Source organism: Haemaphysalis longicornis, unplaced genomic scaffold, assembly GCF_048455015.1.
Source record: "Haemaphysalis longicornis isolate Haplotype H1 unplaced genomic scaffold, Haemaphysalis longicornis Haplotype H1 scaffold_14, whole genome shotgun sequence".
Taxonomy (NCBI): domain Eukaryota; kingdom Metazoa; phylum Arthropoda; class Arachnida; order Ixodida; family Ixodidae; genus Haemaphysalis; species Haemaphysalis longicornis.
In genome coordinates, this window is record NW_027526245.1 from 53,236,796 (window position 1) to 53,380,974 (window position 144,179).

At 48.4% G+C, this 144,179-nt stretch overlaps 1 long non-coding RNA gene across 1 annotated transcript; it reads right to left on the minus strand.

Annotated features, from left to right (window-relative positions):
• Positions 1–36,564: 36,564 nt before the first annotated feature.
• Positions 36,565–112,870, minus strand: LOC144165276 (uncharacterized). Its single transcript, XR_013321432.1, has 2 exons — positions 112,550–112,870; positions 36,565–42,588 (listed from the first exon to the last, which is right to left on the minus strand). It is a non-coding gene; the product is annotated as an uncharacterized LOC144165276 (long non-coding RNA).
• Positions 112,871–144,179: the final 31,309 nt, after the last annotated feature.

Genomic DNA, 144,179 nt, shown 5'->3' on the forward strand with positions numbered 1-144,179 from the left:
ACAAAGGGGGAGGGAGGAATAACCGGGTGTTTTAAGGTGCACAGTAAAAATAGCGCAGTTAAAAGGAACGAGCCAAAGATGGAACTAGCGTTACTCCGCTTTGTTCACTAATTAAAACGCCCAATTTTTTTTAATTCCTCAAATTAAGGTACTTCCTGTCTCGTCGGCTGACGAGTGACGATGAAAGCGACCACACCGACCGGTTGCTGGAACTCAAGTGCCTTTATTAAGCGAAGAGAAATAAACCCCCCCGGTCCCCCATGGCGCGGCGGCGCAGGCGTGGAACACGATAGCTCACGCGTCACACATCCGGCGGGTTTGATCCGCGGAGCTTTCAACCGTCACTGCTGGTGTTTCGTCTGTGCTTGAATAACTGTCAGACGCAAGGCCATCAGGCATGCCTGCACCGTTGAACGGCACCAAATGCCGACGGTTGCGCTGAATGATGCCTGTCGGTGTTTCCACCACATATGAGTGTGGTCTTCTTGCTGGGCTGAGCACCTTTGCTGCGCATGACATATCCTGCACCCACACATCCTCCCCGTCAGCGAGTGGGCGGAGTTGGTGGGCGGCGTGACGACGGTTGAAGTCTTGACTTTGTTTTGTTCGGTTAGCTTTATCCTTAGCTGCAACTTCGTCGTGTGGTGGTCACTCCGGTTGCAGGGTGTCTGGCATCTTCGGCACTGTCGTTTGCAGACGTCGGCCCATTAGGAGCTGCGACGGGCTGTATCCGCTCGCTCCTGGCGTGTCGCGGTACACCAGACAGAAGCGCCATGTGTGGGTCCTTGGATTTTGTGAAAAGATCCTTCATGGTCCGCACCATGTGTTCTGCCTCGCCGTTTGACTGTGGGTAGCCCGGGCTGCTCGTGATGTGATGAAATCCGTAGGTCTGCGCGAACTCGGCGAACACCCGTGACGAAAATTGCGGGCCGTTGTCGGACACGAACACATCAGGTATTCCATGTCGCGCGAACGTGCTCTTGACAGCCGCAATGACAGCTGTGGAGGTGGTCGACGACAAGCTGATTACTTCCGGAAAACGAGAGTAGTAGTCCACCACGATTATGTAGCGAGTTCCATCAAGTTCAAACAAGTCGGCGCCTACACGCTGCCATGGCCGATTTGGAGTCGGTGTTGCGATTAGTGGCTCCGAACGCTGAACTCTCGTCTGAGCGCATTTCTCACACGATGTTACGAGCTGCTCAATTTCGCTGTTAAGGGTAGGCCACCATACTGCGTCCCTTGCCCTTGCCTTGCACCGTCCAATGCCCTGGTGGCATTCGTGGATTTGCTGAAGTACCTCACGGCGCATCAGGCTTGGAATAATGATGCGGCGATCTTTGAGCAAGAAGCCATCACACACTGTGATGTTGCCTCTTTCCTTCCAGTACTCCCTTAGATGAACTGGAACCTTTCAGACGTTTTCTGGCCATCCTTTCTCACAGAAGCGGAGTAGCCCAGAACAGATGCCGTCTTCCGCTTGTTGCTTGCGTAAGGCATCCATGCGGGAGGACATGAGGTTGGCAGCTGCTGTAACGACTTCCCCGATGAATAACTCGATGGAGTCTGTCTGCCATTGACTTCGCTCAGGATCGTGTCCCTGAATAGGAGCCCTTGACAGCGTGTCTGCCGTGGCAATCAGCTTGCCAGGGACGTAGAGAACAGTGAACTGATAGCGCATAAGACGGATTCGCAAGCGCTGGATTCTGGGCGGAATCATGTCGAGTTCTGCTGATCCCAGGAGCGTGACTAAAGGACGATGATCCGTTTCGACTTGAAATGCGATGCCCCTCAGAAACTAGTCGAACCTCTTGACAGCCCACGTCACAGCCAAAGCTTCTTTTTCTGTTTGACTGTAGCGGCTTTCAGTGTCCGTTAGGGATCGTGAGGCGTAAGCAACCGCTCGTCGTTCTCCCGATGGTTGATCTTGAAGCAATACGGCTCCGAGACCGTATGAGCTTGCGTCAGCTGACACAACCGTGGGGTACGATGGGTCATATTTAGCCATGCAGACCTCTGAACTGAGCAAGCTTTTGAGCTTGTCGAAAGCAGCTTGCTGGCACGGTCCCCAAAGCCATGAGTTTCTCTTTTGAAGCAATGCCCTGATCGGTGCGGTGATGTTGGAAAGATGAGGAATGAAGCGGCCCACATGGTTCACCATTCCCAGCAGTCTTCGGACACCGCTGACATCCGATGGGGTTGGTAGCTTGGCCAAGGCCTCGACCTTTTCTGGATCGGGACTGATTCCTTGTGCGCTAACCACGACTACAAGAAACTTGACTTGGTTTGCAGAGAACGTGCATTTCTTGCGGTTCAGCTTGATTCCCGCTTCTTCCAAGCGCTATAACACCTGCTTGAGACGTTGGTCATGCTCTTGCTGCGGTGCTCCGAAGACAAGAATGTCGTCAATCATGCTCACAACTCCTTCGAGGCCTTCCAGAATTCTGCTCATCTGTCGCTCAAAATATTCTGGCGCTGAGCAGATTCCAAAAGGTAGCCTTTGGAAACAGAATCTTCCCATTGGTGTTATGAACGTAGTGAGTTCTTGACTTTCTTCTGAAAGCTTCACCTGGTGAAAGCTAGCGGTAGCATCGAGCTTAGAGAATACCTTTGCTGATCCGAGGCGTCCCAGGATGTTCTCGACTGAGGGTAGTATGTCACGCTCCCGAAGCACGACTTCGTTGAGTCGGGTGAGGTCAACGCATATTCGGTAGCCTCCTCCTGCTTTTGGAACAGCCACCATACCGGAACACCATGGTGTGGGACGGTCCACCCGTTGGATGACTCCCTGGGATTCGAGCTTGGTGAGTTCCTCTCGAACTGGTTTGTGAAGCGGAATCGGTACTCTTCTCGGCACGCTGAGTGAGAACGGTTTGGCGCCTGGTTGGAGACGTATCACGTATTCGTCTTGCAGCTCGCCCAAGCCATCGAAGAGACTGTCCTTCAAAGTGACAGTAGAATCCGTTACACTGTCCACGAACCGTATAACTCCGAGAGCCTGTATCGCAGGGAATCCAAGAAGCGGCAGGTCTTGCGAAGGCACAACATACACTGTTTGCACTGTAGACCTGCCTTTCCAGCTCAGTTTCGCTTGGAATGTTCCGAGAACAGTGAGGGAGTAATTTCCTGGGCCCGTAAGCTCACCTTCTGGCTTTTGCAGCTGTTTCGGTATGCCTGGAAACGAGTCCGGTACCACTGTCACCTCCGCACCCGAGTCGACCTTGAAGTTAGCGTAGTCCGTTGACGGCCACTTTTACGAACTTGGCTCTGGTGATGGCTGCTATGGAGTGCAGTGTGAGAGCTCCCATGTTCTTCTTGCTTTTCTTTTCGCAGACTGCTTCGAAGTGTCCAATCCGATTACACCCTTTGCACTTGGCTTGACTAGCTGGGCAATCTGCTCGAGGATGCGTTGGTCGACCGCAGTATCTGCAGCTCGTGGTAGCGTCGCTTGTGTTGGACTTCGTAACACGCTTGCCGGAGCTCCCTTGAGAATTCGAGCCATGTCGCGGCTTTTGGAAGCGCTTTTGAACTTTGGCCTCGGCCACAACGTGAGCAGGATTCGGCTCTTTTTGGAACACTGCTGCACGGGCTTTCACGGCATCTTCGTTGATGCGAGCCTGTAGTCTTGCTTCTTCAAGGGTAAGCTTTTGTGTTCGGCACAGTTTGTCCACAAGGTTAGAGTCCCGGAGACCCACGACGAACCTGTCTCGAACGAGTCGTTCTTCCACTTCCGCTGAGGCGTAGTTGCACTTTTTGACAAGTGTACGCAGCGCAGTGTAGAACTCGTCTACGGTCTCGCCTTCGCCCTGGGTTCGACGGTGGAAGCGGACACTTTCGTAGACCTCATTGACCGGGTGGATGAAGTGATCGGTGAACTTCTTCTAGCGAGCTCCAGTCTTCGCTGGACAATGCTAGAGTGTCGAGAACGCGGCAGGCGTCTTGGGAGCCCATGTCGTAAAGAAGCGTTCTGACCTGTACTTCTCCCGGCGCTTGGTAGAGCCCAGATGCATAGCAATAGTCGTCGAACTGGTAGACCCATTCTTTCCAAGAGCTTGGGTTCCCAAAATCGAATTTCGGTGGCGGTTAAAGCCCGGTGCCGCTGAACTGGATTGAAGGATCTCCATCCGCCATAGCGTGTTTTGCAGGCTACGCACCTTAGACTGATTGCTATTAATAATTGATCGATGTGTCGCTAACTTTATCCCACTTCTGACACCATGTCTCGTCGGCTGACGAGCGACGATGAAAGCGACCACACCGACCGGTTGCTGGAACTCAAGTGCCTTATTAAGCGAAGAGAAATAAACCCCCCCGGTCCCCGATGGCGCGGCGGCGCAGGCGTGGAACACGATAGCTCACGCGTCACACATCCGGCGGGTCCGGTAACGCGAACCGCCGCCCGAGCGAGCGTGAGAAACGCACCTTCAGCGCGCCGTGAAATGCGCGTCCACTACACTTCCGAAATCTGGGTCCTAGTAATTTTTCTGCGTCAAGACTTGCGCATTGAATCTACACGGCACCAGCGGAACGGGTTGATCACTGCAACAGCAGATTTTCTCTGGAATTGGAGTCTGAAGAAAATCTCAGTGATTGTCAGTGTCAGTGATTGCCGCGATTTAAATAAAAAACAAGAGCGCGCCTGTTTTTTATCCCTCGTACGAACAACCGACAAGGCATCCAGCGTGCGACCGCGACTGGTGACTGCGAAGCTGATGGTGGCGCATTGCTGCCTGCCTAAGTTTTCATTCCAATTTATTTGAAAACACGTTGGCACACGGGGGCGTGCACGAGTAGGTAGAGCGATAAAAACGTTAGAGCCCACGTATGCGTGCGACTGCGTCGCGATAAGTCACGCGTATGCTCGCGAAAAAGCGATCGCCCGAAGGCGTATGCAGAAAATGTTGCCGTACGGAAGCCAAACTCGAGGGATTTGTTCAAAGGGCGCTTGCGATCCGTCAGCGCTCGGGTTACAGCACGGCTCGGGAAGCGGCCTCGCATTCGCTACCATCGCTAAATCGGCGTACGCGTGCAACAGCTCTCCAAAGAAATTAATCGGTTTTTGTAATCAACCATGTATTAGAGGGAACTTACCAGACAAAATCGTGGATACGGTGCGGGTGCACTTGCGTCGGCATCCACGGCGGCAGCCAACTGCAGTGTCGGACTTTTGCGCGCCGTTCCGGCCGTTCGCTGCCGCGGTTTCCTCCTCCGGTGATGCGAAGTTATCGATGGCAGGTAGAGCGCCACCACGTAATGTGAATGCGATTAATAATATATCTCTGGACGCCACTACCGATAATTGGGTTGAAACGCGGCAGACGACAAACGGGACACCGGTGTTTTTTTTTTTTCTCGAGATGTGGGCGCACAGCGCATGCGCTAGCACAGTGGCCACAGACATGGCGGCTTTCAGTGTGGCCAAGCGAAGAAAATCGCCCGCTAAACTTTTGAATGAATACCGTCTATACGACGTGGTTGCGCACTATGTTTGTACGCAGATATAATCCAGCAATTATTTGTCAATAGTGCGGTTATTGTGTTGCAAGTTTTTTCTCGCTGCATTTTGTTGATGTGAACATGCTTTCTCGGCAGTGTATGCAGGTTAATGCCCGGGTTAACGCTTTCTTTAAATGTTTGCGTTAACTGGCCCAAAAGGCAGGCCTTGAAGCATACGTGTGCGTGCTTTCTTTTAATTTAGAGGTTCCCGATTACTGTGTCTCTGAACTGAAACGAATTTCTTGAATCTCTAAGAATATTCCTGTCTCGAGGCGATCCCAAGAAATAAGTATAGTCATTGACCTGTAAATTTCTTTTCTCCCGCCGAGGTGTGTGCGAAACAAAATCTGTCTAGTGACAAACTTCCGAAGTTCTTCTTGCGTAATCAATTATTGTGTACCTAAATGTGTATCTCGCACATTTTTTTTCCTATTGTGCAATGTTGTATGTCTAAATTTGCATGTCATAATTTTGCTTAGAGTCCAATAGTGTGTTCATAACATGTACGTGCCATATATGAGTGTAGTGCATGTTTTTTTATGACTTCGAATCAAAGATGTCCTCATGTAAATTTTGAATAAAATAAAACCGAAAAGAATGTTTGTGTAACGCTCCAATTAATATCGCCACAAAGACAATAATTCGACACCAGAAAACGCACTATTACCTACATGTTTTCTTCGTTCAATTATTAAACGCGTTACTGCACACACATACCAAACGACGGGCGGCGGCCATTCCGAGGCATCGCCGCCGCTCGCCCAACTTTCGCACCTGGTGCCATTGCCGAGCGGCCCATGAGCAGCGGCCGGAGCGAAAGTTGGGCGAGCGTCGGGCCGGCGCGGCTGCCGCGGAAAAAATGACGTCAGCAGCGTCCGCAACGTCACCAACCTCCTTTCCTCCCTCTTCACTCGTTGCCATGACGATAAATGCAACGTTTTTCAGACGCCACGTACCACTAGGTGACGATTTGGCGCTGTTGGCGCGAATTACGCGGGACCACGGTGGATGCTACAGAGGCCGCCCCGTGGTTAAGCTGCGAGACTTTCTTGGCCACGACGAATGGTCCGACACATTTGGGCGCGAGACTGGCCGCGAAGCCTGCGTTTGCGTCGCTGAGTGCGTGGTCCCTTCTCAGCACTGTGTCGCCCGTTTGGTACTCCACAATGGAAACTGAAAGCGCAAAATAGACATGGACAAAGAAAGGGGACAACAGGACGAGCGCTCGTCCTGTTGTCCCCTTTCTTTGTCCGTGTCTATTTTGCGCTTTCAGTTTCCATTATGCATCACCAACAGGCCCAAACCATGACCCTTTTGGTACTCCACGTTTTGGTGGGCGCGGTCATAGGTGACCATTTGCACTGCCAGAGCTTTCTCCCTGTTCTGGTTTGCGGTTGTGATGGCGGTTGCCTCCGCCCCCCGGCGAGCCGCGTCGGCGTACCTCCCCAGGGGGAAAGAGGCGAACCTCTTTCGCGCCTCTGGGAAGGTGATGTTTTCTGTCACTTTTAGATTGATTATTTTCTTTCCACTTGAAATTTCTCGCACTTCCTGGAGTAGGCTGCATGAGGGCCCCTGCAGTTTGCATATGTGAGGTTGTCAGAATTGCAATTGTCAGTGGGGTGGTCCTGCGCTGCACATTTCGCACAGGTTGTTTTGCCGCGGCAAGAGGTTGTGCTGTGCCCGAACCGCTGGCACTTAAAGCAGCGGCGCGGGTTCGGTATGTACGGGCGAATAGGGCATCGGATGTAGCCTGCATTTATATATTGCGGTAGTGTCGATCGGTCGAAGGTCAGGATAATGTGTTTGGTGGGGATTATCTTATCGTCCCTGCGCATCGCGATGCGGCGCACGGCTGTGACGCCCTGGTCCTTTAACCCTTCAAGAAGGTCGGAATCTGTTTCTGTAAGAAGATCCGACTCTGAAATCACACCCTGGGAGCTGTTCAGGCTCCGGTGGGGCGTGATCCTGATGTCCAGATCATGGATGCGAGTTTGGGCAAGAAGTGTGCGGCATTGTTTTTCATTGTTGAGTTCGACAAGGATTTCTCCTGTCCTGAGCTTTTTGGCTTCATACTTTTCACTTAATGTGCTTTTCAGAAATTTCGAGACAAGGAATACCGACAGTGAAGCGACGGGTCTTGTTGGGTCAGCTGATTCGATCACAAGAAAACGAGAATAGTTATTCCCGTCTGTTGAAGAGACAGTTGTTGACAGAAGTGGGAATGAAACTTCGGTGCGGCCCCTTTTCGGGGGCCGATCGCGTCTGGGGGGGGTTTAGAAAATGCCATATATCATAGTATAGAGGCAGGGGACGGGGGTACTTTCTTCTTTGACTTTACCCTGATGGTCAAAGAGGTCCCAGAGCTCCCTGCCTGGTGAACAGACAGGGAGCCCATCCGCCGGAGCTTGACCTGGGCTCCGACGGCCACCGTTCGTGGTTTCTAACCCTCCACCTATAAACACATCGTCACGGTTGGATCCAGCTTATGTTTGGGGGCTCGGGGTCCGCGGTATCGCCAGTACCGTCACCAAGATTGCTCAAGGTACCCCGTGCGGGGGATTGCTCAAGGTGCCCCGTGCGGGGAACTCGACTAGTATAAGTACCCCCTGCTATTTCTACAGCCCAGACCATAGTTACCAACTGGCTTGTCTCCAGCCTGATTCTTACCTACTTTTGCATTGAAGTCTCCCATAATTACGGTATACTGTGTTTTTACTTTAGACATTGCCGCTTCCGCATCTTCATAGAAGCGTTCAACTACCTGGTCATCGTGGCTGGATGTAGGCGTGTAGCCCTGTACCACCTTGAGTTTGTACCTCTTATTAAGCCTAATTACAAGTCCGGCTACCCTTTCGTTAATGCTATAGTATTCGTCTATGTTGGCCGCTGTGCTTTTATTGACTAGAAATCCCACTCCCAGTTCTGTTTTGTCCGCTAGACCACGGTAACATAGGACGTGTCCATTTGTCAGCACCATAAGAGCTTCACCCGCCCTCCTAGCCTCACTAATAATAATAACAATAATAATATTAATAATAGTTTTTATTGGTCGTAGAGGTAGAGAGTACATGACGGGTCAGCCTAAGCCGAACAGGCTTGTCGGGCTGTACCCGGCAGCCAGTGTCAGGACACTATAAATACCAGCAGGAAAAAAAAGGAAAGAAACGAAAGGTGAAGGTGAAGAGAAATGAGAACAGAGAAAAGCAACAACAAAAAAGCAAAAATAACACAAGAGAAACACGATCAGAAGCCGTAATGCAGTGTGTAATGCATACATACAAAAGAGAAAACGCAGAATTACTCAACTTCAGAAAAGTTTTTCCTTAAAAATACAGTTTGAGAGCATGTTTCGATCAAATGGAGCAGATATCAGTGGGCGTAGAATTGAATATATCGGGAACATAATAACTGCGCGCAAAACGTCCAAATCGCCCTTAACATCGGGGTACGCGAAACAAAGAATGACGTCTCAGGGGTCTTGAAGGCAGAAAACGAAACAAAAAATCACTATTCCATAAATGGCGGCAGATAAGAGTGTGCAAAAATAATGCGTCAAAAGAAGGCAATTGTAAAGCCGAAAACAAGCTGTTGCCATCGGGAATGTTGATATTGTAAGCCACATTTCGTAGCAACGATTTCAGAATACAGTTTATTTTGGAACGCCAAGTGAATGAACAATAAAAAAATACCATGATTCCATATCTCAGAATGCTGTAACCAAGTGCATATACGATAATCTTACGTACGGGTAAAAGGAGGATGAAACGGCTGTTATACATAGTACATGACAAGCCCCGAAGTTTATTGCAGAGCATAGATAGGTGACTGTTCCATGTCATATCAGAGTCAAAGATAATTCCTAAATACTTTACATTCGGCGATGGTAGAAGAGGAGAGCATTGACAATTATTAGGTCGCGAACCATGAAGAAAAAGAGGTAGATTATCATCAATTTGCTTGTGTGGATTGTGGAAACAAACAAGATTTGTTTTTTGCTTAGTTATAGAGTTTCGGGAAAACCAATCCATGACAGATTGAGTATCACCTTGTAACATTGCAACAGAATATTTACCCCATTTAATGCCCTATTAACCCCATTAATGCCCTATTAACCCCGTTAATGCCCTATTAACCCCATTACAGCCCTATGAACCCCCTTTAATGTCCTCTAGTTCCTCGAACAACACCACTAGACTCGCTTCGCTAGATAAAGTTCACGCGTTAAACGTTGCCAGGTTCAAATTCCATTCGCGGCCTGTCCGGATCCAAGGATTCTTAGCACCCTCTCCTGCATCAGATGTCTGACCACCACCGTGGTCAGTTGCTTCGCAGCCAGTGGAGACTGGGGGCCGTGGGTTAATTGGTGCATTCATGGGAGGTTGCGGCCATTACTACATCAGGGTGGCCAATCCTGCTCTGATGAGGGAGTGCACTACCGGCGATGGTCTTCTGGGTAACGCCGCACCCCAAGCCTCATTCTGCAATTCCATCAAGACGTAGACTTCGTTTTTTTGGGGGGGGGGGGAGCAGTCCTACTTCGTGAGGCACTAGGCTTCGCAGTTGATAGAAGCACTAACTGGTGAGCAGAAGGTATTAGTAAGCAGCGGCTAGAGTATTGGAGGAAAAAAGGCAGGGAAGTCGATAAAGTGTCATCCCAGCCAGGGGTAGCGGCAGGGCAGAATTAAAAAGAAAGACGAGTTGATGGTTAACTAAACTTAAATTTATAAGATAGGCTAGATGGCACATGTCCTCACCCCAATTCAAAGGGGAGGCCTTTAATCATCATCATCATCATCATCGTGGCACGGGCGGTGCGGCGGCAGTGGGAGCCGATGCGGGGCCCCGGTGTTCGCTTTCCCGACTGTCGACAACAAGCCTTTAAACCGTAGGATTGGCAATCCCACCGAGCCTTAATGATTGGCTTTATCAAGCCGTTCCAATCAGAGCGAAGAACGGCGCCTGTTTGCCGCTCTACGAAACTTCCTCGAGAACTCTGGCCTTCACCATTTCCTTTAATTCCACGCCCAACTGGATGTACCATTGGATGTATCCTACTTTTTCCCGAACTCCCATTACCTGATCCCTCTCCCCTAGACACCAAAATTGGCCTTTGGCGCTCTTTGCCCTAGTTGGCCTTGCGCCATTAACATCCAACCATCATCATCATCACCAAAATTGGCCAACGCGTCACATGGCGTTTTTGTATCCCTTGTACATAAAATAAATGCGTGTTACCACATATATTGGAAGACAGGGAGGCTGGGGTAGGAGCGGCATCGGTCCCGACGGAGACGGTTGGAACCACAACCGCTGCTGCCTCAGCAACCGGTGTGGTAATGGGTTGGGCTGCCTGATGCAACCAACCTAGGGGGGGGGGGCAGTGGGACAAGGACCGACTCGCGGTACTGAGTCCCTGCCGAAACCAAACTCCGCCGCCCCCCGCCCCCCCCCCCCTCCCCCCCGGGAGCTGCGTCTGCGTACTTGCCCAGAGGGAGAGGCGAACCTCTTTCGCGCCTCTGGGAAGGAAATGTTTTCGGTGACTTCGACATTAAGTATTTTCTCTTCTTGCTAAAACTTCACGCATTTCCTGGACTAGGCCGCATGTGGGCCCCTGCAGTTCACACGTGTTCGGTTGGCAGAATTGCAGTTGTCCTGTGCAGAGCATTTCGCACCGGTTGTTTTGCCGCGGCAAGAGGTTGTACTGTGCCCGAACAACTGGCACTTAAAAACATTTGGTGGGGGCTTTCAGTTTTCTTTAGAACTAGTACTTCTCCGTGTGATGCATATTTGACGGAAAGTTGAGGTGTGGTTGGCCTTCGGGTGTAATACCAGAGTCCTTCAGTGCTTTACTGGTCACGAAACTGCTCCGTAACTCAAAGGGAGAGCTTCATATGCTGCGTTTGGCGGCCGCGCGGTGGCGCCACCATCTCACTGAGGTCACTCCTCGGGCGGCGTTGTGCTGGCTCGAGCGGCGGAGACACGGGAAGTTGTGTTTGTTTTGTGCGGGAAAAAAATGTAACGTGCACCTCACGCTGTTGTGATGCGGCTTAAGTAGTGCAACGACGATGCCGAACACGTGTTGCGCCCCGGGATGTCGTTCCTTGTACAACGATACAACAGAAAATGCTTCCTTGTTCTGATAACCGAGCGACGGCGAGCTGCGTGAGAAATGGAGGCGCGCCATTCCAAGGCAAGAAACGGGAGATTTCAGCTTCGATTATAAGTGTGTGGCAGTGTGTGGGAATGCACTGTGTCTGAGAACGAAAAAAGCAATGTACTTTTTTGAGAGCATCCTGGACGTACCATTGTACAAGGCTAACTTAAAGCCGGATTTTTGTCAGATCAGTCAGGTAGCAGCGGTGCTTCATTACCTGTTTTCAAGCTTGCGTTACCTTGCGCTCAGGCTCGCATGTTAAAAAAACTTTGGGACGTCTTTGTGCTTTTAATTTTCACATTTCCGCGAATTATCCCTTAGGGTTCGTTTTGTTTGTTTTGTAACCGCGCGTGGCCGCTTCCGGTTTTCTTATCTGGCGTTTTAACCGGAGCGCCCATTTGCTCTTTTTGTCATGCGTCCCGTCGGGCAATATTGTTTGATATGAAAAGGGTGTCACCTTGTCGCTAACTTGATTTTTTGTTTCTTCGACAATGTTCACGATGCTATTTTCATGGATATGAAATTAATAACGTTCCGATGGTAATGCATGCATAGCAAACGCCCCGCAAATCATTTTATCGACGTTCTTCTGTGCGGACTGCTTCTTCGACGTTTGTGTTTCATTCTAGTCTTTGAGGTCGCTTTAATAAACTTCGTTCAGAAAAGCTTTGCTTTGTTCTTGGCTACGTGGCAATATTCTGTTTCATCCGTGTGCTACATATCGTAGCGCAAAGAAATAAAATTGTGTACGCTAGACCACGCTCTTTTGTCTCCCTTCGTAATATTAAAAAATTTTTTGCGTGTAATAAAATCAGTTTTATTGTTTTTTTTCGCTTCCTTTTTTTGCAAGGACTGCAAACCGTGGAAGCGGAAAGACACACGGTGCCACATATATCTCTTCGTGTTTTGATCCCTCGCGTTTCTGCAGCGTTTTTAGATGTTCTCAAGTATTTACCCACTCATCGAAACGACAATACTATTGCGCTATCTTTTTAGCGTTCTGTGCATTCCAGAGCAGTAAACGGGTTCATTAAGCATAGTCTGAACGACGCGTACTTGGTTTCTTTCAGTTTTTTTTATTCTATTATCGATAGGCCCGCACCAGTCCGTGACTACGGAGCTACCGTATGTGTGGTATTTACACCATTTGCTTTAAGAAAAGAAGCAATAGAGATTTTAAAATCCGTAAACACGACGGCTCAGCACTTGTGCCAGAGGACGCAGAAGCCGTTGCCGTTCGCGGCCGAAGTCTAGCGTAATTTACTTAGAAAAATAAAAACCCCTTGTAAGCAGGGGATATACACAATGACTGGACTAATCGTCGCTAACTACTACGAAAAAAAAACACAGTTAATCAGCGCGCAGACACCAGAAGCAGGGAGCGTTTGCACGCCAAGAGCTGGCCAATATGCCGCACGCGCGGCAGCTGGATGCCCTTCGTGGGTCCGTGGCGCCTGTAGTGGCCCCTATATGAAACCAGCGCCGAAGTTTCGTGACCAGTAAAGCATTGAAAGACTCTGGTAATACTTTCTGATTTGATGTGCGATGATGAGAAGATCTCTTAACAATGTTTCTTTGTTCCTTCTCCAAATGCCCTCATCTAGTTATTGGCACTGGGGAAAGTCCCAGTTGCCACTGAATCCCTAAAAAGAACCTGCGAGGGGGTTTCCTCTCAACACCTTTTTTCATAGAGACCTTGAAAGTGTTGTGTGGAAGCTCCTTCCGAAGTTCATGAGGGCTTCAGTGATAACCCTAATAACTACAATGCGCTTGATGAAGTAGATATCTTCCTCAAATGTCTACAAAAACTGAGTGATATGAGAGCAAGCGCGAAGGATGCATTTTAATTCAGAATGGAATGTAAACTATTTCTGGCAGCTGTGACCAAGAAAACACTGAAACGAAGTCCTATGAAGTCACCAATGGTTCGAAACTGGTCTTCCCCTGACCTGCGGCTCGTGTGCTGGAAGCCAGATCAGTGCCTGGTGGGCCTGAGGAAGGTGTTGGACGTCTTGATCGTGGCAGGAAGACTGAGTGCCAACAAGAATGTGTACTGGCAGGATACACTCAACTACTGCAAAAGTTTAGGCACAAGCATCGCCTGTTTGAGGGAGCATTAGCAGGCTGGATGGGTTTATTCGTGACCTCTTGGTCTCCAATCCCTCATACATAAAAAGAGGTGTGGAAAGGAGTCAGGCTGTTGCTTGCTTTGAGCTATGGGAAGCCAGTGTCGAATGGGGGTTCAGCGTCAACCGCCAGATCTCTGTAGAGAATCTGAGAAGCTTCTCATACATTTCACAGCGTATCGTAGGTGACACAGTGTAGAGGGCAGGTGGAATTTTGAACGTTCCTAACTGTGTACATGGCGAGACAGCAGTACGGTGCAACCGTGAGATCGCAATACACACAGTGCCAGGAAAACTCACAGCAGAGAAAAAGGCACAGAATCACGAAGAAGTTGAAGGCCTGACGATGAAGAAAAGCTTGAGGCAGTTGTTTCTGATTACTGGCCTCTGTGGATGAACATGCACAAAGGTGATGATGATGATGTTTGAGTGTTAATGGCGTCAAGAAAACAAGGACAGAGAGTGCCAAGAAAGTGTTTTGATTAATAGATTACAACTAAAATTGGTTAGAGGGAGCACAAATAAAATCAATTAAAAGACTATGAGTATGGCTAGAGTACAGGGACAGGGTGAATACCAAGATTGGCTGGTGTATAGGACCAGAGCTAAAACTATGGGTAGTATGAGATGAGCTGTAAGAAATGAACTTCTGACAGAAACTTAAGGTGCGCTGAACAGAAAGCATGGCATCGTCTCCTAAAAAGTATGACGGATGTACTTGAATATGTTGTCTGTAGAGTTCTCTGAAGTGTTTACGTCGTGTAATGTCGAGTGCTTGCATATAATCAGGATGTCTATCACGGATAGGCCCTCCCCACACCTGCTACACAAGGGTCTTGGAGATCCCGTGAGCAGGTGCGAGTGTGTCACATGTCTATGGCCTATCCGTAGTCTATCTAAGTGTTGTGTCTGAGATTCCAAAGTGGACAGGTGCCGCCGCGTATTAAAATTCGCGCAACTACACGCGTGAGTTCCCCAGTGCTACGATGGGTGGCGCCACGTCCCCGGTGGGCACCTTTCGGGAGACAATCACGTGACCGTGTTTTTCCCCGCCAACTCTCTCGGCACGGTCTCCATCTTGTGCACCGCAAGTCATGTAAACCTCGGACGAATAAAGTAATTTGCAGTACTCAACAAAGTACTTAACACTAAGGTAACTTCCATGTGCCTGTTGTGTGAGTGAGTAGTGTATTGTCCCAAGTGTAGTTTTATTACGTGTAATTTGTTTTGTCTGTTCGCTCCAGTCTGCTTTCCATGTTTTACGGATTTTTTTGTCGGGTGTGTGGCTTCAGGTCTATGTAAGGTAGTGGTGTTATGTTTACTTTGTTTCGGAGTGCAGCATTGGCGGCCATTTCATCCGCCCCTCCGATTACGCCAATGCCAGAGTGGCCTGGCACCCAACACACTATCACCCCAAGGTATGAAGAATAAGCTATTATTGTTGTAACTTCATCTTTGTCATCCTTTGTAGCAGATGACGCTAATGAATCATCACCATTTCATTACGCTCGTCACGAGCTGCCGCATGCTCACGTGGCTGCGTAGGCTCCCGCAACTTTTTTCTAGATTCCATTAAAGCCTCATCCTCTTCCGACGTGTCGCTCCCCTTCCTGAGCATCGCGCCGCAGCTGGAGGACCTCGATGTCCATCACATGTATGCCGAGAACCCGGGACTTCTGGCCGACGCCAAGCACATCGACGCGCGGAGCCGGAAAAGCAAAAAAAACTACGCGGCGTCCGCGATCTTGCAAGGGTTCCAAGCTGCGTGCGACCAAATGGAACAGCAACTTCGACGTAGCGGAAGCGGAAGGCCACATATGACGAAATCGAGAGGCGACACCATCTGCAGTAAGTGCACCGCTCGAGTGAATCAGCGCATTTCATGCACATATTGAGAAAATGTACGCGTGATTTTTCAGGAGACACCAGACGACTTGGTAGATAGTGAGACGCTAGACGCCGGACGGTACCGCGACAAGGTTGTCACCTTGACGGCTAGTGTACGTTTCAAGATGCAGAAATGCCAGTGTTCGACGCCACGCCCGGCCATCGAGTACTAACAGACAAGCGCACGTCCCCACAAGCAGACTATCCACTACAGGACTTAGACACATGTAAAATAACTCGGGTTCCCTATGGAGCTACTGTAATTTTAACGGCTACTTTGAACCACCAGATTCAATCTGTGGTAAACTGGCACCCAACGACAGCCCCCCTGCCGCAAGAATCTCTAGATTATCCCCTCATTGGAGCAGAGTCTAGTACCCAAGAAGCCATCGAGATGCCCAATAATGAGATCTTCCAAGAAGCTTCAACGACCGCATGTAAATTGGCCAGCAACAACCCTGTTGTATCTGACGCACCAGAACAAGGATTGGCTTCACCGAAAAAATCATTTTGTTCGCCTTCTGGAACCTCAATAATGGTAGGACCTAATTTCAACAAAGACTCGGACATCTTTCCCTTCAAGCCCCCGATAATACAGTAATACAGGGAAGAGGCTTCAAAGGATGCAAGAAACATTTGTGAGGAAACGTATGTAAAGCAGACCGAGTCGAAAAGACGCCAACGCCAAAAAAACACGAGCCAGAAGACGCCATTCTGAGCACAAAGTGAGATGTCAAGGAAAAATCGACGCGTTGCAGACAAGGAACAAAACAGAAGTCAAGACGCGAAGTCTTCCATGGAGGGAAACACAAACAAAGGCAGCAAAAGCACGCCCTCATCAAATGTCCGACACCTGCAAGAAACGTTTTCCGTTCACAGCAACATTCCCTGGTTTAGGAACCGTTCCTGCTCATACCCTCACAAATCGGCTCTGGCTTGCAAACAACCGTGGACCAATTGTAAGAATTGTAAGGATGCATTTGAATTGTAAGAATTCTAATTAATTTTCATGATTGAATTTATGATTCAAATCATAATTGATTTGAAGAGAAGATTAATGGCATGGTTTTTCGATGAGTTTGCGGATGATAATGCACGGACGACGCTTAGCGAATCTGTATAGATGATAGACTTAGGAATATAATGTTCAACTATGTGGCTTACAACCAGATGATGATGATGATGGTTGGTGTTTCATGGCGCAAGGCCAACTAGGGCAAAGAGCGCCAAAGAAAAAGTTCTATGATGAAGCGAAGTGATTACCACAAAAAGGAAGCTATAAAAACATGTAAATCGGACATAGTAAAATCAATTAAAGGTAATGCTGACGGCTGGTGTATAGGGCCAGATTTGATTATGCGTGATATGAGATAAGGTTTAAAAACTTAACATCTGACAAATATTCAAACACACGTTTCATAGAAACACTGGCATCGTCACCTAGAAATAGCGATGGATGTAGTGGGATATGTTGTCTGTAGAGTTCTCTGAAGTGTTTGTGTCGTGTTGTGTGAAGTGCCTTGCATGTTATTAGTATGTGTACCACGGATCGGCCCTCCCCGCACCTGCTACACAGGGGTCTTGGAGATCCCGTGAGCGGGTGGGAATGTGTTGCATGCGTGTGGCCTATCCGTAATCGAGCCAGGGTAACTTCGTTGTGTCTGTTGTGACTATCAGTGGTGTATGCTCCCAAAAATGGCTTTATAATGTGTAGTTTGTTGCCAGTCTGTTGATTCCAGTGCGCTTGCCATGTTGTGCGAAGGTGTTGTCTGATGTGTGGTTTCACGTCGGTGTAGGGTAATGTGGTTATGTCTACTCCATTCGAGAGTGTAGCAGCAGCAGCCATTCGATCCGCTGCTTCGTTCCCGGCTATACCACAGTGGCCAGGGACCCAGCAAAGAACAAGTTCAAATTTGCGTACATACACAGACATAACACCCTTGACTATTAAATTTATAACGTGATTTTTTGAAGACTTTGTTGACGACAACGCCCGCACAACACTGAGAGAATCTGTATATATAATGGATTGTGGGATGTGGCTTTGAAGGATATGATTAACAACCAGAAGTACACCATAAGCCTCTGCCGTAAAGATACTTGTATTACTGTTAAGAGTTCTAGTGACACTAAGCCCGGGCCCATGCGCCGCGCAGGACACCGAGGTGGAAGTTTTAGAGGCGTCCGTATAAAATTCAGAATAATGATACTTCTCCTGCAAATACAAGAAGTGCTGCAGAATTACACATGTGGGAGCTCGGTTTTTATCTACATGTGTAAATGATGTGTCGCATGAGACAGGGCGGAGATGCCATGGTGCTATGAAATCTGTTACAGAACTTTGGATGGCATCTAAAAAGGAGACAGCAAGCTCTGACGCTTCCTCTCTAACTCTGTAAGAGAAGGGCGCAGAGAACGATGGTCGATTTAAAAGGAGTTCAGTCATGGAGGTATCATGAAAAACTGATTTAAAAGGATGGTGAGGCATGGATGAAATTTTAAAAGCATAAAGGAGGTCTGTGTATGCTCGCTGACGTTGTAGGTTCCATTTGTTGCACTCAACATACAGGCTTTCGACCGGACTAGTTCGGAAGGCACCACATGACAAGCGGAGCCCTAGATGAAGCACTGGGTCCAGCATTTTGAGGGATGTTTTACTTGCTGACCCATAAACAACGCTACCATAGTCCAATCGTGAACCTATCAAGCTGGTAAAAACACGTAAAAGAAGTTGTTTGTCAGCACCAAAAGAGATGTGCGACAGAACCTTCAAGATATTCATTGTTTTTAAGCATTTATGTTTTAGTTGTTTTAGGTGTGGGATGAATGTCAGCTTTTCGTCAAAGATTATACCTAAAAACTTGTGTTCTTTCTTGACAGGAATCGAGACACCATTGAGATGAATGTCTGGATCCGGCCGGATGCCACGCCTCTTGGAAAACAAGACACAAGTGCACTTCCCCGGATTAAATTTAAAACCGTTGCTGTCTGCCCAACCAGCTAGCTTGTTAACACCAAGCTGGACTTGGCGCTCGCAGACAGACAGGTAACAAGACCTAAAGGATAATTGAACGTCGTCTACATAAATGGAGGAGGAAATCGATGGTGGTAGCGCCTTACGAAGAGAATTCATTTTTACAATAAAAAGGGTGCAACTTAAAACTCCACCTTGCGGCACGCCGTTTTCCTGCACATGAACCCTAGAAAGTGCAGTTCCAACTCGCACGCGAAACGTTCTTTCAGACAGGTAACTGGCAAGCGTGTTCATCATGTTACCCGACATGCCAAAGGACTTCAAGTCGCTAAGGATGCCGTACCGCCAAGCAGTATCGTACGCCTTTTCAAGATCAAAGAAGACCGTCATGCAGTACTGCTTGTGGAGGAAAGCATCTTTGATATAAGACTCTAACGCAACGAGTTGATCGTTGGTAGATCGCCCCGCCCTGAAGCCCGCCTGGCAGCTCTCGAGAAGACCATTGTACTCTAAGAAGTACACAAGTCTCCTGTTTATCATCTTCTCGAAGAGCTTACACAGGCAGCTTGTCAGGGCAATGGGGCGATAACTGGCAGGAGAGGAAGGGTCCTTCCCTTCCTTTAGGACAGCCACTACTATGGCCTCCCTCCAAGAGCGAGGAATGTGCCCCGAAAGCCATATTTTATTGTACAGGTGTAAGAGTGTTTCAACAGTGTCTGGGTGTAGGTGTTGTATCATGGTGTATGTGATTTTGTCGCCACCTGGAACTGATGTCTTACATGTGCTCAGAGCAACCTTCAGCTCATGAATTGAAAAACAAGAATTGTAAGAAGTGTGCGACTTGTTGTTATCACGCAGGGACTTCTTTTCTACAGATGTTTTGTGTTTCGTGAAAGTGTTTGTGTAGTGTGCTGAACTGGACACGTGTTCGAAGTGTTGTGCAAGTGTGTTAGCCTGGTCTTCCAGTGTGTCCCCTGTTGTACTAACCAGGGGCAGGCTGTGTGTCTGTTGTCCTTTTAGTTTTCGTATTCGTGTCCAGACTTTGTGTGTATCAGTGTATGAATTGATGGAAGTGAGGAAGGTGCGCCAACTCTCCCTTTTCGCCTCACGACGCACTCGCTTCCCAAAAGCCTTTGCCCGTTTAAAAGAAATGAGGTTGTCTAACGTGGGGTACCGGCGAAGGACACCCCACGCCTTGTTCTGGGCCTCTCGCGCCCGCCTGCAGTCCTCGTTCCACCAGGCCTCCTTGGGCTGCGGGACCCACTGGAGGCCTGGGGAATGGACTTTTCGGCGGCGTCGAGGATGTGCGCCGTGACGAGTTGGGCGGCTTCCTCCATGTGTAGGTGTTTTATGGATGTGTGGTGTAGTTGAGATGTTTGTGTGAATGCGCTCCAGTTTGCTTGTGATTCATTAAACCTTTTACGGGAAGATGGACTGCTCGGGCCTATACCTATATACGTTAATGAAGTGGGGAAATGGTCACTACCATATGGGTCTGTGCCCACACCCCAATCAAGACATGGAAAGAGAACTGCGGAACTAATAGCCAAGTCAAGATGCGAGTATGTATTGTGTCTTAAGTTATGGTATGTAGGCTGTTTTTTGTTGAAAAGGCATGCTCCGGAGGATGTAAGGAACTTCTCTATCAGGCGACCTCGGGCATCCGTTCTGGTGGAGCCCCAAAGAGAGTTGTGCGCATTAAGGTCGCCTGTTAGTATGTATGGTTCGGGCAGCTGGTCAACCAGTGCCTCGAAATCAGAGCTCAGAAGTGCAAAATCAGGAGAGATGTAAATGGAGCATACCGTTATCAACCTATTAAATATAATGGTACGGATCGCTACAGCCTCGAGGACAGTGTTTAAAGTGACAGGGTGGCATGCTAATGATTTCCGGGCGATAATGGCCACACCTCCTGAAGAGTGGGTGCAGCCAACCCTGTCCTTTCTGAATACCATGTACCTATTTAAGAAATTTGTTTGTTTAGAGTTGAGTGGGTTTCCTGGAGACACATAATACTTGGCTGACTGGCATGCAGAATCTCATGCACATCGTCAAGATTTTTAAGGAGGCCTCTGCAGTTGCATTGGATGATATTTTCTGTTCCCATTATTTAAATTTAAGAATGACTGGAATGTGTGTGTTCGTGTGTGTTCATGTGTCGTCTTTCGGGGCTGTTGCTCTTGGATTGGGCTTTTTGGGCCTTTCTGTAGGCTTGGAAGTCGGTGGCCGCTCCTTGCGCTGCGTTGCAGGCAGGAACGGCCCAACATCCATCTCGTCGTCGGATATCCGAGGGGTGCCCGACGAACCGGGCCCCCCGGACTTGGCCCCCCTTTGGGAGCCCTTCGTTTGAGCCGCCACCGTCGGGGGCGCCAGAGGTGGCACGGGCGGTGCGGTGGCGGTGGGAACCGGTGCGGGGCCCGTGGTGTCCATCACCTCGGTACCCTCCAATGCACTGGAGGACGGGGAGACAGAGGCGGGAGCGGCACCGGTCCCGATGGAAGAGGTTGCCACCACAACCGCTGCTGCCTCAGCAAGCGGCGTGGTGGTGGCTTGGGCTGCCAGAGGCAACCCAGGGGGGGGGCGGGGGAGGGACCAGGTCAGACTCGCTGAACTGGGTCCCTGTGGAAACGAGACGCCGCTCCGCCCCCCGGCGAGCTGCGTCGGCGTACCTCCCCAGGGGGAAAGAGGCGAACCTCTTTCGCGCCTCTGGGAAGGTAAGGTTCTCGGTTACCTTGATGTTGATTATCTTTTTCTCCAGTTGAAACTTTTCGCACTTGCGGGAGTACGCTGCATGCGGCCCGCCGAAGTTCACACAAGACAGGGTATCTGTCTTGTAACCTGCATTTATGTATTGTGGAAGAACTGCGCGGTCGAAAGTCAAGATGATGTGTTTGGTGGGAATCTCCTTGTCGTCGCTGCGGATAGTGATGCGTCTCACGGCAGTGACGCCCTGATCCTTCAAGCCGGCAAGGAGATCTGCATCGGTTTCGTTCAGGAGGTGTGTCTCGGATATCACACCCTGCGAGCTGTTGAGGCTCCGATGGGGTGTGACCCGGATGTCAAGATCAGCCAGTCTAGTCTGAGCTAGAAGCTTTGCAGACTGCTGCTTGTCATTTATTTCAATTAAGAGTTCACCAGACCTTTGTTTTTTGCATTTATACGATTTTCCTACTATGGCTTCAAGATACTTGGCGATCAAGAAGACTGACTGAGATGCAAGAGGGTGGGTTGGATTGAGGGATTCCATCACAAGAAATCGAGAAAAATGGTCCGGTTCAGGAAAGGTTAACGACGGCAACGGAGGAAAGGATACTTCGGTGCGGCCCCTTTTCAGGGACCGATCACGGTTGGGGGGGGTTTTAGACAATACCATAAAGCATAGTATAAAAGCAGGCAGACGGGGGTACTTTCTCCTTTGACCTTACCCTGGTAGTCAAAGAGGTCCCGGAGCTCCCTGCCTGGTAGACAGGCAGGGAGCCCATCGGCCGGAGCTTGACCAAGGCTCCGACGGCCACCGTTTACGGCTTCTACCCTTCACCTTTAAACACATCGCCACGGTTGGACACGGCTTATGTTGGGAGCTCGGGGTCCGCGGTGTCGCTGCTCACCGTCACCATGAATACTCAAGGTGCCCCGTGCGGGGGGCTTCCAACCAGAGAAATACCACATGCATCTGCCGTCAAAATGCTTACAATTACATTTGTACCAGCTCAGCCGCGGCAGCGGAGCTCGCGCCGCCGGAGCAGTGCATCGCGTGACCTGAGATCATGTCCCGAGCCGGGAGCCACGAGGCACGAGGCACGCGGCCGGCAGTTGGAATTCAGACACCGAGCCGACAGCACCGAGTTCGACTCTGCCACGCAGGATCAGCACCGGCGCCATGGCTCGCCAGTCTCCGCCGCTGTTCGCCTTCTGCTAACCTCTCGGCCCTCAATAAATGAAGGCGGAACGTCCCCTCACGTCCCCTTCACATTCATGGTTCTACCTGCTTTAAAACTGGGTCCATGCGCAGCACAAGACACCACAGTGAACGTATTAGACGCATCACTGAAAAACTCTGCAGCCCTGTATTTATCCTGCAGATACATGAAATACTGCGAAATCCCACTTTTTGGTGTCCTATTCTTATTGTATTGTAAGAAAGACAAGTCACATGACACAGGACGAAGATGCGATGGTGCTACAAGATCAGTGTGAGATTATTTGAATGGGTCTAAAAAGGAGACCTCATGAATATTCAACTCGTCCCTCACTCTCTGCAAGAAGGGAATAGAAATTGGTGGGCGGTTTAAAAAGAGTTGAGTTGATGATGATGGTTGGGCTTTTTTTTTTGGCGCAAGGCCGACTATGGGCAAACAGCGCCAAAGAAGAAGTTCATTTATTGGTTGATGAGACTAAATACTAAAACCTGTGAGTAGAAGTAAGAGTCATGCAATACAAAACACAATGGACTTGGCTGGTGTATAGGGCCAGGATGATTACACGTGATATGATAAGAGCTGCAGAAAGTTTACTTCCGCTAAAAACTTAAGAACACTTTGAGTAGAAAACATTGGCTCGTCGGCTAAAACGTATTATGGGTGAAGTGCCTTGCATGTGATTAGTATGTGGACTACGGGTAGGTCCCTTCCACACCTGCTACACATGGGTCGCGAAGATTTATTGATTGATTGTGGGGTTTAACGCGCCGACGCAACGCAGGCGATGAGGCGCGCCGTAGTGGAGGGCTCCGGATTAATTTCGACCACCTGTGGATCTTTATCGTGCGCCGAAATCTCGTACACACGGGCGTTTTTGCTTTTCGCCTCCATCAGAAAAGCGGCCGCCGCGGCCGGGAATCGAACCCGCGACCTTGTGCTCAGCAGCGCAACGCCTTAGCCACTGAGCCACCGCGGCGGGTGGGTCGCGAAGATCCAGTTGGAGTGGGTTATATATGTGTGACCTATATCCGCAGCCTAGCCAGAGCCAAAGAGTTCAGTTCTCGATGCACCATTAAAAACGGGTTTAAAGGGATGCTTATTTATTGATATTTTGGGGGCATATAAAAGGTCAACATAGGTTCACTGGTACGCTAAGTACTCTGTCTTAAAACTGTGGACAGGCCCAGTACGAAATGCGCCACAAGACAGGCGAAGCCCCAAGTGAAGAACTGGGCTTTTAAGTGTGATTTCGTGGCTGACCCACACACAACACTTTCGTAGTCCAACCGTGATCCTGCCAACGCGGCAGAGAGGTGAACCAGGAGTTATTTGTCTGCACGGTATAACTCTTCAGATAGGACTTCCAGAATATTCACTGTTTTTAGGCGTTTTTGTTTAAAAGAGAGAGAGAGAAAAAAGAGAGAGAGCTATCAGGGTAAGGCTGACGAAGAAAGTACCCCCGTCCCCTGCTTTTATACATGCTCTATGGTTTTCATAAATTTCCTCAAACCCAATGATCGACCCCCTAAAAGGGGCCGCACCAAAGTATCCTATCCACCCCTTCCGACAATGAGAATCCCAAAACCTGATTACCCACACTCCTTGGTAATTGAATCTCTTGAAGAAACCAGGCCTATTGCTTCACAGTCTGTGTTCTTGATTTCGAAGTTCTTAGAAAGTGTTATGGGAGAAAATTCCAAAGCTAAGAAGCAGAGAACCGGCGAGATCTTGGTAGAGGTACACAATCAACAGCAGGCCACAAAACTCTTGAAGCAGACACGAATTGCCGATCTCGATGTCAAGGTCAAGGCACACCGCAGCCTAAACAGATCGCAGGGCGTGATGGCTCCATCTAGCAAACAAGACCGAGGCCGATATTCTTGAAGGCCTGAAAAGTCAAGGAGTGACGGCTGTCAGGCGCATAACCATAAGAGACGATAAGGTAATTCCCACAAAACATATCATTCTCACATTTGATCAATCTGTCCTTCCAGACCATATAAATGCTGGTTTCATCCGGTGCTCCCTCCGAGCATACATACCAAACCCGCGGCGCTTTTTCACGTGCAAGCGGTTCGGGCACGGTGCTAACTCGTGTCGGGGCCAAATAACCTGTGCCAAGTGCGCCCAACATGACCATCCCACAGATAACTCTAGTTCTCAACAACTACTCTGCATTAACTGTCAGGGCCCACACGCGGCGTACTCCAGAAAATGCGATAAGTTCCAGCTACAAAAGAAAATAGTCAACATCAAGCTCACAGAGAACATCACCTTCCCAGAGGCGCGAAAGAGGTTCACCTCTTTCCCCGTGGAAAGGTACGCCGACGCAGCTCGCCGGGGGGCGAAGCGGCGTCTGGTTTCGGCAGGGACCCAGTACCGCGAGTCGGACCTGGTCCCTTCCTGCCCCCTGGGTTGCCTCCAGCGGCCCAACTCGCCTCCGCACCGCTCACTGACGTAGCAGCGGCTGTGATGGCAACCACGTCTGGTGGGGATGCTGCTGCACCCACTGTCTCATACTCTCCACCGGCCCGAAGCACGCGCGAGGGCCCGGCGGAGATGGAGGTGGAGGAACCGCGGCAGTCCCCACCATCGCCGCACCGCCTGTGCCACCTGGGGAGCTCCTGACGCCCTCGGCGGTCACGGCTCGAACGAACGGCACCGAAAAAGGTGCCAAGTGCGGGCGGTCTGGTCCGCCGAGTACCCCTACCAAATCTGATGACGACATGGATGTGGGACGTTGTCTGTCGGCCTTGCAGCGGAAGGAGCGGGTCCCATCATCCAAACCTCCAGAGAAGGTTAAAAAACCCCTTCCAAGAGTCCAAGCCCCGAAAGACCCTACATAAATAGTCACACTCCAGTAGCTCTAACACATCATAATGGGAAGACAACATATCGCTCAATGGAACTGCAGAGGCCTTCTGAATAATCTTGACGACGTGTATGACATTCTGCATGCTAATCAGCCAAGTGTAATGTGTGTCCAAGAAACACATTTGAATTCCAAACACAAAAACTTTTTGAATAGTTACCTGGTATACAGAAAGGACAGGGATGGCTGCACACACTGTTCTGGTGGTGTGGCCATAATCGCCCGGAAATCCTTAGCATGCCACCCTGTCAATTTGAACACTGTCCTTGAGGCTGTAGCAATACGCTTAATAATATAATGTTGATAACGGTATGCTCCATATACATTCCTCCTGATGTTGCACTTTCGAGCTCTGACTTCGAGGCGCTGGTTGACCAGCTGCCCAAACCATACATTCTTACAGGCGACCTTAATGCTCACAACTCTCTTTGGGGCTCTTCTCGCACGGATGCCCGAGGTCGCCTGATAGAGAAATTCCTTACGTGTTCAGGAGCATGCATTTTCAACAATAAACAGCCGACATACCATAACAAAGGACACAACACATACTCACATCTTGACTTGGCTATTGGTTCTGCAGTTCTTTTTCTATGTCTTGAGTGGGGTGTGGGCACGGACCCATATGGTAGTGACCATTTCCCCACTTCATTAACGTATATAGGTACAGGCCCGAGCAGTCCATCTTCCCATAAAAGGTTTAATGAATCACAAGCAAACTGGAGCTCATTCACAGAAACATCTGAACTACACCACACATCAATAAAACAGAAAAGCGGCCGCCGCGGCCGGGAATCGAACCCGCGACCTCATGCTCAGCAGCGCAACGCCTTAGCCACTGAGCCATCACGGCGGGTCGCACGTCTAATTATTTTTGAAGCACCACCAAGTGTGCATTGTTCTGCAGTTCTTGTGTTTAATGGAAAATACCACCATCTTAGTGAGCGTGCCACGTAATGGTAAATATGGTAACCCAGTTCCTAAGTGTCCTTGCTCCTCCACAGTGAAACACAACTTGCTGAGCTATTGCATGCTCACAGCACGTGGTCTCTTAGTGGTCAGGATTAGTGGTAGTAATAGATTGTTTTTTTTTGTGTGGGCAAATTAAAATTTCCTAAACAAATTTTGTGTGGTACATGATAGTTTGTGCTTCTCCACTTAAGTAGGGGGGGCTCCTGCACCCAGGACTTTTTGTTGTGAACTGCAGATTGCAAGCTTCGGAATGTTTTCTGTCCCTGTTATATGTACATACTTACATTGTTCTCACCCCTTTCTTTCCAGGTACAATCAAATGCTTATTTTATCAGAGCTGTGACTTTTATTTTATCAGCTGTGACTTCGGCTAGAGAGACGGGGGTGCTAAGGCTGCCAGAAGACTGCCCTGCATTGCTAGTGTAAACCGCCTGAGGAATTGTTTGTACTGGACGAGTACTTGTCTTCGGAGGGCAAAATGGAGAAGCTTGTAAGCTCCGCTTTTACTGTCCCCAAGTGCTAACTACCATGTTTCATATATGTTTCGTCTCAAGCTAACAAAATTTGCTTGCAGCTGTCTATCTGTTGTCGATGTAGACTTAAAAATTTGTAGCCTTCCACTAGAGCTCAACCTCATAAGCTGTGTGTAGTTTTGCTACCTAGGTTCTGAACTTCTTAATAAGTCTTGCTCATTTTTGTGTTTCCAGCATTTGCCGTTACAGTGTGAATGCATTCCATGTTCTGCAGGTCCACTACTATTCAAGATACGGAGGTACAGATGTTCAAGATTCCACAAGAACCCTTCTGCACAACCTGCTAACAAAAGCTGTGGCATTGCAGTTTAGTTGGAAGGGGTCGAAGGACACAAAGCTTGCCTTTGCCGAGCTTAGGCACATCCTTGACTTTATTTTCAGCAAGTATATTTTTATTATTTTGTGCTGTGGTAATGTCATCAAGTACCGGCTTTTTGGTGAACTATAGGCTTGTTCAACTAATTATGAATGTAAAGCAACCTGTAAACCGCGAAGAAACATTTTAATTTTCGGCCGAACTACTGTTGTGTGCTTAAACAAACTACAAAACTTTTAAGGCCAGTAAGGGATTATTGTAGCTATGAGTTGCTGCACCTGTATAGCAGTCGTAAGTAATGCATGTTCGCCAGCAGTCTCCTAAAGCTTGCAGCACAGGAACAGGCATATTAGCTAAGCATTGCCTTGACACATTGCCGTTATCCATGCTTCACTTCAAGGAAATTGTAAGGGTGACTGTTGCTTCATTCAGATGGCTTCATTTAAGTTGGAGTTGACAGACAGAATAATTGCTGTTGGCCATTAGTACATGTAAAGCCAAATATTTTTTTTTCTTTTTCCTTTGTTCTTTTTCCTTGTGTTCATATTTTCTGCGCTGCATCTGGAGATGATAAATTGCGAGTACCCACTTGCCCAAATATCGATATTTTTGGTGGAGGAAGCTAGTTTCTGATTATGTCTAACTTCTTGCAAAAGGTGGGGTGCACAGAATATTTTTGCCCGTCACAGTAAAGAAAAATGTTTGCTGTGAAATGTCTTGAATTTGCAGGTTGCTTGAGGGCCAACCACCATGAGGGTTCACACCATGCGACCGACTGTGTAATAAAACGATGGCTCATTGGGGCTCAAGACCGGGATGGAGGCCGCAGCCAGAGGTGCGTACAGAAAAAGGTGCAAGAAAAAGAGAGATCGGCTGCGCCTTCGTAAAGTGCCAGCATGGCGGGCGGGGGCCCATTCGTTCCCAAGTTACTCAAATAAACATGCTGAATGAAAAGTTTTGTTTATCATTTATTTGGGGTCACTCCATGGTTACATTCACAAGCTACCAGCCTGGCCTGGCTTTGTAAAAAAATTATCGGTAGTATAGTAAAAAGTATAGGTGGTATAGGAAAAAGAACTGCGATGGTGGTGCCAATAAAGAACCGACGGCCATCCGCCATCGGAACAATTGCGGCCCTGCTGTAGCACGAGTTTGGCTAGGTTGGCCAATGAGGTAGGCCCAACGTATAGGTAGTATATGAAAAAGAACTGCCATGGTGGTGCCAACAAAGAACCGACGGACATCCGCCATCGGAACAATTGCGGCCCTGCTGTGGCCCGAGGTTGGCTAGGTTGGCCAATGAGGTAGGCCCAACGTGGCCATAGGTTGGCCAACCACAAGGATGTCAATCCTTGTGGTTGGCCCAACCTATTTTGCCGACCCCGGGACGTCGGCCAGGTTGGCCAACGCCTGACGGGCCATGGTTGGGCAAAGCAAATTTGGTTGGTTGGGTTCAGCTCATGAAGTGTAAAGGGGGAGTTATAGGAGGTGTTTGAATTATTATTATCCAATAAGGACTTCTTTTCGGCAGATGTTTTCTATTTCAGGAAAGTATTTGTGTAGTGCGTAGAGCTGGACACGTGTTGGAAGTGTTGTGCAAGTGTGTTGGCCTGATCTTTGAGTGTGTCCCCTGTAGTGCTCACCAAGGCAGGCTTTGTGGCTGTTGTCCCTTGATATTACGTATACGCGTCCATAGTTTGCGTGTGTCTGTGTATGAATTTATGGATGTGAGGAAGGCATGCCAACTCTCCCTTTTTCCATCATGACGCACGCGCTTAGCGAGTGCGTTTGCCCGTTTGAACGCTACAAGGTTATCAAACGTTGGGTACCGGCGAAGGACACACTACGCCTTGTTCTGGGCCACTCGCGCTCGCCTGCAGTCCTCGTTCCAACAGGGCCTTCTTGGGTTGCGCGGGGCACCTGAGGCCTGGGGAATAGACATGTCGGCGGCGTCGAGGTCGTGCGCCGCGAGCAGTTGGGTCGTCTTTTCTGCTTGTAGGTGCTTTATGGATGTGTAGTGCAGTTTAGATGTTTCTGTGAATGTACTCCAGTTTCCTCTTCCCTCACTGAACCTTTTATGAGAGGGGGAATTGTTTGTGCATTTGCCTATGTATGTCAATTTGGTGAGGAAGTGGTCACTCCACATGCCACTCAAGAAATGGGAAAACTGCAGAGCCCTGATTTCTACTATGCTACAATATGTAGCTTGGTTTTTGTTAAAAGGCATGGTCCCGATTCCAATGAGGCGATCCCGGGAACCTGTGCGGGAAGAGACCCAGAGTGAAATATGTGCATTGAGGTCGCCTAGAACTAAGTATGGTTAAGGTAGTTCATCTATCAGGGCCTCTAAATGAATGTTTGATAGTTGGTAATCCGGAGGAATGTAGAGGGAGCATACCGTTATTAACCTATCATAAATTGTTCGAATCGCGACAGCTTCTAGCATGGTGTCCACGTGAATGGTGTGACACGCTGAGGATTTCCGGGATACTATGGCCACACCATCTGACGAATAAGTGCAAGTGTGCCTGTCTTTTCGAAATACCGAGTATGTATTGAAGAAGTCAGTATATTTACTATTAGGTGTTTTCACACATGAGACTTTGCTGATGTGAATTAAGTATCTCGTACACATCATCTAAATTGTTGATAGGGCCTCTACAGTTCCATTGAATGGTGTTTTCTGTTCCCATTATTTATATTTAAGAATAACTGGTGTGTGTGTGTGTGTGTGTGTGTGTGTGTGTGTGTGTGTGTGTGTGTGCGTGTGCGTGTGCGTGTGCGTGTGCGTGCGCGCGCGCGCGCGCGCGCGCGTGCATTGCCTTTCGGGACTGTTGCTCTGGGATTGGGCTTTTTGGGCTTTTCTGTAGGCTTGGACGTCGGAGGCCGCTGTTGAGAAATAAAAGCGCAGGCAGGGGGCGACAGTAGGTGAAGAGGAAGAGGAGGATCGGGGGTGCGCACTGTCTCGCTAATCGACTCGATCACCACATCGGAAGCCAGACGCTGGTCCTTTTTCGCTACACATTCTCTGGTGCCGTGACACCCAAAAACCGGCGCACGAGCGAATCTACCTACGTTCGACGGCGCAGCGGCTCCGAGGCACGTGAGGCTTGGATACCTTCGTACTGCTTTATCCTGGAAGCCTTGCCATCGGCCGCCGCCCCTTTCGGCTCGTGCCCAAGCCAGCCCTTGTCCCTTTGGTATTCGCAACCCCAGCGTCTTGCTTCATCGACTGGTGCCATGGACGCTCTTCGTATTCGCAGAGATGTCCTGCGAGCGACCGTCTCCGGGACCATGACAGTCCTCGACGCCTTGCTGCGGAGCCAGGCAGCAATGGCCCTTGATAGACAAAATGTCCTCGACCTCATCTTGTGTGACCAGGTGAGCCTTCACCAACTCGACGCTCAAGTTCAGGACAACCTGAAGGATGAAGAATTTGATGCTGACGTTTTGGAAGCGATCGATTTCGACCAGCGTATCTGCGCCCTGCGAACGCGCGTACGCTTCTCCGCGAGCGAAGACTCTTCCGCAAGCCCCGTCCTTCAACCTAAGGCGAGGGTGCGATGCGGGTGGTGAACAGGGCCTGTTCACCACCCGCATCGCACCCTCGTCTATTTGCTCGCTCCCCAAGGAGGCCCGGCGCACATTGGTCCCGGGTGACGTGCCGCCTGTCCGGGAAATGACTGGTGCGCGGGTAGAAGAACAAGACAACGACGACGGAGGCGCTGCGGCCTTTCAGGACGACAAGCAGGACACCGAGGTGCTCAGCCAGAGAGAGAGGCTCCAGCAACTCCTCAGTCCTGCTGGTTAAGTGACTGCCCTTTCGGGGAAGTCTCAAGGATACTCCAGGGACATCGGCATCGCTGACGCGGCTATCGTTTTTGAGAGAGCCCAGCGGCCCTGCCGTGAATCTAGCCTAGCCAACGAGACTTCTGCTTTGGAGATGTCTAAGTGGCCCCAGACGGATGCTGGCATCACAGACGCGATTCCAACTGCGGAGACGTCACTACAGCCCTTTCGCAACCCTCACTTCGATGATGATGATGGTTGGATGTTTATGGCGCAAGGCCAACTGGGGCAAAGAGCGCCAAAACAATAGTCATATTATGAGGGGTGAAACCTTAAACCATAACTAAGTCAGCAAAAACAAAGTAAAATCACAAGACGACAATGAGCATGGCTGGTGTAGAGGGCCAGATTTCATGATGCGTGATAGGAAATGAGGTTTAAAAACTTGACTTCTGACAAATACTCAAACACACGTTTCACGGAAACAATGGCTTCGTCACCTAGAAAAAACGATGGATGTAGGGGAATATGTTGTCTGTAGAGTTCTCTGAAGTGTTTGTGTCGTGTTGTGTGAAGTGCCTTGCATGTGATTAGTATGTGCACTACGGATAGGGCCTCTCCGCACCTGCTGCACTGGGGTCTAGAAGATCCCGTCAGCAGATACGAGTGCGTCACATGGGTGTGCCCTATCCGCAGCCTACACAAGGCGACTTCCGTGTGTCTGTTGTGTGAGTCAACTGTGTACCGTCCCAAGTGTGGCTTTAATACATGTAGTTTGTTGTCTGTCTGTTCATCCCAGTGTGTTTGCCATGTTCTCCGCAGGTGTTGTCTCATGTGTGGCTTGAGGTCTGTGTAGGGTACGGTTGTTATGTCTACAGTGTTCCTGAGTGCAGCAGCAGCAGCCCTCTCGTCTGCCAACTCATTCCCAGCGATCCCAGCGTGTCCTGGAACCCAGCAGAGGAGCAGCTGATGCTTCTTTGCATACACAGACATGATAGTGTTAAATACAAGATTAACTATGTGGTTTTTGGGGGGTGTATGCGATGACAGTGCGCGAACAACACTCAAGGAATCTGTGTAGATGATAGACTTTGGAATTTGATTTTCAAGTATGTGCCGTACAATCAGCAAAATCCAATACGCCTCTGCTGAAAAAATTGTCGTGTGGACGCTCACAGTTCTGGCTGCACAGAAATTCGGACCATGAGCAGCGCAGGAGACCATAGTGGAGGTTTTAGACGCGTCACTGTAAAATTCTGCAAGTGGGTATTTAAACTGCAGAGACAGAAAGTGCTGCAGTATTGCAGCCTGCGGTACCCGATTTTTGTCAAGTTTCATAAAAGAAAGGTCGCACGACACAGGACGAACTTGCCAAGGCGGTAAACTGTTTGAAAGGGATGACCTGTACACATCCAAAAACAAAGCACTGAGATCCGAGGCTCGCTCTTTCACTCTAAGTGAAAAGGGCAGAGGAACGGATGGGCGATTTACAAAGAGCAGAGATGTGGATGTGTCGTTAAAGACAGGATAAAAAGGATGATTATTCAGCGATGAAATTTTAAAAGCATAAAGCAAGTCCATGTATGTTCGTTGGTTCTCAAGGCTCCACTTATTACACTCAACATAAAGACTCTCAGCAGGGGTAGTGCGAAAAGCACCCGACGAAAGACGAAGGCCCAGGTGTAGAACTGGGTCAAGAATTCGCAAGGCTGTCTTAGTCGCCGACCCATACACCACACTGCCATAGTCCAAACGAGACCCAACCAAAGCAGTATACAAGCGAAGCAAGAGTTCTTTGTCGGAACCATAGGATTGGTGGGAGAGAACCTTAAGTATATTCATTGTTTTGAGACATTTATTTTTAAGTTCCTTGATGTGGGGAATGAATGTGAGTTTGTGATCAAACACCACACCTAAGAACTTGTGCTCCTTGTTCACAGGAAGCGACACGCCATTGAGGGTAATGTCTGGGTACGGATGGACCCCGCTCTTCCTGGAGAACACAACGCGGGAGCTTTTTGCAGGATTCAATTTCAACCCATTCTTGTCTGCCCAGCCGGCAAGCTTCTTGACGCCGAGCTGGACTTGACGTTCGCAGATGGACATATTACATGATTTAAAAGATATCTGTACGTCATCTACATACATGGAGTAAGAAATTGTAGGCGGCAGTGCCTTCCCAAGGGAGTTCATTTTTACTATGAAGAGAGTGCAGCTTAGAACTCCGCCTTGCGCCACGCCATTTTCTTGCACGTGTACCTTTGACAGTGCAGAACCAACTCTGACGCGAAAGGTTCTCTCAGACAAATAGCTAGCAAGGGTGTTAAACATATTATCAGAAACACCGAATGACTTCAGGTCAGTAAGGATCCCATAACGCCAAGCGGTGTCATAGGCCTTTTCTAGGTCGAAAAACACAGTTAAGCAGAACTGTTTATGAATGAAGGCATCCTTAATATATGACTCTAGTGCCACAAGTTGATCATTCGTGGATCGCCCCGCCCTAAAGCCTGCCTGGCAGCTCTCGAGAAGGCCGTTATACTCCAAAAAGTACACGAGCCTCCGGTTTATCATCTTCTCGAGAAGCTTACACAGGCAGCTGGTCAGGGCAATGGGTCGATAGCTAGCGGGAGAAGAAGGGTCCTTCCCTTCTTTCAAGAATGCTACAACTATGGCATCCCTCCAAGACTTTGGAATGTGCCCCGAAAGCCATATCTTGTTGAAAAGGTGAAGAAGTGTTACAAGAGTGTCTGTGTGTAAGTTCTGTATCATTGTATATGTAATGTTGTCTGGGCCTGGAGCTGAGGGTTTACACGTGCTCAGAGCACCCCTCAGCTCATGAAGCGTGAACTCGGAGTTATAAGAGGTGGCTGACCTGTCATTGTCATGTAAAGGTTTCTTTTCGGCCACGAGTTTGTGTTTCATGAAGGTGTTTGTGTAGTGTGCTGAACTAGAAACGTGTTGGAAGTGTTGTGCGAGTGTGTCAGCCTGGTCTTCGAGTGTGTCCCCTGTTGTACTGACCAGAGGCAGGCTGTGTGTTTGATGTCCCTTGAGTTTGCGTATTCGTGTCCATACTTTCCGTGTGTCTGTGTAGGAGTTAATTGATGTTATGAATGTACGCCAACTCTCTCGTTTTGCCTCACGGCGCACACGTTTTCCTAACGCCTTGGCCCGTTTGAACAAGAGGAGGTTACTCGACGTGGGGTACCGGCGAAGGATACCCCACGCCTTGTTCTGGGCCTGTCGCGCCCGCCTACAGTCCTCATTCCACCACGGCCTCCGCTGGTTGCGCGGGGCAACAGAGGCGTGGGGAATGGACTTTTCGGCGGCGTCGAGGATGTGCGCCGTGAGGAGTTGGCTAGCTTTTTCAACGACCCGCCGCGGTGGCTCAGTGGCTAAGGCGTTGCGCTGCTGAGCACGAGGTCGCGGGTTCGATTCCCGGCCGCGGCGGCCGCTTTTCTGATGGAGGCGAAAAGCAAAAACGCCCGTGTGTACGAGATTTCGGCGCACGATAAAGATCCCCAGGTGGTCAAAATTAATCCGGAGCCCTCCACTACGGCGCGCCTCATCGCCTGCGTTGCGTCGGCGCGTTAAACCCTACAATCAATCAATCAAATCAGCTTCTTCAACGTGTAGGTGTCCTATGGATGTGTGGTGTAGTTTGGATGTCTCTGTAAATGTGTTCCAGTTAGCTCGTGCTTCATTGAACCTATTATGGGAAGATGGACTGCTCGGGCCTTTACCTGTATACGTTAACAAAGTGGGGAAATGGTCACTGCCATATAAGTCCGTGCCCACACCCCCTTCAAGACATGGAAAGAGAATTGCAGAACCAATAGCCAAGTCAAGATGTGGGTATGTGTTGTGACCTGTTTTATGGTAATGTAGGCTGTTTCTTGTTGAAAAAGCATGCTCCAGAGGATGTTAAAAACTTCTCTATCAGGCGACATCGGGCATCCGTGCGAGAAGAGCCCCAAAGAGAGTTGTGAGCATTAAGGTCGCCTGTAACGATGTATGGTTCGGGCAGCTGGTCAACCAGCGCCTCGAAGTCAGAGCTCGTAAGTGCTACATCAGGAGGAATGTATATGGAGCATACCGTTATCATCATCATCATCACCAGCTATCTACGCCCACTGCAGGGCAAAGGCCTCTTCCATTATTCTCCAATTATCTCGGTCCTGTGCCAACTGTGACCAATTTAACCCCGCGAACTTCTTGATCTCACCTGCCCATCTAACTTTCGGCCGCCCCCTACAACGCTTGCTTTCTCTAGGGATCCACTCTGTTACCCTTAATGACCAGCGGGTATCTTGCCTTCGCATTACATGCCCTGCCCACGTCCATTTCTTCTTAATTTCTACTAATATGTCTTTAACACCAGTTTGCTCCCTGACCCACTCCGCTCTCCTCTTGTCTCTTAATGTTACAACTACCATTTTCCGCTCCATTGCCCACTGAGTCGTTCTCAATTTAAGTTGAACCCTCTTAGTGAGCCTCCAAGTTTCTGCCCCGTAGGTGAATACCGGTAAGATGCAGCTGTCATACACTTTCTTCTTCAGCGACAATGGTAGGCTGCTAGTCATTATCTGAGAATGTCTGCCATATGCACCCCACCCCATTCTGATCCTTCTAATTATCTCTGCCTCATGGTTGGGATCTGGGGTCACAACTTGGCCTAAGTAGATATATTCGCTTACCACTTCCACTGCCTCGCCACCTATCTCAAACTGTTGTGCTGTCCCGAGGTTATTGATCATTATTTTAGTTCTCTGCATATTAATTTTCAGGCCCACGGTTCTACTCTGTTCGTCCAGTGCGGAAAGCATGCTCTGCAATTCGTCCCCCGAGTTACTTAGCAAGGCAACGTCATCAGCAAATCTGAGGTTACTGAGGTATTCTCCATTAACCCTTACTCCCACCTGTTCCCAATCCAACGTTCTGAATACTTCTTGTAAGCATGCTGTGAATAACATTGGAGAGATTGTGTCTCCTTGTCTGACACCCTTCCTTATAGGTATTTTACTGCTCTCCCTATGGAGGATGATGGTAGCTGTAGACCCAGTGTAGGTATCCTCTAGTATTCTTACATAATGCTCATCTACCCCCTGGTTCCGTAATGCCTGAATGACTGCTAGGGTTTCGACCGAGTCAAATGCTTTCTCATAATCTATGAAGGCTATACATAGGGGTTCAGAATACTCAGCGCACTTCTCTACCACCTGATTGATCGTGTGAATATGGTCCATTGTTGAATAACCTTTACGGAACCCTGCTTGTTCTTTAGGTTGACTGAAATCTAAGGTTGCAGAGATTCGGTTAGCGATTACCTTGGTAAATACCTTGTAGACGACTGACAGTAAGCTGATCGGCCTGTAATTTTTCAAGTCCTTCATGTCGCCTTTCTTATGGATTAGGATGATGTTCGCGTTCTTCCAAGATTCCGGTACCAAGTCCCACCAGTGTATTTGTCATGTAAACAGATGGGAAGGTTGTCTTGACCAGCTCAGAGATGGACGCAGGAAAGCCACTGACGGGTTTAACAAAACACATTTATTGTACACTCTTGAAAAACCCTAACGCAAAGCACTCAGGAATCACACACAACTGAGCAACAATCACGCCCTTAACTAAATACCCCAAAATACAATCCAAATGTCTCTACAATAAAGTCCAACACCATTAGTAAAAATCTACTCAATCCATCACCTTCTAGGTGATGGTCTCTGCCTTCACAACTCCCTAGTTGTGTCCTACGACTGCGCATCTATTGGACTTGCCTACCCCGCTCGTCGTCGCCGACTTGTCACACCCTTGCGTGCCCGCGACTCGGTGGTAGCCGTCGTCGTCTTTTCTTGACGCCTGCGTTCGATGCACGCGGTCGTTCATCAGATGGCGTGGGCTGTACACGTCCTGACGTGTTTCCTCGGTGGCAACCCCCTGGTAGCCGCTGCCGCTGGAGGTCCCAGGTAGGTCTTGGCACGAACGTAGCCTTTCAGGGCCGTCGAAGAGAAGGTCGACGGAGCGTGGACATCGGCCGCAGGTGCCTGACCGCTGCCGCTGGGGCCACGAAGACACAAGATTGTGGTGCGCCGAGGATGCCGCAGCCAATGCAAAGTCGGCCGCTCCCGCTTAGGCTTGGTTGGCATAGTCAGTGGCCCCCTGGCCTGTTCCTTGAAGCTCACGTGCTCCTTCCGCCTCCTGGTCTTTTCCAATCTCATTGTGCGCGCCGCTTTTAACCCCTCTGGGCTTGATGGTAGCACACTCTGATTGGCTGTTTGCCTTTTCGCGTCCATATTTGGTCATCACGACACTTGCCTCCTGTGCGGTGTTCTCTGATTGGCTGATCAGTGCGCTACCATATTTGGGCATGATGCCTTAGTGTTTAGGCACGGTGCTCGTTCATTGGTGCGTTCCTGGCGCGCAGTTCAAATTGCTGTTTCTTTGTTCTTTTTTTCATTTTCGGGGTTTTTTGATGCTTCCCCTCTCAGGCGGTGCCTTGACACGACAGTATCTCCTCGACTGTTGCAACTGCGCAATCCGAAGTTTCCCACTGACCTTGCTTGCATTTGCTTCTTGCTGACCTTTGCATTAAAGTCTCCCATCACGATCACGAACTGCATTGTTGCCTTTTTCATTGCTGATTCCACATCCTTGTAGAAGCTATCTACAGCTTCATCATAGCTGGTTGTTGGCGCATTGGCTTGCACAATCTTTAACCTGCACCGCTTGCATACCTTGATCACGATAGCCCAAACTCTCTTGCTAATGCCAAAAAAACTCTTCCGGGTTTCCCGCTATTTCACTGTGGATTAAAAATCCAACCCTGTGTTCTTTCTTCTCTTGGGGTCCTCTGTAACTCAGGATATGCCCGCTAGTGAGCTCCATGAATCCTTCTCTTCACCTTCTAACTTTGTTTAACCCTATGATATCCCACTTAATGTCTGAGAGCTCCTGTAGTAGAACAGCTAAGCTTCCCTTCCTACACAGAGTGTGCGTTGAACGTTGCCAGGGTCAAGTTCAAATGGCGGCCTGTCCGGACCCAGGGATTCTTAGCAGCCTCTGCTGTATCCCTGTTCTGACCGCCGCTGCGGACAGGCGCTCCCAGCTTCCAGGAACTGAGGGTTAAGAGTTGAGTTTATTAGTCATTTGAGGTGGCGGCCAACTACTACACCAGGGTGGCCAGATCCTTCTCTGGTGAGAGAGTGCTGCTTGTGTCCCTAAGAGCGTTCGTAGCATGGTTGAACCTTCTTAGTGTAGCCCCTAGGTATCCGGGATGGTGGTTACTTCCAGAGCAGGCAGCACTCCGTACCTGCATGGGTTGGGCACAGAGAGACAGATGAAAAAGAGCGAGAGAGCGATGGGAGCTTCCTGCTGCCGACGTCGTGCAACCCCGTAGTGATACTGAGCCAGTGTTTGTCGATTTTGCTTTTTTTACATGCGCATTTCTGAAGGAGGAAGCTGACAAGCAGGCTTGCTGATGAGATTCACTGACGTGTGGCCGTTGGAAAGATAAGCTACTGCCATGCCAAGTGCATAGCTACAAAAGAATGGCTAGTTGGAAGCTCCACTAGCCAAAGAGAAGCTGGGCTTCTCAGCTGACATTCAGCTGGCTAGTTTGAAGCTCAGTTCACGTAGCTCCGTATAAGCATAGCCGCCATTAATGGAAGATTTTCAAACGTATGGTTCGTGTTTGTTTACATTCTGACATATAACATTACCAAAAAATCACCTTGTGAGCTGATTTCACTACTCAAATTATGTCAACAGCAACGCGATAACGCGAGTACAGGTTTAAAGAGTCAAGTTGTCACGGATGTCAGATTAGTTTTCTTTGCCTGTGCTTCAAATGCGCACTCCTCCGCAGCTCTGACGGAAAAGAAAAACGTTTATAACTGTCAAACTATTGCTGCTCAGAGCCCCTAAGTCAGAGCCCCCCAAGCTCAAGCCACCCATGACATTCGTGGCCGGCGAGTCCCCCTTTGCCACTGTGGCTGGATGGGGAGGCGTCTACGATGAAGGAGCTCACCCGTGCAGGCATGACCGCGACCACCCGCACGTGTACTGCGCCCCGAATGTGATCCACGGCTCCACTGAAGTGTGCCCCCATGGCACCGTCCTCGCCTTGGCCAAAGTGTTGTGGCGGCCAGAGGCGTACAAATTGCCGGCCATATCACGAGAGGCTATCGGCTACCTGGCGCACATTGGCGACGCGAAGCCTAAGGTGGACGACCCCAAGAACAAGACCTCAACTGGCGCCGACTCCCTCCCCGATGAAGATGAAGTGATGCCGCTGTACACGGTCGACACGAGCAATACGTTCGAGGAGCTGGATGGACTGGTGGAAACATATAAAGGCCTTGACGAGGCTAACGCAGCCCAAGTGCTAACCCGAAACGTGCCTCAGACCCAATCGGCAGCTCCCGCGTACCAAGACTGCCGCCGACAACAGCCGTCAAACACAAGGAGTGAAGAAAGAGACAGCACCCATGAGCGCGTGTCCAAGGCAGCCTCCAAACGACAGAGCCCAGCGATGCACGCCCACAACATCAAGCAAGCAACTGAGAGAATCCGCTGCAAGATCCAACAGCTAGCCATCGACCACAAGGTCGTGAGCCGGTATGCCATGACCCATGCCCTGGGCAAGTACACCCACAGCTTCCTGGCTGGCCAGCCCTGTAGAGGCCAGCGAGTTGGGCGCCCCCCTTGGCTTGCCAGCTACGCATTGAATGACATCTCAGCCTACTGCACTTTCATGGGTTTCACATCGTACGTCCCGCCCCTGGGGCGCTTCTCGCACAATTCAATGGACACCACCTATGTCCGAGACCATTGCAAGGATGGCAACGTGGAAGTGAACCGTAGGCCCATCTCCGCAGCCCAGCATAAACGTGACCATATCATGTTTGCCAACTATCTGGTTTTAGGACACATCTGGCAGCCATGCATCAAAATGAAAAGGCCAACCACCCCCATGCTGCTACGAAGGCTGGGAACAACAAATGGAAGTGGAAAAACCCCAAGGCCCAGCCAGGCAGCATCTTGCACGAACAAGACGCCACCAATATTCATATGGTTGGCACACTATTTTTGAGCAAACATCTTCAAATAGAAGTTTCCTGCAGAGGGCATGTTTGCACGCTGATGTGTGAAATGCTGGATGTGTGTGAGGCAACCCTATCATTCAAGCAAGTCTAATGGAGCGAACCACCTCACAACAACATTTGTGCACCTATGAAAACCTGCACAGACCAAGACAAGCAACTGCGGATCTCGTTTCAGCATACACCTCCCGTTTTTCTAGGCCGATACCAAACCTTCATGTTGGTGAAACAAGTGATGGGTGATGACGTGTGCAGGGTGATTGAACGATGGCTGTGGGGTGCAGCGGGACAAAACGACTAGTGATGCGAGGTGATCAATGTGTGCCTCTTCATGAATACTCTTTTCAACCTCAGCATCCCAAATTCCCTATGTCAAGCCATGTAAAGTGGTTGTGCAGCGTGATGAAGTGACCAGAGTGTGCCTTTCTGGGAATACTTTCGTTCTCAACTTGGGCATTGCAGTTGACTACTCCAGGCATAGTGCTGTGTTGTGACATTTCTGGGCCATTCTTATCTCATTCGAGTAATCAAGAGCTCTGTAAAATTTTGGTCTTCAGGTAAAATGATTAGTTGCCTTGTGTGGTAGCTAGAAACAGCATGGCCTCGGTCTCAGTCAACATTCCGGTCCTAGAGACAAGAGTTCCTTGTCAAATGTACCAACTGCCAAATGCATTGCAAGTCTTCAGCAGAAGGCTTTGCAGTGTACCCGGATTATTAGTCTGACCTCGCATACTCATGTCTGCTATAGCTGTATCATATGCACCTTCAAGTGTTGCATCAGCTCTACGGGAAATGCCGCAACCACGTAACTTTAAGTTGCTTTCAAAAGGGACCTTTACTGCTACACTATAATGTGAGTGCGAGCCCTTTCACCTTGCCTTCTATAGTTGCACAAGTGCACACCGTAGGCGCGCCAGAGAAAGGCACAGAAACAGTAACAGGAGAAACCATTTGCGGGCCCAGGGTAACTGCGACTAGGAGTGGGTAAATAAAAATTAACAAGTAGCATTGGCCTGCCGCAACCGGGATCAAACCCACGTCTTTGGGCTCAACATCCCGCCTTATTTACTTAGCATCAATCTGGCTCTTCACTGTTTTAAACACACTTAAAATTACTTTTTCTCAGCCATGTATTTACATGTCAAAATGATCTTTGAGCAGTGTATACCTTGAAAATGAAATTGGCTCAAATATTGTACTGTGCAGCGAGAATGTGGAGGTGAATCTATGCTGGAAAAAGTATGCGAGGATACAACTGCATAAATTTATTTGTCCTTATTGTAGTCAATTGTGCTAGCATTTGTGTGAAGGGAGAGAGTGGCAAGGAAACAAAGCTACAATCATACTCCTCTTTTTTTTTCAGCCCTTCAACCTTACAGTTATGCATATTTGAAACCTGTACAAGATTCCGATGGAAACATTTTCCAAATCATCCACACAGCACAAGATGGTATGACCTTCCTTTCGCCTTTCCCGAGTTGTTTCCAAATCCGTCGTGTAAATTTCTGGTAAGCAACGCAGCAATACTTCTTGAAAGAAAAGAAAAAGAATTACTGTTCTACAAGTTATTATGATCGGCAGCATCATCATTTAAAGGGGCCCTGAAAGGCGTCTTGAGCACACTAACTGAACTAGCGCAATTTTTAGGCTGGGTGGTCAATGTTAGCTATTACTCTGAAGAGCGGCGGAAAGCTCACAGTTTTGTTGCAAACTTTACCACCCTTTTCCCATTCTTTCCTGCGTTTTTGAATGCTGGCATCTTCCCGTATGTACATCATCAATTCTCCCATGGGTGTCCAGAAGCAGAGGTCCTTCTGTTAAGCAGCTTTTTCACACTGTTGCAGCAAAGAGATGCGTTGTGTGCTCAGCGTGAGCAGGTTATGGCTGCACCTTGCTTCCTGCATCACGCTAACATGTTACCGTGTTAGTCTATATTTACCTTTTTTACTCCATTACCATGCTTCACAAGACACGGGTGCACCGCTGGTCTGCTCTGTGCCTTCCCGTTCATCCCCACTACATTTGCACTGGTTGCAGACGTGACATAAAATGAGTGCAGCTTGCTTGATAGTTGCTACGCATCTAAACCCAGTGAAACATGTAGTCATGAAGTGATGCTATAGCCTACCTTACAAAACTGAAAAAATATCAAGGAAACTAAAAGCAGCTACTTTGAAAGGCATTTTATAAGAACACGTCCTTGCAAAGCTGCATCTTGAACAAAGCAGTCCTTAAAAAAAGCACAGCAAACAAATTAGCAAACACTAACAGTAGTACATCTGTCTTTCCAGTGACATTCTCACATGCCCACACTCGTTTTGAAGGGCCTCCTCACAGGGATGGGTGCACTCTTTCAATCAGCTTTCATCAGGACCAACAGGACCACCTGGTGAGGAGGGTTGCTGGCACGGCAGTGAACCTGGCAGAGGATGGTCGCTGCGATTCCCTGGGCTGCAGCACGAAGTATTGCACGTACAGTCGACTGCACACAGCTCAACCGCATCATTCACTACAAGCAAATCAGGGTTAAGGAGGTAAGAATACATGACCATACAGATAAGTTACTTGCATGCTATGCACATAAATGCTATGAAAGTACATACAAACCACTTTCATGCTATAAATGCTGTTTTGTTTTCCATTCTCGGTCAAGCATGCCAAACAGTGCAGCAATGTAAAAAGAAGGGCTAGCCCAGCCCATGGAAAAACGACCAGCAGGGTGTCACCATACACTCCCTACAGGTATAAACCTGCTGTTTTGTTTTCCATTCTCAGTCAACGAGTGTGCCAAACAGTGTGGTAATGAAAAAGAAGGGCTAGTCTAGAAAAACTGGAGCAGCCGGGTGTTACCATACTCTCCCTAACTACAGGTATAAATGCTCTTTTGTTTTCCATTCTCAGTCGAGTGTGCCAAACAGTGTGGCAATGAAAAAAGAAGGGGTAGTCCGGCACATGGAAAAACTGGAGCAGCAGGGTGTCACCATACACCCCCTAACTAGAGGTATAAATACTGTTTTGTTTTACATTCTCAGTGAACCGTGTGCCAATGGAAAAAGAAGGGGTAGTCCAGCACATAAAAAAACTGGAGCAGCAGGGTGTCACCATACACCCCCTAACTAGAGGTATAAATGCTGTTTTGCTTTACATTCTCAGTGAACCAGTGTGCCAAACAGTGTGGCAATGGAAAAAGAAGGGGTAGTCCAGCACACACATGGAAGAACTGGAGCAGCCGGGTGTTACCATACTCTCCCTAACTACAGGTATAAATGCTGTTTTGTTTTCCATTCTCAGTCGAGTGCGTCAAACAGTGTGGCAATGAAATAAGAAGGGGTAGTCCGGCACATGGAAAAACTGGAGCAGCAGGGTGTCACCATACACCCCCTAACTAGACGTATAAATGCTGTTTTGTTTTACATTCTCAGTGAACCAGTGTGCCAAACAGTGTGGCAATAGAAAAAGAAGGGCTAGTCCGGCCCATGAAAAAACTGGAGCAGCCGGGTGTTACCATACTCTCCCTAGTTACAGGTATAAATGCTATTTTGTTTCCCTGCCACAGCAGAAGAACCTGTGCAAAATGCTCGGCACAAGACCACCCAACTGACAATTGTCAATCCAACAACCTTACTTGTGTGAACTGCTGTGGACCGCACACGGCATACTCCTGGACTTGTGAAAAATGTCAACTTGAAAAAAAAAAAAAAGATCATTAACATCTTTAGCAGAGAACATCACCTTCCCAGAGGGGCGAAAGAGTTTCACCTTTTTTCCCCTGCGGAAATAGGGCAACGCAGATTGCCGGGAAGTGAAACGGCGTCTGGTTTCGGCAGCCACCCAGGTCAGCGAGGGTGATCTGGTCCCACCCCTGCCCCCCACTGGTTTGTCTATGGCAGCCCAAGCCGTCACCACACCACTTGCTGAGTCAGCAGAGATTGTGGAGGCAACAGTCTCCACCAGGACTGATGCTGCTCCTGTCGCGGCTTTTCCAGCCTCCAGTACAGTGAAGGCTGCCAAGGAGATGGATACAGGGGGCCCCGCATCGGCTCCCACATCTGCCACACCGCCCATGCCCCTTGCAACGCATCTGACGCCCTCGGCAGTTGCAGATCAAGCAAAGGGCATTTGAAACGGTGTTAAGTCAAGGGGGCCTGGTCTGCCAAGCAACCCTAGGAATCCGCTGACGAGATGGACGTCGGACCGTTCCTGTCTGTGTCGCAGCGAAAGGGACAGGTCTCTGTCAAAACCCATAGGGAAGCCAACAAAAAAAAAGCCCACTAAGAATAACAGCCCCGAAAGACCTTACATAAACGATCACACTACAGCAGCTATAATGGAAAAATATTATTCAATTGAACTGTGGAGGCCTTCTTATAAAGTCTTCAGGATGTGTACGAGATACTGCATTTTAATCGGCCAGGTACAAGAAACTGCAAACTTGCACTAGCGCAGCCGACCTTGTCTCACGCGGTTTAAACAGCACACGTTTTGTCCTTCTCAACAAAAACATAGTGGCAACTGAAAAACTGTATGTAGTGGACGCGCATTTCACGGCGCGCTGAAGGTGCGTTTCTCACGCTCACTCGGGCGGCGGTTCGCGTTACCGGACCCGCCGGATGTACGCCGCGTGAGCTATCGTGTTCCACGCCTGCGCCGCCGCGCCATCGGGGACCGTGGGGGATCCACCCGGTCAACGAGGTCTACGAAAGTGTCCGCTTCCACCGTCGAACCCAGGGCGAAGGCAAGACCGTAGACGAGTTCTACACTGCGCTGCGTACACTTGTCAAAAAATGCAACTACGCCTCAGCGGAAGTGGAAGAACGACTCGTTCGAGACAGGTTCGTCGTGGGTCTCCGGGACTCTAACCTTGTGGACAAACTGTGCGGAACACAAAAGCTTACCCTTGAAGAAGGAAGACTACAGGCTCGCATCAACGAAGATGCCGTGAAAGCCCGTGCAGCGGTGTTCCAAAAAGAGCCGACGAGACATGGTGTCTGTCTCGTCGGCTGACGAGCGACGATGAAAGCGACCACACCGACCGGTTGCTGGAACTCAAGTGCCTTTATTAAGCGAAGAGAAAAGAAACCCCCCCGGTCCCCGATGGCGCGGCAGCGCAGGCGTGGAACACGATAGCTCACGCGGCGTACATCCGGCGGGTCCGGTACGCGAACCGCCGCCCGAGCGAGCGTGAGAAACGCACCTTCAGCTCGCCGTGAAATGCGCGTTCACTACATCCCCCCTTCTGAAAGAATTGTGTTTTACAAGTCCAGCCTTTTCGGGCGCTTGACCTGTCGGCCGGACCTGGTCACTCATGGGTCACTGTCACTGTCGCACTTGGTTGATGGCGACATCGCTGTTGTTTCAGCCGTTGCTTCTGGCTGCTCGGGGAAGTCGTTACAGCAGCTGCCAACCTCATGTCCTCCCGCATGGATGCGTTACGCAAGCACCAGGCGGAAGACGGCATCTGTTCTGGGCTACTCCGCTTCTGTGAGAAAGGACGGCCAGAAAACGTCTCAAAGGTTCCAGTTCATCTAAGGGAGTACTTCTAAGGGATGGCTTCTTGCTCAAAGATCGCCGCATCATTATTCTAAGCCTGATGCGCCGTGAGGTACTTCAGCAAATCCACGAAGGCCACCAGGGCATTGGACGATGCAAGGCAAGGGCAAGGGACGCAGTTTGGTGGCCTACCCTTAACAGCGAAATTGAGCAGCTCGTAACATCGTGTGAGAAATGCGCTCAGACGAGAGTTCAGCGTTCGGAGCCACTAATCGCAACACCGACTCCAAATCGGCCATGGCAGCGTGTAGGCGCCGACTTGTTTGAACTTGACGGAACTCACTACATAATCGTGGTGGACTACTACTCTCGTTTTCCGGAAGTAATCAGCTTGTCGTCGACCACCTCCACAGCTGTCATTGCGGCTGTCAAGAGCACGTTTGCCCGACATGGAATACCTGATGTGTTCGTGTCTGACAACGGCCCGCAATTTTCATCATGGGTGTTCGCCGAGTTCGCGCAGACCTACGGATTTCATCATATCACGAGCAGCCCGGGCTACCCACAGTCAAACGGCGAGGCAGAACGCATGGTGCGGACCATGAAGGATCTTTTCACAAAATCCAAGGACCCACACATGGCGCTTCTGGTGTACCGCAACACGCCAGGAGTGAGCGGATACAGCCCGTCGCAGCTCCTAATGGGTCGACGTTTGCAAACGACAGTGCCGAAGATGCCAGACACCCTGCAACCGGAGTGGCCGCCACACGACGAAGTCGCAGCTAATAACTCGATGGAGTCTGTCTGCCGTTGACTTTGCTCCGGATCGTGTCCCTGAATAGGAGCCCTTGACAGCGTGTCTCCCGTGGCAATGAGCTTGCCAGGGACGTAGAAAACAGTGAACTGATGTCGCATGATTTGCAAGCGCTGGATTCTGGGCGGAATCATGTCGAGTTCTGCTGATCCCAGGAGCGTGACTAAAGGACGATGATCCGTTCCGACTTGAAATGCGATGCCCCCGAGAAACTGATCGAACCTCTCGACAGCCCACGTCACAGCCAAAGCTTCTTTTTCTGTTTGACTGTAGCGGCTTTCAGTGTCCGTTAGGGATCGTGAGGCGTAAGCAACTGCTCGTCGTTCTCCCGATGGTTGATCTTGAAGCAATACGGCTCAGAGACCGTATGAGCTGACACAACCGTGGAGTACGATGGGTCATATTTAGCCATGCAGACCTCTGAACTGAGCAAGATTTTGAGCTAGTCGAAAGCAGCTTGCTAGCACGGTCCCCAAAGCCATGAGTTTCTCTTTTGAAGCAATGCCCTGATCGGTGCTGTGATGTCGGAAAGATGAGGAATGAAGCGGCCCACATGGTTCGCCATTCCAAGCAGTCTTCGGACACCGCTGACATCCGATGGGGTTGGTAGCTTGGCCAAGGCCTAGATCTTTTCTGGATCGGGACTGATTCCTTGTGCGCTAACCATGACTCCAAGAAACTTGACTTGGGTTGCAGAAAACGTGCACTTCTTGCGGTTCAGCTTGATTCCCGCTTCTTCCAAGCGCTGTAACACCTGCTTGAGACGTTGGTCATGCTCTTGCTGCGATGCTCCGAAGACAAGAATGTCATCAATCATGCTCACAACCCCTTCGAGGCCTTCCAGAATTCTGCTCATCTGTCGCTCAAAATATTCTGGCACTGAGCAGATTCCACAAGGTAGCCTTTGGAAACAGAATCTTCCCATTGGTGTTATGAATGTAGTGAGTTCTTGACTTTCTTCGGAAAGCTTCACCTGGTGAAAGCTAGCGGTAGCATCGAGCTTAGAGAATACCTTTGCTGATCCGAGACGTCCCAGGATGTTCTCGACTGAGGGTAGTAAGTGACGGTCCCAAAGCACGACTTCGTTGAGTCGGGTGAGGTCAACGCATATTCGGTAGCCTCCTCCTGCTTTTGGAACAGCCACCATACCAGAACACCATGGTGTGGGACGGTCCACCCGTCGGATGACTCCCTGGGATTCGAGCTTGCCGAGCTCCTCTCGAACTGGTTTGTGAAGCGGAATCGGTACTCTTCTCGGCACGCTGAGCGAGAACGGTTTGGCGCCTGGTTGGAGACGTATCACGTATTCGTCTTGCAGCACGCCCAAGCCATCGAAGAGACTGTCCTTCAAAGTGACGGTAGAATCCGTCACATTGTCCACGAACCGTATGACTCCGAGAGCCTGTATCGCAGGGAATCCAAGAAGCGGCGGGTCTTGCGAAGGCACAACATACACTGTTTGCACTGTAGACCTGCCTTTCCAGCTCAGTTTCGCTTGGAATGTTCCTAGAACAGTGAGGGAGTAATTTCCTGTGCCCGTAAGCTCACCTTCTGGCTTTTGCAGCTGTTTCGGTATGCCTGGAAACGAGTTCGGTACCACTGTCACCTCCGCACCCACACACTGTAGACGATAAACTCGCCAAAGGTGACAGTTAGACAGGGACCTCCAGAGCAGCTGCAGCTGTTGCAGCCATCAATTCGTTGCACATGTATCCGCGTTCTGAACCGGGTGTCCGCTTACTGATGGACATTACTGAGGCCGCTGTTTTGAAATATCTGCTCATGAAATGTGTGCAGGATACCCGCAACCACTTTATTGAGAAAGCGCAAATAAATAAAATTGTATGGTTAGTCTACTTGATGCTCGCATTTTTACAAATCACGATATAGTGAAAAAGAGGTTGCAAGCAAAGTAATTTCCCATTCCCACCGACTTCGTTACAACTGTCCAACACCATAGAGCCCCTGTGACATCTCTCAATCATGCTTTGCTCGGTATGCATATGCCACTTCGACTATGCCAGTTTGCAGGAAGTAAGCCTCTCTTCACATCCTTTTTGCTGCTTGACTAGCAGTGCATTGGCCGCAAGTCGTGAGGGTCAGCATGGAATGGGTTGTAGAACAATTCCAGGTGGGGTGGCTCAGCACCTACATGCAACAAAGGCTTTGAAGGCATGCAAGGCCGTGATGGTGTTTCTATGTTCCAAAGGTAGCTGAAACTTGTCAGGACCAACGGCTTTTTAACTGCTTGGCCCACCGGAAAACACTAGCACCCAACGTATGACTCCTTGCCCTGGCTCCTTCGGTAGTCGCTCCAGATATGTTACACGAACCTCTGCAGGATACCGGCGTTTGGGTCGTGCACTCTGTGTAGCTGTATCAGTGGTTTCACCTTCGAACTTTGTTCCAGGTTGTGGAAGACGGTTAGCTTTGCTTTTCACACTGCCTTTCCCATGCGTCATTAGCAGCGGCAGACATCTTTGGCAGGAACAGTCCATTGGACCTTTATGACCTCTGAGTTGCTTCTTGATGAACTTGAGTATGACGAAAGTGTCTGCGTACCTATTTTGGCTATGCATGCAGCTGTGGAAGTGACCTCTACAAATTTAAAGAATTTGTTCCAAAGCTGCACACTTATGCATGCATTTTTGGTCAAGGAGATTGCACACATTTGGTTTTTCGAAAATAGTTCATGAACTCACAACAGCACCATGGGTAATCCCAGTCTATATTAGACATATTTGGCACTGTCCTGAAGTTCATGATGATTGTATTGAAAAATAAGGGAATGTAACAGTTTCAGAACAATGACATGTGACAACTTTGGTACGCAGCTTAATTCTTAAGTTGTTCAGCCACACGAAATGCTGCAACTTGAAAACGTTTGCATAAGTTACACTGCTCTGTCTTCAAATACGAAATGGTACAGGCATTGGCTGCCGGTATCATTTGGCGTTGGCCTCTTGGAAGATGTCTGTGCCACCCGTGAGTTGGCTGCTATCACCAGCATCTCTCAGGTGAGGATACATGCTCACCTGAACATTGCCGTCAACATTGCCAAGTGCCTCTCCTGGCCACAGATTTGTGGCATGCCTAGTGAGCCAACCAATTTAATGCATCATGAGTGATCGCCTGATCGTTGGCCATGCTGCTAAGGTTTTGTCTGATGTGTGAGTCAGCAGTGTCACTGCAATGCAGTGGAACCGTAACTTGTGGTACCCGTTACGCAAGCTTTCATCAGGTCAGCATGCTGCTGCTCCCCATGCATGCCCGCAGGTCTACCCAGTGCGGAATATAAGGAGGCGCAAAACATGATGTCCGGCTGCAAGGGCATTAGCACCCTTGTTATATCCTAGTTACAAGAACGCCCTTAACCATGGCTAAACCATAGTTAGAGTTAACCATAGTCGGCCGGACTTATACCCTAGTTACACGGGCACCCTTAACCATGGTTAACCTAACCGCAGTTAGACCTAACCATAGTCGGCCGAAGTTACACGGCAGACCTAACTGCAGTTAGCCCGCTAACCATGGTCCGCGCTAACTTCGGTCGGGTACCTAAGTTTGGGCTTTCAAACTGCAAAGATGGCGTCGGACGCGATTACAGGCATGGAGGAGTGCAGCGTGGCGACCGATGCGAAGCGCGTGTTGTGGACGACGGAGACGACGAAGGCGGTAATACACATTTGGCAGAACAACCTCGAGTCCCTCCGCTCCACATCCCGCAACGCAAAAATTTACATGAGAATGTTAGAAGAACTCAACAACGGGCTACCGGCGAATGAGGGGCCGTACACAGTGAAACAATTGCGGCATAAGTTGAACAACCTGGCAAAGCGTTTTAAGTAAGCACCCCTTGATTGAGCTCTGAATCTATTTTTTAGCGATGCATGCTTAACTTGGAAGCTTCGCGAACTGCACATAGTAGTACGCGCGCGCGCATGCGGAGTGGCACCGGTGTCACTGCCGCGCGCGCGCCATATGATCCAAACAACGAGCCACACTTCATAAGCGGCATGACTTCTGCTAGCATGAGTCCAATGAGGTCATCTCTGTATTGCATGCAGGCTAACCGCAGCTTGTATCTCTTTGTGAAACAGTGTATGCCATGATTTCTATAATTACTTTATTTAAAAGAAGGAGCACCGAGACGGGAAGAGGACTGGTGGGGAGCCAACAGACTGGCCCTTCTACGGTCTCCTCCGCAAATTCCTTGCGAGCTTACCTCTGAATGATGACGACCTGGTGGAGGAGAACGTGGAGGTACTTTTCATTTTCTTACATTATTGTAGCACGCCATTCGTACTAAAAATTATTTGTGCATGTACATGAGTTGAAAGTAGCTGAGCATGTTGATTTTTTATTTCTGTCTGCAAAATCTTAAAGCGTACACCTTAATTAAATGTATTGCATGTGGATACACATTATCTTGAAAACACCGGTCTTGGACTTTGTTCATTTTTATTTGATGGATGCAAAATTTGACGATTTGTGCTGCAGAGCAGCTTTCATACATTTTACAATGTATATGCACTGAATGCAGGCCTGACACGCACAAAAAAAATAAACAGGAACCATTGCAGTAGTTGTGACGGAAATTCAACTCCCATCGCTAAAAGTCAGTCCTAAGCCTTCGCTGCATGTGAACGAACACACTGGGTAAGCCATTGGGTCACTAAAGCTGAGCACCAATCAAAAGATGTGGCTGATCTCAAGGGGTGCCAACAGGCATTAAGGATTGAGAGAGGCAAACCTCATAATAGTAATGCAAGCTTTCGTCATCCACTCCGTACGTGAACTTACAAGTCACTAAAAATACTCAAATCGAACACATCGAAAAGAGATAGGAGCAACTTCTCAGGTGACTTTTGGCTGCCGTAGAGAGAGAAGGATGAGTCCTCCTTACAAATAGGTGGGCAAAAAATAAAGTTCTCTCTCTGGCTGCACTGTGTGGCGCAACGAGTTTGACATGAGGGAATGATGATGTCCTGTAGTGGAATGGCAAATGCGAGTTAATGGAGCCATGTTTTTGTTCACAGGTGCCAGTCGTGGACGAAGCTCCACAAGAAGCTGAAGTAGTCGCGTCATGGGACGACGCAGATGCTGCAATTGAGGGCGGACATTGGCCAACTGAGCCTGCGCAAGCCAGCCCCAGTCATGGCGACACCAGCAATGGGCTCGTCGAAACTGCCGGGCCAAGCCGCCCAAGTGCCAGCGCAACTGCAGCAAGCACTGCTGGGCCAAGCCAATCACAAGCCAGCCCAGCCCGTGGCACCAACGCTAATGGAAGGGCTAGGATGCGGCCAAACGCCTCTGTTTGGTCAGCATTTGCAAATCAGCAAATGCATTTGCAAAGAATCAGCAAATGCTCAGCATTTGGGCTACAAGCCCAAATGCTGAGGCTGCAGAGGCAAGCCACTACAGCACAGATAGGCATGATGGAAATGATGAAACAGTTTTTCGCATCAAGGGCAAACAACAACTCGTAGGCAGGATAGGCAGGGAACTAGCTGGCCAACCCCACGTGTATTTTTCTTCGCTGTAATAAAAGCCAACCCCTAAAGGAATAGCGCTCGCGCAAGCTGTGTAGTTATGTTTTACCTTGAACATGCACAATGATTTCTTTATGATAAGCAATGTTGATATGTATGATGTACGCCCCTAGGTTATGTAGTTTGAAATGGTCTTGGCAAATATTTTTATCCACGTATTCTTATATTTTTAGCTGAGTGGTTGAATCAAGTGACAAACAGAAAGACACTAAACTTTTCACGTTTATTTACCTGAGAAAGACTATTGTCTTTTAAAAAAGCAGCAACAACAAATAACCCTGTGAAAGACAACACGATTGCTCGAAAAGAAACCAGACACAGCAGCAATTCTTTCTCAGCAAGACACCACATTTTGGTCAGCTGAAAAAATCAGAACGAAGAACTCCCTTTAAGACAAAAACGAATGCTCTAAAGGAAAAGAGACAGAGCAGCCATTCTCAAAAAAGATGGTACGTTCTGGTGGCAAGTTAAAAAATTACAGCACTTCCACTCAACGTGAAAGCTGTCGGAAGTGCAGAGCAGTGATTCACCAGAGGGGCTCTGCTGCCATTTTCCACAATTTCATTCTATTTCTCCCTCTTCTCTTGATGAATTGAACAGAAGCTTCTTCAATGCAATTCAATTTTCCCCCTGTCGCAGTGCTTGCACCCCATCTCCTGAGACAGGCCACATGCCTTTTTTATTTGGTTTCATGTCTGAAACAGCACGAGCGGGAGCTCTGTTCTTGGTAGCCTGTCTCTGTCTAGATAGCCTGACCGTACACGAGCCAAGAGGACAGGCTGGGCCCCTAAAGTGCCATGCACTCCAAAAAAAGGGGAAACAAAACTTGGCACAAGACAACACTAATGCTGTAAGCAAACCCAGACCGAGCAGTAATTCTCCAACAAGACGCAATGTCCTGGTGATAAGTTTAAAAAAAAAACAAGGAACACACAACTCTGCGCAAGGCAGCACGAATGCTCGAAACAAAACCAGACAGACTAGCGATTCTTCTAGACCAAGACCCAACATTCTGGTGACAAAAAAAGGGTGAACTAACAACTCTGTACAAAACACGAATGCTCTGAATGAAACTAGAGCAGCAAACATAACCATGGCATTGCATAATACGAATGCTCTAAGCAAACCAAGACCGAGCACCCATTTTCCAACAAGACGTGATACCTTGGTGGTAAGTTAGAAAAAAAACAAGGAACAGACAACTCTGCGCAAGACAACACGAATGCTTGAAACAAAACTAGACAGACTAGCCATTCTTCTAGACCAAGAACCAACATTCTGGTGACAAAAAGAAGGGTGAACTAACAACTCTGTACAAAACACGAATGCTCTGAATGAAATTGGAGCAGCAAACAACGATGGCACTTCCACAGATGGAATTCCCAGAACACAAATGCTCTAAGCAAACCAAGACCGACCAGCAATTCTCCAACAAGACGTGATACCTTGGTGGTAAGTTAGAAAAAAAACAAGGAACAGACAACTCTGCGCAAGACAACACGAATGCTTGAAACAAAACTAGACAGACTAGCCATTCTTCTAGACCAAGAACCAACATTCTGGTGACAAAAAAAAGGGTGAACCAACAACTCTGTACAAAACACGAATGCTGTAAATGAAACTAGAGCAGCAAACACAGCGATGGCACTGCCACAGAGAAAACGGAAATAACACGAACATACGTTTGTCGTGCCCTACTGACTTTTAGCTAGATGCTGAGCAAGGGCCTCCCTGACTGCCACCCCTAACGGCTCTCTCCGGTTACTTGTGCGGACTGGCTGAGGACGTCTTTCATCGTCACAGCGGACTGCATCGACCCAGCTTGTGTCGCAGTGGTCCCTGAGCTGCTCACAAATGTTGTGAAGGACACAGGCGGCCCGAACAACACTATTGACATTATCTATGTCACATTCAAGGCCCTTGTGCACCATTCGGAAGCGCGCCTTGAGCCGTCCAAAGGCATTCTCGACAACGCGCCTAGCGCTTGACAGTCTATAATTGAATGTCTGTGAGGGAGATCCATGAGGACCAGGGCGCGGAAACGGTTTCATGAGGTGTGCCTGCAAGGGGAACGCTTGATCTCCGAGGAGAAGCGGACAAACATTCACACCTTCCACAACCTTTGCCTCCATTGAGAACAATTGACTAGCCAGGACACCTGGCAGCTTCGACCTGCGGAAGACGTTGGAGTCATGGTTCTTCCCGGGTGACCCAACATTTGTCGACAAGAACTTGTAGTTGTGGTCAGCAACCGCCAACAGAATGATGCTGTACCAGCCCTTGTAGTTGTAGTAGTCGGAAGCATTCACTGTGGGGGGGCACACTTCCAAGTGGCAACCGTCAAGGGCACCAACTCCCTGGGGAAAACCTAGTACTGCCTCAAACTGGCACAGATGCTCGGCCATTTCGCATGGTCGAGGGAACCTGATGTACAGGTGCTCGAGGCGCTGCACTGCCACCCGACAGAACTCCCGAAATATAATGTTTACCGATGGCCGGCTAACCCCAAACAGGTGGGCCACAGTTCTCTCCTCTGCTGAGCTGGCGAGACGGTACAATCCAAAGGCCACACGCTTGTCCAAGGGGATGGCTCGACGCATGTTGGTGTCTTGTCGCCTCATGCACTCACAAGCGTTTACAATGTATGTGAACGTCGTGCGGCTCACACGAAATTTTTCTCTGAAGGCAGAGTCGGGGAGATTTGGAAGTGTGGTATCGTACCATGAACTGCTTCGGTGGTACGACCACACATGCCGCTCACGGTAGCAAAGTCTCATGATTGCCGCCATGCGCAGTTTACGCCTCTTGGCCGTCTGCCGCAGCTCTTCATCTATTTCGTCAATTTCAGCCTGCAGATGTTGCTGTTGCATCTGTAGCTGGTACATAGCTCAGTCCAAAATTGAAGCTCACCGTCGTCGGACGTATCGTTGAATACCGGTCGGCTAAGAGCCATCGTTCGCTCATCGGACGAAGTCGTGCGGACGTCACCCAAAACAACACACACTACGCACAGCAAACGAGACGCACTGGACACTTAAACAGAGGCGAAACAGTACCACGCCGCATGAGCGTGCCGACAGGTAGCCGACGTTCGCTTATGTCACTCAAGTCATGTGGACGTTACTTAAACTTCCCCACACACACACACACACACTATGCACAGCAAACAAAGCACACTGAACACATCACGATAGGTAAAACAGCACCACGTTGCAGAAGCGTTCTGACGCTTAGAGCCACCGTCCTCAATGTGAGGCAGTCACGCGAGCGTTACTTAAAACACACACACACACACACTACGCACAGTAAACAAAGCACACCGAACACTTCACGACAGGTGAAACAACAGCACGTAAAAGCGTTCCGACGCTTGCAGCCGTCGTTCGCTCATGGGACGCAAGTCGTGCGGACGTCACTTAAAACACACACATTACACACGGCAAACAAGTCACACTAAATACTTGACGCAACGCGAAACAGTGCAAGCGGTAAAAGGTAGCAGAAGCGATCCGGAATGGCAAAAATACACTCCAACAACACGACGACGACCCACGACAACGTTTTTACAGCGTTGGCTTTGGCTGACCTCGGCTCGTTGAGTGGCTTCGTAGACAGTGTTGACGGGTTGTTTTTACATTCGCACTGTCTAAAGAAAAAAAAAACGTAAACGTGTGCGCTAAAATAGATAGTTTTGCAACTGCTGTTTTGAATAGTTTGTTATAACCTGGCAACATCTCTTTTTTTGTCATTACAGTAGCTTGAACATAATTTGTCATTTCGCAATTGCATAGACCACGTGACCGCTTGACACACACGCTCGGATTGCATGTAACAGCAGCTGACCATGGTTAGCGCTAACTGCGGTTAAGCTGGGTAACTATAGTTAGGCGTAACCATGGTTAGGTGTGCCCGTGTAACTAGAGTATTACACAACAGACCCGACTGCAGTTAGCCCGCTAACCATGGTCCGCACAAACTTTGTTCAGCAAACTAAGTTTAGGCTTTCAAACTGAAAACATGGCATCGGCCGCGACTATGGTGACGAACAATAGCAGCGCAGTAACCCATGCAAAGTGCATGTTGCATATGACAGACACGACGAAAGTGCTCATAAACATATGGCCGAATAACCTTGAAGCCCTCCGCTCAACGTCACGCAATGCAAAAATTTACCTCGGAATGGTGCAAGGACAGACTACTGGCGAACAAGGGGCCATACACTGTAACATAACTGCGGCAAAAGCTGAACAACCTGACCAAGCGTTTTAAGTAAGTACACCTTGTTTGAGCTCTGAATTTCATTTATCACGATGCATGCTGAACGCGGAAGCATCACAAACTGCACATAGTACGCGCACGCATGCGAAGTTGCACTGCTACACGCGTGCCAAACAATCCACACAGTGGGGCCACACTTCATAAGCAGCATGACATTTCACCTGCTAGCATGAGTTTATCTTCAGTGAGGTTATTTCTTTCAACCTGACACAGCAGCGGCTGCGTTTGTGCGGGGTTAGTGACACCGATAGTCACAAGCACACTTGCTCAACATGCCTCACCGTGTAATCGCCGCTTTGTCTTTTACACCTTTTCCTTTATGTTTACAAGGCGCAAAAAAACACTTATGAAAGACTGAGGTATTCACAAGCAGGGCACCCTGTTAGTGTATAACTCAGTATTTCGAACCTGTTTTTTTGCATCTTGTAAGCATGCACTTTCACCAACTCACCGAGGTCTTCTGTTTTGATCTTTTTTTACTTCAATGCAGCAATTAAAAACTGAAAGTTTGTGATAAACAAGCTAACCAAACGGCCGTCTGTGAGATGGCACTTCTAAGGCCCTGTTCCGGATACATTATTGTTGACGTCACAAAAACACATGCTTTGCGGGAGAATTGAAATTTTGGCTTAAAATGTCGAATTTCTCAGCGAATAAATTATCGTCTGCTGCCTGACAAGCACTGAGGGCGCTATCCTTCGAATAAAGTAACCATGTATTTTGTCTGTGTGGCCACTAAGTATACTGTAGGGTTCGTCGCGGCATTCGTAAATTGGCTCTCTCATTACTAAACAGCGCAACAAAAACACGGACTTTAGCTGAGGTACACAGGACGAGCGCTGACTTTCAACTCATCAGTTGAAAGTCGGCGCTCGTCCTGTGTACCTCAGCTAAAGTCCGTGTTTTTGTTGCGCTGTTTAGTAATGATGGATAACCAACTCGCCCAATACTGCACTTTGGCTCTCTCACCTTTACCAAACGTCTTCCACATGTGGTCCTGCTGCCTTTTAGGCTACGTTGTGACAGTTGTGAATTGGCTCCATATTTCAGTTACATATTTGGTCCTGATACCTCTTCTCATGTCGGATGCTCCTTCATTGGACCGTTTCATTGGACGAAGACCTTCAGGTCTTCGTATTCTTTTTGGCACATACCCTCGCAGGAAATTGCTCTTGATACGTGACACCCCCAAATTCCACATTGGTGCTCCAGCCAATAGATAAAGCATCGTGCACTCCATGAAGGCTGCATACCACACACAGCTTGTCAAGCGCCTGCTCTTTGGCATGCAGAACAGTCAGGAATTGAAAATAGCTGTGGGATTTCTAGGTGAAGTGTTGGCGAGCATTTCGCAGCAGCTGAAAACTGATGTAATTGAGAACTTCTACAGGGAGGCTGGTTTTCTGAGAAATAGTGGGGCTGCCTCCAAGGAGCCATCTGGCCTAAACTCGAATGCAAGTAAAGTGCGGCACCTCCCCTTCTAGCCAGTGGTGTCGCTCTGTCAATGAGTCGTAGCGGCCAACCGCGTTACACCTGCAGGCAGCGCTTAAATCCGAGCTTTTCCGAGTGCATCCGCGCAAAACTAGTTCCTAACGACACCTTCATTTTGAGGGAAGATAAAACCTTAGCTCAAATTATTGGCCTCTGTTGGATTGGACGCATAAAAGAGCTGTTTGTCAGGTGGAGTAGTGAGTTTCAACTATGTTGCTAATAATGAATTTAGTCTTCCAGGTTTTCCCTTAACCATTTGCCTCTTGTTTTATGCATTGCAAACTTATTTTTGCCTGTAGAGCCTGACAGTCACATCTGAATGTGCTTTATCATTCTCGACAGAGGATTGTGGTGCATTGCCATCCATGCCACACTGATAATACAAGAAAAACGAAAGCGGCCGTGTCATCTGCAGCTGAAGACGGGTGATGATCTGGAATGCGGACGTCGCTTGCGGCGTCTTCCCTTAGAGCGCAACATTGAAAAAACCGTCGTGACAGTGAGTGATCTTTTAGGAATCAGCATGAGCTCAGTGATGGACGTGAAGGAAAAAAAAGAACAATGGAAACGTACTGACGCCCTCCCAAAAGCGTCCGCAAAGCGCTGGCAAGAGATGACGCACAGAAGTGTACGATGACTTCACGAAGTGTGCATTGTGGTCTTCCGTGCATCACTTATTTCGCCACAATGAAATACCAACAGTAAAGGCAATTGCTGCGGATGTCCATGATAGCAGTGATGTTACTCCCCTCAAGCCATGGAATGTGCACAGCCTGATTAATGACATCGCGTTCATGTATGAGGAAAGGGGCCACAACTCATGGCTGATGAGTGAGACGACATTATCGCTTGGCAGCAGAAGTACCTCTACAACATTGCCAGGTACAGGATGGTGGTGGTGGTGGTGGTAAACTTTATTTAGCCAAGCTCTGTTATGGGGGCGTCGTGGCCGCTGGTTTTAGCCTGGCGGTGACAATGGCAGCCCTATTCGTCAGGGAGGCTTGAACCTCAGGATCAGAGCTGCCGAAGATTGAAAAATATTCTACCTTGATGAAACCTGGGTGAATGCAGAACATGTGCTTTCGACTGTTTGGACGGACATGACGGCTACTTCCCACCATGACTCCCTCATGCATGGTCTGACAACAGGTTTGAAGCAGCCGTCAGGGAAAGGCCAGCGCCTGATTGTAACGCACATCGGCGGCAAGGACAGCTTCGACGGGGACTGCATGGATATCTCTAGGGGTACGAAGTCCGGCGGCTACAACGAGGAGATGAACGGCACCAACTTTGAAAGGTTCTTTGATACCGTTCTGGCACAACTGCCACAAGGTAGTGTCATTGCCCTGGACAATCCCTTGTACTAGTGGCTGGAAGAAGCAGTATCTATGACTTGTTCACGCAAGAAAGTCGTTCAGGACTGGCTGACATCCAAAGGACTTGCTTGGGATGAAAAAATGCTCAAAAAGGAGCTCCTCCGCCTTGTGGCCTCTGTGAAGACAACACATCGAGTATTATATTGACAGTGCAGCAGCAAGGGAAGAATGTACTGTGCTTACGCTCCCGCCTTAACAGTGTGAGCTCAATGCCTCAATTAAATGAGGTGTCACAACCAGAAATGTCACGTTTAAGCTGGCGGATGTAGAGGTGATTGTGAAAAAAGAAGCCACCAAGGTAACAGCTCAACACTGGGCAAACACCATTCAGCATGTGATCAACATTGAATCAAAGTTCAAGCGAGACTGTGGAGCAAGTGCCATGTTCAACCCATTACAATACACCTGAGTGGAGACGACATGAACTCCGACAGTAACCTAACCAGTATTGAGTTTCTTAAAGCTGCGTTCGTCTACCACTTAATTGCCAGTGTCACTTTCGCCCCTTTCAGTTAGTGTGGAGCGCGGTATTCTCCCAAGATTCACTGGGACTGTAGTGAAGGGCCAGTGCAGTCTCGTGGCCAATCCACCGAACAAGTGGTGTAGCGTTTGTCAAAGACCACGGGCCAGCAAGAAAGAAGGGAGGACGCCGGAAAACGCCGCCATTTGTAGCTCGGGAAAACAACATCTCACGTCGACGTTTTCTGGAATCGCTTTTCATGCAGTCAACACCAGCCACGATGAACCAGATAGAAGGAACTTTCGACCAGCTGCCAATGAAGTTTGAAGACAATTTCCTTTTCCCAACAGCCGAGCCCCTGATGGCAAAGCAATACTTTGATCTGTTTGTGTCTCAAGCCATGCTCAAGTCATAGAAGAGACAAACATGTACTGCATGCAAAAGAATGAAACTCCTCTTGGTCTCACTGCAGAATGTTTTGCCAGATGGGGCTTGTAAACATGCACAGAAACCGTGCTTACTGGGACACTGGAAGCAGGTAGAAGCTCGTTCCGCAAGTGATGTCCAGGAACAGGTTTGAGAAAATCACAAGCCACTTGCCCTTCACAGACAATGACCAAGCAACAGACCAGGTGAAACGAGATAAATGATGGAAGGTACGTCCGTGGTTTTCCTCACTGCAACAAAACATGCTCTTGGTTCCCCAAGAAAAAAAATCAGCCACAGATGAAATTTCAATTCCATTTTGTGGCAGCTGCACCATAAGGCAGTATATCCCAAGCCAGCCAAAAAGCAAACGGGGCATAAAAGTCTGGCTAGGGTTGGTGAGCTAGGTATTTGTTACGGCTTCGACGTTTACCAACGCTGCAACAACGGTATGTATGATTTCATTATGAGGGTACCAGCTGGGTCTTGGTGTTGGTGTGGTACTGCAGCTGTGTACGAGCCTCCCAGACCGTGATGACAACACATTTCTTCGACAGCCCCCAACTTGTTTTTGAACTGAGAACGAAAGAAACATCCTTTGTTGGTGCACTTCATGAGAAGACTTCAAACTTGAAAGCAGATGGATGAAAAATCTATGAAGGAAATGGGCCAAGAAACGCATGGTTCTTTGGTGACATCATGCAGACATAAGTCGTTTACTGCAGACAAGTGGTTTCATAACAGAAATGTCACCATGTTGTCGAACTGCTGCGGTCTTGACCCAGCTGTAGCTGTTACAAGATGGGACAAGAAGGTGAAGGACCACATTTCTCTAGACTGCCCCGCAACCACTCAAATGTACAACAGCTCCATGGGTGGGGCGGATTTGCTGGACAAAATGTACTTCAGCTATCGCTTTGCCTTGCGCTCAAAACGGTGGTACATGTATCTGTTTTGGCACATCATCAAGATAGTAGGCGTGAACGCATGGTTTCTTCACAAGGTAATAAATAGCGCAGCAGCAAAGGCAGCCGTCGGTACCTCTGAGAGTATTCCCCAATGAATTGGCTTCCAGCTTGGTGCTGTTCCACAAGCGACCAGGAGGGAGACACTCGGGAGAGCGGCTCCCCACCAGCTAAGAAGCTGTGTCAATTCCCCGTGACGTGAGGGCTGATGAAACTGCCCGCTGGCCAGTGTGGACCGCGAACACAACTCCTGAAAGATGTGCTCAAGTGGATGCACTTAATTTCTAGCTCTGTGTCCCATAAGCCTTTGCCTCAACAAAGGCTGCAACTGCTTTCTTGCTTACCATCACTAATGAGACTGCCTCGTCAATTTATGTCTAACATATTATCTTTGTGACTTGTCTGTCACTAAACCATTGTTTCCTGCCTACCTCAGTTTAAGATAATAAAATTCTTGACTACCAAGGTTCACCTTAATTGTGTGCCATTGAAAAATCAACAGTAGACTACAGGCATAGTCACCAGGCATCAAAATAGGACACCTTGAGTGTTTGCAATTGCTGTGTTTGATTTTGTGGTGGGTTGGAAGTCGAAGTGATAGTTACCTCTTTTAGTTACCCCTCTCACAACCTCTACACGGCCACGGTTGCGGGGCTTATGGCCAAGTGACCACATTTGCTAGACCTCTTTGATAACACAAGGGCTTGGTGATCTCCGCATATTTCCGATGGCTTTCTCTGCACTTTTTTATTAGTTCCTTCTTGTGCAGCCGCGTGGAACATATTTTCAAATTTCAACAGGGCTCGTGCATCACGTCGCTCCGAAACAAGTTCGAAAACATCAGAAAAGAAACGGAAAACTGCTCAGCCGAAATGATAGCAATGTGGCAGGAGCACACCCACCCCAAGAGGCAAGCAAGCTCTGATGCAGATCAACCCGGCAAGCAGCTGTGCCGGCTTGCAGTAAGTTCTTGGCTGCAGCACGTGATGTTATTGCTATAGGGACCGTGCAGCAAGATTGCTGCACCATATTGTGGGTACATCTCAAAGTCTGCGGTTGGTAGCCGAGCAGGGAATGCTGGTGTAGTTGCGCTTTGCTGGTGACTTCATGGTGAGTGCAAGGACAGTTGTGTTGTGAACTGTGAAAATACTTTTGATAATTCTCCTCTAGAAATGAGTTTCTTTCAATTTTCAGTATGTTTATCCCTTCATGACCACCAAACATGACGGATGTGCAGTGTGTGTTGCCGTGAAGGAGGTGCTTGTTTACATTTCGCTGTATGCCTGTGTGCCAAGATGGGTGCAATTTTCTTTAACATGGGTCCAATCAAACCGAATTGTTTTTCAGTTAGGTGGTATGTCTACAACAAGTATGGAGTTCAATTGTGAGCCTCGAAAAGTAGGCCCAAACAGCCGGCCCTTAAAATGTCAGGTAACAAGTCGCAGCACCGTCGACCTCTGTATACGGATCAGATAATATACGTGCTGGGTCCAAAAGTCTAGGGTGACCACCCCCTCTTGGGGGGTATCTAGATGGTTTCCTTTACCACTCTTCATGCCGTCTATGATCCGCTGTTCGGTGGAACCTCACATCCTGCAGATACTCCACTAGCGACTTCTGATCCGCTGGCATTCAACGAGACGTCTTTCTCGGCCTCTGAGGCAGAGCACGCGTTAAGGTCTTTACATAAGAGGGCTGCACCTGGTCCTGATGGTATCGCAATGAAGGAATTAAAGAAGATATCCTTAGCGGCTCAGGCACTAATAATGCGTAACTGGTGACACTATGGGGTCATTCCACTTGAGCTGAAACAGTCCAAGACTGTGTTCATTCCGAAGTGCCCTACCCCCCAAGGGCCAGGAGTCTTCCAACCCATCACTGTATCTCCAGCTATTCTGTAACTTTCTTCGAAACTGGTGCTCAGAAGTTTGGCTGAATCTCATCACTTGCATAAGTGCCAATCAGGCTTCTCTGACGACCGCAGCACATCCTCTAACATGTTATTATTACAGGTACTCATTCACTAAGGAATCTGCAAACCATTCTTCGCCGTCAGTCTTGAACATAAAAAGATGTTTGATTCGGTCTCACATGATGCTATTTTTGACGCACTGCAATCCTGCAATGTCCCTAATCACACGCAGTCATTAATTGCAGAAATGCACACGAATGCATCCACGGTATATTGGTCCGGAGAGATGACTGATGGAGTTCGTGTTTGCATAAACAGAGGTATCATACAGGGCGATCCAATGTCTCCCTTCCTCTTTGAGTCCTAGATCCTCGAGAAACTGAATTCGGAGTTCATCTCTGTGAGTACTGTATGTCTGTTCTCACTTTCACAGATGATATTCTTCTGCTGTTAGACTCTCACGAAGGCCTACAGGAGTTGTTGCGGTCAACAGAAGAATACTTTAGGAACGTTAATCCTTCCAAATCCCAATACTTTGGATGGAGAGTAGATCATTACACTCATGGCATTATATGCGACCTCACTGAACTTCAGTTTCAAGGTACAAGTTTGTCTTTAGTGTGTCCAGACTACCCCATCAAGTATCTCGGCTTAGAATTCCTTGTTAACAAAACCCCCAACATAAACCCCGCTAAAGCAATTTATATTCTTCAACTCATTGATAGAGTGTCATTGAAGCCATTTCAAAAGCTTCATTGTGTCTAGCAACTTCTCCCGGCATTTCTCTATACTACTTTGAATACCCTACATGTTGAATGTGTCCCAACGGCTGGACAAGCTACTTGACAAAAAAGTAAAGGCTTTCATGCACCTTCCGAACAATTTTCCCAGTAGCCACATCTGGCTTCCAGCCAGGAATGGGGGCCTCGGCATAGTTGAACTCCACAGGATAGCGCAGTGCGTAAAACTGAAGTGTATGTGTCGGCTTATGCGGTTGGCCCATCTGGTTGTTGACTTCCTTTTCAAGGTTTTGAGTGCTAGCCACAGATGCATCACAACTCTCACGACGTTCCTTAGTGGGCTACAGACCCTACGATCATCAATACAGTCCTGAAAAAGGGCACTGCAACATGGTGGAGCAGCTTGCATGGCGGATACACCAACAAGGACCTCTTCACCCATGTGCAGCAGCAACGGGAAAACTTTTGGCTACAGGACTACAAGTTCATGAAAGACGCCGACCGCATCCGTGCTTTGCGACTACTCACAACTTTGGCCCCTACAAGAACACTGTTTAATATGTACGCAACTGACCCTGCCGCACGTATCTGCCTCCAATGCGCCGAAAGGCCAGACACAGCGTTTCACATTCTACAAGAATGCAGATCAGTACGCCTCGTCCGACAAGAATGCCACAATTCCGTAGCTCATCAATTCACAGGGATTGCCTGAGAAAAAATCCCTGGAGCAATAGAACTCCACAAGGGTGCACCTCAAACTGGACGTGGTGTTTCAGACGCAGGATAGGGTGGTAGTTGTGGGCTTCGATATTTCGCAGTAGAAGCTGCAGTTTACTAGTGTCTGAGAAATAATTGACAGCGTCTTCCGCAAGACTCCCATCAAATAATAAACCAGACATAATAAGCCATCTTCGAAGTCCCTTTGGCTATCTACGGGGCTTCTACAATGTGACTGACAGCTTCAACTGCCCTCATGCTGTTCACGCAGGTCAGTTGTAGCGTTATGATAGAACACCTGTGAGAGATTGTGACCTGGAAGTGTTTTGTTCACGTGTTTTCTTCCGGAGTACAAACATGTACTCAGGAAATGTTTCGATACACCAGCTTCAGCTTGACTGAACTAAAGAAATTTTATTGAATGAGCAGCATCGATAATGCAGCATACACGAGAAGAACGTCGAAGAGGAGGTTTACATGAGTTGAAACGAACACTGGAATATGGTCCTTCGGTTTCCTTTTTGTAGATAACTACACAGCGCATTGAGTTTTTTTTCCTCCATATAAATACAGCGTACTAGAATATTCTGGTACCACAACGACCACACAAATCGAGGAAACAAAAACAAGGACTACTACAAGCACGGGACACCACCATTTCGCTGGCAGCCGTGTTGGCCTTCTCAGTAGGCCGCATGCCAAACTGGCCCGTTTACGGTGTAGTGGCGTAATAACTGGGTAGTTTTTTATGCGACTCGCAACTAGATAATATTACTTCTATGCAATGCACTAATTTCTAAGAAAAATTATTTTGTTTAATTTACTGACCTAATGAAAAAAAGCGGTACTTTTCCTTGTTGACGTCATGAAGTGGATCACTGTCACTCGTGTCGCCAGTGTCACGGGATATTGAACCAAAAATGGTTGATCGCAGGAGCGCCGGGAGTATAAAAGGAAGCATCCTTTGGTGACCTTCCCTCATCCCGCTGATTTTCAGTTGTATGTCTTTGTCAGGCACTCTGCACAAAACAGCCATGAGCCACATGGTGGTAGTGGTTGAACACGGGTCAGGCTCGCATTTTTGATGTAGTATCGGTGCGAGACATTGTGGATACGAAGGTGGGGGCAGCCATTCTGCAGAACCCAAAGAACACTGGTGTCATGGGTACCGATGTATCGATCCGGCGGAACGGCGAAAAACACCCGCCAAAAATCGTGGCAGTGGGTGAGTTCACTTTCCTTACATCGAAAAAGCAGTTTGTTTATGGAAACCTGCCTTTAAACATATGTCCGTTTTTACGTTGAAAAAGCCGTTTTGTTTTGCACTTAGGGATATGTGCCTTTGAGCGTTCGTTTCATTGTGTTCCCAACAGGTACGATCCAGCAGATGGAAAACCAGTGCAAGACCGAGATTAAACAAGCTTCTGGCGCTGGCACTGCTGCTCGCAATGACGAGGTGAATGTACACATTTTTGAGGAAAATAGCACGTGCTTCTAGAGTCTGCCCATTCATCGCATAGAATTTCGTCCTAGGCTGGTTGGTACCGGCGTAAAATTTGTGATATGACTGTCCTCATGGGGCTTCGACGCAAAGTAACCTGTTTTCTTTTTTTGTGTAAGCAAAATGTAGTATAAATATTCTAAAAGCTGAGAACGCCGTGCGTCCTCTTCAGTTCGTTTGTCTGAGCCACACGCCATGGTTGGATAATGTGCGGTTAGACTATTCAGCAATTAATGTTGCAGGATTCCGAGGAAGCCACTGACATTGGGGGCTTCCTTGTCCAGAGCTCCTTATAAGTGAGGGGTACTCAGCGATTATCGCAAAGGCTCATGGGTAAGTCGTCTGCTTCTGGCACTTCCGGTTCGGAGCCCCCGAGCACCATACCGAGCAGTTGCGGCTTGTATCGGGCTGTCGCCGTGATAAACTGCGTGCCTTGTTTCATCCTGTTTAATCTCTTGCAATCAACGCTTCGTACAGTCAGCGAGGCATAAGTATATTCATCGGCGCATGACCGGAGACGGTAAGCACCTGCTGTTTTATCAGCAGATCACAGTAACTACTCGATGTGCACACTTTGGGCAAAGCTAGTGCCCAGCTCGCACGCTGCGCCTCTGATTGTTCTTTTTATTTGGCGTTATGCATCTAGCTTATCTCGGACGCCGTGATTCGTGCGTGTTTTACGTGGCAGACAGCGAGGGTAGTGGCAACTGCTTTAAGCAATCTCTGCTCTCAATGCTTTGGTGATGCAGCTGCTGACAACGTGCATGATCAGTTCCATCTAGCTGTTACACAGACACCGTAGAGATAAGCAAATTATGCCTAATGTACACTTCCATAATGAAAAAAAGAAACAACAACCCTAACAATCTGATTATAAGGTTTAATGTGCCGACGCTACACTGGCAATGAGGCGTGCCGTAGTGGATTGCTCCGGATAGATTTTGACCACCGGGGGCTTTAACGTGCGCCGAAATCTCTAAATCTCGTTCTTGCTTTTCGCCTCTACCCGAAAAGCGGCCGCCAAGAAAAATAATTTGCAATAATAGTGTTTGTCAACCCGACCTCATGTTTGGCGATCGATCGTAACCCCGTCATTTTACAGCCACGGTTAAAGCGAAGCCCAATGGACAGTTGTAACGCACATGGAAACAAGCCTTCATACACCTTTCGTGTTATTTTACTTGCTGTTTCCAGAGGCAATCGGCCCAATTTTTTATTGTCTTTTGTTTTCCTGCTGCTGTGTGCGAGCTTGACGCTTGACTTAACATGTGCTTGCACAAGTTAAACACGCCCTGTGTAATAAGCTTATTAACGACCATGTTTCACCTTGCTACCTCTAAGCAAAGCTACCTTTAACCATAGCGTTGGTGGGAATTTTCAACAGCAGGGGAGGCAGCACTGCACGACAACTTCAACACCAAACGAAGGTAGTGGTTGAACATAAATGATGAAAGCTGATTGATGTACTCTTCATCACCACATACATTGGCCACTCTGCTATGGCTATGATAGACCAGCAATTCTCAACTACAAGGACGTGAAATGTGCATGCCATGCAGGCCTATCCTTATTCGAAGGCACAACTGCCCACATTTGATGGTTCCAGGTGCAGCGATGTCTTACAACCTCGACAGACTGGAGCTGCTGGACTACGAGCAAGGGGAACACTTGTGGCCTGCCATTACATACGCCTCTGTGAGCAACTACTTTTTGCACAAACCGTGCCACGATGGGGAGGCTAGAAAAGCCTACAAGTCTGCTGATGCATATCAGTACGTCAAGTCAGGTATGTGCCTACCAGCCGCTGAACAGTGTGCAGTAATGAGGTTTTCTTACTGTGCAATAGTGCAAATCTTGAGTGAAGCTGGCATTTTATTCCACATAAATTGGCTTTTTGACTTGTGACAATTCTGAAGGAAATGCAAAGATCTGCACGCACCCAAAATCTGGACACGGTTTCCCTTTCTCTTACGCAAACAAAATGTTTGTGCAGGCAAGGTGCACAACCTGCGGACGGCGAAACCACAGGCTGGCCTGCGCATCCTGAATGGCTGTGTGGCCCTTCACAGAAGTCAGGCCCTGTGTATGAATGCTGGGTGCTGGCAACCGAGGAAGGGGAAATTCAGGATGCAAGATGCACATGCATGGCAGGGTAAGCATCATTCACAGTGTACAGTCGTGTGCAATTTGAAGGTACAGTCAAACGCCGCTACAACGAACGCTTCTACTACGAAATGGCTTGTACAATGAAGCAGTGCCATATGGCCTGGCCAGATTCCGGTGTTTCCTATGTATTGTGAATGCCACAACAGCGAATTTGCCTGTTTCACGAAGAAAATCATGCGTTCCCAATCGCTGAATTGTTGTTTGATAACGAATACGACTAGCCGCACACGTGGTAACGTGCAGCAGCGAACCGAATCCGAGCAACCGGGCTGCTCGGTATAGGCTCGGAGCTGCGTCGCCGCGGCCTGCTGCTGCCGCCGATGGCACTCGCTAATGCAAACGGCCAGACCCAGGTCATTCCAGGTTCTTTTAAAGAACTACAAAAATAAAAAAGGGCGATAATGCCACTGCACTGCTGCTCAGGGATGTAGCCAGCGGGAGGAGGGAGTTCTGATCTGATTGTAGGGTTTAACGCGCCGACGCAACGCAGGCGATGAGGCGCGCCATAGTGGAGGGCTCCGGATTAATTTTGACCACCTGGGGATCTTTAACGTGTGCCGAAATCTCGTACACGGGCGTTTTTGCTTTTCGCCTCCATCAGAAAAGCGGCCGCCGCGGCCGGGATGGAGGAGGGAGTTCGACCCTCCCCCTTTCCCCCTCCTTCCGAAATATTTTCCAGGCAACCCGCGTAAGCGAGGGCTAGTGTTTCTTTCCACAAAACTCCTCCCCGGGAAGCCTACGTTTCCTTTTACGCAGCCAGAGAGGGGACAGTTCGCCTAACTGTGCCTTTGGCCCTCGGGGCTAGAGTTCCTGTATATGCTCCCTACGGGAGCAAGAGTTGCACCTTTGATTTCCATTCGCCGCTCACGACCCTATTCGCTGATCGCCGTCACGTGCCCAAAAAGCATCCACGCACCGCAGAGAAGCCGGCGATGCGGCTGCAACACCGCTGCTGCCCTCTGCTGTCGGCGTCTTTCGTACATTTTGTGCCGCTGCCATGTCGCATTCGTAGTTCGTAGCGCGAGAGCGACAAGCCGCAACACGCTAGTACATGAAGAGTATCTTTTTTGCACAACTTCAGTACGCGGTCAAGCCGACAGCCCTGAAGGCCTAGAATTTGTTTTGGTCTTCCATTTTCGCTGTTGTCGGTTATTAGCAGCTGACGCCTAGCTCTATTTTGCACAGCCATATCTTCCCGATATTCGGATATTCGTTATAGGAAAACTGCACTCAACAGGAGGAGGAGGAGTAAGGGGAGGGGAAAACTTTGTTTAACAATTAAATCGATCTGGTTAGTGGGCCGGGTCCTCAGTCCAGGACAAGAGAGTAAAAGTAATTTTCTTCAAATCATAGAACGCCATCCCGAGTAGAATAGGATTGGTTCTTCATGCCTGGAAGGCTTGAAACACGCCGTGTGACAAGAGAGAGACCTGCAATTTTTGAATACCCTTATGCACTGCATGCTTCGCCCCTCCCCAGGCTAACCAGATCGATTTAATTGTCAAACAAAGTTTTCCCCTCCTCCTCCTCCTCTTGAGTGCAGTTTTCCTATAACGCATATCCGAATATCAGGAAGATATGACTGTGCAAAATATTCCGAAATATCCCTCCAGGTCTTAACAAACATATATGTGTTACTATAAATTTAACGAAGATGTGACTCGTTTTGCTCAATAAACCTCCATACTGGTTAGATGCCTGGTCACAGCGCTTTACGTTGTCAAGGCATGAAAGTTTGCCGACATGCACTACAGACTGCAAAAACTGTAGGTTGAGTTCCAAATAACCCAGTGTGTATATACGCGCGTGCCGATTCTATACCAGGCATCTAACCAGTATGGAGGTTTATTGAGCAAAACGAGTCACGTCTTCGTTAAATTTATAGTAACACATATATGTTTGTTAAGACCTGGAGGGATATTTTGGAACATTTGGCACAGCGATATCTTCCCGATATTCGGATATGCGTTATAGGAAAACAACCCCAATAATAAAGCAAAGTGCGCGTTACAAAAAAAAAGCAGCGACGTCGGGGCGCGCTCACACTCCCCTCTCGCGGTGCGCACGACTTCTTCAAGCCCGACGGTTGGCTTTCCCACGCTGCTTTGGATGCTTGGCGGTCAAGAAGGCGGACCTATGCGCAACTCTTGCTCCCGTAGGGAGCATATACAGGAACTCTACTCGGGGGGAAGAACACAATCACTGCGGGGGCGCAAACGCCTGCACAGAATGGCGGCGTGGCCCGACTGCGATTACTCGCTCTTTTTAAGGCGTTGGCCTGGAGCTGAACCAGCTCTACCTTCGGCCTTTCTTGTGTCGACAGACGCCGAATAGACAAAATAGGAGCGCGGAAGACATCGACAAACAATTTCCATGTCGCCTTTTAACCCCCCTGTTGGGCGGCCTTCCTTTTCTTCCACTACCTTCACTGTTTTCCTGCCGGCGGAAAAGCAGTCTGGATCGAGTTTCGTTGTCGCAGCAGGGTCTACAGTGTAATAAATAAAATGAGAAATGGCACAAAACAGGCACGGTATGTCGGCGTGGTCCCAAGTCCTGACTGGCTGTTCTGCTGTTCCCAGAGCACTTGCACTTTTTAGCGAGAAGAAGAAGGAAAAGGGCGATCAGTGTGCAAATTTGGGATGAAACGTGTATTTGAGATTATTTTTAGAATGACAGGGCGGTTGCGAGAAGGAAGCGACAAAGGGCAATAACGATTTGGAGGAGAGTTTTCGGGCTAGTCTTGGGGAGGCGGCAGCAGAAAAACGGCGTAAGAAGAGTCAGCTAAGTGTGCGCATGCGCGCACTGCCTGACTGCGGAGAAAAGTGAGTCTGTTCCTGATCTGGTCTGTAGCGTAGTTGTTCGATTGCGCCGTGTTCATGTTACAACATCTTGGAATCGCGATGAGTGCAGGTGAAGGTGCAGGGACTAAAAAGCGACGACAATTCAGCCTCGATGAGAAGATGAAGATCATCAGTGCCGTGCAGAGCGGCCGGAAAAAAAAAGGGATGTAGCCGAGGAGTATGGTGTCAGCGCATCGACCTTGTCGACATTCTTTAGGGACAAAGAAAAGATACAGGAGCAAGTGGCACAACATAAAACGGACCCGTCAAGGAAGCGGGTCCGTGCAGCCACATTTCAGGATGTTGATGCCGCCGCCGTCTACACGTGGTTTGCCGATGTACGTGCAAGGAAGATTCCTGTCAGCGGGCGGTGCTGTGTCAGAAGGCCAAACAGTTTGCCTTCGCCCTCGGCATGGATGAAGCGGACTTCAAAGCGACGAGCGGCTGGCTGAGAAGCTTTAAACAACGACATGGCATTGTTTTCAAGACTGTGGCTGGCAAAGAGGCCGATGCACCGCACGATCTCGCCAACAATTGGCGCGAGTCCGAACTGCTGAGAGTGCTGCACGAGTACAGGCCGGAAGACACATTTAATGCCGACGAAACTGCTCTTTTTTACGAGTTGCTACCTCAGAAGACCCTGTGCGAGAAAACACATCGCTGCAAAGGGGGAAAAAGTCCGAGCAACGTCTGACTGTGCTGCTCTGCTGCAATGCAGCAGGGACTGAAAAGCTGAAGCCGCTAGTGAGTGGGAAGTCGGCAAAGCCACGATGCTTTAAGGGCGTGCATAGCCTTGCAGCAGATTATGTTGCGAACAAAAAGGCCTATATGACGGCGGACTTTTTCCAAACCTGGCTTTTGCAACTGAAGAAAACAATGCGCTTTCAGAATCGCAAGATTGCTCTTGTCGACAACTGCGCCGCACACAACAAGATCCCGGTGCTAAATCACGTGGAAGTGATTTTTCTGCCGCCGAACTGCACGTCGGTGCTGCAGCCATTGGACCAAGGGATCATACGGTCCGTTAAAGCCCGCTACCACACGATGATGCTGCAGCGAATTCTGCTCAACCTCCAACACAACATTAAAGGGCCAACTAGGATCAGCGTCCGCCAGGCCATTGAAATGGTTACCGGCGCATGGTGGAAGGTGCCCGCCGACGTGCGCAATTGCTGGTGCAGTGCTGGCTTCACTGAAGCTAACGACACAGCCGATAGACGTGCTGACGATCGCAAGTCACCCATTTCGGCCACGGAGCTGCAGGAGTTCATAAACACGTACAGTGCGTGTTGCGACGCCGCATTGGTTGTGACGGCCGACAATTACGTCTCGGTGGACGACCAGGTCCTAATTTGCTCTGACCTTACAATTACGACATCGTAGAGGCCATCATAGAGAAAAGGGACGCCACAAATGACCAGGCGAGTAGCGATGAAGAGCTTGCAGAGGAGCCAAGCGTTGACTACCCACGAAGCGATAGCGGCATTTGACGCCCTACAGATATATATCTCGTCACTCCCTGACCTCACGCCGCAGCATGCCGTGAACCTCGATAGCATCAAATCGGTGGTGGTTGCGCATTCAGTACATCATACTACTGTGCAGAAGAAAATTGTTGACTTTTTTTCACCTATTGGAGTTTAAATCTGATGTAAATAAACATATAGATTCGCTGCTAATTCTAATTAATTGCTTACTTTATTCCGCTAGCTACGGTAAAATGCATTCGCATTTTTCAGTTATTGCAAACTGCAACAGCCTGCCTGATGAAATTGAAGCTCTATCATCTTTATCATTTTAAAGGCTTCTAAAAAAGTTTCTTTGAGAGTGCTGAATGGTACATAACAGTCATAGTGAAATTTTTTGTGTATTTTTGAGTATTATTCGTTGCACTTTTGCGTATTGTTTTTTCTCGCTGAATGTATGTTTGTAGTGCTGCACTGGGTTTTTATTAATTTATGTTACATTTCACTTTAAGTCCTTCTTTTCCTTTTTGCTTCACCGTGTTTTCTGATACTGAGTGAATGTAATTATGCCTTCTTTTGTTTTTTGTGGCATAGGGTGTTTAGAAATTTCACTTAGATGCGCGGTTTAGTGTCGTTAAAATTCCTTAGTGTTCTTTTGAATATTACTATAGTTTTACATGTATAACATTGCGTTTCCTGTTATTCTATTTGTCCTTTTTTTTCCCCCTTCGAGTCCGCCCTATTTAAATATACTACTTATTTTCTATTGCTATATTGTCAATATTTTTTATAATTTATATTACTACTCTGCAATGCATATAGCTCTATAATATGCCACTGTATATGATTCTAGCGGCTTTCACTGTTTCATTCTTCTATGTAATATTTAACTGAGGGTCCTGGTGCAGTCTAGACTATGGGACCCTCGTCTGTATAATTTTGCTTTGTAACCTTCATCTTGTAAGATTGAATAATCTTCTGCTTCTTATATATGCTTCTCTGCTTTATAGGGCGTCAATTTAGAGCACGACGCATATAGCAAAGTGACGTGTATAACAAACAATTACCGCGGTCCCGCCTGCTTCGTTATACAAGCGTTTGATTGTATTTCAGTCAACATCAATTACTGGGATATTTACATTTAGATTTCTGGGGTATTTACATTTAGTAACTATCTCACGCTTGAGAGTGGTAGCCAGCTACGCTGCGCTGGCACCACCTACAGCTTTTAAAGCTTATCTGCTAGCTGGTTTCTGACAAGAATGTGTAAAATTACATGAGTGAACTCCGCATTTTAGATAAGTCTCATATTATGAAATATGTACTTTGATGCCAAAGATTCGTTGTGACATAACAAAGTTTATTTCATTTGCAGGATTCCGAGGAAGACACTGACATTGGGGGCTTCCTTTCAGCAGCGCATCAACAGGAGGTCTAGCTAGGCTTTCACCTTCACATTCCTGGAAAGTTCTGAGCATGCCCCCCGTGATGCTTTTTTGCAGGTTCGCTACACAACGCTGCTGGCCCTCCTAGAGGCGGTTTGTAGGCTGGGCAACAACTAACTCTCCTTGCTGGCCGAGATGGTGCCTTTCCTGGTTGAACTCTTGGAAGGTGGGTGGCAGAGAATGGCCCATAGTCACAGCATCCAAAGTTGGTCGGAAAATCGAGACATTGGCGGACGTCGAGTGTTGGCCGTACTACAGTACCAGGTGCGCAAAGAAAGAGTGAGAAGAACAGTGCACGAACTGGGCAGGATGAAAACGCTAAAAGGGATTCAAGGATTCAACAAGCGCTGTTGTGTGCGTAGTTTAGTTCGCCTTATAACGAGTGCTTTCGGCGCGTTAAACACCGCAATCAATTTGTCTTTTGTAACGAGTCTTCGTGTGCACAGTCACTCAGCTGGATCTTCAGAAAAAAAATGCATTCTTGACTTTTCACTGCTACTTTTAGTCCCTAGCATTGCCGCATGTGCCTAAAGACGAAAATGCCGCAATGGCGTTAACACTCATGCCCATATTTTTTTTTTCTGCCTTTTGATTTTGATAAGTCCAATTGTGGTTGTCCACATATTCAGTGCTGATAGACTAATTACAACAAGTTTGATGGGTATCGATTTTCAGGCCAGCCATCCTCGACCCTACACACCCAGATCACATTCCAAGTGTGTTTCCGTACAGGGTGCATGGCAACTTAGAACAAAAGCTGACGAGATTCAACCGTGCACAAAAAAAGCAGCAGCTCGAACCTGCTCCGGGTGACTCCGGATCACCTCCCGATGACAGTGCTGACCAGGAAACCACAAAGAGAACGTCCGATGCTGTCACAGAAACGTCTCTTTCTGCGCAGGATATCCGGGACAAGCTTGCAGAAAATGAAATGCTTAGAAGCACGTTGTTAAATTGGAGCAGGAGCTAGCAGCGGCCAAACACAAAATCGCCATACTTGAAACCAGACAGGAAGAGCCACTTGATCTTCCGAAGGTAACTGAGGACATCGTGATGAAGTCTGACAAGACTGTCAAGTTCCACACAGGGCTGGTTTCCAAAGTAATGTTCCTGCGTTGTTTCAGTTAGTGCTGTCTATCTGGACACCCACTGTGAAGACACGCCTGAACCCACAGCAGCAATTGCTAGCAATTGCACTCTGCTAGCTGGTTTCTGACAAGAATGTGTAAAATTACATAAATGAAATCCGCATTTCATTAAGTTTCACATTATGAAACATGTACTTTCGTACCAAAGATTCGTTGTGACATAACTAAGTCTATTTTGTTTGCAGGGTTCCGAGGAAGACACTGACATTGGGGGCTTCCTTGTCCAGAGCTCCCTACAGGTGAGGGGTACTCAGCGATTATCACAAAGGCTCATGGGTAAGTCGTCTGCTTCTGGCACTTCCAGTTCGAAGCCTCCGAGAAACATACCGAGCAGTTGCGGCTTGTATCGGGCCGTCGCCGTGATAAAATGCGTGCCTTGTTTCATCCTGTGTAACCTCTTCCAATCAACGCTTCGTACAGTCAGCGAGGGATAAGTATATTCATCGGCGCATGACCGGAGACGGTAAGCACCTGCTGTTTTATCAGCAGATCACAGTTACTTGATGTGCACACTTTGGGCAAAGCTTGTGCCCAGCTTGCACGCTGCGCCTCTGATTGCTCTTTTTATTTGGCGTTATGCATCTAGTTTACATCGGACGCCGTGATCCGTGCATGTTTTACGTGGCAGACAACGAGGGTAGCGGCAACTGCTTTAAGCAATCTCTGCTTTCAATGCTTTGGTGATGCAGCTGCTGACAACGTGCATGATCAATTCCATCTAGCTGTCACACAGACAATGTAGAGATAAGCAAATTATGCCTAATGCACACTATCATAATGAAAAAAAAAAAAGAAAACCAGAACAATCTGATTATAAGGTTTAATGCGCCAACGCTACACAGGCAATGAGGCGCGCCGTAGTGGATTGCTCCGGATGGATTTTGACCACCCGGGGTCTTTAACATGCGCCGAAATCTCGAAATCTCGTTCTTGCTTTTCGCCTCCACCCGGAAAGCGGCCGCCAAGAAAAATAATTTGCAGTAAAAGTGTTTGTCAACCCGACCTCATGTTTGGTGATCGATCGCGACCCCGTCATTTTACAACCATGGTTAAAACGAAGCCCAATGAACAGTTGTAAAGCACAGGTAAACAAGCCTTTATACACCTTTCGTGTTATTTTACTTGCTGTTTCCAGAGGCAATCGGCCCAATTTTTTATTGTCTTTTGTTTTCCTGCTGCTGTGTGCGAGCTTGACGCTTGACTAACGTGTCCTTGCACAAGTTAAACATGCCCCGTGTAATAAGCTTATTAACGACCATGTTTCACCTTGCTACCTCTAAGCAAAGCTACCGTCAAGCATAGCGTTGGTGGGAATTTTCAATAACAGGGGAGGCAGCACTGCATGACACAACTTCAACACCACACGAAGGTAGTGGCTGAACATAAATGATGAAAGCTGATTGCTGTACTCTTCATCACCACATACACTGGCCACTCTGCTATGGCTATGACAGACCAGCAATTCTCAACTACAAGGACGTGAAGTGTGCATGCCGCACAGGCCTATCCTTATTCGAAGGCACAACTGCCCACATTTGATGGTTCCAGGTGCAGCGATGTCTTACAACCTCGACAGACTGGAGCTGCTGGACTACGAGCAAGGGGAACACTTGTGGCCTGCCATTACATATGCCTCGGTGACCAACTACTTTTTGCACAAACCGTGCCACGATGGGGAGGCTACAAAAGCCCACAAGTCTGCTGATGCATATCAGTACGTCAAGTCAGGTATGTGCCTACCAGCCGCTGAACAGTGTGCAGTCATGAGGTTTTCTTACTGTGCAATAGTGCAAATCTTGAGTGAAGCTGGCATTTTATTCCACATAAATTGGCTTTTTGACTTGTGACAACATTCTGAAGGAAATGCAAAGACCTGCACGCACCCAAAATCTGTACACGGTTTCTCTCTCTCTTATGCAAACAAAATGTTTGCGCAGGCAAGGTGCACAACCTGCGGACGGCGAAACCACGGCATGGCCTGTGCATCCTGAATGGCTACGTTGGCCCTTCACAGAAGTCAGGCCCTGTGTATGAATGCTGGGTGCTGGCAACCGAGGAAGGGGAAATTCAGGATGCAAGATGCACATGCATGGCAGGGTAAGCATCATTCGCAGTGTACAGTCGTGTGCAATTTGAAGGTAATCGCGCGAGTGTCGATCGACCACGACGATAACGCCCTCGCGCAACTTGTTTTGCTACGCCTGGTTCCTCGTTGACGCATTATTCTCTCCCTCGGGCACTGTTTATTCAAGCGGCCATCACTCCCATGGCAAAATAAGTAACTGATTTGATTGATTGTGGGGTTTAACGTGCCGATGCAACGCAGGCAATAAGGCGGGTCGTAGTGTAGGGCTCTCGAGTAATTTTGACCACCTGGGGATCTTTAACGTGTGCCGAAATCTCGTACACACAGACGTATTTGCTTTTCGCCTCCATCATAAAAGCGGCTGCGGCAACCGGGAATCGAACCCACGACCTCGCGCTCAGGCACCGCCTTAGCCACTGAGCCACCGTAGCGGGTGCGGCAAAATAAGTAACCCCTTCCACCTTTATCGCGCACGCAGCAACGACCTCCCTGTTGTACCTTATAGCAGTTTTCGAAAAGGTGCACCCAAGCACACTGTCACGAAATAGTGGGCCTTTATAACAATGGGTGCTATCGCTGCTCACGCTAACGAAGAAGAAAGCCCACACGCGATTCCAACCGCACAAAATCACCACAAAGCGGAAAGGGTGGTCCACTAGCCGCAGGAGTGATGGCTGCTTGAAGGAACAGCGACCGAGGAGTGCATAAACGGGTCCAAGGCACGCCGAGAACTGTAAGGCAGAGGCGTTGTCTTTATCGGCCGAAGCTCGTGCAATAACCTTCAAAACGCACGCGACTGTACAGTGCAGCTCAACCAGTGGCGGATCCAGTGGGGGGCGGTAAGGGCGATCGCCCCCCCCCCCCCCCCTCCCCGCTCCCCCCTCCCTTCAGTGCCTGTGGCCACCTCCTTGGTCAGGTTGCCCCAGCACGACTGCCCTAACCGCAGAGGAAGCCGAATGGCTAGAACGGCTGTTATGATCGGCCTTCACGGCTTGAGAGGCAGGCATAACCGAAGTTAGTCTCCTAACCGTGGTTATCGCAAACCGAGCTAGGCAAGCATGGTTTACCCTCACAAACTGAGGAGCTGCAGGTGCACCAGCCCTGAACCAGCGCAAGTTAATCGACAGCTTCGCGGAGTGGCGGGGGGAGCAGCCGTGCTTGGGCTTTCTCTCTGCCCCCGCTTTCTTCGCGCATGCTGTCGTTCAGGAGATTGAAACAAAAAGAGTAGTGACTTTGTGTGTTTTTGTATTTATTTAGACGGTGCAATAAGCCGCGGCCGCCGCTGCGTAGCCGGGATTGCTACAGCCGCTCTGACCGCTCTGCTTTTTCTATCAAAATAAACAGAAGTGTAGTGGACGCGCACTTCACGGCTCACTGAAGCTGCCTTTCTCACGCTTGCTCGGGCAGTTCGTGTTACCTGACCCGCCGGATGTATGCCACGTGAGATATCGTGTTCCACGCCTGCGCCGCCGCCATCGGGGAACGGGGAAGGGGGGGGGGGGTCACCATTTCTCTTTGCTTAATAAAGGCACTTGAGTTCCAGCAACTGATCGGTGTGTACGCTTTTATCGCAATTCGTCAGCCGACGAGGCAAGTAGGTTCGGTCGTTCAGTTGGTTCAGTACTGCGGCACAAGTTGAAGGAGATCTGACATGTAGTCGAAGGTGACGAAACACTCACGTGCTCACTACATGACCAGCACGTGATTTCGTCGGCCAAGTCGCATGAATCTGACGACTGGTACTGTAGTAGCCACTTGACCCATCCTGACGAGTCGAGGTAAGCGTTGGCCACGCGCAAATATATAGCTTGCGTTTAGAACTTTAGATTTGATACCCGCACCTCTTAATTGTTTCGTTTTTGAGTACAAGAAGACTTGAAACGTGCCTATCATTGCTAGCTCCAGTATTCGAGATGCCAGTCACGCCAGTATTCAGCCAAGCATACCCTGGATGTTGTAGTTACTATACTGACCCTTCTAACGCAGTTACGAGGAATGTACCAAAATCCTATAGAATCCGCTACGACGATATGCATCAGGGATTGAATTAAGTACTTTTTGCAGCAGTATAGTTTATTCATATGATAAAACTTCAAGGTACGTTTTTCTAAACATGCGTTTACAAAGAATACGCGCATGTGTTTTCATATTGATGAAATGAACACTGCCCACGATTTTATGCTGGGAAGTTTCAAAGGTAGTGAAGCAATGTCACATAGACTGAAATAATTTTGCTAAAGTACAAGCGATTTATTTATCACAAGCCGATACAGCATCTCTTGCTCAAGCTTAGCACGACATCATGTCGCTACGCGCTTTGTGATTCATTCTTTCGATTACACGATGAAGAGTTCTTTTTAAAGTATTCCGCTGAAAGTCCCCTGTAAAGTTTACGTAAATATGCTTAAGCACTGCGCCGTTTGCTAATTTTCGTCGTCTGCGATGCTTCTGCACATTGAAGTTGCTCTCACTCTGTTTTACTTGTTAAAACGATGCAACGCATGATTGAAGATGAGCAAGTGGAGCAGTGCTTGCGCAATCTCCTGTGTGTATCCATTTATTGTTTGAAGAATTTTCTTTGCATGGGTAAGCTCCCGTTAGTAATTTAAATGCTCATATACTCTAGTACAGATTCTAGGATGTGTCTTTAAGTCATGAGTTCTCATTCTATCGTCAGGTCAGCAAATATTACTTTTTGTATTCGGCATATTGATACATGAAGCATCTTAAAACATGAAGCTCACAACTGCGGCTTGTCATGTACACCGACAGCATTGGACTATCACATTTTCTTTCATCTGTTTGCAATGCAACCCAAAGCTCTCTCTGAAGAATGAAGACGGCAAGTTCGCAGAAGATCGACAAGTTCTTCCTTCCTGCTGCTAAGAAATCCCTACATGTTGCAGTCGAAGGCACGGAACAGGCCACCTCATCAGCAGTTGTGCCAACGCTATGACTGGACGAGAAATACGCTAACACCTGTATTCTTCCCCGGTCGGCAGCATGTAGCGCATCGCTACCTCTGCAAGGCGAATGTTCACCCCTTTCTTCTCCATGCGACCTGATTACCGAATTTGAAAGCGAAAGATTGGACGTGGTATCTCCGAGCATCTCCGCGGAATTCTCGAGTGACATAGGAAAGTTCGTCGGTGGGAAAGTCGATGACTACACTAAACGGCGTTTGTTGGAAACGCATTCGTGCCCTCCCGATAACTACAGTTTTTCATACTCACTTCACCGGAAAAATGGCAAAAATGAGAAGCGATGCGTAAGTCGGTCGCATTTAAACTTGTCCTGTCCGATTATAGCAGGGGCCTGTAGTGCAAGTACTGCGTTTTGTTCGTAACAGGTGCGATGGGAGGCTACCAGAAAAATGTCCCCCTCCAAAACCTAGTCACCAAGCCACTCACATCCTTTGCGAAACTGCTGGGAAAGGACGGCGATCTTTCTGTACATGAAGTAAGCAAGTACCACAATGAAGCAATGCAGGCTGGGTGGGAGTTTCTCGCATGTCTGAAGGCACCCGAAAAAGATGTAGCCAACCAAATCAGAAATCAGCGTCTACATCAAGTGAACGGGAATCGAAACCACCTGGTCCCAATTATAACGTCTATCATCTTTCTAGGGCGCCAAAACATACCATTTCGTGGGTATCGAGACGACGGAAGACTTCTTGAGCGGTCAAATGAGGCCTCAATGACTTCGAATGAGGGCAATTTCCTCGAGCTTCTGCGCTTTCGAGTATGAAGCGGGGACACTAAACTTCAGAAGCACCTTGCCAGCACATCATCTCGAGCCACGTACATCAGCAAGACGACCCAGAACGAATTGATCAAGTGCTGTGGAGAAGAGATTCTTGCTACCCTTATTCAGTGGGTGCACGAGTCGGGTGTCTACAGCATTATGTTCGACGAAACAACCGATGTATCTCTCACGGCGTGAAAAAAAATGTGCTGTAGTCCCGTACGTCCATAAAATGGCGCACGGTTTGAAGAACGTGGGGTCCCGATACGGCGTAAGGGTGTTGTTCTCGGCAAAAACAAAAGTGGGCAGTCTCTGCCGCATTGTTAACAACAAGGTCCGGCCTAAGAAAAAGAGCAACGAGTGTGGCGTCACCCACACGCAGCCTTTTGTTCGTTGTGCGATTGGCGTCGTTTACAGAATCCCGTTATCATGCAAGTCTGTGTATGTGGGCCAAACTGGACGCTGTTTAAACATTCGTTTGAATGAGCATGTGTCAACTGTGAGAAATTCAACAAACGCCAATTTACCTGCTCATTGCAAAAAGTGTAAGTGTCACCCGTTGTTTGGTGACACAGAGGTGCTCTACCAGCAAGGGATCAAACTGTCAGAGAATTGGTAGAGGCATACTTTATCAAGGAACATAATGACAAGTGTATAAGCATATCATCCATTATTCTTCACGGGAAGGAACAAGCACTAATCGGCACAATGTTTGTTTAATCTGTTTTGTGTTCGTGTATAAATTTGTGTTTTTCAATAAAACCGGCAGTTGCGAGTAAGCGCGTGTGTGTGTCCCTCCTCTTTGTCCCCGTCTATTTGTGCGCTTTGAAGTTTTTTCGATATCATGCACCAACTAGCCCAACTTGCGGTATTGCTTAGACTACGGCTCTTTCATCAGCACATTGTTCATTTGTTTAGTGCATCGACAAGCACTGTTTCAAGGATATTTTCTTCCTGGATTGACTTCATGTACCTGCAAATGTGTGAAATTGACATATGGCAATCCAGGTTTGCAGTTGATGCTACCATGCCAGCAGCATTTGCCAACAAATATAGCTCAACCCACGTGCCCCTAGGCGCAACAGAGATTCGGTGTGATGTGCCGTCGTCATTCGTGACAAAATCCGAGGTGTACTCGCATTATAAGTCAGCCCACACATTTAAGGGGCTTGTTGGCGAGGCACCCAGTGGCGTGTTGACCTATATATTTTGGAACTGTTCACTGCCAGCACATCTGACGGCGAATGCGTGATCAGAAGTGGTTTTCTCAAACACAACTTTGATCCTGGCGACTTGGTGATGGCCGACAAAGGCTTCCGTATTGAGGACCTCCCTGTGAAAAAGGGTGCGCTGTTTTTCAAAAATTATATTTTGCAAAAAAATTATTAAGTATCACTTCATCTTCGTTAACATAATTTCACAATTCTCAATCTTTTTTAACAATTTCATAAATATCAATTTTTGTCGCGCAAACACGAACCGTTATGAACCGTTACGAACCATTTTTTTCGTTCCGCAGCTGAAACGAAACAGAACTTGTATTTATGGAACGAAACAGAAACCAGAACGAAAAACATTCCATTCGGACACCCTGCGTGCAACTCCCTCTTCTGCAAGAAGGGTGCGCGGTCCCTCTGGACCAAAACAGAGCCCAAAGAGCTTGACGGGGCTGCCTGACAGCGTTTTGTGAATGCCAAGGAAGGGCCCCCCGCCTAGACGCTAGTCATCACTCCAAAGAAAGTGGAGGTGTTGGGGTGTAAGTATATGCTTTCAATCAAACATTTTTCTATTTTTAAAAGAAAACCCAAACAGAGCACTACATATTTCTTTGTTTTTAAAGGGGCATTTGACCACTTCATCAAAACTGACCCAATGGAGAAGCCGGCACCAGGAGATGGCCGCAAGAGGCTAAACTACTACTAGGGGGAACTTGTCCAAGACATCAGGAAAAAATAAACATCCTACTGTCTTCGGACGGTGTTCTAGAGCTGCAAAATGCTTCTCTTCAACTACTATTTTTAAATGCAAATAGCTGCCAGCTGCATGAAAACAATGATTGATGCATCACAAGTAACCACTGCCTACCTATTGATTGGATATAGAAAAAGTGGCTTACACAAGCCAAGAAAGTGTTGACCTGTTGATAAGACTACTTATTAACAGATCTTAAACAGGTCATTCATACAGGTTTAGTTTAAATAGGTCTGGTTGAAACTAATCTGTCTGTACGGGCCTGGTCTGACCTGAACGCGATTCTATTTCGTAATCCTATAAATAGGACCCACTAACCAGAATTTTTCAATAGGGTTTGCATGGAAGTGCGTCGTTTCCACCGCTTCACGGCCACAGTGAGCAAGAGCTGTTGTATTATTGGCTGGCAGTGAGTTCTAGTATGAAACAATATTGTACTAAGGGAAACTTCGATTTATCACACTAATACATTATCATGTCAAAATTACCACTATCGATTTACATGTTTTTCAGAACTCCAGCCCTGCAGTTAAAATCAGCAAAACTTGCTTGAGGTTATAAATATAAGGTACAATTCATGAAAAGAATTTTATACAAAACAGCACATATGGTATGCATAACAGGCAATGCAAGATTTCAAATCACGTCTAGTGGAAGTAGCGATCCAAGCCAATCCGTATCCATGTCGCGTGAGCTGTCAGAGGCATTGTAATGAATTATTCACCCAGCTTGGCTGCATTCTGTGTCTGCCATTTGTGGAACCACCACCACCATGTTACACTTTCTGGTAAAGTGGAAAAATGAAAAAAAGTGGGACATATACCCAATGAGGTGCGTTGTGGATCTGGCAACTGGGTTTAAGCTGATGGAGGATAGCGCTGATATCCTTGCATGCTGAAGCGGCTGGCTCATGGAAATTCAATGGAAATCCAGCGAGTAGCCTGCTCTTGGAAGTATTCTTGCTGTTGGTAATCAAAATTGCATATTCTCGTACACACACCTAGGTGTGGCACGTTGCTTTGTGTAACAAATGCACAGGGAATATTTCACATACCCAACCTCTTGTAGCGGCACGAGTAGTGCATGCGAGGGCATAAAGTCTACCAGTACAGAATAAACGGTCACTGCAGAAAGTGGCACTGCTCGCGAAGTGTTCAATTTGTACGAAAATAGTTTTGTGTAAGAAATGGGTACCACGCATGAGAATCAGGCCGTGGCTAGCATTAACATAAGAGCAAACACGGCCCTGCCCGCTCGCCGTGCATGCAATCTAACGTGCATGTTTTTCGTTGAGACGGATAGAAAAACATATTAATCAATATTTCCCCCTCACAATGTCTGCTTTATTGCCACTAATGTTGCATTACCTTAAATGGTAAAGTGGGAGTACAAGGCAACTTCCAGGTATATCCCTGTGCTGAAAGTTGTTCAGTGGGTTCTCTTTTTTTGTTTTTTTTTTAGCATCCGCATCACCTATCGTAATCCGGGTGGTGCTTACTCATGCATACCTCATTGCTCAGTCCTAAATTTAGTAGTTGCCAAAAATCACTGAAGTGTTAACCTTTCGAATCAGCCATATAGAAACACAGTTGGTGTTGTGCAAAGATAAGAGTGTTTACCTGTTAATATTGCAATGCATATGCCTGATGCACTAGCTAATGGCACCCTTGTGTAATTGTTGATAAAGCACTTGCAGGGTCTGCTTCTGTAATGAAAAAAAAAGCAAAATGGGATTGCGGCCACATCCTAGAGCTATTTCAGCAATGATGCGACGGTAATAGTGTTGCTTTCTTAGTGGAGGAGAAACTGTGCTGCATGAATAACGTGAGGCCTTTCTACTAATTTAAAATTACTACTGCATGTAACTTAACGTTTGGCGTTCCTCTTTGTTAAATGCAGAAAAAGTGCATCTGTGCCAAACAACATGAAGAAATCACACACGTGAAAGAACAAATCGCATGCATAGAGGCAGAGCTCATGAAAGCAACAGTGTCTTGTTAAGCTTGATAGAATTATTCTCTCGTGATAGAACTGTCAGCTGTGCTATAAGTTTTGACAGTGAACAGAGGCCGATACAGTGCCACAACGCCCAACGTCATCTTTGGTACAAGTGGTAAACTCATTCTTGTGGCAAAAAGCTGCACCTCAGACGGAAATATCGGGGCCTTGTGGGTGGTAGAGCGGGTGAGTCCGGAACCGGGACCGTGCGTACAACTTGAAAAAGAAAGCAAGAAAGAAAAAAGGAAATCTCGTTTTTAGGGACTAAACCAAGCAAAACAAACGTGATAGAGCCACCCTCCCGCCCGTTCGGCAACCATTACCCATCTCATCAGTGACCTTGAACAGCTGCGAGTGCACCCTGCGGGCCCCCCCGTGGCAGAGTGGCCTGAATTATGACCGCCGCACCGCCGACAGACAAATAGCCGAAGAATGCCGCCGCAAACGTAACCAAATCCCAGTGTTACTTTACCCACGGCACAACTGCCCACATTTGATGTTCCAGGTGCAGCGATGCCTCACAACCTCGACAGACTGGAGCTGCTGGACTACGAGCAAGGGGAACACTTGTGGCCTGCCATTACACATGCCTCTGTGAGCAACTACTTTTTGCACAAACCGTGCCACGATGGGGAGGCTACAAAAGCCTACAAGTCTGCTGATGCATATCAGTACGTCAAGTCAGGCATGTGCCTACCAGCCGCTGAACAGTGTGCAGTAATGAGGTTTTCTTACTGTGCAATAGTGCAAATCTTGAGTGAAGCTGGCATTTTATTCCACATAAATTGGCTTTTTGACTTGTGACAACATTCTGAAGGAAATGCAAAGATCTGCATGCACCCAAAATCTGTACACGGTTTCTGTACTGATTTTGCCCCTACGCTTCCGAACCTGGGGCCCACCTGTCATCGGTGTTGCGCCTGTAGAGAACATCGGCTCTGACATCAAGAAGACCGAGTACGTCACCGCCCTCTCCCGAGGGCGGTGATGCTTGAAAGTGGTAGCCGCCTAAGCTGCGCTGGCACCACCTACAGCTTTTAAAGCTGATCTGCTAGCTGGTTTCTGGCAAGAATGTGTAAAATTACATAAATGAAATCCGCATTTCAATAAGTTTCATATTATGAAACATGCAATTTGATGCCAAAAATTCGTTGTGCCATAACTAAGTTTACTTTGCAGGATTCCGAGGAAGACACTGACATTGGGGGCTTCCTTGTCCAGAGCTCCCTATTGAAGATGCTCGAGATAACTCATGCAAAAAGCCCAACAATGTACGCGCGAGAACTGCTTCGGCAACTCTTTGAGCCTGGAAACCTGCCTGGCACTTCCATGACGGGGAAGAAATCAAACACCCATAAACAAAAAGATGCGAAACTGCAGCTAGACCCAATCAGGGTCAACGCCGTTGTCAGTGAGTATACACTCTTTCCACATTGGGTTAGGAAAGAACTGCATCTACTTGGTGTACTGAAGTCGGCAGCTACAATTGGTTTCCATCTTCTCTGCAATTATCAAGGCCTTGAGAAGTTTGTATAATGTCTTTCCATTAAAAATTTTTGGATTGATGCAGTAGGAGCCTGTAATGTTTGACCATGGAGGTCGTCGCACTGCGGGCGCAACCAGCGATGGAGACACAGAGACAGCCGTCACCCTTCGGAGGGCCGTTAACAATTAGGCCGTCTCGACGCACAGCGCCTACGGAAACGAGCAGGGTCGTGTTCGCCCCGGGACAAAAAGGCGCCACCGGCGACTATGTGTGGAGGTTCTCCGAACGCACCTTCCTTGGTCTGGGAGTATTGTACCCGGCCTTACCGTTTCTTGTTTACTTAGAACTTTCCCTTCCCTCACTGAGGGTATTTATGCCAGGCCCGGCGTGAGGATGGGGTCTTTTTTTGCTCTGAACTTGCTGCAGGTTACGGGGAGAGTCCCGCCTGCGCCGGCTAGACCCCAGCAAGCTTCTAAGCCCCACTGCGGGCTAGTTCTGCTCCCCTTGTATATGCCTTGTAAATAATTCCTGTACATAAACTGTACATAGCTTGGACATCCGAGTCTGCCTCGTCCCTCACGGCGACACGAGAGACCGAGTGCATTCCTGGGTACGGAGAAGACCTAAAATTGACTGGGCCCAATCATGCAACGTGCTTTTCCCAACTGACCAGCGTACTCCCACCCCCCTGGTCATAAAAGCTTTTAAAGTTTGCATGGAAACATGTGTGCTGCTGGATACAATTGAATGGACCGAAAATTGTCAGTTTCAATTTTACGCACTTTCAGCACTGCCGCTCAGGCCAGCCTGGCAGACGCCAATTCGGGCAGCAATATGGTTAAAGAACATGAAAGTAATGATGGCATATGCTCCCTGTCCCCCCCCCCCCCCCTCAAAACAAAAAAAAAGCATTTTGAAGTTCCTTGCAGCACCCAGTTTCAGCAAAGCTTCTTGCGAATTGTAAGCTCTCATTTTTGGCACATTGTTTGGCCATGCTGAGGAAATTCTTGTAAACCAAGCGACCTTGTTTGCGAAGCAAGTAAAGATCAAGGGCTGGCAGGACATGGCAGATAAAGAGATGACTGCCTTTCTTGGTATGATGACCAAGACGGGCTTCAATAAGGCACACCCCATCTCCCCCATCCGGCAATGCCCTAGGAGTGTAGCAGATATTGTTCTACAGCGAAAATGAAAAGTGGTCCAAGACAAGTTGCACAGCATGCAAGATTCACCTCTGCAAGGTTCCCAGTTTTCCAAAGTTCCCTCGGGAATACAACACCCCTGAATGCCCACACGGAAGAGTATTCCTACCGCTGTACTTTTTGTTCCTTATAACTGCAGGTGTTTTCTCAGTTACAGTTGTGTTCACAGCCTAATAAACAGTGAAAGAATCCACTCAACTATCTTCTATAGAAACCCCATGGGCTTTTAAGGGTTAATGAGCGATATCCACGTTTCTAATACAATTATTCCTTAGTGTTTTTACCTTGATTAATTATAAAGGAAATATTTACGTTATAGACTATTCTTGAAAACAGAAGCGTAAACATTACCAAGACATAACTGTAGCTTTGAAAACTGTTGCTGAGCTGTCATTCATGACCCCCTCACACACACACACCCACCATTTTTATTACCTTTTTTCTCCCCATGAAAAATGTCACTCCATAGGAAAGCGTAGAAAAGATTGTGATATTTGCACCCGAATGTGCCATTCTTTTTGTCCCATTGTAGGTCAACAGCCACGTCGTGGTTTACAAGGAGACAGCCAAGTCTCTCCGCAGCCATGCAGAGTGGCTGCGTGACAACGAGAAATGTACCGTGGCAAACGCAGCTTTGAGGGCCTGCCCGCAGGCGACGTCTAAGGCACGCCACAAGAAGCTTAGAGAGCTTTCCATCAAGGATGCATTGACGGAATTTCCACTTCTGTTCAACGAAGCATCGGTATGTTTGTAAGCTGTGTAATGTACAACGTACAATGACTGAAGGGCATTATATTGTAAGTTGCTCATGGAATTCAACATCGTGTTTAAAAAAGACATTGTGGAGGCCACGGAGGAAGGCTTCAGGAAACTGAGTTGGTCATCCGGCGCGGCAGCCAGAAAGAGGTGGCAGCTCTTTCTGAAGCAGCAGGAGGTAATGTTATGTAATCAGCTTTCTTGCTTTCTGTTTGTTCTAATTGTGTTCTATTCCCTGTGCTACATGAGCGTTTGAAAGGACATGCAAGCCGAATGGCCTCAAAATTTTCAAATTCTGTTCAATCTGCAAAGACTTCCGCCAATTTACAAAGCAGTGCAGCGCCTGTAACCACAGTTCTCAATGGCAGTTGAATGTTTCTGCCTTCACTTGGCATGTCTTGGTAGGCCAGTTTTTTTTTTTTTTTTCATTACTTGGCGAGAAATCTTGATTTCAAAGCTAAACTGGGCCAAAACACATTGTGAGTCATAAAACTGATTATATCCTACATGTGTGCAAATAACACGTACAAAATGAAGTCGGAAATATGCCTTCTATATAGGACGTTCTCTTTTTTAACACCTGCGGTGTCGAGAGGACAAAGTTTCTTTTTAATCATAGATTGAGCAATAGAAAATGTTAAAGCCACTTGTGAGCGCAGAGTTTTTCCACGTTCTGTGTAGCCAGGTTCGAAGGCAGGGTAGGAAGATAAAAGGAAGAAGGTGGTCAATAAAAGAGATCAAAGAATTTGCCTTGAGCCTATTTCTTAGTAGGCCCAAGGCAACGTTACTAGAATAAACTCAGTTTGAAAGCTCCGCCGGAGAGGTGGGCCGCGTGGCGGGCGCGAGAACTAGTGGCGCTGTAGTCGAGTCTTGCGCTACTCTCGGCGCGTCGTCTGCTACTGCGGCGGGCCGCCGCAGCAGCCGTCCGCGGCGGGCCGCCGCCCCGACGTATCGCGGCGGCTTAGTAGTACTGCTATTGCTAAACTTAAACATATATCATCTTCCCGGTCGACAAGCTTAAACATCTTCATCTTTCCAGTCGACGTTACCGCATCCCATTTGTGCACTGTTTGAGTAGATATGCATACGATCGTCTGTATGCGCATTGACTTGCATGCGTTGCTCATTGGCTGGATAAGAATCGACGGTGGGCCTATATTTGAGCTGTGTAGATTGCGTTTAACTTCCATATACGGGAGTTTCATAGCGAGTGAGCATTTTCAGCGTAGCTTCGATAAGTACTGAGCTGCCTTATCTCGACGAAAAATGACCCAACACGTTTGTAAAAGCCGCGCCTTTATGCCTGTGCAGCAACACGACAGTTTTTGTAAATCTCGTCAGTGCGAGGTTCCGTTAACCAGCTTCCGATGTAGAGTTCTTATTCTCAACTTTTATATGCGCCGGGCTCATCTCACCTCCTCCGGCCTCAGCGCTGTTTGTGGTGCATAGGAGACATTAGATCACCGAAGATGAAAGTTCGCCTACAGTTCTGACGCTCAGTTCATCTCTCGCAGATGCACTCGACTTTTGCGAAATCACGTTAAAGGTAGAAGAATCCGCGTGGAATCCGCACCTTTAAATCACAATTTAAAGGTGCGGATTCTACGCCTAAGTTCATAAGGATCTTTGACCGCCTTTTTGATGTTTTTAACTCAAGAAATCCCTCCACCTGATCGTACAAAGCACCTCTGCGAAAGGCGAATGAGGCGAATGAGGATTTAAAGGCTGAATTGTACATAACAGGACTCCAGGATGCACAAGGAAAATCAGCAATTGAGGGCCTCAAGAAAACCGTATTTTTAGGACTCCCCATACGTATGAAAAGTGTCATGGCAACTTTTTACAGGCTTCTGGAAACAGGGAAGCTGCAGAATTTGCTCACGCACAAGATGTCTCATAACCACCTGAAAGCATTCTTTGGTTGCGTAAAAGGAAAGGGGTGTCAAAAAATAACAACCCTACTACCTTCCAAAGGAGCTGCATAAGGCAGTTGTTTAAGCAATTTCATATTAGCCGTACGCGATTAAATATGATCCAATATGACCCGGAATTAATTCGAAAGGCCGTTGAAGGTGAGAACAGCCCGGCGCACATAAAATTCAGCACAGGAACTCTACACCGGAATCTGGTTAACGGGACCTCCCACTGATGAGGTTCACAAAAACTATCGTACTGCCATGCGGGCCGGAACGACCACCCTCACGTGTTTTGCTTGAAGCCAGGCAAAACACGTGTTGTTTTGCCTGGCGAGCATCGGCGTCAATATCGGGCGCCTCCTTCACTCAAGAAGGTTTTCATTAAGATCGTCGGTGCAAGTGCGCGTGCTTTGCAGCGACCAACATTACTAGTAACGTTGGCAGCGAGTGTGTACGCTTTGCTCGTCGGTCATTTTTGGAACTGTTTTCGGCCATGCGAAGGAGCTTGCACGAAGACACGTACGTCATGTACAAAGCGTAGTGAGGAGCAAGAGATTTATCCACGGTTCGGCATGCCGGCTTGCTTTGCGCCGGGGTGCAAGAGCGGCTACCGCAATGGCTACTCCACTTCACGCCACTTCTTCGGGCCACCAAAGGACCCTACGGAATTGAAAAGGTGGGAGCAAGCTTTACATCGCAAAGATAAAAGGCTAACTGCGAAATGCAAAGTCTGTGACATTCATTTTGAAGATGACGGCATTGTAAAGCACTACCATCATGTTGTTGGGGGACAAGAAATTTTGATAGCACGCGTAAAGTGGGAGCTCGCGCCCGGTGCCATTCCGCGTTTGTTCCCGCCACTTCCACCCCATATATCGAAGCCGAAACTTTCGGGATCAAGGCGCAAATCAGCCCAAAAACGCACGGTGTCCCGCAAAAGTCCAATGCCTAGTTCTTCGGCGGAGGAGCCGCCGGAAGTAGAACAGCAAGACGAAAGGCAAGCGGTTATTAGCAACGCTGCCGTGACTCAGAGTTGCCCTGGCGTCACAATAACAATTGATGAATTGTCAACTGTCACGCTGCCTTCAAATCAGTGGATTTTCGAGAGTTTTTACGACGAGGCAACGAACAAAAGGTGTGTGAAATAAATTATAAAATATAATATAAAGTAAAATAAATATAAAGTCACTATCTTACAAACGTGTTGGGTCGTTTTTGGTCGAGATAAGACAGCTCAGTAGTTATCAGAACTACGCTGAAAATGCTCACTCGCTAAGAAACTCCCGTATATGGAAGTTACACGCAATCTACACAGCTCAAATATAGGCCCACCGTCGAATCAGCCAACCAATGAGCAACGCACGCAAGTCAATGCATACAGACGACCGTATGCATATCTACGTAAACAGTGCGCAAATGTGATGCTGGGTGTCAGCTGGAAGGATGACTAATTTTGAAGTTTGTCGACTGCAAGGATGATAAATGTTTAAGTTTGGCCATAGCACTACTAGAAAGCCGCCGCGAGCAACTCCGCGGCCGCCGCAGTAGCAGACGACGCCCCGAGAGTAGCGCAAGACTTGACTGCAGCGCCGCTAGTTCTCGCGACCGCCGTTTGGCCCACCCTCCTCCGCTGGCGGAGATGTGGAGCTCCGAAACTGAGTTTATTCTAGTAACGTTGGCCCAAGGCTTACCGACAGATCTCTGAAGCGCTATTTGCCACACCCGAGGTCGCACCTGAGGTGGTTGGTTGAAGTGCTCATGACACCCAGAATTATTTCTGGAGTGTTTGATGCCTTGAAAGACGCTGTCAAAAATTGGCCAATCAAAGATCGGGTTTGTGTAATCATGTGTGTAGGAAATGCCGTTGCGCCCAAATTTACAGTACAACACCAAAAATGATGTCATTGGGCATTCAGACGACGGTCACAGAGAGGACAGCAGGCGTGGAAAACACAGCCTTTGGCTTGCGCAGTGGCCAAAACGACGTTGCGTGCAGAAGCCATCAAAAGACTGTTGCTTGCCTTAATTGAGAAGCTGAAATAACTTCAGCTCTTTGTTAAGGCAGTGGTATGTGATCAGGGGTCAAGTAAGATTCAGTTATTCGAAATGCTAAATGTGACCCCACAGAATCCTTTCTTTGAAGCTTGTGAGTAGGTCTACTTCTTGTTTGACACGCCGCACTTAATAAAGTGCACAAGCAATAACCTTCGCTACCCCCCCCCAAGCGTTTCATTGGCAATGAAGTTGTCAATCGGACGTACATAACACCTTTGTGTGAAAGCAAAGATAAGCTGATCTCAAAATTGGTCCCTAAATTGACTGATGAGAGGCCCTTTGAAAGGCCAAGATGAGAGACTGATGAGAGACCGATGAGAGACTGATGAAAGTCCAAGAGGCCTTTCAACAGCATGAAGGTTAAGTTTGCGACACAGGGCTTTAACCAGACTGTATCCAAAGCACTGTCTGCAATGATTGCTATTGGAGCACTATAGTTGCGACTGCTAAACCTCGTGGGAATGCTTAATTATTCACGCATTCCTCCAAAGCAGTCCCGCTCTCGCGACGGGTATCGCGGCGTGCATGAGCAGCAGGAGGCGAGACACGGCTGCTTCGTTTTCCTGTGCGCCGCGCAGCCCGCAGGGGCGTGCTGCTGACAGTCGAGGGAGCAGAGGAAGTGGGGGTGGTGGTCGGCTTCTGTTTTTCCGCCAACAAAACCCGAGGGGACGCCCTCTTCAGTTGGGACCACCGAAGAAAACAGAAGTAGGCCACCCCCGCTCTGTCGACCAGGGAAGTAGGCCACCCCCGCTCTGTCGACCCTTTATTGGAGTATCCCCAGACCAGTTAAGCCTGACCGACCTTTCTATTTTTTTATGTAAGCGGAATCAGAGATAACCAGTGTGTTTTGTATGTTTTAGTTATTCAATAAATGTGTTTGGTAGAGACCGGAACTCCGTTTTCACCCGAACCCGCCCCGGCCGCTGTCCAGTGCGCCGCGGGTTGGGATCGCTATCTTTGTTGCACGGGAGCCGCTAGGCGAAGCCCGCTTGCCAGGCTGAGCGAGTAAGGCAACCCCATAACCTATAGCGAAATTCATTGAGCAAATGGACAAGATATTCAACTGCCCCAACAGCAAAAACCCCAAAGTGATTATCTGCAAAAGTACAATTTTGCCATCAGTGCCAATTCGAAACATTTGGAATTTCTACGTGAGGCACTCAAATAGAGTGCAAACTGGAGGCTTGACATCCCCTAAAGACAGCCCCACACAATTTGTGGCTGGCTTGTCACGGTACAGTCTGTCATCATGCTGTGGGAAGAAATCTCCCAAAACTTAGATTTCGATTGTCTCTTGGCTCGCAACCTGCAACAGGACCCTCTGGAGAACTTCTTTGGCTCCATGAGGCAGAAGCATGGCTGTAATGAGCACCCAAATGTGTTGCGATTCATTGCTGACTGTTTAACCTGACACCTAGAGGGAACTGTGAAATTCAAGACACCTACGTGCTGGCTCGTCTGGCACAGGGCAGCCGTAGTGAGGCACCAGCCTTGGAGGTGGCAGAATTTCGCAGCTCCAGCGACGAGTAAGGTGAAGGCTTCCCAGATATACTGAAACAAAACACCTTGTTCTGTTTCAGTGGCCACCTAGTGCACCAATTCTTCAAGAGACACCCAGCACGGTGTGCTTGTGGACCACTCTTGAGGAATGAGGAGGAGGTCTTCTCTTGTTCCCATCAGATTTTAGCCTTGCTTAGGTCTCCTGATGAGCCGGGTGGGCTCTTTGGCCAGTTCACAGCGCCTTCCCATGGCTTCCTTGAGGCCGTAATGGACATGGAAGAGGAATTTCTGGAACATGTGGGAGTTTGTGCACATCTGCATGGCCCAGTGCCAGCACTTTAGACTGCAGTGCACGAAAGGCTGCCACTTAACTTGAGCGGCAGTGAAGCATGTCACGGAGACCTCCTGCAGCATTTCTACCGCACAAGGATAATACGACATGTAGAAGAAATTGATAGGGTTTTAAAGAAAACAAAAGACAGGAAGTCTGCCGCCATACGGAAGCGCCAGAAGGTGTAATTTTAAATTCAGGTTGTCATTCCGTGGTGGTATATTTTTTTTTACTGCGGGCTGGTGCACCAAGGCTACAACTTGTTTAACAGGCACCCTATAGCAAAATGCTGTGCACTAATTGAAAGTGCTTTGTATTATAAAGCGGGATGAAGTTTAGTACATAGGCCCTTCGTTGCAATGAGGCCTTGCATGTTTTTCAGGTCCAGCTTGGTTTCTGGAACCAAGTTTTTTAAGCCTCATGTGAGTGGCGTCAAAATTGACGAATTTTTTTATACACCGACTGTTCTACACGCTACAGCTACACTATGGCTATGAAGCTCTTATAGTGAAGACCTCTGGATTAGTTTAGACCACTTGGCTATCTTCAATGTGACCCGAAATCTCGACAAATGGGTTTTATCGCTTTTGCCTCCATGAAAACAAGGGCCACAAAAGTTAAGCCACTGCTGAAATTTTGTCCTTAGGCTGAGGAGCAAATTGCCTTTGCCAATGAGCCACGATAGTGGGTGTAGTGATAGCTTGAGTGACCAGTGACATTTAGGCCTCCTGATGCCCCAAAAAGTGAATGAAAACATTGCCATTTTTTAATTGTACCAGAAATATGACCAGTATCACTGTTATTAAAACAGTCGTTATACTGAATGACTGAGTGGGGCTTAATGCACCGAAGTTACACCTAGGATATCAGGCACGCCGTAGTGTAAAGCACTGGATTAATTTTTGACCTTGTGGGAATCCTTCACGTGGGCTGAAATCTCGCCGCATGGGCGTTTCATTGCGTTGAGCTTACCCAAGTGTATTACATGGAAGTTGCTTGCCCACAGCTGGGGTAGCCTAAACTACTCCGAACACCTTCAGCTTATGTAGTAGAATAGCCTATTAAGGGGTGACTAATTGTTGGTTTGTACGCTTGCTTTCTATGAGCGTTGCAGTCAGCTGTCTTTGCTGCTAAACTGAGCTACTGCATGGTGGTGTCGGTGTTGCCCGATTGACCCGAGTTCCTCATTTCTTAGCTATGGCATGTTTTTTTTTCTTTACTGCGTTAAGTCATAAAAAACTGTTTAGCTATACCAGGTGTAAGCCGTAGGAGTAGCCTCCAAACGTTTCTGCATGCTACAGGGGTGACAGCTTGCTGAGTGATGTGTCTCGAACCCAGATACAAGAAACAGAGGAGGGAGGACATGGCCAGGCACCTTGCAGCCAGGATCACAGACGAGAGCAGCGGTGCGGTGCGGTCAGAGACATACTCGCTGACAGCGATGAAGTACTAGAACTTCGCTGAGGTTGTCTTTGTTGATGCAATTCACAAGACAAACGGATACCACTGTATTTCGTCCTAGCGGAAGATTCCTATGGGGAAAGCGCGATAATTGCAGTTTTGTATGCAGGTGAAGACGAGGCAACTGTGCAAGCACTGTTCTCAAGGTTCAGCACAAAGTGTGCATCCAGCTGTGACACAAACGTCATAACTGATTAGGATTTCCCTGAAAGGAAGGTCCTAAAGTCTGCGCTCCCTTGTTCTCTCAACACAGTGTGCCTCTTTCACGTGCTGCAGACATTTAAAAGGGAGATAATATAGAAGATGGACATCAATTCTCAGAAGAGAACGCTCATTCTTGGAATACTGAAAAGACACACAGTGAAGCACACTACTAAGAGGTGTACAAAAAGCTGCAGGACACAAGATGCAGCAAGGAGCTTCACTACATTGACAAAAATTGGCACCCTACACGTAAGCGAATGGGTGGAGGGGCTTAAGCATCGAGCCACCACTTGCAGAAATTCTACAAAAAACTGTGTGAAGGCCATCAACCAGAAAATCGTGCAAGTTGTGAATAGGTATGCATCCCTCCACGAGAAGCTTTGCGATTTGCTGACTGTCGTCAACAGGCTGCACCTTGTGTGACCATAGGGCAATGAAAGCTTTGCTGAAGGCCCCAGTTGTCAGAAATTTAACAACTTGTGAAGAGAAGTACCATGCCACATTGACGCCATACGCCTTTTCTATCATCTTGAAGGAAATAAGGAAAGCTAATGACATGGATGCTTTAGGGCAGCATTCTGATACTGAAGTTTCAGCAGAAAACTGCTCGTGTACTGTAACGAGGCAATTATGCTGCCGTGTATACCAGTTCTTTTAACGTAGAGTGGGGTCTTCCCATGTTTTTCGACAATGGAACCCGGCGGAGCTCCACCGAAAGTCGTGTCGACTCTTTGCAACAGATCTACCCTCCACAGGCAAACCTAATGTGGTGCCTCATGTGACCACAAAAAAAAGGTCATATCAGAATGCCAGAAGCCTAGGCAAGCAACAGCAGTTCTCCTGGAGACTGAAACACTGGTTGCAGAACTGCCAATGAAGCAGTCGTAGCAAAAGCTGGAAATTCTTCAGCATTTTAAGAAAAGCCCTGAGGAAAGGAAAGAGGTAACTCTGGTTGAAGTTCTGATTTATGAAGATTCAGGAGACGAAGCCGTGTATGACAAGGAGAGTGCCGGTGAGTGCATATTTTGTTTCTTGCATGCATGCCTCAGCAAGCCATTAGTTGTGTACTATATGTGAAGGTACCTATTGCTGATGACAAAGCTTCAAATTTATACAGCAGGACAGCCTGCTGACAGAGCAGCCCCAGGGCCTCAACTGGTGTCCAACCCAGCGGCTGTGCGGAATGCAGCGCTTGCAAGTGGTAAGCGGACACCCAGTTGCTCTGCATGATGCATTTTATGATCTACCCAAAGACTGTGGGGTCAGTTTTGCCTCGTACCGACTGGAACCAACAGCTCTTCTGTCAGCAGCCCACCCCATCCATCCAGCCAAGGAGCACCAGGTTCCGTCCAAGCGACTGTCCGGAGTGCAGTGTTTGCAAGTGGTAAGCCACAATGCAGTGGCTTTGAATATTTTCTAGGATCATTGTATTCACTGAGTAATACCGGTTTCGCCTTGTGATGACAGATGTTTTTTTTTTGCCCATCTGTTAATAAGCATTTTGTTTTTGCTGAAAAGAAAGCATTTTTGTGTAGCCACTCATTGAATTTGTGTTTTATTTTTTTTTAAGATCGTACATATGCAGCGCCATCTCTCCCACCGAATTTTCATTCATTTCTTGTTGTTACTATTTGTTCTGACCCGCATTTTCACATCGAGCCCTCAACCTAATGCCACTGGACTTAGTGGGTACGGCATTTTCATCGCTGGAGCTGATACACTACGCGCAACAGACTGTTTTCCTGACCCGCCAGGTGGTACTGCTCGGAAGCCTACTAACACGTTTGTCTTGACATGTTTAAACGACACCACCTAGACTTTTTTTAAAGCCTAAGTACTCTGTGGGACACGGCCTACATCATTGGGCTGGAGCGGGCGGGGGCTAATAGAAAAAGCGGGCTTCATGGCAGAGCACAAGGTTGTCTTCCCTGCAAAGGCCAAATACTTTTTTGCTGGTGTCGCCTATATATAAACTATATTTATAAAACTATATTTATAAGTTACAGCCGTTATTTGCAAGCAAGTTCGACGGAGGTTTAATGATGCCTAGCCCGCACCATTTTTGACGGCGCCTGTAAGATAAAACTGCCGTGTTCTCAGTCAGCTTTCTTTCCTCACTGCGTTCACGCCCACGGTATTGTGCACATGACCCTGACCACGCTTCTTTTCGAGCCTGTCATTTGTAATTTGCCAGGATGCTGCCGCACTACTGTTGTAATGCTGAGCAAGTGTTCAGCCCCGCGGTGTCACGGCAATTACACTCCAGAGTGTAAAGTGCCGGTGTTTCAGTTTACCCAAGAAGACAAGTTGGGACGCAAATGGATACGTGCGATACACCGAGAAGACTAAACCTACACAAAACTCCTTACTGTCCATATATTATTGTCTTTCAGGTAATTGAAAAAGATGTAGCATTGCACACACTATCACATAACAAAAGTGTTACAGTCTACCTAACACATAACACAACCTTGTTGAAAGAGTTGTTACTGATTCGAAGGTAATATTCTTTCACAGGTATATGCACACCATTTCGCAACTGACAACGTTTTATACAGTACATTTACGTTCATGGCCCCACAGGGTGTAACCCGCGCCTTCACCCGGGGGAGGTTCCGGCCAGATTTCCAGACTGTCCGACATGCCTGTCGTCCAAGCATGCTACCCGGGAGAGCGCAGATAGTAAGCGACGGCCATGCAGAAGGCTCTAGCAGAGTCAGCGGAGACTTCCACAGCGAAGAGGAAGCTGGCAGAGTTCTCCGTCTGAAACACCTGGCAGATTACGTTAGGTGCGAACAGAGTGCGTTCTGGGACGTCACTGAAAAAAATGACCACCTAATCTTGCTGGATAAACCAGAACAACCACCACCTATGTTTTTCGTTTCCGGAATTCGACACAGAAGAAGGCCACATGTTGCCAGCTTATTTTGAAATTGTAAGAGAGGTCTACGATTTTGAACTTGAACTTGAACTACGATTTTGAACTAGGACAACTGCCGAGGTTTGCATACACGTCTCGAAAAAGCCCTTTTCTTTCGGCCATTGAAGAGCAAAACTTGAAACTCGCACTGCAAATATGCAACGACACACAGCCCCCAGCTCTTTGAGCCATAGCAGAAAAGCACAGCCTGGACCATGTTAAGGGCACCTCCATGTTGAGAGCATGAATCAAGAGAGCGCTCTCAAAAAATGTCTCCCAATTACAACTTGCCGCGACCCTAAAGGCAGCTAAAGATCCCCAGTGCTCACTGAAAGCATCTGTACATACTGCACCCCGACGCAACATCACTGGCATTGCTGAGAAAGCAAAAAGCGACCCAAAGGCCTTCCGGTCTTATGTAAACCTCCTCCGCACCTCTCAGCAGCACCAAAGTTTCAGGGTTAATGGGAAAGTGGTCGATGCCCCTCATGGCACTTTTTTAGCTGGTTTTCTGCATTTTCTGCCCTATTAGGAGAGCAATGTCGGCCCTGGGCCCACATATGGTGTCGGCTTCAAGCTGCTGGTGTTCGGTGCGTGCGTGCCTGCCTGCAGGTCACAACAGTTGAGCAGTAATTTTGGGCTTTCAGGCCTTGGTCTGGCCTCGGCCGGGGCCTCGAGGGCCTGCGTGCCCTGTGTCTGGGGGACATTGCTGCCGCCCTCTCTCGTTTTACGGACCCCGGGTGGCCGGCAGCATGGCTTTCCGGCCATGGTAGCGTGCCCCCCTGGCCGTAGACGGGGCTGGGAATGGGGCATTCAGTTCATCTTCACTCTTAGGTTAAAACTATGGGTTCAGTGTGGGACCGGTGTCTGGCTCATTCAGTATTCCGTGCCCAACCCCGCTCTGCAGAAAGCTCTAGCGGTCTTGGATAATTTTATAAATGGCTTCAAACGGCCCCATGTGGCACTAATTAGGCCCTCTAGGCCACGAAAGTAGGGTGCCGGGTTCAATCCCTGCCGGGTCACACTTTTTTTTTCTTAACCTTTTACTGCCTGTTTGGTATGGTGCTACTTCGAGGGGGGGGGGGGGGGGGACCTACCTGATTCCTGCTTATGCACTGCAAAGAGTTTGTGGCCTGTTTGTTCGCTCTTATATTTGAGATTGCCGCATGAATCAGACAGCTGCCAACATGTTGTTGCAGCCTGATTTTGCGTACAGAATTCACATTGTGAGGTGTTGTGACTGTGCTGTCGTCCTGCTGTGTCCATGAGGTCATCGTTGGCATCCTGTGGTCGGGCAGAGGCAGAGTCTAGAACCATAACGATCACGTACCCTCCGGAAAAAAGGTGCTCCCTTTGCGGATTTGAGGTTTCCTCCATGCTGGCCCTGGCCAATCACTACAGGGACTCCGACGATAAGGCAGTTCAGTGGAATTGTTCAAGCCGTGGCCAATCCGAATACACCACTGCGAGCTCAATGCCCTCGCACTTTAAGGGGGGACGCGGCTTTCAACTTTGGAAAAATGACCAAAACATCGTTTTTTTGAAACCCACATATTCGGCTTCTATGTTTCCTATTCTGTGCGTCTGCAAAGTTTTTACGCTGAAAAGCGTCGCAAAGTGGCATAAAAAAATACTTTTGTCAGGCGCGGTGACAAACTATCAGCGCAAAAGGGCGAAAAAACGGCAATTTTCGGAGCGCTCTATCTCCGCAACGGTGCCACCGGGCGCGGCCATTTTGATATGGTTAGATCGGCCGAGCGATCGTCTTTCCCGTTCCGCTCGTCTCTTTTATCTTCGTTCATTCACAAACGCACAAACGGCAGAAAAGAAACGACGCACAAACGAAGCTAGAAATAGATGCTGAAGCGCTATTGGTCCTCCGGTCGGGGCACAGAACAGCGACCCTCCTGATTGGATGTCGCGGGCGCAACGCAAGATGGCGGCCGCCTGAGCTGCGTAGCGAGCGGATTGAGTTCATTTTCGCCGCTTCGCTCGGCCGAGTTTCTGTTCAATCTGTGGTATTCAACACGGACGTTATCGCGATGGGAATGCCAGAGATAACGAGCCAGATTACGGGAAGTTGTGGGGCTCGAAAGGCGGAGGTCATCGAACGTTTCGTGGTGCGCGTGACTCTACCGTCGCCAGACCCCGGAGGGTGACGCGGTGTGCGCGCTTGCGATAGCGGTTCGTGAAGTGAACTTTTAGTCGGATTTGCGATGTTTACACGCTTAGTTATTGCTCTGTTTTGACTGTGGGCTCGCTAGCCTTGAGAAAGAAACGGTCGACGCGTCAAACGCTGCGGCGCGCACGGCATAGCCGACGCGCATTGGAGCATCACATGACTGGGCAACCGGTTACGATTGAACGCCAGTAGTTGTAATTAATGCCTGCGACGTTAGTTTTAATCTTAAAAGCGACCTGACCAGCCATATCAGGTATAATCAAAGCTCGATATGTCGCGGTAAGCGTGCGCTGCGATGCGCGCGAGCCATATCGCCTTTCTTGCGCAACGTTTCCCGTGCACTTGTAATTTTCATGCAAACAGGTTTTGAGTTAGTAATATCATGCAAACAGGTTTTGAGTTAGTAATATAGGAATAAAAATATGCTCTCTGCGTTAAAAATGTACGTTACTGTGGCAGCATTTAACAGTGATTTTTTTAGGGAAATTATTGATACCATTGCTCAGGGCATACTAGCTGTGCTGCGAGAAATATTGGATGCCTTGAATGTCAAAAGTAGTAAAAAAAATATGCTCTTGCATTGAAGTTGGGAGTTATGCAGAATACTCTACCAAGCTTCAAAGTAGCTCATTTTCAACCTTGTGGTATGCAAACTTTTGGCAATGAACACCTGCACTATGAGTACTAAGTTGCTGTGCCAGGCAAGAAAAACATGAAAAAAAGCCAAAAATGTTCAAATTTAAGTTAAAAAAATGCTTAACTTGTTGCCATGGTGACAACACTGCAAAAGGAGGTTGTCCAGTGCGATACAGCCAACCAACTAACCTACTTTGCATTGAAAGCCCATTGAAACCCATCTCCCCTCCGTTTGGTTTGCAAAGGGGGGTATGTACTCTTCACGGAGGAGCTGAAAATGATGTTTTCTGGAAAGAGAAAGGCTGAAAAGGCACTCCAATTTCAAGGCAAGGCCTTCCAGAAGCCCCATGTTCAAAAAGACATGAAAGGCTACAACCGTGACGACTTTTGATATGTGAAACCTATGTTGCAACTTCGGAAGCCGTTTTCTCAAAACAGTTTTTTTTGCCACCTGTGTCGCTTGTCCCAGGGATTTCTTCGTGACCGCTGGGTCTATTTTGATTCCGTTTCTTGCATTACATTCCTTGATGAACTGTTCAGGTCGTGACACTTTTAGTTTTCCAGATTTGTTTTTTGTGATTTTTTTATTCAAATAATCGTTCACAGTTGACATGCCTGTTGCACATTAACCTCTAAAAAAATGAAAACTAAAAAACATTGTGTTGTAAAAAAAAAAATTCTAAAACTGTCACGACCTCGTCCATTCATTTGGGAATGCAAAGCACTTCGAACAAGTTTTCTATCGTGTTTTATAAGCCGCTCAAGCTCGGTACAAGCGGAACAGAAAGAAAATTTCATACATAAAAAAGTTATCAAAATATTAACTTCAAATTTTTATGGTGTTATCACAGAAGCATTTCCAGTTGCTGTGCCAATTTTCATCAAAATCCACAAAGAAATAAAAAAGTTGATTTTGAAAGCCACGTCCCCCCTTAAGTGATGCCCTAGGAGAGCGTCGTGAGCCGCTTCTGCAGATGGTGAGGCATGCTCAGACCCTCAGCCGCCTACACCCAGGGTAGGGGATGGTGACACCAGTGCTAGTTCCCCGGCATTGCAGTGGCACCCTCGAACTGACGTCAGTACCACTCCAGATACCACTCTTGAATCACAGTCAGCAGGGTGGGAGGATGCAGAGTTGGAAAGACTGACGTGTCTTTGCCTGAGGCAGGGTCTGTGGTACCCGCTAAAGACTTGCAGCCACACTTCCCTACCAGCAGTGTCCCGGCCATCACTCGCGCACTACGTGGCACGCACTACCGCCAGATCCTAAAGGTGCAAGAGAGGGTCCTTCGGGACTCATCACACAGGTCCTCCCTGGCGGGTGAGCACGGTGGCCGGCGTGTGGAGGGGGCTGCAACATCCCCACATGTCCCAGGTGTTCCTCCCACACCCCCAGACGCTCCCGTCCCCTCAACTGGCCGGCCGGCTCCCTCCCTTCCCCAGCAGCCCCGCAGACGCCACCACGACAGGCGTTGGAGCACACCCGAAGACAACCATAACAAAGTGGTCTCGGGTGCCGGGGCAAGGTGAGGGCTCCGAACTCGAAAACGCGGGCACAGTAGCATCTAACACTGCCGAACAAGAACCCAGAGCTGATGCAGCCCTACCTGAGTACGTCGTTTACGAGCTCCGTCCAAACTGGAAGAGCTCGGCCTGCAGTCGCGGGGCTCCTTAACGTCCTCCGACGAGGACAAGGAGGAGGATGTGGAATGGCCATTGCACCACCACACGAGGGAAGTGAGAACCCCACAGGACTCCACAAGAGATGGGCCCCACTCGTCTCCTGAGGACCCCTGCGGCAGGACAAGGTCCGGGAGGAGGCTCACCGCCGCTGGGACCACCTGCGGCTGTCGCGCCATCCCCCTCGCCGTCAGAGCCTCGTATTCCGGGGTGGAGGATGCCGTCGCTGCCTCATGTACAAGGGGGAGACAACCCAGTGGCGCTGGCAGTGCGGGCGAGCATCTGTTCAACCGGGGTCACCCGTCCTGCTTGCTGGGGACTCTGCCACTGCCAGGAGAGACTGATATGGATTCAGGACCCGCGCAAAAGACCACCAGCCCTCCAACATGGGGTGAGTTTTCTGAAACCCTTCCTGGAACATTGACTTTTTGGTGCAGGTCGGGGCCACGCATTTGCGGGCTGGCTGTGGTGGCGGACAGCTTTTAAGTAAGGTGGTCAGATGAGCAGCTGATATTACTAAACAGGGCGGAGCTGCAAGTGCCGGGACATGTGGACATGCGGCGTTCAGTTTCGCCCGAACGCATAAGTTCCCGCCTGCAAAAAGACAGCGGCCGCCGACTACGATAAGTCGAAGACAGCAACGGCGAATAAGTGGTTTGCCGGAAACGCCGCAAGTGACCATCTAGGGACAACTTATCTGGGGACCAGCGAAAGTTCAGCACCTAGCTGACGACTGTGAAAGAAATCTAGGAAAAACGCGAGGAAACCGAAACCGACTGAAAAGGTGCATATCGACGGCTAGAAAATCAGCTCGCAGTACGCCAGGAAGCCAAGTGGGCGACACCTAGGCCCGGCACAGCCAATGAAAATGCTGCCGCCTTTTGCGACAGTCGTCTGCTTTGGAAGCTGCGATCATTGTAAAATAAAGCAAAAATTGTCAGTTAAATTGCTCCACACTTGGAACGTTGTTTTCGGAGACCTATAAAAACCCCCACACACGCAAACAACCACTTCCCGTTGCGCGACTACATATGAAGTTTCACATGTGCCCGGAAAGCAGAAGAAGCTTGTAAACATAAGTGCGCGTCTATCATTACTGCTACTGCAATACTATAACGACTTACAGAAAGCAACACGCCTATACTGACAATGCATTGTTGACAAATAGAAAACATAACGGCTCAACCAGTCTGTGCTGAAAAACACCCGGATATTTTGCGCAGAAGCCGTCGCCGGAGAATATTGTCTTAACAAAACGTTCATGCAGATGACAGCGTCTACCGTCGCTGGACAATATTGTCTTAAAAAAACGTGATAGCGTCTGCGTAGACGATCATTTCGGTTGTGTGTCGCAGTAATCAATCATACGACTACAACTGATCGGTGGTGCAAAAAAAAAAATAAAAGAATGTTTATGTAAAAAAAATTATGCATGGCAGTAAAAAAAAAGAACGGTCCCTCGGTACGACCTCCTTTTACCACAGCAAGCATAGCAAGCAGATCAGCCATGGCTACGACCGCACGTTTGTGCTGCCCCCCAAAAAAGGGACAAGGGAAAGCATTGGTCCGACAATGAAAAACTTGAATTGTTCACCTAATCAGGGACAGAAAAAAAATCATATTGGAAAGGTTCAATTCAAAAACAACACTCCAAGCGAAAAAGCGTGCCTGGAGTGAAATCGGCGATACCCTACATTCTCGGCATCCAACAATCAAAAGATCCGTCGAGGACTACAAAAAACAGTGGTCTAATTTAATTCAAGCCTCAAAAAAACGCCTCGCTGCCAATCGGAAGAAGCACACAATGACAGGTGAGTGAAAAATTATGCATAATGTCCCAAAAGTGTTTCATGCTTTCTTTAAGCCTTAACCACTAATGCCGCAATGCAGTCCCTCGCAACAAAAAGTAAATTGATCACGTAGAATACTTACATTTAAATTACCACCAAGAAAATATCGAAATATACGTCCTTGTACTTTTTTTTTCACCAATGCTTGCTAAGATGCTATTTCAGTGTGAACAGTGGAATTCAATGAAAGTGATTAAAGCTATATCCCCACCACAAAAGCTCCCCTTAGAGGTGGTGAATATGCATTTGTATTAACTTTCTTCTGGAACGAGCAGAAGGCTCGTTCATCCTTATCTGATGTATTGTGACTTTTTGGCACTTTCTAATAATTCCAATATAGAGAATAAATTGGCATATTTTCAGAGGTAGCATCAACATTTATTTTTATTTCAACATTTGTCTTGAAACATGCAACAAGAATATTCATGCAAACACAAACCTGAGGTGCTCTTCAGTACCATAAATGAGGATGACCCACTTAGTGAAACTAGTCACGTGTCTGCTTCACGAGCGCCACGATGGTCAATTTTACAGAAAAGTTAAATATTCAATGAGGAAGACAGGCACTAATTGCTACCACCCATGCGCTCATCACGAGTTTTCTTCGGTAGGCGCACCTGGGGACAACGACAGCATCGACCCCCTGACAGATGCCGTGGTTGATGTGCTGGGAAAGGACAGCCCCATCTTGGAGGGCATCGCAGGCACAAGGGACATGGACCATGAGTAAGTCATGTCTACCCTTAATGGCCCCCTGAAGAGTGTTGCGTACAAGTTGGGATCTCATTGAATCTCATTCAGCAACAACTGGATTTAGTTACTGGGGCCCACTTAGAACACACTCGGAAGGTTCATTGTATAAACACCTTGTTGGTTCCTAAATTGCTTTATTCAGCCTCCGCTTCTCTTGCAGTTAAAGAAGTAGCCAAAAAAATTGACCCCGACACTCGACAGATTGTCAAGAAAGTTCTACATCTGCCTCACAGTTTCCCCGACATCATTGTTCATCTTCCACATCGAGCAGGTGGCTTGCGGGTGCTGGGGCTGTCAAGGGTCGCAGCGGAGTGCAGCTCAAGGCGTTCGCTAGGCTCCAGCTCACCGACTGTGGACGCTATCCTCGACGACTTGCTCCTGGAGAACCCGGCTCCCTGAGCGAGAGCCTGGGGGTCCCTATGGGAAGCACGGACGCGGACAAGCTCCACAAGGCCCTGAACTGGGCAGAACAGGTGCACTGGATGACTTGGAAGGCCCGTTACGAAAACACCAGCCTCTCCAGATCCTTTCAGAGGGACAGGGTGGGGAACAGGTGGCTGTGGCCAAGCGCATTGCACATGGGTGACGAGTCCCTCTGCCATCGTACCAACTTAATTCCAGCTCGTACCCTCTCCAACAAACAGGCCTCGGATCTTTGCTCGAGCCTCTGTAGGAGCTGCGGGACCAAGGAGGAGACGGTCTTCCATCCTTCAAGAGTGCACCTTCATTCAGGCACCGCGCTGCTCCCGTTATATTGAATCACAGGTCCTCGACAAGCTACAAAAACGCTAACCCGACACGGCCGTCACAAGTGAACGTCTCATCACAAATCGACACAGTGTAAGGTTTCGGCTGGACATCATTCTCGAACTGCCTGAGTGGATCCAAATTATTGATGTGGCAGTAGCTTGGGACGCAACCGTCGGTTCCCTTGAGCACGTAAATGTCGGAAAGAGAACCAAGTACGTTTCATTAAACCCTGTACTCAGCCCCAAGCCCGTGAAGGTCTAGGGGCTCAATTTCAGCGCACACAGGGTCGTGTGTGCAGGCACAAGGAAGGCTGCTCATGAAATTCGCTTGACTGACAGATCTGGGCTGGCTAGCGGCCCGAACCACAGTAGGCAGCCTAATTTGCCTTAATCGATTCTCAAAACCAATCACCGCTTAGGTGTGGGGTTTGGCAGTCTTCCTTGCAAAAGCACAGTAACTTTGTCCTGATCAATCAATCAATCATTACCATTATTTTACCTTCACCTGCACTTTTAACAGCCGCTTTTGTGATCAGGCCCTTTTGGCCTTTTTAGGTTTTTTTAACTGCCTCATGAATGCCCGACTTCAGTATAAATGGATTTAGTGTGTCTGTGTTGAGTGAATGTGTTTGTGATTACGAGTATGAATGTATGAATGCATGCATTTCACCTCTGCATGACCATCCCGTCGTTCAAATCAGCATTATTAGTTTAGGGATCACTAGAGTGGTGGCGGTCACTTCTTGTGACTACTCGTTTTGACCTTCTACTCATTTTATGTTTGCTGACAGACGAGAATGAGGATCTGCAGGCAACCTATTTTCAAGATGAAGGGATGAAAAAGCCATTTCGAGATTTCCCTGAGACATTATTCATCGACGCAACATACACATTGCTCGAAACACAGATGGCTTGTTTTCTACTAACTGTGGAAAATGCGAACGGTGAAACCAAAATTGTGGCTGTCAGGCTTTTTGCTGCAGAAGATGCAGACACACCATTGGTTTTTTTAAACATTCAAGCACTGCAAGTGTGTGCATTTTGTGTTACAGGCTTTCCGAAGAGAAGGCTGTGTGCGAAAATTGAAAATCACTATAGGAGAACAGGAAACAGCCCTGGACATAATGCAATGCATGGTGTACGCCAGGGTTCTCCCCATGGTGGGCAGCAGTAATTCTGCTGCCCACCAGTGCGGCTACCCGACCGCCTAGATGACAACCCGCCCATCACTCAATTAAACCACATCTGGGCCAGCCGATGCGACTTCAAACAACGGTGCTTGGTCGAGACCGCACACCAAATTCAGACAAGAAAATCAGGTCAGTGCCGCTCCTCTGCGGTCGCACCGCATGCCCGTGTTAGGTGCTAGCCGGTGCTAGCGGAGCACGCATCGAGAAATCGTAGCCCATGCCAGCGCTTCTTTTTCTTTTGGAGGGGCTGGGGGAGGAGCGGTCAAAAGGAGGAGCTGCTATCTTCTGCACACCTGTTGGAGGTAGCCATGCGCGGAGAGAGGCGCCACATGAAACTTTCCAACTTGTCCGCTCAACAACCGCTCCTCAACAGTTCCACGTGCCCCCACAGCCATGCGTGTGCACCTCATCAACTTCACTTTTTCACCGCGGCATGGCGGCACAGCGCCGTTGAGTTTAACGGGCGCGCCTCGAGGCAGCCTAGCTTGATTAAGCCAAGACCGCAAAGTCAACTCTCAAAGTCAACCCAAGCACTGCAGCACCAATCGGAGAAAACGGCCGCCAAGAAAAAGCCGTTGCAGCCGTCTCTGCTCTCCTTTTTTTCGACAGAAGTTGTAGAAAAAGTGTCGAGGTCCGTTGACCAGGTGCAACAGCTGGCTGTGGCAGCCAGTATGGGTGCGGCGAATGTCACCAACCCATCTCTAAATGTTTTTGAAGGGTCAACTAATGAAGAAGCACAGCAGCATGCCGCAACACCCGGCGTGAATGCAGCCGACGTTACCTCTACATTATTGTTGAAATGTCCCTACTACTTCAGGACGCCACGTGATGTTACTTCCAGCCATGCGGAAGCTGGTGATGGCAGCAAGCACGCATCCCGTTTCAACAAAGCATGGCTTCGCGATCATCCATGGCTTTTTTTCGATGACACCCAAGGTGAGATGCCTTGCAAGCTGTGTAAAAAATATGATAAAAGACCATTTGACAAGCCCGTGTGGAATGAAGAACCTTGTAAAAGGTTTCGGCTGGAAGGGTTACTGGAAAGGGAAGGTTGCATCACGATTTTCGATACTGTTTATTAAAACTTGATTTACTCGCCCGAAGTTTTCCGAGTAGCGTGCTGCCCCACTACCCCTAAACAAAGAAGTGCATATTGCAAGTAAATCTATTTTGTAACCAATTGAACTTGCTGTAGCATGTTCAAATAAGAGGCAACCATATTTACTCTCAATTTATCTTTGCTTTCACTTTTCACTATTTGCGAGTAATCTCATAGGCCATGAGCTCAGCTGCAATGAATGTTATACTTGGTTTTATTGTGACAGCTGTCAATTATTAGGTAAATCTATGGTACTGAGTTGAAAATTGTGTGTAAAACCACTTGTGGTGTGCCAATGGACAGTGGATGGTGCGACAATGCTGCAAATGTGACAAAATATTTTGTATATATATGCCAGATTGGAAACGAATTGTTCCTCCAGCAGGTGAGTTGCTGAGAACTCCTTAAAGAGAAACGATGTAAATGGACCAACAGATCAATCTTTGGATCTTAGCACAATAAAATTAAGGGCTGTCTAAGGAATAAACCTGTGGAGGGGTGAGTGCGAAAGGGTGGTGCAAATTAAGCACCACAACGCAAATCATGAGTGACACCATGTAGAACATAATGAGTTCGAATACTGCTGAAACAAACAAATTGCAGAACATTTTGAGGGAGGCTGTAAAAAGAGAATTACTGTGTCTGGGTTTTGTAACCGCAGAACTCCATATTTGATTACACTGAAAATTCCTTATAGCAATACGTCAGAAACAATTTGAGCCTATATTACCACACAATCTAAACGGCAATGTTAATTTTTTTTTTACTTTTAGTCTATGGCAAACAATATGCAGGTGTCTGTTCAGTAAAATAGGCTTTTTTGGGTGGGGGGGGGTGGATATATTGCCGGCTGCCGGCATGTTATCGTCACCGGATAAGTTGCCGGCACTCGCGTCCCATTGGCTGTCGCTACTGCGGCACTGCTGCAAAGAAATTATTTCTTTCTTCCATCAGGTTTCTGTACTTAAAAACAGCTTAGTTTACTACCATTAGTTTTATTATTTTTTAGCTAAAATTTACGGTATCCTTGCTTGTATAAAATTAGTAGCATCCACCTCTCACCGGAGCTGTGCTGCGTCTGGGAACTTCAGCCGCCATTTCCCCGTGCGTGCGCATAGCCTGTCGTTTCTTCGTTCTCTATTCGTGCATGTTTTTCACGTGTTGGTGGTGAGGCGTGCTCAGAAACGCATTTTGTCAGAACTGCAGTGGCGCCTGATGTGGACAATGTCAGACGACAACGATTTCGTAGAGACGCTGCCGTCATCGAAGCAGGCAGGGCCCTCGTCGACGCAACAAGCAGCACCCTCCCCGGCATCGACTGGGCTCACAGATACCCCAGGATGGGTAATGGCGAAAGTGGCATACTCTGTGCTTTGACACCAGTTGGGTTCAAAGAAGCTGCTGTAATTCCGTCTAGTGCTCCGCCAAGCAACAGTGCTACTGCCTGTGCTTCTGCACAAATGCCGGAAAGCGTATCACAAGGACAAATAGCTGTGTCTATTGCACCAGACAATGCAGACTGCACTGTCACTAACAGCGAGTCTCACGTGAAAGCAACGTGAAAGCGCCCAAAAGGCCACAGCCTAACGGTGATAGGCATGCCTAAAAAACGGAACGAAATGCTGACCATGGACCTTTCAGATCTCTCCCAATTTCAGAGAAGAAGAATGCTGTCCTGACTTGGTTGGTGGGATCGGCAGCTGCAGCTAGTGCACTGAATGGGCGGCTGCTTGAAGAGCATGAAGTAGAAGTAAACCCAGCACTGCTTCACTGTGCGATTCTAGACGAGCGTGTAGATATAAATATTGCACAAAGCTACTTCACGGATGACGGATGGCTTGCCGTGTGTAACACAGTAAGCATGAAAAGGGCTGGCCACCAGTGGCAGTGTGAGGCATGTCATATTGATTTGGAGGAATTCAACTCCATCTTGTGTGACTGGTGTCTTGCCTGGTTTCATCTCCCATGCGTGTCCCTTCAAAGGCAACCAAAAAAAAAAGCTGTGGAAGTGCCCTTCATGTCAGTAGCTCATGCCTACTTCTGTAAGCTCAACATCATCCATTTGCAGAATATACCTCGCTGCAACAAAGAACGTGGCATCCTGTTTAATAAAGTCGTGTTTGTACTTATTTCTATGCATCCAAGGTGTGTCATGTTGTCCTAGTACATCCAGTTGCCTGCTGCGCAGTGATTTTGATCTTTGGTATGATTTGCGCTATATGCCTGGTAGAATTATGGCTAAGTTGAATAGCACATATAATAAAGTTTCATCTGTCTGCAGTTCGGCTGCCAGCTGTTGGATATGTGCATGAGAATCATCTGCTCAGTTTTTGTGCGCTTGCATTATTCAGGAAAAAATCTAGACTTGCCGAAGTGTTATAAGAACAATGCCAAGAGCCTGTAATAGACAAACAGTTTTTATCGGTGATTGGCCCATGCACAGTGTCACAGTAACAAGGTATGCCGCTGTGGCTACTCACACGAGTTTAGAAATAAAGTTTTAGCGTGCAAACATGCGAATTACTGTAATACAGAAGTGTTTTCAAAGAAAAATAGTAGTGAGCATGAAAGTTGAACCAACACCATGGGGAGAACAAGAAGGAATTTTTTACACCACCACCAAAGGAAGTGTGGCGTTTTGAGGCACCACAAGGTTGCTCAAGGATAAAAACCTATGTGAAAAACACTGCGTAGGATGAAGCATGTGTATGCTGTTTATAAAGTAATAAAGCACAGTTACGGAATGCCAAGTTATCAATCCAAATTAAATGGAAAAGTCCACCTTCCAGGGTGGGGTTTCACCGGTGAGGGCAGCTGTAATTGGTTTTCTGTCGATATTAGAAAAAAGCGACGAGTATTGGTGGAAAAAAGGCAGGTGAGGGCCGATCAGAGGCCGTCCCAATAACCACAGGAAGCCTTTTAGTCTTCACCATCGCAGCCATAGCGCACGGCACCATGACACAAAAATTTCCTCTGCCGGCCTGTCGTCGGTCCGTGTTGAAGCACCAGCAAACTGTTCGGAAATGGTAAAAAGCCGCTTGCCGGCACAAAAAGCTAAAATGCCGGCTGCCGGCAAAATATCCAGAAGAAATAAATTGCCGGCTGCCGGCACAATATCAGCAACAGATAAAGTGCCGGCTGCCGACACAATATCCACGCCTTTTTTTTTTTTTTTCTTGTCGTTGCTGATTAGAACCATGCCTTGAATGCGGTATTGAATGCCTAAGGATAAAAACACTATCTGAAAAGCTGGAGCACGGAGATAAACACAAAGGTGCAACCATTCAATGACAAAAAAAATCTAATAAAATACCGTAATTATAGCGTAATTATAAGTTAAAAAGGCGACACTCGTGGGTGCTCTCAGGCGGGCGGCAGCTTAGCTAAATTTTGAAGAGCAATTTCCGCCATGAAAATGTTACCCATTCGGTGACTGCCGTGAGAAATTCTTAGCAGTACTCCTAATTCTGATTCTCACGGCTGGTGGGACTGGGTTCAAAAGCATTTTATCCTTAGGCTGTCACGTCACTAGTTTTCTCCCTGACTCAAAAGAAGTTTACGGCAGGTAATTTTATACAGCTAATGAAAGGTGACTGCCGTGATAAATCAAAATTTTAAAGGTGCTTCTCATGGCTGCAGTGAGAATGGGCGCAAAGGCATTTTACCGGCAGGTCATCACGTGGTCTCGACAGGCAATAGGAGGCGACTGCCGCGAGAAATTTGTAAAAGGGATTCTCACGGTTGCCGTGCCATTAGCCCCTGCCTCAACGAGCTCACAAAACAGCACGACTCTAGCGAACAGAAGCGGCGAGCCTTTCCAACTCTGCTCGACGCAGGGAGAGCCAGACCAACTTACCTACTGGTAGCTCACCCTCCCATCGTTCGTCCTCGTTCACGGACAACGTTCCACAAGCGGGGGCGCCGAACAAAGCAACGAGACGCGAAGCGACCAAGCGATTGTCCGTGCGGGCGCCAACCCCACGTCAGGACGGAAACGCGTCCTTCCTCGACGGGGAAACTGCACTTTCACAGGCGTCATGTTCTTGTCGAACGATTCAAGCTGATATGCATTGGAGTGTCGCGACGAGAAGCACTACAGCGGTTCAGGAACACGTGCGAAAACAGCAACGGCGCAACGGAGAGCAACAAGAGGAGCCGCGAAAGCCGAATGCCTGCTTTGACAAGGCGTGCTTAGGGAGGCTTGTGGTTCCAGCGTTAGCCGCAGTGTGACGCCACCAACCAAACCGACGTACGGCAGCTTTAGTAGCACCGCGCATTTAACATAATTTTAATTGCGCTGTACTATAATTTAACAAATATTTTATAACAACTGAAGCATGCAGCTGCATGCTTATATTGACCCTTCTGACCTGGCGGGTAATTTGAATTTCTCTATAAAGTCAGCTCAACAAAAGCTCTTTAATCGGCTTTGTTCAAGAAGCTAATGAAGGAACTTCATGCTGAATCATGAAGTTAGTTGATTGATTGTAGGGTTTAACGCGCCGACGCAGCGCAGGCGATGATGCACGCCGTAGTGGAGGGCTCCGGATTAACTTTGACCGCCTGAGGATCTTTAACGTGCGCCGAAATCTCGTACACACTGGCGTTTTTTGCTTTTCGCCTCCATTAGAAAAGCGGCCGCCGCGGCTGGGAATCGAACCCGTGACCTCGTGCTTAGCAGCGCAACGCCACTCAGCCAGCGCGGCGGGTGAAAACAACTTCCAAAACCTCCACCGCTGCCCCCGTAGAACAGGTTGCGAAACGTACTCTCGCACTCAGCGGTAGCGTCACGCGGGCCGCCTTTCCCCCTCTCTTCTTCTTCTTAGGTGGTTCGGGTGAAAAGGGAAAGGAAGTGCACTGGGGATATTATTGAGCCCACCTGGGGGCTCACCTGCATACAACCGCGGGGAGAGGGAGGAGGGGGATATAAGGATTAGAGAGGAGAAAGGGGGTGATAAAGAGATAGGTAGGCGAGTAACAAGAGCTAGGAGCCTCGACGTGGATCCTCGTGAAGCAGCAGCAAGGGCGCGTCCAGCAGACTATCGTCTACAGGCGCTGGGCAAGTCCGGTGGCCTCCAAGTAGACCAGCAGGAGGCGGAAGGCGTCCCGGCGGGTGCCGTCGGGGCCTACTGGGTATAGCAGGCTCTCCAGGCGCTGGTAGGGCAGCCCAAGACGTTGGAGCGAAGTCTGCAGCACTCCCCGGTGTGCCGCAAACTCCGGGCAGGAGCATATATGTGCTCCAGCGTCTCAGGCTCGGGACAGTGGGCACAGGTGCGGGAGGAGCGGCGGCCTTGGCGGTGCAGTCGAGCAGCCACGTCACAGCAGTTCAGCCGCAGCCGGAGCAGCAGGCTGCGGGCGTCCCTGCTCAGACGCCCCGGGAGGACCCGAGGGGCCTGGCCACTCACCACACGGCGGTCTGGGTGCATGGCGAGGGCCACTTGGGCGAGCTGCTGGCGTGCAGCGTCGAATTCTGTGACGTCCCGGGAGACAGGGGTGACTGGCTGGTGGGCACCCTTGGCCAGGGTCCCCCTCTCTGGAGTGTGCGCGCCGATCACGGCGGGCCTGGCGCACCTAGCGCAGTGTTACGAATCGGCCAGCAACACGTGTTTTCCGGCATCAGCGACCACGTGGGAATTGACCATGTGCGCCCGCGTGTTGGTGAATCGTACTTTCGTGTCTCGACATGCCGGGTCAGTCACCTCGCTTTGCAACACACCTCCGGCAGCTGTCAGCTTCCACGTGCAAAGCCACGACGTTCGCCACACCCTTCAGGCACCTGCGCGTCGCCTTGACCTTCCCGGCTCAGACGTTTCGCTATCGGCACGATCAGCAGTTGATAGAGCGACCCCGGCACCTTTCAAGGACTCTCCCCCCTCTCTCGGACGCCACAAGGGGCGAAGATGACTCGCGATCTTGGAAAGACTGTGCGTGTGTGTGTCTATGATTTCGTGGCGTGTTACTCTTGGGGGCGTTTTTTGGGTATAAAAGAAGCAGCACAAACGCTGATATTCATTCCTGTCTGAGCAGCGAATCCATGCGGTCGCTCTGCTCCTGTCCTGTATTGTAACCTCGCCCGTTGGGGCATTGTATGTTTTTTTGGCTTCGGCTCACCTCTCGCCATGAAGTAAACAGTTACGTTACCCTATCAGCGTCTGGACCTCTTCCCGGCTGCAGTCGTCCTTCACGGTCGCAACAACTGGTTGGCAGCGGTCGGATGACAACTTCGTGACACCTGGAGCCAGCGGTGCGAGACCCAACACCACGGACGTCAAGGCGGCTTCGGACTTCGCAGAATTCACGGCGGTCAAGGGTGAGTGCGGGACTTTTCTTCACTGAGTTTTACCAGGCTTCTGAGGATAGCTGGTAGGGCGTGTGTTTTTGTCGCGTGGGTTATTCGCGCAAAAATTTTTTTTGGAACAGTGGGAAAGCAGTACTCTAGACCGGCCATGAATTTGAAAGCGTTGAAAAAACCGCAGTTGTTGGAGCTTGCAAAAGAGTTGCGCTTGGATGTTACGGACGCGCTGAGAAAGCCAGAGCTGATAGAGGCTATACTCGCTGTTGGGGCTGACGATGACGAGCTGTCTGAGTGCATTGAGGCGATCAATGACAGGGAGACCGCTAAACGTCAGGCTGCAGAGGCAGAGGCTGAGCGCCAGCGTGAGGAACGCGAGAGGCAGAAACAGGAACGCGAAGATAGAAAGCGAGAACAGGAGCGACAGCATGAGCTAGAAATGAAGCGTCTAGACGTCGAGGCGTCTCGACCTAGACATCAGAGTGGCAGCAGCGTGCAGTCTGCGGCGACTGAGCGACCTACGTTGCGAATGTGTGACCTAATGCGACCCTACAAGGTAGGAGAAGACATCGGTCTTTTTTTGGTCAACTTCGAGCGTACGTGTGAGAGGGCCCAGTTTAGCCGAGACTCATGGCCGCAAAAGCTGCTTACGCTTTTGCCAGGTGAGGCATCCGACGTGATGGCCCGCTTGCCAAAGGAGGAGGCGGAGGACTACCAGAAAGTCAAGTCAAGCCTCCTGCGTAAGTACAGGCTGTCAGCAGAGGCGTTTCGCCAGAAGTTCCGTGAAGCCGAGAAAGCTAGAGGCGAGTCGTACTCGGAGTTCGCCTACAAGCTTAAGGCAAATATGGAAGAGTGGCTCAAAGAGGCAGAAGCTTTCGGAGAGCACGACAAGGTAGTTGAGTGCTTCGGTCTTGAGCAGTTTTACCGCCGACTACCGGAGAACCTCAGACTCTGGGTGCAAGATAGGCCAGGGGTAAAAACTGTGGATCAGGCAGCTCAGCTAGCCGACGAGTTTGTCGCACGTCGAGGTGCGCAGGGGCCGAAAGACGGCCAAAAAGAGTTCAGGCCGAGGCCTAAGTCAGGGCCGAAAGGCAGAGCTCCCCGGGAAGACGGAGGAGCAAGGGATGTCGTTCTCGTGGATAGAGAAACTGGCCACGATAACGAAGAGAGAGCAGCAGACGCTGAGGATCAGCGCAGAAAGAAAGCTTTCGAAGCGCGCAGACAGGCTGCATGTTACAACTGCGGCGAGACGGGACATTTTGCTGCCAGGTGTAAGAAAGGAAAACTAGTATTTCACGTACTAGATCAGAGTGAGGACAACAGACAGTTTCTAGAGCCGTACGTACGGGAGCTAGTCGTCAATGGTAAACCGTGCCGAGTTCTTCGTGACTCCGCGGCGACGGTAGACATGGTCCACCCTTCGTACGTTGAACCGGATCAGCTAACTGGGCAGTGTGTTTGGGTGAAGCCAGCCGTAGGTGCACGAAACGTTCGTCTGCCGATTGCTAAGGTCAGCATCGGAGGTCCGTTTGGTGAACTTGTGACGCAGGCAGCAGTATCCCCACAACTACTTCCGGAGTACAAGTACCTATTCTCGAACAGGTCGGATCAGCTGTTAAGGGAAAAGGGGTACAATTTTGAGAAACTGCCGAGGAAAGAACCAGCTGAGCTCGCTGCGAAGAGCTCGAGTAACGATAGGGTCGCCACCTCTGTGAGGAATGGCGAAACTCAGACAGAAAGCGATGATTGGGCATTTCCAGAGGCTCGCGACGGAGGGCAGCGTAAGTACACTGTGTGTAAGGCCCCTACGGTGAGTGGAGATGTTTCGTCGCCATGTTCAAAGTGCGCTAGTTCACGGGAATCCTTGAAAACGGCTGTCGACCTGAACGCGCGCAGTTCGCGGGCAACTGAGCCGTCTTTTGAGACAGGGCAGCCTAGGTGTAGTGTGGTTCTGGCAGGAAGGAAGGAAAACGGAAACACGCTTCGGTCTTCGCGTGCCGAGGTTGTCGCTGAAAGCGCGAGGGACGACGAGGTAGTGACTGTTGGGAACTGCAAGGTGTCTAATGGGCTCGTCGTGCCCGTTTCACTCCCAGCTGATGTTCCCGACGATAGGTCATCATCGGCTGAGCTAGTTGAGGTTCCGGTGTCGCCTGTGGCTGAACCGAAGTCGGGAACCAACCAGCCTAGAGGAGAAAACGCAAACGCGTTCCGGCGTTTGCTTGCCGAACGAGTTCGTAAAAAGGCGAGCAACGAGGAGGTAGCAAAAACTTCAGCGCGTAATTGTGGCGCGTGTTTCAGTGCGAGCAAAGCTGTGAGCTCGCATCGCGTCGAGGGTACGCCGCCTAGAAGCAGTGCACGCCTAACGTATGAACGGGGGAAAATCCCGCTCGCTCGACCTTTGTCGAACAAAACGACCGGTGTCATTTCACGCGGTCACAGCAGCGTTGAGAGAACAGCTGCAACTAAAGTGCGATACAGAAAGGGAAAAGCTCAAGGCATTGACGAGAGCTCAAATCGCAGCTCTCGGCGCGAGAAGTGGCCTGTTGACGCCTGACTTTCTCAAATTTCTTTGTTTTTCCTGAAGCAGGTTTCGCCCTTTACGATTACGTTTTTTTTGTGTGTGGGACATTTCCAATCACGCGAAATGTCACCTTTCAGGTTTGTGCACTTGTCTAAAGTACTGCTGGGCTAAAATATAACTAGTGTAGTTAGTTATTAGCGTATTTTTTCGCAACTAAAAGCCTGGTAGATCTTCAGTGTGGATTTGTCTTCGCACTTGCCGGCGATGCGGTTGTGTCTTGCTGTGTTGTTCTGTTGCTTGCCTGACCAATCCAGAGACGTTCTTGGGAAGCCACTTCTCGTCCAGTGATCGGCCCTGTGAAACTCCAGCACGGTGTCGTACAGCCCAGGCCTGGAGTCGAGCGTCTGCTGAGCACTTCACTGCGAAAGCATCCCTCCGGACAACGGTTGAAGACCCTTATCCATCGGGATCTCGGACCCCCGGCGGAGAAGCTGTTACGAATCGGCCAGCAACACGTGTTTTCCCGCATCAGCGACCACGTGGGAATTGACCATGTGCGCCCGCGTGTTGGTGAATCGTACTTTCGTGTCTCGACATGCCGGGTCAGTCACCTCGCTTTGCAACACACCTCCGGCAGCTGTCAGCTTCCACGTGCAAAGCCACGACGTTCGCCACACCCTTCAGGCACCTGCGCGTCGCCTTGACCTTCCCGGCTCAGACGTTTCGCTATCGGCACGATCAGCAGTTGATAGAGCGACCCCGGCACCTTTCAAGGACTCTCCCCCCTCTCTCGGACGCCACAAGGGGCGAAGATGACTCGCGATCTTGGAAAGACTGTGCGTGTGTGTGTCTATGATTTCGTGGCGTGTTACTCTTGGGGGCGTTTTTTGGGTATAAAAGAAGCAGCACAAACGCTGATATTCATTCCTGTCTGAGCAGCGAATCCATGCGGTCGCTCTGCTCCTGTCCTGTATTGTAACCTCGCCCGTTGGGGCATTGTATGTTTTTTTGGCTTCGGCTCACCTCTCGCCATGAAGTAAACAGTTACGTTACCCTACTGCTCTGGACTTCTCTTCGGCTGCAACAACGGCTCGCCGCTCGCTTCATACACGCTACCCATCGTATGTTGGAGGCCACGGAGAAAGGATCAGGTGCCCCCGCTCGGTCGCAACAACTGGTGGCAGCGGTGGGATGACACGGTTGCAACAGCAGCTAGCGCATCTGCTCCTTCGCCTTGATTGATTGATTGTGGGGTTTAACGCGCCGACGCAACGCAGGCGATGCGGCGCGCCGTAGTGGAGGGCTCCGGATTAATTTTGACCACCTAGGGATCTTTATCGTGCGCCGAAATCTCGTACACACGGGCGTTTTTGCTTTTCGCCTCCATCAGAAAAGCGGCCGCCGCGGCCGGGAATCGAACCCGCGACCTCGTGCTCAGCAGCGCAACGCCTTAGCCACTGAGCCACCGCGGCGGGTTGCTCCTTCGCCGTGACCGTGGCCTTGACTACGCTTTGTAAGCATCGCGCGTGCGGGTTTACCAGTAATTTACGCTTTATTTTAATGAAATGATGCTAATAAATGAGCTAGACTAGCAGCTTATGTGTTGCGCACTTTAAAGCACACAATATGTTTGGCAATTTTTCTGCTAAGCTCTTCTTGTACACCTACATTGGAGTAGTTGCAGAAAATTCTTCTACCTTCTTTCCAAACTACTGAACCTTGCCTGTGCCACAGATGAGCTCAATTTCCACCGTTGCTGCGGTCATGTTGCGGCATACCCAGCTCCAAGTATTACGTGGGCTGGGTTTGGCGATTTTCGCAGTGACTACTACCTCCCTAGGTTGTCCCTTTCCCCAGCCAATCTGAGGAAAAGGGGGGGGGGGGTGCTACGGAAATGGATTCCACCTCCCTTCTTCCCCCGTCCCCAACTCGGACAAAATAAAGTTGTTCACTCACTCACTCCAGCCAAGAGTTCAGTTGTGCTGCCTCTTTGTGCTGCCTCTTTGTCCTCAACATCAAACTAAGCAATGCAAAAACGAACGCTTATCTGGTTGCCCAATGGCGGACGCTTAAAGGAGCCTTGAAGAGGAAACAAAAGTTTGTTTTATTCGAAAGATTAGGTGTTTCATAGTACCCTAAACGCTTTCCCGGAAGCAAATGATGCTTTATTCACTGAGAAATAAGGCAATTTAAGCCAAAATTTTAAATATCCCGCTAAATTGCACATTTCGTGACGTGAACAATGGCGTCATACGGGCCGGTCCATGAAACAGATACTTAGTATGTCGACTCCATATAGCACTCACACGCGGGAACAAAACAGGAACCGGAACTCGTGCCGAAACCAAGACGGCGGCCATTTTAAAAATACAAGTAAAACCTAGTGCACCCGCAGCCCTAGTCATGGAATCGCTTGATCCGGAGAACAAAACTCTCGCCGAGAAGCTCGGGCTTGCATTTAACAACCTCACACTACTTGAACGCTTAATGCTTCAAAGTGCACGAGCGGCAGGAGGTGCGGGATACGCGGATGGACCGGAAAGCGGCCATTCCGCGATAGCCACAACAGACGAACGCCCAGCCATCGGCACCGCTGCCTCGTCAGCCCCGTCGCGACGGACGAATACAGACTGGTACGTATGTGCCGTATTTTTATTACGGTTAATAATAGTTCAATTTCAGTAGCAGTATCGCTTATGCCAGTTGGTCGGTGTCGTGTATGGAAAGCCGTTCGCGCGAGCTCTCTGGTCCGTCCAGGAAGATACGTGCGTCAAGTGTGTACGGCATTTTTTCCCCCAAGGTGAGAGCGCTTTGACGGCGATTTGACGAAGTCGGCGACGAGCGCCAGCATATCCCAGGAGTGAGCTAACGTAAGGGTCCCTGCCGTAATCACTTCCTCGGAAATGAAGCGAGCACACTCGTACTTCCATTAGCTCTCTTTCTCCTCCGTTTGCAAAGTTCACAAAACGTAGCCACTCTTGCTTCGTCGACGTTCGTCGTTGGGCAGCACATGAAAGGAGATCTCCTCACCGGCGGGGATGTCGCACTCCCTCGACGATTTTCCCGTACTACATGGGCATTTCAAAACACAGCAACGAAATTTCATTGTAAAGTACTCGAACAAACTGAAGTTTTCAGTGGTTGTAAACTGGAAACGAGCTCCTAACAACAGCAGCAAGCCAACACCATTCCGAAACTTTTGCGACGACTGTCACTATCTCGTCGCTGCTTGCGGTTCCTTACTCCCCTCGTTTCTATTTTTACCTTTGCTGGTTGGCGATATGACGGCCAACATCCTGTGAAGGAATTACGATAGCAAGCAAGGTCGCGGCTTTGCGGGCTGGGACTGTTCGTTGGCCCCGAAGAGCCTCGAACCCCAAAAATTCGTCTGCGCGACGGTGGCGACGGCGAGATGTCGAGTTCGGCTGGCGGTAGCTTCGTACGCATTGGCATACACGCTTGCGTGTTTATTCGGAACTTCAACCGTTTACTCCACCGTTCTTAGTGTCATAAAAGGAATGCGCAGTATGTTTAACGGGCATATAGCTCACTATGCAAACTGGTAAGCCCTGCCTAACTTGCGTTTGCTTATGTTGGCCTCCGCCAATCGCAGAGCATTCTCGTGTGACATCATAGGTTCGGTTGAGGGAAATGACCTGGTGGGTCGCATAGTCATTCCCTTCTTTCCTAATTATGTAGCTTATTTGAGCGAAGTTTGTGTTAAAGGGACCCGGAAAAGCCTTTTGTGAAAGTTACAAAAGGCCTTTATCGTCGCGTAGTACCAATATAGCGATGCAATGCCGTTGGAATTATGGATCTACATTCAGTATTAGCTGCGCCAGAAGCAATTAAGTGCACCTCTCCCCCCCTTGCCGATCGATTCCTCCTCCCTCTCTGCTTCTTTCAAAGCAGCTGGAAACACTGGGAATAGCTATGTGACATCGCGACGCTCGACTTCCGTTCTGCGCTAGCTACATTACTGCGCCTAGGCACGTGCAAATCGCTGCAGACCCGCCTTTGCCTCGGGATCGCGCAGGAAGGAGGAAGAGCAACCGGAAGCCAATGGCAGTGACGTTGCCGGCGACCGACGATCGGCCGAATCAGGGGGGCGCCTCGCCGTTGCATCAGCCGCGATCGCCGTTGCGTCAGCCGCGGTCGGCTCGCTGCGGCGGCGCGCTCATCTTCTGAGAAAGGCGATATTCATAAATAGTTTACAAATTATCCGTACAACGCATGGGGCTCACACTTGGCTCAAAAATTCCCCGTTATGTGTTCTACCACCTGAATGCATTTGATTGCCACCTTCACAAAGCTCTTCTGGGTTCCTTTAAAAGTGGTGTCAGTATGGTTCTAACGAGGCAATCTTTCGAATGAACCAAACTTGTGTTTTCTCTTCATGGTTCCTTTAATAAGTCCTTATATGACGCTCTACAGGAGCTGCGTTTATTTTATTTATGCTGTACATTAGTTGCAGAGCAGCTTGAAATTCTTGAGAGATGAAGTTTTGTGTATAGTTGGCGGCAGTAGTACGTGGCTGAGGGTGATGTGTTGATATATCGATAGGATTTAATACGAACTATGTAATACGCCAAATACTTACTAAGTTCACCCAAAACTTGCTGTCTTACACCCTGCACGGATATAAAGCCAGAAGTCTGTTACACTGACACGCGCTTCTGCTTGTTGCCCATGTGCGCGTGCCCTCAGGGGACCCGACGTAAAGGCAAGACTGGGAAACTCCAGCATCACGGACCGGCACCGCCTGCACAGAAAGAGCTGAATCAGAAGACAACGAGATCGAACAAAGCGACGACCAAGTCCAGGCGTATCGGACGTAGACCGAGAAGCAACGTGAGCAAGTCGTTAACTACACGCAGAAGATAGCCACGAAAACGCAGGTTCTCTTCGTAGACAGCAGGCTCGCCAACATGTGGGAGGCCAGGCACGGGGCCACCCGAAGGTCGAATAGGCAGATACACAACAAGAGGCTGTGAAACGCATTCACGAGCTGAACAGACAAGCGGCCGAGTACGCAGTCCAACTATGCAGGCAGAGCTGGATAAAGAATTGCGACAGTCTCCAGGGTACCCTGTCGATGGAAAAGGCGCGTAAACTGCTAAAGTACCTAATAGACCCACTGAAGAGCCGGAGCGCGGGAGCCCGCGACCTCGTACGAGCGATCAACAGCTACGACGAGGATGGGGAGAAGCTCGTGCGAGAACTCACGCGGAAGTTCATCAAGACGGGAAAACAGCGGCAAACCGACCCTCGAGTAGGAAAAGGCGAGCAAGGAAGACATAGACGGGGCCTTCACGGAGCTGGGGTTGATCGCGGCCATAGACCAAAACAACCACGGTAGCGCGCCGGGCATCAACGCCATTACCTACAAGGTACCAAGGAACATGAGTGACAAGAGTCGAATGGAGTTCCTAGACCTTGCCAACGCAGGGTGGGAGAAGGGATCGTTACCGAAAGAATGGCAGGAAGCGAAGGTGCGCTTCATTCCTAAGCCGAGGAAGCTACCTCATTTCGACAACCTGCGACTTGTCTCTCTCACGTCGTGTGCGAGTAAGATGGCCGAACGCATGACATTTAAGAGACTCCAGAGGCACCTAGACACCACCCATCAGATATCACAGACCATGCACGGTTTCCGGAGGCACCTGAGCACGCAATGCGTCGTAGTGCAGCTACACGAACTGGTGATCAAGAAAGACAAGAATCCGACGCCGAGGGCAAACCTTGCACTCGACCTCGAAGGGGGATTTGACCACGCAATCCACGACAGCATACTCCGTAACCTGCGAGAAACGGGATGCGGAGAGCGAACGTTCAAGTATGTCCAGAACTTTTTCTGCAACAGAACGGCAAATATCAAGATTGGGGTCGAGAAGTCGCAACCGATAGCGCGAGGTGACAGGCGCACACCGCAAGGGTCGCTCCTGTCGCCCCTGCTCTTCAACCTGGTGCTACTCGCGCTGCCGGCCATGCTCCAAGGCACAGGGACATCGACCACGCTCTCTACAGGGGCGACACCACCGTGTAGACGTGTGTAGCGGGGTTGGGGAGTTGTATGGAATCGAACCTTCACACAGCGGCCGAGACCATACACGACTATGCAGAGATTTGCGGCCTCTGCTGCTCGCCGCAAAAGCAAGGGCTTCTAACCATAAAGCCACGAAGAAAGAACGGAGAGCAAGACAAAGTGCTTATTACCATAGACGGAACTGGCATAACACTGCACATGCAGTCCCAAATCCTGGGAGTGATCTTCCAGAGCAACGGCAAGGAGAGGCAGCGGCGCTGAACAAGATAAAGACCACCACAGAACAGATCGCGAACATAATCCGGAGCGTCACAAACAGGCGAAGACGTCTGATAAAAGACGACGCGCTGAGGCTAGTCCAGGCCTTTGTGACGTCGGGCATCGTATACGCCGTGCCATACATACAGCTACTGAAGAAAGACGGGGATCAATTGAACGCGATCATACGCAAAATATCGAAGACGGCGATGGGTACCCTGCGTCACTCGCCCACCGAGAAGACGCTCGGCATGGCTAAACGCGATACTTTATAAGAGTTGGAGGAAACCTACCTCTCTAATCAGAGAGTGTGTCTCGGCCAAAGCACGGTAGGCCCAATGGTCCTGGGCAAGCTGGGCTGGCAAGGGGCTAACCACAAGTGGGCGCAGAAAATCGAAAGCAAACCCATGCGTCGGAACATAAGACACGGTCGCAACGACGGGCGCAGAGGGGCCAGGGTTAAGACCCTGACCGAAACGCTAGGACAAGCGAAAGAATAAACCGCAGTGTGGGTTGCCGTCTATACACGGACGCCTCTCTACCCAAACTTCTACCAGAGTCCTTCAATGCTTTTCTACTCAGGCCGCATTATCGGTCACGACGGAAGCGCGCTGTTGATGTGGGCCTCTGTCAAAACGGCGTTTCCGGAAGAGGCGGGCGTTTCCGTGGCGCTCACGCAGCCTAAAGCAAGCAAAATAATCACGGACACGCAGAAAGCGTACGACTATAGAAAAGGGCGGGGTTCTTTGTTCAGTTTGAAATTTAGTTCGAAAAGCAGGAAAGGTTATAAACGACGTTTGCAGGAGGTTTGGCTGTGCAAACAACGGACTATATGGTGCGCAAGTACGATACGGTAGCATTGCCCTACGCGTTGCTAAAGCATGCTGCCTTTATGGCGTACTCTAAGGTTCCCGAGTCAGAATACTGTGATTCAGAGCACGCGCGAAGATTGTTACGGTTAACAGTCCCAGTGCTCATGGACAAAGTACATGAACAATTTTTTCACTTATTGAAGCGGAGTGCTTCATGTAGCATTACACATCCCTGTTTAAGAAGCATTGTTTAATACACTCCTTCGGGTGCAACTGTGTTGGTATGTATTACGCTGACAGGGTAACCACAGGAATTGTAATGCATGCGCCGAAACCGTGGTGCATACGCCTAACGTCTCGCTTTGGGATATACTACGTCAAAAAATACCCGTTGCTTTACTTACGGTGAATTAAATGAGACCTTTAAAAGAGGTAAAGGATGACACTTTAAATATTTACGTGTTACTCTGTTCTTAACCTCATATATTTTGACTTAACGTTAGGTATCCTTTAAGATGAGCCTTATGACTTGCAAAACAACGTTATATATAACTGTTCGGGGATCGGCTGGTACAGGTTGATGGCTTTAGACTGTAAAGCGTGTAGTTTGGCCAAACGTCAAGCAAATGTCGATATGAGCGGCTCCGTCGTTACTATTCAAGCGAGTTACAAACCGGATTATATCTTGTTAAACAACAGCGAAAGCGCTTCAAGGTTCTCTTGGTGCAGGTGCTCAACGAGGCTAAATGTAATCCGTTTTCATGGGGCATCGGCTGGTGTTTCTATTGAGGGGGCAAACCCATTTTATAGTAGGGGGGAGAGAGAAGGCTAGGGGGGCGGGGCAATTGTGTTGCGGTAGCTTGGGGAGGGCGGCAAGAGCCCTTTTGCACCCCTCTGCCGATTCTCATGTCCGGTATTCTCATGTCCGGCAAGTGGTTAGGGCAACTTTTACTCCCTCATAATGAAAGGGCTTACATACGCTAGCACTTACATACGCTAGGTTTTGTCACGTTTAGTCTTTTTCTCTTCTAACTTTTTGCGAGTCAGACAGATATTCAAAATGCTCAACCACCGGAATCACTTGGCTTGTAAGTTGACTCTCTCTGTAGCGACAAGAGCATCTGTAACACATTCTTTCGTCAAAATGTTTCAACTATTCTCCATACCTTCAGCATATTTAGGTAGGATTTTATATGTCACAAATCTACTCTAGATTTCTGTGTTGGACATACGATTGTTCCTTCTGGAATTCGCATTTTTTCGCTTAAAAACTCGCTGGTTTAATGGCCACCCTACACTCATCATTGCACCAAAGGTTCCGCTTATTTTAGCCAAGTGGAATAAATTTGGGGAATCAGTTTAGTGTGCCGCTTCGATTATATTGTTGGTCAGAGCCTGCGGCGTCATCAATATCAAGGGAAGCGGAACTAAGTGATGTTTGCATTTTTTATTCTGGAGAATCTTTCACTCAGAATTGATTTCTGTGGGTGTGGAGTGTTAAACGGTGTATTCCCGAAATATTTAAGACTGGCTGGAGTGTGCTACAAGTTTTTTTGATGAAAACATGACGAAGTCCATTGAATTTGATGAAGTCCATAAGTGAGAAAATGGTTAGTAAAAGAATATAGAAATCTCCACGAGATTAGTTGTTCTTTGTTGTGCTATAGAATGTTGGGTCTTGTTTGTTTAATAAGCATGCTCCTGATGATACAAGAAATTACCTAAGAAGGCGTCTTCGAGCATCAGCGCATTCCGACCCCGAAAAGCGGTGGTGAGAGTTAGTCACCAGCTGGTGGAGAAGTCTGTACAGTGAATCATTCAATATTTCAACTATGTAGTGAGGTGACCGTGTTTTCGAAGTACGAAAGACGAACATACTGTTACCAGTTGTTTGAAGAATACGCCTGTATGGCAACAGCGTCTCGATAGGTCTGGAGGTGTAGATACTAGCATGGAACTGACTTTCGAAAAAGAATTGAATCCGTCCAGAGGTATGCATGGAATAGTGCCTGCCTTGTTGAAATGCAAACTAGTTCTACGGAAAGATTTTTGGTTCTGCTTCAGGTATGTTTTCTAGAAGAACCTCACACCAATTAGGTTTTCTGACAATTCGTAGATAGGGTATTGTAAATTTTTAAATGTTTCTGTAGCTTCCCTAGACTACATTATCAGCTATCATAAAATTACATTATAATAAGGATTGTGTTCATGGATTCTTGTGAAGTCTCCACGACACGGCTTGCGTAGTTGCGACTGCCTTCACTAAAAAAAGTTTTTACGTGCATCCCAAAGTATGCTCTCCTTAATCTTCAGCGTTCTCTTTTTTTGTCCCATTAGGATTATCTCTTATCTCTTTTTTGTCCCAATAGGAGCTTGGGCACGAGAACGCGGCGTGCTCTCCTTGGATTGTACACGGTAAAGTGGAACTTCACAGCGGTCGGTTGTGTGGTCGGGAAGGCTACATTTTGCGCATGCTGCCTTTTCTCGGAAGCTTGACAAAGCAGAGCCAGATCTTTCGCAGGTGTAGCACCGGCGAGGGTTTCAAGTACACGAACGCACAGGGATTTTAATATAGCCTGCCTGGGAAGGATCGCGAAATATGCTTGTCAAGAATGTGAACATAACATCTTTTGCGGGACAGAAATACTTTTAAAGATAGGAAATCAGCCTGGAGGCGTTTGGTGGCAATTTTCTTCACATGTTCCAAACATCTTTACATACAATTATTTTATGAACATTCACAACATTCTGACAATTGAAAGCTTCGAGAACTTGCCCAAACAAGTTCAAATTTTAGAGAAAATATACACATGTAGTGTTCTTAGATTGGTGGGGAGAGAGTGATGCTAACGGGGTTGTCACCTACATCGATGGTTGGATTCCGCTGGTTGAAGCACAAGACGGACTAGAAAGGAAACACACCTGACGTATAGACTGAGCAGTGTATACGTCAAGTGTCTGTGTCTTTTTTCCTCCGTCTTGTGTTTTAATCATCGCAATCCAACCATTGACTTACTAGCCCGCTACCAGGCGTTACTCAAGCGTGTCGCCTACATAAGTTATTAAAATTATTTCGCCATACTGTTTTGCATCTGTGATTGTTCAAACAAGGTGACCGCTTCCTAAGTTGCTGACTTTACGGCAGCTTCCAATCTCATGCGTAAAAACTTTAACTGCACTAGAGGCTGTGGCACGTCTCATTTGAGTGCTTTCTTTCACACAATGCATGATGTAGCACTTCGGAAACATTTCCGGCTTTTTTGGTATTAACATTGCAGTGCAGCACCGTTTCGCATCCTTTTTCGAGATAGATCATGCAAAAACAGCGTCTTGTTGCCACAATAAGAGAATTCTTCTAATCCGCTCTGCTGGCCCCCAACTCGATCATTACAGTGAAGACGAAAATGTTTTTTTGGCCTTGGGTGGTCTTTTGGATTCCGTACCAAAGCGCAGAACGTTTGCTTCCAATAGGTCGAAAGCCCACGCGTACGTCGGTCGCTCGTCTGCTGTTAACATCAGCGAGAGTGTTGATCCGTTTTTCAAATTGTGTCATTACCGTCAAATCTGAACAAAATAAGATAGGATGATGAACGAAGACGCACTTTGCACAACTTTACTTGCTACTTGATTTAACCTTGATCTTATGTACCGATTACCGCTTCATGAATTCAATGTCTGAGCAAAGGAATTTCGGGGCTGCCTTGATATTGAGGTTACCGTCGAACGCTACTTGTAGGTTAAACGGGAAGGTACTCTGGCCTCCTTTGTTTGCCTTGAAAAAAAAAAACCGATGAAACACTCATTGCAAAAAAAAGAGAAAAACCTAGGTTTTGCCAAGATTCGAACCATGGCCTTTCAAAACAAAACGTCAGCACCGAGGCGCCCGACCACGCCAGAAGATGAGGCGGGCCCCAAGAATTTGGTGCCCTAACAGAGACTGCCAACGAATGTTGTCGAGTGATTTCCTTTGTTCGTATTCGAGCGATTTGAGCCGTGGTAACACTTGTTTCTTACGCACCCATTTGGATCCGAGGACAGTTATGCTATTACTACAAGCGATGTAACCACAGCCCCTTATTTGAGTCAAGAAAAGCTATCGCGCTTCATCGTTCCCCCTATGGAAGCCACGGTAGCAACGAATGGAATGGCAGGCGCTGCTAGCATTCTGGCGTTGATAAGGCTTGGCCGTCACGCACCAATCTTGCAGCCAAGCCCCATCATGCTAATACTGAAAGCGACGTAGCCAGAGCTCCCTTATTCAACTAAAAAAAAGCTATCGCAAATACCCGGTCTCCCCGATGAAAGCCAAACAAGCCACAAATGAATGAGCACTTTCGAACAGAAATAGCTTGCAATTTGTCTCAAGGCAGCCGATAACCGCAAGTTAAAAGGATTGGCCACGTATCTGCTACTTTCGTTACAAATGTCGTCAAAAGACGATAGTCTTTGTAGACATTTGTCAAGGAAATGCCCCTTTTGCTTTCCCGCTCACCTCTCATGCTGTTCCTGTTCTGTCGCGCTCATCCCAAGGTAAACACACTAAAGAGGTTTGCTCTGTCGCGCTCATCCCAAGGTAAACACACTAAAGGTTTGCTCAAGGCGGTTTGAATTTACCACGTTCCACTGCTACAGGCCGGGTTCCTCGATGCCAGTGCTGCAGTACGGCGGAGACGCGCATGAATCGAGGCGGCCGACTTCAAGGTTTATAGAACCGCGTTGCCGTGCTCCACGAGCGTTCCAAGCAGAACGTGGAACCGAGCTAGTGTAACCTTTCGTTGCTGTTGCCGCGTCATTTTTCATATGCCGCCAGGAGGTAACGCGGGCAACAGCAGGCGGCGGTTTTCTGCAGTAGATGTAGATTATCATTTGCTATCGAAAAACCATGCATCCATGAATTTTTTTAAAATAAAGGAACACTGTAAGTATCTCTTGTGTATTAATTTTCGGTCCTATCGTAATGTCTTGTTCATGTTCAGCAAAGTTGACAAGTATGAACATATAAACCGGGCTTAGACACTCACATTTGGCTGTGAGTATATAAGACTATTGCGCAGTATGCATTTTACTTTGGCTGAGTGGCTGAATCGAGTCACAGACAGACAGACAGACAGACGCACAGACAGATAGACATACAGACAGACCAAAATTTCTGGGTTTAAGTAGCCGAAGAAAGACTATCGTCTTTGAACGAAATTGACTGTCTTCTGCTGGAAGGAACGACCACGAAGCACGAGAAGGACGTCAAACCCGACCGCTTCTGCCCTCTTTCCGCTGCTTTCTCGCGCTGCGTCGACGCCGATATCTGGCGTTGCTCACATCAGCGTTGCTCGCTGACATCAGCGTTGCTCGCGCGTCAGCTCGCGTCACCACGCGAGAAAACGCCAAAAGTACGCTTTATGTGGTTGGCCCTTTCACTTCTACCACATGTGCGTCAGCTCCCCGGCGCCGCATGCCCAGCCTCGGGCACGTAGTGAAACCGTCGGCCGCCGCCCTAAACGAGGGGAAAAAAAATCCACGTCGCATGAAGTCGCGCACGAAGAGGAAGTGACGTCACACTGTGACGTCGCTGTTTGGGTGGGGGGGGGGGCGTGGTCGGCGTGTTCCCTTACGGGATATGCTTTGGGAATACGCGGCCAGGCTAAAGCGAAGGCGTGAGTTTTATTTCTTTCTATGTTTATGCTTTTTTGAACGTCTTGGTAATGTAATGGGTTCACTGGCGCCATTTTCTTTTCTTTTCGCACAGGTAGCGGCAACTCGTTAGCTAGTTTTAGACTTATTTTCACTAATCAAGGAGGAGGAGGAATAAACGTCCCTATAGAGCAGTTCGCCTTGGGGAAGAGTCCTCATTCCAGGACCCCTTGAGACCGTCCGGTTTCTTGAGCCCTCTTCACCAGCCAAAGCTGGTCATCAGGGTCCGAGCTGGACAGTGCTCTCTCCCAGTGCTCAGGAATCACGCATGATTGGACACATGGTTCGCGTTCAAAAAAGGAAAAAAAAAGGTTGCTCGCTAGAAAAAGAAAATAAAACAGCACGCAGATTGAGACAATGGGGCTCTCAAAGACTCCCAGAAATACATGTCAAAATATGAACTGCAATAATTACACCCCGTATTCAAAAAGCACGTATTGCTTGTCCTTTATGCGTCCGTTTTGCTGACGGGCTACCCTTATTGCCTGATTATGTTATCAAGGATTGTCCACGGTACAATATATGCAATTGCAGTTCTCTCAAACAACCCCAGAAATTTCCGAAGTTCCTTATTTATCCATTTGTTTGGTTATTGGGCTACGCCTAGACGTTCCAACATTACCGTGATTTCTGCTAAGTTGCGTTGTTAATTGCAACTTTGTAGCAAAGGTTTTTTTTTACAACGCGGCTGGAATGCTAATAGCAGCAATACAACAAACTTTCATTACGACAGACGCTTGCAATGCAATTGAACGAAATGATCGTAACTCGTACGCAGAATTCGTTCCATGCAGCGCACGCTAAAAAAAAGTTGGCATTTTCGGCCCCGCACGGACCGCAAACACCAAGTTTCGGAGCATCTGCGTCGATCGCGGCGCTTGAATACAACCAGTCGACCACGTAACGGGCGTGCGGCATTTCCGTGTCCAGCCCAGCAGCGGCGCCATGAGACCGTACCACCCCGTTCGTGCAATCCCGTTCGCCCTGCCTGAAGCCTAGCCCCCAGAGGAATCGTCCCCGTGTTATTCGATGCTTTACAGCAATCTCCTCGCGTTGCTTTAGTCTAGCTCGGCGTTGTCTAGTGTTTTTCGTTCTTTCCACCATATTTCATCGCTCTCCTAATGCTGGAAAATGCGGTTCCCGCGTTGCTGTCGTCCAGCTCGGCGTTCTCCAGTGTTTTCCGTTCTCTCCAGCGCATTCCATCGCTCTCCTAGCTGGAGAACGCGGGGTTTTCCAACAGGGGACCGACACAAATGGGGCTGACCGCACCAGCATGGCGGTGTTGCTTAACATGCACAGTTTGCAGGTATACCAACAAGGGTCCCCAACAAGGGCCGATAGTGCTGCCCCATCCACATAAATCTCCCCGTTACGAGTCAACTGTGGCACCACTCTGCTTCAAGAAGTACAGACCAAAGATAGCATCATGCGTTGACCGCGGCAGCACTGAAAATTCCGCTGTGAATGTGTGGCCCCCAGATGATACAGCCAGTGATCACATTCAAGTGGGCACAAGGACTCACCCCCAACACCTCGAAATGTTACCATTTTGTTACAGTGAAACATTACTTCGCGGCCAAGACGGCATTTAAAAGGAGAACTCATTACGGACACTGTGGCGTCCATGTCGATCAAAGCCCTTGATTGGGTGCCGTAGACTAATACATCCACTTAATTTTGAACATAGCCTGTCGCAATTAGGCTGTCCGGCAAGAGGCAATTCACTTGAGTGTTGTGCTGTACCCTCACCTCCACTGGCGGGTTGGCTAGTTTTCCGGCAGCGGTGACCGACGCCAAGGCGAAGGTGTACACCTCTTTCGTGTTGTGTGTAGTGTTAAGCGGTGGTCAGACACCTGCGAATAACGGCGCTGCGGTGCCTCGGAAAACAAAGCTCGTGGAAAGCGAGCGTCATAGCGGTGTTTCGAGCGTTCGGGCGGTTCCACATGGGAGGTTATTGGTATCGTAGCGCTTGGCTGCGACAGCGGCAGAGCGAGAAATGGACCCTCCAAGCCACAATTGTAGCAGAACAGGAAGTGACGCTCACGGGCAGCGAAGTATCCCTCGAAGACGCCATCAAAACCGTGATTATAAGCTGGACGCCGAGGACGCCGAGAGAACTGCTAAATGCCGTGACTGTAGCCTGCAGGTTAACGGATGTCAAGCTGCTCCGGACATTAATTTCGAGGCGGAAAGTTCGCATCGCGCGACTGAGCATCCGAGGGGGAAGGAGTGTGGGCCTGTACATCTTGCAGCACATAAATTTCTCAAACGTGCACGCTGTCAGTAAAGTGCCGAGGCGCTTGGTGTAGCAGCAATTCCTCGCAAACGATGCGCCGGATAGTTTAAGTGAACTCCGGAGGTGGGGTCACATCAACGCTTGCTACAGTTGTCACGGCCCTTCTTGAAGGTGTCGAAGGTGCGACAATGGTGGGAAACGTCTGTCGCCGATTCCAACTGTACGCGTCCCATTAAAAAGTTGTATACGTTTTCGCCGGTGCCTTTTAATAGGTTACCGAATTTATCATCCTCAAACCTTCACGGGTCGACGAGACTGCAGAGCTTTAACACCTCCTCGATCTAGGTAGTGCACGTCTCACCTGGGACTTGAGCCCGACGGAGTATCGTCTGTTCAGCCCAATGCTTCTTTCCGACGGCATCACTTATAAGCATGGGGAATATCTTCAACAGAACGGTCCAAGGTACTGTGAGCTGTTTTCATTGTTCTCCAACCAGGTCAGGGCAATCCCAGCTAGGGAAAATACGATGTTCGAGAGTTGTGCAGTGATATTCCAGGGGTTGTATCGGCTCACCCTTTGATAATGAGTCAGTTATACCTTAACGTCTTCATCGGCGTTCCTAGGGGATGCCAGCCAGGCATGGGGGCTTGCACGAGGTTCCCAACTTGAAATATCGTAAGAGACAGCGGTGGAAGACCAGCGATACGTCGGCTAGGGCGGAAATTCTCGTGGTCCGACAGGGCGTACCCCCCCCCCCCCCTCACCAATCTGTTACAAGACTGATTTATTGCCAGTGAAGTTCGAAGGTGTATGACGAGCGTAGGTGAAGAGTGATCTGTGGATGATGATGCCAAGTCGAAGAGCAGTCGCGTTCTCTTCTTCTTCCGTTCAGCCCGTTCAGGTTATTGCCCGTTGTTGCGTCGACGAATATACTTGGCCTAATGTTTGTGTAACAACATAATTGAATTCCGTTATAACTGCAGCACTGACAAAATTCACGTGATGTCTGTACTATACATAGCTGGACAGCATCGCCTACTATTGAGTTTGTTTATTCGGTCTCAGTACTCCACTCAAACCGTTACCTTGTGTTTACAAACAAGTTAACCGTAAGGAATGTCACGACAATATGGCTGCTGGCATATCGCTGATGCCAATGCAACTTCATCGACGACCCATTAAGTCCACACACCTGGGAGGTTGTACCAGTGACACTTGAAACGGCAACACCACGCGCGCTGTCGGTGGACTCTTTTTGCCTGGATTCCACTAGAGCCTCCCCGGCGTTGCAAACAGTGAAAAAAGGTTAGGGGGGAACGTCGCTCTCCCCCTCTGCTGTAGCACCTCGCAAATCCCGGAGGGGAGATGTCTTTGTTGTTCGCACCTTAAATAAACCCCCAGCCGCATGTTACGGCGTGCGAACATTACACCCGCATGTTCAGCGACCGTGGCTCAAAGCACTCAACCACGGATCTCGAGCGTAGAAAGTAACTGCTGCAAACGGGCAACTGTCATGTCGAAATTGAGTTGGAAACCGGTTTATCCGGAACTACTTTGGTGCAGCAACACAAAGCAGTTAGCTCCCCCACCCCATCACCGTAACTTTCTTTGCATGTGCCACAGGAAGTTGTCCACGATTATATATGCCAAAATGCTATTAACCTTGAAACTTTAAAAAGACGCAGGTTTGAAATTCGGAGGTGAAGTAGAGCGATTACTACGAGATTAGGTCCACTGTGTTTTTCATTGTGTTTTTCATGCCCATTGTGTTTTTCACGAGCCATTACTAAGTGTAGAACGAATAACAGAGCCACCTGCAGTGTCACGATGAAACACATGTGAGCACTATATTGACCGGACGACTCTGACGGCCGCCCCACTCCTTTTCCCTTCTCCCCTCTTCCCCAACTAGGCTACCAAGCCCCCCGTATCGTTAATAAAGTTTCATTCATTCATGTGTTCCACTTCTGGAAAGTTAAACTAAATATCCGCATGAGTCGCGTTGTTCATCTGGTAGTGTAGTAAAGGAGTAGGTTTAAAACGTAACTGCGTTGGGAGAAGTACCATAACCTTCAGTATAGTTAAAGTAAACTTATCCTTCATGGTGAGGACTGCGAAAAGGAATCAAGGCGATCTGCAAACATAGTGCATCCCATGAGATCCGCTCCTAGCGTTCAATTATTATCTCCGAAATACTTAAGTAAAGCTTTAGTGTCCTCCCTATAGAGAGGACACTAATACCACTACGCCACCATGGAGGTAATACTTATCGAGAGGGAAATATCTTAGGTGGAAATAACTCCATAAAAAAATTTGCCGCAGTGCGATGTGTATGATTTACTATGACTGGTCATTTATTTCTCTGTGGTAGAAACATCGTTCAGCTGTAAGTTATATTAAGGCAGCCTGACTACAGCATTCCAGGGAGCACATTATACAGTACAGAGAACATCTTTTTCAGCGAGAAAGCGTGTAAAATATAATGCCGAAAGGTGACTGTATTAATTATTTGTTTAATAAACGAAACCTCTCAAGGATAAAAAACCTTATATTCAGGATACCGAGGCAGCAAAGTGGGATACTTTCCAGAATCAGGGCACTTTCATCGATTGCCTGTGCTGATATTCTTTAGCGCACTTTCACCTTTAGCAGCACTCCCAGAAAAAATCCAAGAAATTACTGATTGTAAATCAATTACTGTGTTCTGAAAGGGCCTAAGCAACTCACTCATTTAAAGCAACCATGTAACAAAATCTGCTTGTTTCCTGAAAGGTACATGAAGTGAGCAGTAAGTATTCTCGAGGCCCGGTTATTCTGAGAGAAGGGAATGACGGCATCAATATTGTCCACAAGAAACACATCACGGATTCGCCACCTGCATTGTCACTTCAGGATGTGGTCATCCCTTTCGCCGCATATATCATCATTTTCATCGTGTCATCATGTTCTTATGGTTATGTGCCTTTGGATAGTTCTTGGGGCTTTTTCAGGGAGTTCTTGCAAAGCATGAGAAATTTGACAGTGGCCTGGTGTCATTTAAGTGATAGTCTATGTTGAAATACTTGAAATGGTCAGCCCTACTTGGGATTTTAAATTATTGGTAGAGGTTAAAGTATCTCTTGAAAGGCATGAAGGGGGTTAGGTCTGATGAAGAGGTTTAAGTTGCTGGTACATGCAAGTTGCATGTCAACTGAACACTGAAGTCGTGCTTTGCTTTACGATTTTTCATCATTGGCACAATGCGAAGTGTAAGGTCCACTTATGAGATTAGATGCCGGGCGCCCGGGTTGCGCGTGAGAACCCGCCGCTCTGTCTAGCGACGTAGCACTGCCGACACTGCGCTGCAACCACCGCTAATTCGTCACGGCGTGCACGGGAGACGAATCGTCTGGCCCACCGCATACCTCAAGGATAATCCCCCATTGAGAAAGCAAATAGCGCCGCCGGGTTCCAGGAACGTCCGCTCGACGCGCGGAGGTGGTGGGATTACCGGCGTGTCTCTATTGTTGTCGCGCCCTGGTCAGCATGACGCACTGTCGCCGTCTTTCGCTTTCACCCCGCGGGGTCGCTCGAAGCTGCTCGACTGCGGGCGTGCCGTTGACCCGAAGGTGGCGGCGCCTGAATGAATATTCCGTGGCGTGCTGAGTGACAGCTGTGTACGTGAATGTAGGCACTCCCTTGCGCGTGTACGAACGCTACAGGGGTGTTCCCGAGAGAGGGTGATCTCGAGGTTTTATAAGACCGAACTTGGCCGTTGGAAATCGTTCTTGTCTGAGCGCTGAGCTGGCAGTTCCCGGCGGGACAAGGAGTCTCGACCGTTAACGCTATAGGTTGGGAGTTCTGAGCCCCCTAGTCGAGGTTAGATCGCGTCGGAGGTTTAGGGTGCAGCGCCGTACCGGGCAACTAGACGGATCTTGCGGCGAGACAGGTTCTCGGCCGTTGTTTCTCGAGCGGTTTGTGTACGCTCCGAGAATAGGAAAGTTAGACGAAGTTGAGGAGCTCGAGTGATTTGTGCACACTCGGAGCTAGCGTCTAGCTGAAGTTCGAAGTTTTTCTTTTATTTCTCATGTACCCAGTTATCCTACTGTAAATAGCTGTACATAAACTTCCGTTTCACTTAATCAACTTCAACGCCTCGAGTTTGTCAATTCGACCGCCGTCTCCAAGAACTTCAACTCCATCACCCTGCCAGCCTCCTGCCAAATCAACCGGAGCCCGGGCGATTGGGTTCCTGATCGACACCGGACTTCGGGGAAACGGATCTTCACTCGAAGGCTGCCTTTGAATCTATAGTGAGTGTTAATGTAGTTAATCGCACCGCATTGTAACGTCCTGGTTATTCAAGTGTCGCTCATGAGATTTTTTTCATGGCAGTGCTGCCGCTGATGCAAAAGTGCAGTGCTTATTTACGCAGACGGCTTCCGCCTTCATTGATAAATTTTAGTACTGTATGTGAGCTGACACCCATGCCCTAGAAGAATAGAAAATGTGCGTATTTGGCTTGAACAAGTTTTCTTCTTTGAACAAAGTTGCATCTCTTGCTTGGTAGAAGCAGGGCTTTGGTCACAATTACACTGGCAGCAAGGTACGGGAGGGTTTTTATAGCACGCAACTGTGAATTTTACCTTTGATAAAATGTTGAGGATGGAAAAAATGCTTTCAAGTCTGCTTTGTAAAACTGGTCACCTGTATGTTTCAACGCTGGCTTGTTTGGTTCTTGAAGATGTATGACTTGTTCCCGCTTGAATTGATGACGTGTATATAATTACCCTGCTTGTTAAATTTTAATATGTGTAACATGCTCCCAGCCACCTGGTTTACAAAATTATATGAGATTCACGATGGATTGTATGAGATTTCTTGGGATGAATTATTTTAAACAACTACAAATTGTTTGGGCAAGTAACGTGCCTTAAGTCAAAGGCCTTTTCGGGACGCTCATAAAGTCTGTTTTGGCTACAAGTAGGTTGATGTTACACTTACGTCTGGTGTCAGAAAATTGTACCATATTTAATATTCATGTTTTATTTGTGGCATACTGCCCCATGTGACCTCTCGTGTCGAAATTTTTTATCGCTAATCTTGGCTCGAGCGTTCTTTTCCTAAACTCTTGCACTGCACTGTTGTACGTTTGTGATAATGCAACCGTCTATGGCTCGTTTTTAGGCCTTTCCCTACAATTTAATAGCAAACTGCATTTTCCCAAACATTTATGCGTAAACATGGTATGGCAAGCGCAATGAGTACTTCCGCATTTGAGTTACCTTGTTTTATCTTATAAGACAGCATATTTGATGCTCACTGTTGTATAATGTCTGTGTCAGTGCCGCGGTAGACGCACAAGTCTATTTATTTGTGATGCAGTTGCCCCTAAAACCGTCTTTATTACCCATGTTTTTGTGTAAAGGTGAATATTTGAAAATGCCACTTGGAGCCTACTGTTATCGTTGTGGTATTTATTCCTTGTACATTGTTCATTTTCTGGGCAATTTAAAATAGACAGCTATCCATATCTGAAATGTATTTTTACTAACACCCAATAAAGTTGTATAGTGTATTGAAAAGCAGTGTATGTGTCACAATAGTTGGTTTCGTGCGTCTTTTAATGCTAGTATATTGTTTGTTTTACATGCAACTTAAACCCAGTACAGGATCCTGCACACAGTGCAGAATTCAGTACTGTGTGCTGCTCTAGGTGCCTGAGACCAACTTTTATATAGAACTGTGCTCCGATAGGCAACTGTCGGGAACTCGCAGGGACCCCACTGCTGCGGTGGTTTCTGCTTTCCAATTGTTGGTATCACTGCGGGTCATATATCAAAGCTGTGTTAAAATTGTGCTTGCGGTTTCCTGCTGATAATGCATCCGCCAGCCTGGCTTATGACCTCGGTGTATACCGACAGGAAAGCAGAAATATTGGAAAAGTGGAGTCCCATAGACAGCTTCCCAATGTCTATAGGAACACCGTTCTATATAAACAGCTAGGCTGAAGGTACCTGGAACGGAGCACCGGATAAATTTCATAATCATTTTACACGGATGAATGTTCCAGTAACCTAAACTACCCTTTCATTTGGAACAGTGATCCGCATACCCTTATTTGGACCCCCGTTCGAGAGCGTTTAGTTGCAAAATATGTGGTGCACGGTTCCACTTAATTTTCAGGGTATGTGGAACACGGTTCCAAATATATAACTGGAACTTTTTTGCAAAAAAAACTCCCCCCACCTCCCCGAAGGGGATCGTGCGGAAATGCGAATGCATTGGGTGCACCGATGAGTGCGCTGCGCAAGCAGTCATGGAGAGAGGCGCGCGCTCCACTACATTTATATATATTTTTCCGAGCGCAGCGAGCGGAGAGAGGGTACGCGGAGAGGAGAGAGAGACCCGCGCAACACGCCCGCCCCGCGCGCGAGCTCTCTCCGCCGAGCTCCGCGATACGAGCGCCCTCACACGCCCGAGCGCACTCCTCCTCTCCACTCACTCTCCGCTACTCCGCCCGAGCTCCGCGATGCGAGCGCCCTCACACGCCCGAGCGCACTCCTCCTCTCCCCTTGCCCTCCGCTACTCCCGCCCGAGCTACCACCTGCTCCGGTTGCTAGGCGCGCCACAGCTGTTGCTAGGGGCGCGGAGAGATAACACCTGCGTGCGGACGCCGGCACAGACCGCCCGACAACCCTCGACTAAGAAATGCATTCGCATTTAAAAGTTCCAGTTACTAAGTGGATCTTATGTGGAACCAGATTAAGAGTGTAGCGCCGCCGTACGCCAATACACTCTAAGAAAAAAGGGTGTAGTAGTTTCTTTTTAAGGGTGAAACAGGAATGTATCATATATTGCTCCCTAAGAGGTAGAAAGATTTTTCCTTTTAAGAGGGGCTAGCGCGTTTCTCCCCCTAGGAGAGGGGAAGATTTCCCCGTTTCGTGAGCTAATGGAGGAGCGTTCCTCCCCTGGCAGCGTCACCCGAGCAAGGCTTGTCATGCGAGAAAGGCCTAGCGAGCTGATCGGTTTGAGGATCGAGGAAGTACAAATATGTAGGTTACTGCGGTTGTATGCGCTTAAAATGCGCTAAAATAACCAAGAAATTTCCTACCGAGCACCAGAACTGCGGTTAGCAAGCGATGTCGCCAATCGTATATTCGCGACTTGCCTTCGTCTCGCTGCGCGATACACGTTCAGAGCGAACGCGCCGCCGTAAACATAATAGAAGTCATACCGATTGCTTTCAAAATGCCGCCTTTATTTCCGAAAGGCTCGTAACCCCGCCGTTCACAGCACACGAGGTCACAAGCATCCAATGCGGCCGTTTGAGAACAACCAGTTGTTGTTAGTCGCCTTACCTTGCTACAACCGATGCATCAAAACACGGATCGTCTGCAATCGTAAATCTCTGTGCAAAAATGCAGGCAACACGAAAAACGTATCCGTAGCTGTCGCATCCGTCCGAGCGAGATGACACTGCTCGCCCTCTAGCGTGCTCGAAGTAAAGCAATCGTCAACGTTTTGAAATGACCGATAGATGACGCAAAAAAAGTAGGGTTGGTGGGCACTTACATCAAAGCGTTTAACGTATATTATTCCAATAACACGGAGGCCGCATGTGGGCAGCCACATATTGGGAAGAAACATAGCACAACACAGCGACATACACTTCATTAAAGGCACTGCCAACGCACAATACACGCAACGCAACACACAACATCGCAAGCATAATACACGTATACACCATCACATATAGTAAACTTTTGACATGTCCGCATGATCACACGCCACAACTAAACATTGAAACGGCCACAAAGTATTTATAACCCTGATCGCCGAAAATGCAGGTAGGAACAATGAGCTTGCTGCTTGTTTCGATAACCCTCGGCAGTGCGTGAGCCTAAGTTAGGTTTTGTTATTTTGATCAAATGTAGCCCATGCAATTGCAAACTTTTATTAATTTGTCGCATTGTAACAAGCAGTAAAATATCTCAAAGAAGAAAAAACGTTTCACGAAACAGTACGGCAGGTATGTTTGGGTAATGACACTCATTGCCTCGCCTTCGCTCTTTTAGCTTAGAGCGCACCGCTGGTCTGGCAACCATTCAGCCAAGATGTTACCGAATGGGGGCCTTTTGTTGTTGGTAACTGATGCGTCAAAATGCTGCGGTCCGTGCTCGTTGACGAAAAAAGGGGCAGTTTGCTATCATCGCTGACCTCTTTTACCCTTGGGCGTCAGTATAAAACGTCCACAAATGCAGTCGTAACGTTGAACAGGGCGCAGGCGAGTCGCCCACAGCAAGCATGCAGCGGTGCCCACAAAATGTGCTTCAAACACACGGCTGGCGAGCCACACACGGCTCGCGAGCCGTGCGTTAGCGTGGCGGGCACATGGTAATAATAAAAAAAAGACAGCGAAAAAACAAGCAAGCAGCATACCGAAGGGAAGGTGTTGCAAATAGTCGTCGTATGCGCCCGATCGGCGAAAGCCACAGTGCAACGATGAACGGCCTCGTTTTCGGCGTCGGCGCCGACAGCAGATTGCAGACGACAGGGGAGAATATTTCCTCCCCCGTTTCGGTGTTTCGTAGAGGCCGTACAGAGGGCGCTACGTGTATATAGCTAAAGGGAGTTCTCGCTGGTCCGGGGGAGAAAACCCTCGATTTCCTCCCTTTTTCTACCCTTTTCAATGAGAATGCATTTCTTAGTCGGGGGTTGTCGTGCTCCGTCGGCGTGGGCCTGCATTCCTCCAGCGCGAGCGCACGTGAGCGCGCGCCTCGTAGTTCTGCCTTCGTCGTCGTCGTCGTCGTAAATGCGAATGCATTTCTTAGTCAGGGGTTGTCGTGCTCCGTCGGCGTGCGCCCGCAGGTGTTATCTCTCCGCGCTCCTCCTCGCCCCTAGCAACAGCTCGACCTCCTCCATAAGATTTTTCAAGGGATTAAAAATACGTTTTTTATTTATTTGTTTAGGTACACTAAGGGCCCCGAAGTGCATTACATATTGGGGATCGAAAAAGAAAAAATATACATAGGATCAGTGTACAAAGAAAACCATGGTAAGAAATTATACACATATAAGGCAATAACACAATATGTACACTCACTAGTTGCTATCAGCAATAGCAAAGTGGACAGAGTATGTTATAACATAGACAAGGCAATAGAAGTTCATTTACCACTTGGTTTCCGAATTGATAAAGTCCGGTTCCATCCATTCGCGTGAGGTACTCATTTTGAAGATATGATAAATATGTATAAGTATTTATGTATAATATACATAATAAATACAAAACTATTAACTTATAACAATGTATGTTACACGTTGGGGACGAATTTTTGAACCCGTCGTACTGTCAAGAACAATAAAAATAAAATATTTCTTCATAAAATGTATTCGTATGTTCCGAGAATTGCTGCAGAACTGCTATCACTGCATGCAATTTTGTTTTGTCTACATAACAACTAACACTTAAAGAAATATGTAAAAATATAAACAGATATCCTCAACAAACATGAAGGCAAAAGACATAGAAGTAAAGAACTACATTCATCTAAAACTTACAAAAGATTGCATGCAGTGGATATTATAAACGTGAAAAGCACGAAACAACTTGCAGGCGGACGTTTTAATGTCGCTTTGTCATTCAAGAATTTTTTTTCAATTTTTGCTGACATGCGACGGTTAGGGACAAATCTAAACGCGGCTGTCTTTTACGCCATTATAAGGCGTAGGAGCAGCTTGTTAACAGTCGCGTACAGCGGATAATTCCACCAAGATTATTCACAGAAAAAATTGAGTCAAAACATACACTTGTGGAGAAAAAAGCGAGACGATTATATTTGGATGACGGCAACAAAAGTTTCACTGGCAACAAAGTGCACATTTATACAGAAAACCTAGCAACAAGATACTTAAATCGGAAAGCTGCAGTTAACGCACATATTTAAGCAACAGTGACTGTACAGTGTACATATTACATAAAACAAGGCCAACAAAGAATAAAGTTCAGCGAGCACATGAGGTTAACCCCACACATAGAAACGCAGTGAACCCAGGCAAAAATAAAACTATTACCCTAGAAATTGTAATGTGCTTTTAGAACACTGGCGTCGTGATGTAACAGGACCATATGGGTAAAATGGGTAGAAGCATAAATGCTTAAAATATTAAACAAAATGTGTATTTGAAAGGTGCTTTAGTGTGAACACAATTGCATTGTGCCCGATGTAAAATAAGGCTCTACTTGACATTAATAGAATGACAAAAGAAGTTTAAAAGACAAAAGTTTTACGTAAGTCGCAGACGGTACATTTAGTTGCACATAGCCCATAGAGCAATGGTTTGTTGAAAAACGCCGCGTAAACCAGGTTTTCCAGAGAAAGGTGAGCGATTCGTACTTGACGTGCTTGTTAAATTTTAATTTCCAATTTCGTGATAATCCTAGAATATGATGTGGGCGGTTGCAGTGAACGGAAGCAATCTCTGTGGTTTCTAAAACTAATGTGCAATGATTCGTTACCACAATTACACTCTTATGAAGCAGAACTAACATCGTTTCTTTTACTTGCAATGGTTTCTTACTGATTCTCTATTTAAAGGACAAAGCTTACTCGGCGGGGAATTTTAGCGAAGCGGTCAATGACTTCTGTGACGCTGACATCAACGTCTCTGTGAGCGTACAGAAGTGCTACGCCAACCATGCGTTCCTGGGACATCGTGGAGCGCAAGTAGTTCTTTAACAACCTCATGCTCGAAAATGTTCTCTCTGCGGTGGCAGTTGTCACTGGAAGGGTGACTAGAATCTGAAGCAGTTTGTGCACATTCGGATAGAACTGGCAGTCGCAGTGAGAGAGGGCAGTTATTCCTGTGCTGGGGCGGAGGTTTGCTGCTTTGTTCATCCACTTTGCCCAGCAAAGTCGCAGTTCTCCCAAAGCAGCCCTTGCGTCCACGTCCTGTGGAAAACTAGCGACGAGGTTTTCCGCTGCTTTCTCGCGATTGTCTTGCAGTGGTGGTATTGCGGATGGCACAATTACAGAAAAACACTCTAATGTTGTCCTGTGCTTTTCGAACCGTTGGTGCAACTGTGCTAACACGTAGTCCATGAATGGAATGAATACGGTTCTTCTAAAATATTGCTCTGGATTTTCTAATGCAACGCCACAATCCTGCTGGCGGACGCCGGCTCGTCGGCTGGTGATTTCGACATTCATTTTGTTTGCCACGGCCTGCACTTGTGCCAATATTTTCGAGAAGGAGGCAGTGGCACTGTCTCGGTCATTCTGAATAGTCTCCTGTACCAAGTGTAGGTCGTCCATCGCTGCGCTCATGTCGATGCTGCTCGACTGCAGCCTCTTTGACAGCGGCAGAGTCAATGCAAGTACATTCTTCGCCACATGCAGGCTCACGAGGAATGCTGGTGACACAAGTGCCAACGCCAAACTATTCGCCTGAGCGGAACTTTCACCACTGCCATTGTCTTGAATTTCCTCTAGTGCTGCGATCACCGCTTCAAAAAGACTGACAAATGAAAGCACTGCATCATGCTTTTCCACCCAGCGCGTTTCGCATAATCCCAGAAGCCGCTGCCTTGTGGACTCTGGGCACATCAAACTTATCATTTTTCTCAGAACGTGCGAACGGTTAGCAGATT